A 144,179-nucleotide genomic window follows, 5' to 3' on the forward strand; every position below is an offset into this window, starting at 1 on the left:
ATGCTGTTTTTTAATGCAATCACACTATACTTATTTCCTTAGAAAATCTCACTAACATGCAGAAGTGAATGCATTCTAAAACCTAGTACATCAAAAACAATTTTATCATTTCTCAAGTCATCATTATGACTATCAGCTGTGATATAGTAGAGTGAGCCACTCTATTTTATTTCCAAAGAGGTAATAAAAAGGTTATTGTTTACCTTTTATGCTCAGGTAGCAGATTCTGATCTCACCAGAATAATGTTCTGTGCTTTATGTTGACTTCGTGTCCTTGATTTTGAAAAACAAATAATAAAACAATAAACACCCCAAAATTCCTGAAATAGCCAAGGCTTAATTGTGTTACATTTGGCAATTTTTATTCTTTTTTTTTTTTTTTTTTTTTTCTTAAGAGAAAGTACAAGCAGGGAAGAGGGGCAGAGTGAGAGAGAGAGAGAATCCCAAGCAGGCTCCACACTCAGTGCAGGGCCCAACATGGAACTTGATCCCACAACCCTGGGATCATGACCTGAGCCAAAATCAAGAATTAGACACTCAACCCACTGAGCCACCCACGCACCCCTGGCGATTTTTTTTCTTAAATATTGTATTGTCACTCTAACTAAATAGCCAATCTATAGTCATTCACTGTTTTCAGGCATCTATATGACTCTGTTAATCAAGTGACTAGTCTCTTCTCATCAACTCTTTGATTTTGCTTTCCCAAATTCAACCCCTAAGTTCAGAAAAATTAAAACTTCATAATGGGCAAAGGAATATGAAGTAGTTCATAGAAAAAGAAATATAAATAAAATATATAAATACATACTAACTACATAATCTTTTAAAATATATAAATGAAATATAAAACATTCGAGTAAAAGAATTGCACATTAAGAATGAGATATAGGGGCGCCTGGGTGGCGCAGTCGGTTAAGCGTCCGACTTCAGCCGGGTCACGATCTCGCGGTCCGTGAGTTCGAGCCCCGCGTCAGGCTCTGGGCTGATGGCTCAGAGCTTGGAGCCTGTTTCCGATTCTGTGTCTCCCTCTCTCTCTGACCCTCCCCCGTTCATGCTCTGTCTCTCTCTGTCCCAAAAATAAAATAAAAAAAAAAAAATAAATAAAAAAAAAAAAAAAAAAAGAATGAGATATATTGCTCTACTTCTCAAATGGGCATAGTCAGAATGTTTAATATATAGCATTAGAGAGTAGGAGGAAACAGGCACTCTCTTGTCACAGCTGGTGGGAGATCAAATTGGCAATAGCATTCAATATTTGAAACACATATGCCTTTTAACCCAGCAATTTCTTTTCTAGTAATTTATCCTATACACATAGTCATATATGTGTCCAAAGATATAAGAACATATGTACTTTAGCTTTGCCCTTGGTTGCAAAAGATTGGAATTAAGCAATAAAAAGGGTTATCAATAGGGGCCTATAAAAGAAATTATAGTACAGTCATTAATAATTTTTTTTTTTGAGAGTCTACCACTACCAGATGCAATTCTGGAATGAACTACTGAAGTTTGTTTTTTGTTGTTTATTTTTTGTTTTTAAATGAAGTCAATCTAGGGGCTCCTGGGTGGCTCATTCGTTTTTGCATACAACTTTGGCTCAGGTCATGATCTCAAGGTTTGTGAGTTCCAGTCCCACATCAGGCTCTCTGCTGTCAGCACAGAACCCTCTTTGGATTCTCTCTCTGCCCCTCCCCTGTGTGTGTGTGTGTGTGTGTGTGTGTGTTCTCTCTCTCTCTCAAAAATAAATAAGCATTTTTAAAAAATGAAGTCAATCTATATGTATGGCTATGGAATGATCTCCAAGGTATATTGAAAATGTGAAAAACATAAGATATGCTGCCATGTGTATAGCGTGCTTTCATTTTCACGATGGGAAAGACAGGAAAACATGCATGTACCCACAACATACATGCTTTTATAGGCATAGAGTATTTCAGGAATATCTGTCTCTGGGGAGAACTGGGGACTAGAAATTGCAAAAGAAGACTTCTTAATTGTCCTGTTTTTGTACTACTTGATTTTTAATCATATGCATGTAACTACCTTTTCCCATTTAAATAACATGTTTTATAATATATATAGTAAGAAAAATATGATAACTTGATATGAAATTCCTTTAAAAAAAAAGTAAATGCACAGGGTCCAGAATGTAAAGATGCTGTGTGTCAGTCATCTCTACCTACATCCTGTGGGATTCCAGGGCACAGCTCCCTGGTGACTTCTGCACTCCCTAGCTCCCTATAAGAACACGCAGTTAATAGAAATCAGTAGGGCAAGTAATCTCCAAAGACACTAAAATAACTGGGCTTTACGAGTAGATATCTAACGACCAGATGATTGGAGGTTACAATTCCTCTGAACTGTAACAGATCACATCTGGAAATTTACATCTTAAAGGGACACTGACCAGATAGATGGTTTGCAAGACTGGGCAACTCTGATTACCATAATCATGTATTGTGGTGATCATGAAAATTCCCATGTAGCATCAGGTTCTTTTATTCAAAGACAAAATTAGAGTACATTACAACAGGAAGTTACAGGAACACTTTTTCCTTCTGTTCTCCAAATAGAGTATCCACTCAGGACTCTTCCTTTGTTAGTCTTTCTGGATACAAAAGAAAAGATCACTGTAGGGGTCTTCCATCTTTACAATTCAAAGATTCTTTCTCCTTTCTTGGAAATACTTTTTATTTTCCCAGAAATCTTCCCAAACATTTAACTGTAACCTGACCACGTATGGTCAAAAAGCAATGCATACCAGATTTAGAAATATTATAAACTCCAACCCACCCAAACTGGCCGGTTATAGAAGTTCTTATTTGTGTTCAGAGGACAGGATTGAATATTTTTTTCTTTCATCAGTGAGGAAGCATCAGCTTTGTCTATAGTCCAAATGTACTATAACCTCAGCCAAAACTATGACTTTGTAACTGTCCAGCCAATGACCTCAAGTCTGACCTACAGGCAATCGTCTCCTGGGATGAAAAAGGTCATTTAAACACCTCAGCCCCTAGTCACTGGGAGAGTACAAAATTTTATCTCAAATTAGTATTCTTAAGGTTAAGGTCTCACAAAATTAATACAGAAAGAATGACTAATGATTAAAAAAGAGAGAGAGAAAGAAGAAAGAAAGAAAGAAAGAAAGAAAGAAAGAAAGAAAGAAAGAAAGAAAGAAAGAAAAAGAAAAAGAAAAACTGGGACAGGAGTTCACTAGACTTGAAAATTTCAAATGTTTTGTCAATATTTCTTCTATGATAAAAATATATTTCATTATAGGTGAAGGGGATTAAGAGTATACTTAATCATGATGAGCACTGAATAATGTATAGAATTGTTGAATCACTATATTGTATACCTGAAACTATTATAACACTGTGTGCTAATTATGCTGGAATTAAAATAAAATAAAAATTTAAAAATGTATTTCATTAGGAGTGCCTAGATGGCTCAGTGGGTTATGTGTCAGAGTTTTGATTTCGGCTCAGATCATGATTTCATGCGTTGCGTGATCAAGCGCCCATGTAGGGCTCTGTGCTGACAGTACAGGGCCTGTTTGGGATTCTCTCTCTCTCCCTCTCTCTCTCTGTCCTTCCCCCACTTTCTCTCTCTCTCTCTCTCTCAGAATAACTCAAGAAACTTTTAAAAAATGTATTTCATTAATTTTAAACTTTTGAGAACATCATGCTTTCTGAAAAGCTAATGTTTTGGCCAATAGTTTACTAATAGAGAAATGAAATTATAGTGAAGATTCAATTTAGAACCACTGCAACTCAAAAAGACTCAGCTAAAGTTAATGCACTTACTACTCATGCAAAAGGCTAAACAAACTTGGAAAAACATTTTGACTATTACAAAGACAACTATTTTACAACCTTCGCATTACACATATACACAAATAGCAAAAGAATACTAATTTCCAGTACTGCATCTCTCTACTTAGTGTGTCTATTTCGAAAAACAGTTTAAGGTAACTTGTCTATTGAAGACAAAGAGTTCAAAATTATAAAAATAAGCAGGCAGAATTGTACCAGAAGCTAGATCTTTACATTAATCAGTCACTGAATTATCTCTAATCTTCCTGCAGACAAGGTAATGAGAAAAAATGAGCGTGTTCTAAACTTTGTGCTGTTTGATAACAGCTCACTGAAAAGTTCCTGACTGGCATGAATTCTTTACAAACCTGTTAAGCAGCGTCTTATAAAATGAGCAGTGAGTAATATAAGGGCCAATGTAAGTGAACTGTAATTTTACCAAAGATTAAGAAAATGTTCTTCAGATTGCCTTAATAAAGCAGAATTCGACATTCAGTCATAACTCTGTAAAAGCATTTCTGTAGGGGATTAAAAAATGTATTTCAGGAACATTGTATTCTGTTGATCTAATTTAAACTAGGACAGATTTTAGATAATTTGGAAAGGTGGTTGATTAATATGTTCCTTAAGTCTTCTCTCTTAAATATCAGTTATCTTGAGTTCAATTATATACTTATTATTATCATTTTTACAACAGTAAGAATGTTCATGACAATAAACACAAAGAAGGAAATATTGTTGCGGCAATTATCATTTAGTAACATTTTGCTGGGACATCCTTCTTAGATAAATGGATAAGGATAGAGATATGTTTTGGGTGTTTTTGGCTTTGTTTTTCAAAACTGGGCCATACTGAACCCACTTCTATACCATTATTATTCATTTGCCAGTGTATTATGAACATCTTTATATGTCATTAAGTATTTTCCTATAAGTTTGTTCTTAGTGCCACCACATTATTCCACTGCATTTGGTATACCAAAATTTATGTAATCCACTGTGGACATTTAGGTAGTTCTCACTGTTTAAATTATATTTTATTGCATAATTCTGGTTACTTCTTAGGATCAATTCCTTGCATTTATTTCCTTTCACAAGACTCCTTGAACTTGTAATTATTTATGTAATGTCTATTCACTGATAGAATGTGATTTCTAGCCCTTGATATAGGAAACATTCAATAATACCTTTGAATAAATGAATATTTTCAGAGTTTGGGTACATTGTATCAAGCTGGTTTGGAAAAGTTGTGTCAATTTGTACCTTTCCCAAAAGCATGGTGAAAATCCCCTTTTTCTACATTCTCTTTATCTCAGGTAATTATCTTAAATACAATCATTGAACTATTTGACATGGAAAAAATAGCTGTTCACTGTTGAATGTTATTATAACTTTTAAAGTTATTATAGAAAATGAACACTTTTTTCATGAGTTTATTGAACATTTATACTTTTTGTTTTTTGATTCATTAGTCTTAAGTGTGGTAAGTACTGAGGCACAATCATTTCAATGTTATCTGAGAAGTGCCCAAAACAGCAAATTCAAAGCACTGTTTGGTCTGTTACCAGATAGGCTATAGAGAGCTTGTGCTCTCTCACTCTCTCTTTTTCAAAATAAGTTAAAAAAATATATATCTATATGTGTACATATATATATATATATATATATATATATATATATATACACATACATACATTGACCAATTTTTTTGGTCAATTATTTTGCCTTAATTTTAATTTATTTTTTTCTTCTAAAGTGTTTGTTTCCCCTCAGAGTTCCCTGTTCATTTCTCTTCCCCATTTCCTGATCCACTTAGAATAAATTCCAGTGTGCAATCATAGCCACATCACTGGTATTAAGTACTCTTAATGACATCAGTGTGTAGGCTGCAAAAAGTATCTAACTTTTGAGCGGGGTTAGTCATGCAATTTGTGTGGCCCTGTCTTCACTTAAAGCCATCAGATTAAAACAAAACAAAACAAAACTACATCACTCATATAAAGCAATATGATACAGATTTCTTTATTTTTTGCAGTTGCTGAAGGGTATCAAGTCTCTGGAGAATCTACGATCTAATTCACACCCATAAATCACAGGTCATGGCTTCTGATGGGTGGTGGAGTCAGTGCCTAGGGTTAGCTCATTCTGATGTTTCTAGAGCTCTTCTTATATTAAGATTAACACATTCAAAGAGTAAATGTAAGCTAACAATGCAAGACTACTGTCCACAGGGTATTTTCAACGTCACTGTTCACACATAAAATGAAAAGGGAGTATAATAGCAATTGATGATACTGAAACTGAACCTTTTAAGAATCATAGAAAAAAAGAAAGACTATGTGTTTGAGGTATTATATAGTTGAGACAGGTTGTCTTGCATGGGGTAGATCAATAAGATCTGTTATTGCACAAACCTCAAGTAGACCCTCAGGATTTCCTGTTGTCAGGAAATCCAGCCATATTGTATAGGTCCATCAACTCTTTCAATCTCTAAGACCATTTCAACATTTCTTTTTTCTTGAACTTCCAACAACCCCCACTTTTAGTCGACACCTTGTTTGCTTCTTATTTTACCAAAGATGATGAAATCAATCAGAATATAATTCCTTACCTTCCCACCACGAAATAACCAACCTACCTATATCTGCTCTCATACACTCTATCTGGCCCCGGACCTGTCCTCTGCCCCCTCCCACCTAAGCCTTGGGTCACATTTCCTCTTACTTGAAGGAATTTTCACCAGCATCACTTTTCCTCCTTTTCACTAGATTATTCCCATCAGCATAAAAATATATAGGTCTTTTTCCTGTCTTCAAAAAGGACCCTCTCTTCCCTTGACTCCACACCACTTTTCAGATACTACCCATTTTCTGCTTCCTTCTACAGCAAAATTCCTAAAGGGCTGTCTAATGTTTGTCTCTTCTACTTCCACCCATTTGTTTCTCTGTTTTAGACCTTTGATTTCATCTATTGCTTAAGCAACTGTATGACAACAAAAGTAATGAATACAAAAAAAGACTTCACCCAAATTCCCCTAGCCTCAGACATCAGTTATTCTCGTTTGTGTTCCCTTCTTATTTTGTTCATTGGCTAATGTCTATTTATGCTTTGCACTCTTGCAATCATAGTCTAGGAATATTTTTATATTCTATTCTCCTTACCATCATAATTTCCTATCTTTCTACATTATTTACAGAATTCATATTTTAAGAATTAAATGTCATCAAGTTGGTATGTGTATACCTCATTTCGCTACCCACTATTCCGGGTCATTTAGATGGTGTTTTCCCACTGTTACAAATATGCTGTGGTAAAGTACCTCATGTACATAATTTACTGATAACTTTTGTGTGAATTGTTTCTTCATGTATATGGTAGAAGAGTCATTTAAAATGTGGTGTAAGTGTCATGCGAAATACTGGCTGATATTCTATCTACTATGGAAAAAGTATAAGACCCTATATAGTATCACATCCTGTTGAGCTGGGATGGGAGGATGGTTGCCTCATCTTTCTAGTTATACCTCATCACTGTTACTCATGGTTTTTTGATGTATCCCTATCAATCTTTGAACTCTTTTTTATTTTCTGTTACATACATGAAATGTTACAGACTTACCTTGCACTTTTCTTGCCCCAGTCTTGGAATCAAATATATCTTCAAAGACCTCTGCTTTTTTTTTTCTTTTTTGGTTGGTTTTGTTTTATTATTATTATTATTATTATTATTTATAGATAATATTATTTAGAAACTGAGATCTAAACACTAGGTATGCTCAGTGTTGCAATGACACTGTTCTCAGGCCTTCTCAACTGAGAGAGCTAGGAAATATATGTCTACATATATGTGTGTGCACACACGTATACACACATGCTATGGAAAGCACGAAACCACTGGTATATTTATTCTAATCTTATAACTACAGGGTTTATTTCAGTTTTATCCCTTTCCATATTTGTATCTTCTTATTCTAAGAGTAGGAAACCTGGCTCGCATTAACTCAATATATTTGTTTGTTGGATCAACCCTCCATGTAATCAATCTCTTCTCATCACCACTGTCCCCTGAGGGGGCACTCTCCTCACCTCATTCTGCCTGCAATATCCCACGTTGGGTGATTTCTCCCTTGTACAGATGCTGTCCTTATCTTGCTTGGACTCCACTTACCATACCACTGCTACCACCCCTACTCCATGCAGATGTTTTTCTCATCCCTCTTGAGCTCCACCTCCTTGTGCTGGGCCACTAACATCCACTGTCCAGTGTGAATGCTTACTTTTGCTCAACTCTCCCTATTGTCTTTGAGACCAAATTATTTAGACAAGAAAAAAAGCAGGCAGGCAGGCAGGCAATTAGAAAATAAAGTATATATATATATATATATATATATATATATATATATAAACACACACACACACACACACACACACACACGTGTGTGTGTATATATACATATATATACATGTATATATACATATATATGTATATATATGTGTGTGTATATGCATATATTCTAATACTCCCACTTCCACATTTAATGCCTTTTCTCTTATTACTTCTTCTATTATTTTTTTTTCTTATTACCAAAACAAGACGTACAAGTAACACAATGCTGACAAGTGCAGGGGAGAAAAAAACTTTTACTCTACCCTCTAAGGTTCACTGGAGGCCTGCAAACTAAACTGACAGAAGACAGATTAACAGGAGATAAATCATATGTTTCTTCACTTATGTTAATATTTTTAGGTGCAAAGTGGTTCCATAGAAAGGAGATGAAAATCCAAAGGGGCAGTTAGACCTGGGGGTTTATGTATCATTTTAACAAAGGGCAATAAATTGTGAAGAAGTGAATAGACAAAGGAAAAGAGGGTTTGGGCTCCTAACAGTGGTAAACTGTGGGAAGATGCTTAGGAAGTGTATAGGTGATAAGAGTTGTCTAGTAAGGGTTGTTATTATTATTTCTAGCTTTTCAACATTATATGAGCCAGGAATTTGGTTTAACAGGTAGACTTGATTAAAATTCTTCTTCCATCACTTACTAATTGCATCACCTCAAAACAAATTCATCTGAGTCTCAATTTCCTTTTCTATAAAATGGGGAATATAATAGTATCTCATAGCTATTTTTAAAGGAGAAAATGAAATATTATATACAAAGAATGTAGTACCTGTACATAGTATTTGTTTTGTTAATTTTTCCTCACTTTCCTCAGCTGTGAAACAGGCATACTATAGTATCCATCTCAGCAGTTTCTTGTGAGGATTGAGTTATTCCATGTGAAGTGCATATAATAAGCACTCAGCAAATATTAACAATATGATTATCAACTCTAAACCAATACAGAGCTGTCTGATTGATAATGAATTATCAATTAAAGCCCAAAAAAGTAAAAGACAAACTTAGTTTTTATTTATAAACAGGGAAAAGTGCTTTAAAAAACTTGCAAATGTTTCTATAGGAGCCGAGGACAGGTTTCCTTAAAATGTGCCACTTTGGCATATTGATTATTTTGAAGGAAAAGTTACTTAAGAAACAGCCAGTACATGGGGGAACATTCTGGTCCCCTTTTGTCTCCAAAAAGCAGAAAATAAATATCCCATATGAAAGGTACTCTCCCTATACCAGGAGGTAAAGAGACATCCTTTTCACCAGAGATAGGGAATTTGGAGCTAAAAAGGCTGTATAAACAAACCTTGTTACTTTTACTCATTTACTACCTCAGCCCAGATTCTGTTTAGAATACTTTATTAACTGGAGTTCCCAAACATGTTTCCTTTGTCCTCTTAATTCCTCACTTACTGTTTCTTTGTCTAGAAAGTATAAAAACTGCCTGCCCTTGGTCATTTCTTTAGATCTCAATTTCATTATTAGGCCTCCACGAGCACGTAATTAAACTTTGGTCTTTTCCTCCTGTTAATCTGTCACAAGTCAGTTTAATTCTTAGACCAGCTAGAAGAATCTTGAAGGGTAGAGAAAATTTTTACTCTGACAAATTTCTTTGACCCAAATATTTGAAGCTAAGGATTATGTGTCTAAGCTTCAGTTTACACTGGTGAGTTTCTGGAGTTGTACTTTTTATTTAAAGTACAAAGCCCATTTTCAACCATGCCATTAATTCTAGTTCTTAAACCAAAATAACAATACTTTTTCATCTATATTTCTTAGAATGAAGAAAAGTAATATTTTTCCCTTTACTTATTCCATATTACTCTTTTTATTTAACTGTCACATATATTTTGAACTAAATTCTCATATCTTTTAAATTCTAGTAGTAGGCATTTGGGACCTAGGCCAAATATTCATTGCTACTTATTTTAAATATCTTGAACAACTTTAGAGTGGATTCTCTTCCTATTCTTTTCCATCTTATTCTCTTCTCCAGGATCCAGATTCTGCAAGTCTGGACATGCCCTCCTAAGCGCAGCCTTAAGCGAAGTGAAGTGATCTAGGGATTTCCCCTACTGAGCACAAAACTGAAACTTCTAAAACCTCTCATCTTGATTTCTTTCCACATTCATTTTCCATTTGCCTTTCTGGCACACTGCCCCCTCTTTAGCAAACTTGCTATCCTTCAAGTATCTCCAAGATGGGACCTACAGTTTTCTGTGCCTCTTATAGCCATGGCAGGGTTACACCCTCTCTTTTGAAAACCTCTTTGTTTCAGAGGGTCTATTCTTTGGTTGGAGGCATCCACTGCCTCAAGGAGGATTAGAATTATTAAAGCAGGAATGCAAAAACAAAGAAACAATTATTTTTCAGCTTTTATGTTTCAAGAATACATTGTGAAACCCAGAGCTGGAACAATAGTTAAGAAAGAAAAGACAAAATCAGGGCTTTTTAAAAGAGAAAACATTTTTTTACTTCCAAAAAAGCTAGTTTTAAGTATCAGTAAGAAGAATCCCCTAAATGAAGTTTAACAGAAACAATATCTTGTAGAAAAAGTAGATGAAGAACCACCCAGGCCACAGACTAGAAAAGCATTGCTCCAGCAGAGGAGATGAAAGTGACTCAGAGGAAATGGCTGGCATAAGGGTCAGAAAAGGGGCTTGTTATACTTCCTTATGGGATTGAAACCCCTGGGGACAATTGAAAAGAATCTACCAAAAAGTTTTCAAAATACCAAGACTGGGGTATGTCCCAAGATGTATCTCTGGGATGGCAGTAAGCCTCAGAAGAGCCATACACACCTTATTCCCTAGCAAGGTACAATGCATAGTCAGTGCTTTCCAGGCCCTGGGAGGAAAGAAAGGGTTGAGAGAGAAAGAAAGAAAAAGAGAGAGAGAGAGAGAGAGAGAGAGAGAGAGAGAGAGAGAGAAAATGGGCTGCATGGCTTTCAGGGTAGGATGCAAACATGCTACCCTGGCTGCATCTGGGGATCAGATGAGGTCTCCGTTGATCAGTTATGTCTCAGTTGATGATGGCCACTTGAAAACCAAATGGAATAGCACATCTATGTGGCACAAGTGTCAGTAACTGCTGATAAATGGAGACTGCTAGATGATTGAGTGGTAGACCCACTATCTAGAACACTGGCCTAATGCCTGGATACCTTAGAAGCTTCTGCTAGTAGACACTGTTGGTCTTATCCAATCCTCTTCATTTGACCAGTACACCATCCTCAGTTGTTGTGAGGGTTGGCTGATAATAGCTCACCCTTTGGAGCCACCCTTCTCCAGAGAATTGTCCTCATTAAGGAACTACCAAAACTATCTGGGAGGTCACCTCCACCCCATCCCAACCAGCAAATCAATGGCTGACTGACATGGGTACAAAAAACTGTCTCTCTTGCCTCAGGGGTGTCAACTTTATGGTGTCATTCACAGTCCAGGGCTCACTGGCAAGCCAAGGCTAGATTTCAGCAGAAATCTCATTGTACTTAGCTTCTTCCTGAGGTATCCTGCTTAATCTCACCTCCTTACAACTTTCTTCTTCTTCTTCTTCTTCTTCTTTTTTTTTTTTTTTTAAGTAGGCTCCTTGCCCAATGCAGGACTTAAACTCACAACCCTGAGATCAAGAGTCACATGCTCTGACTGAGCCTGCCAGATGCCCTTTACAACTTTCTTCTATGAGCACTCCCTCAGTCACTTCCAGAAGAATCTCTGCTTCAGGCTCTGCTTCTAGGGAATCTAACTAAGACACTCCCCCAAACAGATGTCACTTTGGAAGAATTGAGGGGTTGGGGAAAATTTTTGAATGACTGACCAAGTGTAAATTTGAAATAACTAAGAAACTTACTGAAATGATTGAATTTACTGGAGTCAACTAGATTATGTTTTGAGATATCAGGTGACACATGTAGGGGAAGAAAAACTTTTCTTATACCCTTTTAGGTTTCATAGCTGGGGGTTCTATGAATTAAACTGACAACAAACAGATTTAACAAAAGAAAAAAATACAAATTTATTAATTTTAAGTGCAGGGGACTTCCTTTGGGAGTGACTATCCAAAGGAGTGGTAAGATTTGAGCTTATATACCATGTTACTATGAGGAGGGGCAGGGGGCACTTCTGGGAGAACAAATGACTTCCTAGAAGGGAAGGCAGAAGGCATTTACAGAAACACAGATGTCTTTTTGGAAGATAAAAGGACCCTTAGGAGAACAGATGGGAGATATGACAGTTTGTGACAATATTTGGGTGTGGTGTCAACTTTTCAGCTTCTCTCTGGGAAGAGATTAGAATTGCCTCTGGGGACACTTATGATAGTTAAGCTCAAAATAATTCTTTCTGTTTAATTTTTAAAATTTTATTTTAGAGAGAGAGAGAGAGAGAATGAGCAGAGGAGAGGGGCAGAGGGAGAGAGAGAGAGAGAGAGAGAGTCTCAAGCAGGCTCCATACTCAGTGCAGAGCCCAATGCTGGGCTCGATCCCAGGACCCTGGGATCATGACCTGAGCTGAAATCAAGAGTCAGACACTCAACCGACTGAGCCATCCAGGCGCCTCTAGCTCAAAGTAATTCATATGTCAAAAGGTAAAGACTAAGTTTAGTTATAAGAAATTTAAAATGTTACATTTCCTTCATACCAGAGGTTATGCTATAAAGCATTGGCCCTGTTATACCTAGAAGACCCTTACTTCTCTTCTTTCCCTGTTGAAGCTCTTCTCATCCTTCACTGTCCAGATAAGCTGCTGCTTCTCTACAGCACCCACTTTCTTTATTAGCATGTTTCTAGTGTCACATCAAAATACAAAGACCAGGAGAGGTGGACACAACACAAGACAAAACTGAGTGCGTTCCTTTGCCAGGAGAGAAAGAGCCATGTCACTCAAGAAGTAACTTGAACAGGAATTTAGGACAAAAGGTAGGAGGAGGCACAGAGGAGGAAAAGTAACATTTTAAGTTTCTTATAACTAAACTTAGTCTTTACCTTTTGACATAAGACAGAGGAGGAAATTCACCAATGAAGCCTGAGTTCACACTCTGGTTGGCTCACAAGGTAGACTGTGAGTTCTTCTTTCCAGCTGATATCACATTGGCCCTGTCATGGCAGGGAGCACCAGTTCTCAGAGCTCCTACAGCTCTTGCAGTTCTCAGAGAGGTCCAGGTCAGAGTACATTGCGCTTTCTAGCATGTTCAGGTTTGCATGGTGGAGCCTTGGCCAAGTTTTTTCTTTAGTTGTAGTTAGTAGTGCCCATGTTTACTGGAAGCTTGTCAAATGAGCCCCAAGTTCTCACGCAATTTTGCCTCTCTCTACAAAGTTTAGCACAGCAGTTTGTTCACAGAAGCTGCATAATAACTGGTTAGCTGTTTCTTGCACAACATAGCCTTAACAGTGGCTGCCATATAGCTCCAGAAGGTTGATGTGAAGCGGGATCTCTGTTCTCTCAGATCAGAGGAAGGCTCACTTGTCTTTTATTAACCCTGAAGAAATTATCAGCATCACACTACCTAAAACGCGGAGTCTGGCCCAGGCAATACATTGCAACGGGGTGAAAAAGGGAATGGTAGCAATAAGATCTGGGAGGTGCAGAGTGAGCAAGGGATCCAAGTACTGCGGGGGAAGAACAGACAGGTCATTGCCTCCCTGGCACTAGTTTGGCATCATGGTCTATTGATCCCTAGGAGGCCTGGAGTCATCAGCTGTCATTGTCTATTGTGATGACAGGAATTTTAGGAGTTTTGGCAATGGCAACTGTGGGGAATAAATGGGTAATTGACCTTTCATGAACTCTCTCTAGATAATGATGAACTGACAAGGAGTACAAACCAGCCAGCAAAGTATAAAATAGCTTTTCAGATCACCTAAACAGTTTAGGTCTTCGGAATAGAAATCTTTATCAAGTGTATGTTATGCTTTTTGTCTTTTTCTTTTTTTAAAAAAAATTTAAGGGGCGCCTGGGTGGCTCAGTCGGTTAAGCGGCCGACTTCGGCTCAGGTCATGATCTCGTGGTTCATGAGTTCGAGCCCCGCATCGGGCTCTGTGCTGACAGCTCAGAGCCTGGAGCCTGTTTCAGATTCTGTGTCTCCCTCTCTCTGACCCTCCCTGTTCATGCTCTGTCTCTCCCTGTCTCAAAAATAAATAAAACGTTAAAAAAATTTTTTTTAAAAATTTAAGTTTATTTATGTATTTTGAGGGAAAGAGAGAGTAGAAGTGGGAGAAGGCCAGAGAAAGAGGGAGAGAGAGAAAAATCCCAAGCAGGCTCCTCACTGACAGCACAGAGCCCTCATGAACTGTGAGATCATGACCTGAGCCGAAACCATGAGTTGGACACTTCACTGACTGAGCCACCCAGGCACCCCTACTTTTTGTCTTTTTCAAAGAAAGTATGCCAAACATATTTAGCCTTTTCTATGATTGCTCAAAAGCATCATTGACCGGGTAGATTAAACTCTAGATTGGCCTGCACTCTACTACTGTCTGTATGTGTGGTTTTGTTTGCTTGTATGTTTGTTTGTCTACTTTTGAGTTTTCCGCTCAGTCTCCTTCTTCTGCTAGTCTGTCAACCATCCCTTTATCCTGTTCTCAGTGTACCTACTTGTAACAAATCTCTCTTTGTTTGCTTTTAAATCTGCTGAGAGTTTGGGTATGAGGTGATTATAATTATGAAAATCCAGAACAAGGACTGCCAATACCTAGCATGAGAGCTATTCTTCCCCATCACTAACCATGAATCATTAAAACCCTGGATGTGGCCTCAGAATCTTTCACAAAAGATGCTCCATCCAAGTAGCTCCTATCAATTGATAAGAATTGATGCGAATTGATAGTATTCGGCATGGGAGCTGAATACTATCTCCATGGGGATGGTGTTAGTAGTCAAGTCCTGCAAGAAATAAATAGCACCTCAAACTTGGGTGATTTGAAGAGAGTTTAATACTCTATTTTCATAAGTGTGAGTAGGGCTTAAGAAGCCACACCCTACCATACCCTGGAGTTAGTACCTGTGGGTCTGAAGGAGAGGGAGAAGTTACTGGAACCTAGACCTAAGTGCTGCCAGGAGCTATGGTCTGGGTGGGAGGCTGCAGCTAACTTACAAAGACCCTGCTGGGAGGGAGATGTGAGAATAAATCCTTGACCTCATTTACCTTGTATACTCTAGGGTCTTTCCAGTTCTTCCAAATGGCCAAACCCAACTGGAATCCAGAAGGCAAGATAGATCCCTTTGATGCAGTTCATGCTGGTCTGCCTCCCAGGGCACAGAGCAGGATGGAGGAAGGACACAGGGGCATCTGAGAACCTCTGGCACAGAGGGGAAATGTACTTTCTGGGATACTAGAGGACTGGAAGCAGAGCGATCCTCTGGGGTCACCTGGGCATGACTGAACACTGATGTGTCCTACTGGTGCTGCATTTGGTTCAGGAACCAGGAAATTCTGGTTATTTATAAGCCTTTCATTAAATGTAATGACAAATGGGGTTAGTGTATGTTCCAGAATGGTAATTCAACACCTATTATAAAAGGACAGGATTGTAGTCAGAATTATGTTTCTGGGTGGAAAAACCCTACCTTGTATGGACAGTGTCAGTTTTTTCTTCTTGTTCCTTTCCCACCTCTTCTATCCCAGGGATTCTGGGTCAAGGAGAGCCATCTTGAAATATGCTACATCTGTTTCCACTTTGTAGCCTCCTAATGTCCTATGAGATTTTATATCCTTAGCTCATTAAATGGGAAGTTAGTTGAACATTTTATTATGTGTAAATGTGGGTATAGTTTACCGTTGTGAGACTAGAGCTAGGGAGAAACATTTCTTCATCTCTGATCTAGAGTAAGATTAATTCAATTTTGCAAATGAATCAATTTTCTTTTATGTACAATCCATAGACTCAGTTGAATAAGTATAATGACACTGATGTAAGTTGTTCAAACTATTTTTGCTTCTTGGTTCTTCACTGTATTCCAGATAGTGGAGGTTGCTGGAGAGCCAGGTTCCAAATAGGTAAGGAGCTACCAGGCTCTCTCCTCTGGGCCTATAGCAGACTTTAGGCACCTTTATTATAAAATGCTTTTTTCCATCCCATTTCACTCCTTACCTTCACCACTGAACCTTTTCAAAGACTCATCTACACCTGCAAGCTACATCCAGACCCACCGCCCTCCCTATTCCCTACACCATTATTAGTCTGGATATTCCTTCCCACACTGTGCTGAACAGTAGATGTCAGTGGTTAGATTTTTTGGCTCTCCTCTGGTATAGGATGATGTCGTCATCACTTCATCTTGCAGTGTTCTTGTCTTTGGATCTCCTTTTTCCTCCTTTTCCAGGAAAAGTTCCTGGTGGCTGCTTCTCTGCTTCTGTTATTACTGCCTATTCCTTTTTCTGCTCTCCAAATACAGCAGTATTTCCCAGTTCCTTTCCCCAGCTCCTCTACTAAGCATTCCCATTCTTACTTGCATTTTTTAGAGCACTTTCCATACTTTCTTCTTCAATAAACATCCACTCTCTTTGCTTCAATTACCACTGCCCTGATGTGACTCCTAGATTTACAAACTTTGCCTCTATCTGGGTGCATAGCCCTCTCATCCCCACTTCTCTGGTGGATATGTCCACCTACATAAGTGGCCAGCACAAACTAAACTAGTCCAAGTCGAACCCACTATGTTCCCTTGTAAATGATTACTTCTGATGATTTACCTTTGAGCACCCTGGCTCAACACATTGGATTTTTTTGTTTGTTTGTTTAGTGGCTTTCTAGAGACTTTGTCTGCTGCCCCTTCTTCCTCAAGTGCTGTCCCATCCCAGCTACATGGCCATGGTCTTCCAGGATTCTGCCTTCTCTGGCCTCAGTTGATTGGTTCCAGGGTAGATCTTCAGTGTGCTTGGGAAGAGCAATAGTGCGCAGTGGTGAGTCAAATTGGGCTACTGTCTGCTAAGTTGCACAGGTTTTTCTAATTATAAAATCAGTATAGTAATAGCACCTACTTCAAAGTACTTATATGAATATTAAATGAGATAATACATGCAAATTGCTTAGCAACTCCACCTAAGCTAGTTCAATTTAATCTGCTGTTATCTGACTGTAACAAGAGTAACTAACACTTTTAGCTCCAAAAGAGGCTTCTGATTACCAAGTCCTAACAATTCTGCTTCTGAAATATCACTGGCTTTGTGTCATCTTGTTCATTTCTATTGCCTCCTTTGTTTTTCTGGGCAATGCAAGTACCTAATCAATCTCTGTAGCTATAGTCTAACCCACAGTCTCATTTAAAAAATGTTTTTTAAATTTATTTATTTTGAGAGAGAGAGAATGAGCAGGGGAAGGGTAGAAAGAGAGAGAGAGAGAGAGAGAGAGAGAGAGAGAGAGAGAGAGACCTAAGCAGGCTCCACACTCAGCACTGAGCCCCACACCCATAAAAATTATTTTTTGGGGGGGTTGCCTGGATGACTGAGAGTTGGATTCTTGATTTTGACTAAGGTCAGGATCCCAGGGTCGTGGGATCGAGACCTGTGTTGGATTCAGCATGGAGACTGCTTGAGATTCTTTCTCTCTCTTTCTCCCTCTCTCTCTCTCTCTCTCTCTCTCTCTCTCCCTCTGGCTTTCTCCCCAATCATGCTCTCTCTCTCTCTCAAAAAAAAAAAAAAAAAAAAAAGACACCTAAAAAACAAACTAAAAATGCTTTCTTGAACTGCTACTTGAGCATGCCATGTTCTTCCTCCAGAACCTCCAAGGAATCTGCACTGTGTTCTGAATAAAAGACACTTCTCTCTTTTTTTAAGTTTATTTATTTATTTTGGCAGAGAGAGAGAGAGAGGAGATACAGAGAATTCCAAGTAGGCTCTGCTAGAACGTAGGGCTAGAACTCAAAAACCTCAAGATCATTACCTCAGCCGAAATCAAAAGTCAGAATCTTAACCAACTGAGCCTCCCAGGTGCCCCTGAATGACACTTTTCTACTAGTGGTTTCACTTATTTTCTCAAGCTTCTCCCCACCTTGAGAGAGGACCTGCTACTTGCCACTTCTTACGTTGCAGCTCAACAGAACGACTCAATCATAACTCCTCTACATGCTGCTGGTTTTACCTCAGTCCTCTCAGCTTTCTGCTATACTTTCTTTCTTTCTTTTTTTTCTGCTACACTTTCTGTAAAAATCTCACCATTTTGCAAAGCCCAAACTTAATGAAACCTTTTCCATGAGACTATTCTGGTTTCCTCAAGCAAAATGAACTCCTTGAATTCCTGTACCATTGAATTCTCATTTGTGATGTTTATTTGGCTCCATCTGCTATCACAATTGTTACTGTGCATCATTTATTTCTTCCACTAGATCACAGGTTCCTGGAGGACAAGTGTCTTACTTAAGTCAATAGCCTCCAAAGTGACTAGTACTACACAGAGGGCATTCAAAACACATTTGTGGAAGATAATTGAATCAAGAAAACATTCTCATTCTCCCTTCTGCAGCACATACACTAAAATTGGAACATTAGGCAGTAGCTACACTTGTGGTGAGCACAGTATAACATAAAACTTGAATCACTGTGTTGAACACCTGAACGTAATGCAACATTGTATGTACACTACACTCAAATAAAAAAAAAAAGAAAGAAAAAATGTTCTCTGGTAGATTGGGCACAAAGTTGAATATAGTGTGTACAAGCACGTGTGTGATGTGTGTGTGTGCGTGTGTAAAGAAAGAAGAGAGGAAGAAAGAAATATTTGAAGAACTGAATTAATCTCTACACCACAAATGAATTCAAGATGGATACAGTTTGGTCAGTGGTGGCAATTTTGCTTTATATTGCTATTTTTGTTTGTCACTATAACAAACTGATTTAATACTTTATTACCTTGGTTCATATTTTATTTAATTTTCTTTCGGGTTTCTATGTGTTTTATTTTTACGAAGTGTTATAATTTTATAATGAAATCTCCAACTTTAAAAAATAATCTAAAACATACTTTTCATCTTATTACATATGGTTCTTAACAATGTAAGTAAATAAAGGCAAATTGTGCTTTAGTCAAAATCAATAAAAAGCTTCCAGCCAAATTTTTTCTATTAGCTTAAATGATTGCATACTTAATTTAATGTAACAAGTGATAATAGGAAGTTCAGGGGTTTTATGAAATACATGCAATACTTACTTTTTCAAAAAATCCTTCCATTTCTCCTCTGTAACGTATTTCAGGATAAACTGATCCTTTAAATGAGAATGTAAAAATGTAAGAAAGCACTGTTTATTCTGGAAAAGTTTTAATATTATTAAAAATAATTGTCCTCAAAAATAAAACTTTTGGCTTAAAATATATAGATAGTATGAACTTTTCATTTTGATTCAAATATTAATAGTGATTTTTCAAGAGGAAAATCTTCTGCATAATACAAATATTAAGCAGGTCAGCATGGGTTACTAACAGAAATTTTGACTATCAAAATATACAACATTCCTCTGTGAAAATTTGTGCATATTTAATTTTATTGAAGTGTATCATTTGAAAGTTTTTACCTAGACATTTCTAGATATGTCTCCCAAGGCAAGGGACACAAAAGTAAAAATAAACTATTAGGATTGTATCAAAATAAAAACCTTCCACACAGTGAAGGAAACAAAAAAACTAAAAGACAACCTACTTAATGGGAGAAGATATGTGCAAATGACATATACGATAAAGGGTTAGTATCCAAAATATATAAAGAACTTACACAACTCAACACCAAAAAAACCTCAAATAGTCCAATTAAAAATGGGCAGAAGACATGAACAGACATTTCTCCAAAGAAGACATCCAGATGGCCAACAGACACATGAAAATATTCTCAATATTACTCATCATCAGGAAAGTGCATATCAGAACCATGATGAGATATCACCTCATACCTGTCAAAATGGCTAACATCAAAAATACAAGAAACAACAAGTATTGTCAAAGATGTGGAGACAGAGGAACTCTCTTGCACTCTTGGTGGGAATGCAAAGTGGTGTAGCCACTGTGGAAGACAGTATGGAGTCTCCTCAAAAAATTAAAAACAGAAGTGACCTATGATCCAGTAATTGCACTACCAGGTATTTACCCAAAGAATACAAAAACACTAACTCGAAGAAATATATGCACTCCTATGTTTACTGCAGCATTATTTTACAACAGCCAAACAATGGAAGCAGCCCAGGTGTCTATCAATAGATGAATGGATAAAGAAGATGTATATATGTACAAAGGAATATTATTCAGCCATAAAAAAGAATGAATTCTTGCCATTTGCAACAACATGAATGCATCTAGAGAGTATAATGCTAAGCGAAATAAGCCAGTCAGAGAAAGAATAATGCCATATTATTTCACTTATCTGTGGAATTTAAGAAACAAAACAAACAAAGGATAAAGGAGACAAACCAAGAAAGAGCCTTGTAACTATAGGGAACAAACTGATGGTTACCAGAGGAGAGGTGGGTGAGGGGATGGGTTAAATAGGTGAAGGGGATTAAGAACACACTTTATTTTTAATGTTTATTTATCTATTTTTGAGAGAGAGAGAGAGAGAGAGGCAGAGAGAGAGGGAGACAGAGAATTCCAAGCAGGCTTTGTGCTGTCAGCACAGAGCCTGATGTGGGGCTTGAACCCAAGAACCATGAGATCATGACCTGAGTTGAAATAAAGAGTCTGGATGCTTAATTGACTGAGTCACCCAGGAGCCCCAAGAGTACACTTATTTTGCTGAGCACTGAATAATATATGGAATTGTTGAATCACTATATTGTACACTTGAGACTAATATAACATTGTATGTTAACTATGCTAGAATTAAATTTAAAAATTAATTAAATTAAAAAAAATAAAAATTAGATGTTTAGATCATGTTTTCTAATCTTTTTAAACATACCAACCTCAATTGAAAGTAAAAATGTGCAAGGTAGACAATTTTTGTTAGTTTTATTGAAAGGCAAAACCAAAAATGGCTAACATTTTCAACCTACCTGAATAATGTTATAATTCTAGTATAATAGTTTTGATTATTCAGAAAATAATGATGGAATAAGAGAGAAAAACAAAAACTAAAGGAGAAAATGTACATATCACAAATAGATTTGGTAATAATGTTGACTTATATTTGTATGATTTTATATATATATATATATATATTTTTTGTTTGTTTATTTATTTTACATTTTATCTTGGAATAAAGGCCTAGAAGCAATAAGTTTACTTATTTTGAGAGAGAGAGCTAGCTCACCGACATGAGTTGGGGGTGGTGAGGGGGGTTGGGCAGACAGAGAAGGAGAGAGAGAGAGAATACCAAGCTGGGGCTCAAACACACTGACAGTGAGACCATGACCTTTCTCCAAGGTCATGGAGATTCAAACCAAAGATTCAAAGGCTTAACCAAACTGAACCACCCAGGAACCCTGATTCTTTTTGTATTTAAAAGTACTTTCATATATAGTGTCTTTCTGATCTTTACAACAATCTTATCACTAGAAAGAGTTTCAGACATGAAACCCAGAAGAAATAACTTGTTTATCCTTGTACTTGAGCAACAAGGAAAAAAATTAACTGGAAAATAGTATATTTAATAAAATGTTCATTTTTGTGGTTGTTGTCATTTTGTTTTGTTTTTTACTTGGGAAAACATACATTATGAAACAGGCTGGAATAGAACAGGTTGGCTAAGGGACTGGTAACGGAAGACTTCATTTGCCATTCCTAAAAGCAGGAATTGGCATTGGTATATGTTCCAATATTAGCCTCATAAAAATACTGCTTGTTTTCCAACATATAAAACTGCTTTCGAATCCCATATTCCCTCAAGCTGTTTATATTATAACTTCATCAAAGTCTCAAAGTCAAGAATCTTCTGAACTGCTTGAACAGCATCTATTTCTTCTCCCTTTCTTTTTCTTTCTTTCTTTCTTTCTTTCTTTCTTTCTTTCTTTCTTGCTTTCTTGCTTTCTTGCTTTCTTGCTTTCTTGCTTTCTTGCTTTCTTGCTTTCTTGCTTTCTTTCTTGCTTTCTCTCTTTCTTTCCTTTCATTTCCTTTGATTTTTCTCCTCTAAACACTTTGAGGAACTCCTTGTGATACTTGCCATAGAGGTGGAGAAAATCTTTTTTACTAATTTTCTTTGAATTCTCTGTGCATAGATAAAAGTCTTAATGAGATTGGAAACTATCATAATTCTTGGAGAGAGTACATAAGATTAATGTGCCCTTTAGAGAAAAAAAAACCCAGACACTGAAATTCCAAATATTGCTCCTGCTATTAAGAAATCAGAAAATCCTGGGGTGCCTGGGTGGCTCAGTCAGTTGAGCGTCTGACTTTGGCTCAGGTCATGATCTCATGGTTCATGGGTTTGAGCCCCCGCATGGGGCTCTGTGCTGACAGCTCAGAGCCTGGAGCTTGCATTGGATTCTTCGTCTCCCTCTCTTTCTCTGCCCCTCCCCTGCTTGTGCTCTGTCTCTCTCTGTCTCTCAAAAATAAATAAATGTAAAAAAAATTTTAAAAAATTTAAGAAATCAGAAAATCCCTCCACTCCACAATCAGAAATAGTGTAGAAAGAGGGAACAGTCAACACCTGCTTGAGGTTAGAAAGATAAAAATGACAGTTCATTGTTGGTGAGTTTCTTGTGTATTCATTTTCAAAAACTGTGGCAGAGAAAAACAGAGAATTGAAGTTGAAAGTTATAAGGAAAGAGAAACTGAATAATGTCGCTAGACAATTTGACAATTGACACAATTTGTCACTTAAGAAATTCAGCATCCCAGTATTATATTTTGGGTGAAATCTTTTTAATGAAGTATTAGACATTGCCATTTCTTTACCAGTTGATTCCAACATTTAGATCAATCTATCACGAGGTCGCATTTCTTTTCTTGTGTACATGAATGCACCAGAGTGTTTCCTCTGAGTCAGGCATTAGAGCAAGCTATCCAGTGCATTTGGTAGGAAATTGTGGTGAGTACACTGTTTAGATGTATTCTGTTCTCCCTCATTAATTATTTAATTAGGGTTTTAAAGTATTTTGCAAACCTATAAACAGGAAATCCTATGTGTAATGCCTTCTTTTAGTCTGAGTCTTCTTGTAATATTATATTTCCAAAGTAATTCCTAGTAATCAGATGGCTAAATTAGGACCAGATTCCAGAATTAAAAGAATGAAACAGATTAACTCAGTAGGCTGAAATATTAAGGAAACTAGGCCAGCTAGAGGTTAATTTTCTGTCCCAGGGTCTTTTGTAATTTCTGATCTTTGGGCAACACACAGAGACAAACATGCATATAAAGGACCCTACTGGAATAAGTAAAAGAAAAACCTTTCTCTTTTATACCTATGTGATGTGGAAAACCATAACATTAACTGCACTAAATTATAAGCAGTGGAATCTTACATTGTTTCAACATGTCTGGGCATGTTTGGTGATTGGATTTGTTCCAAACCAAGTTCTCCATGGATTCCTGATAACCCAAAGGTGGGAGAAGGTGGGTGGAGATTGTCAATAACACCATAGATCTACTTTAAGTTCAAGCCAGGATCCCCACTCCATGCAGATACATAAAAGCTCTTATTATACCTACATTTATTAAAGTTACATCTTGTCATATCTATATGCTCAGTGTATGCCCACATATACTAGCTACTGTATCTAAATAAACCCAACTGAGACCATGAACAAGTTGAATTTGTTAATTCTACCATTATCTTAACTGTGAAGGTGACCTAGGCTCTTGACAGAGATCTAGGTTCTTGAGAGGGAAAGATGCTCTTAAGATTTTTATAATTGCTTATTCTTAAGAATTTTAAATTTGCCTCGGTGTCCTACTAAATGATAACCCATTGTCATGAAAAGAGTAAATGCCACTAGAACCAGAAGTCTTAAGATACAAGGAATATAGCTATTCAAACAATGTTCTGGCGAAAAGTTTAAATTTTGAACAGACCTCAATTATCTGCGTCCCTCATCAATGTGGTAAATACGTAGTGTGTGTGTGTGTGTGTGTGTGTGTAATAGTATACACTATTATAAATGTACTGATAAATAATAGAATGGTAGAGTATAGTATTGTGACAATGGTGTTAAAATATTATAAGAATTGCATGCAGGGAAAGGTTATTTATAGCACTGCTTTAGGTCTGGAACATCTCTGAAATTTGCGGGTTTGGAAGTGTTGAAATTGTTATAATGTTCTGCTTTATAAATTTGCTATGTTGCTTGCTATAGACTGAATGTTTGTGTTTCCCCAATATTCATATGCTGAAATCCTAATCCCCAACGAAATGGTAATAGTGATTGAGGCCTTTAGGTGGTGAGGATGAGGTCCTCAAGAATGGCATTAATGTCGTTAGAAGAGAGACCCCAGAGACATACCTTACCACTTCCATCTTGTGGAGACACAGTGAGAAGATGGCAGTCTCTGACGCAGGAAATAAGCTTTCACCAGACACTGAATCTGACCTTGGCCTTCCCAGCCTCCAGAACTGTGAGAAGTAAATTTCTGTTGTTTCTATGCCACCCAGTTTATGATATTCTTGTATACCCTGAACTAGGGCATGCTGGTATTGTTCAACTGAAATGAGGAAGATCTAAAACAGTAATCCTTGCGGACAGGACCATAATGTCCAGGCTAGAGTTTTCCTGCTAACATGGTCATTAGAAGAGCAGCAGCGAGGTTCAATTACATACGTAAATGTAGGAGCCAGAGTCCAGTGGCTTAGGTATCTGACTGCAAGTTGCAGGGACAAGGAATTCTGATCATACTCTATTTTAAGAGAGTGCCACAGTGAGCAAAATTGGTATTAGTTACCTGCAATCAGAGAGCTTGGTTAACTAGCTAACCAATGAGCATGAGTGACACCTAAACATTGGACCTGGAGGAAGTGACATTATAAGCCCTATAGCTTGCTTACGAAAACATGGTTTCTTACCAAACTTCAGCTAATAAGAGTGAGTTAGGGTGAATGGTGTCAGATATTTGCTTAATGTTTTACACCCCCTCTCTAATTTATAAGTAATTTTTGATAAATTATAAAATCAGTACTTTATTATAAAAATCCAAATGTTATAAACATGTTAATGTAGAAAATAAAAATTCCCAATAGTTTCATTCTCCAGATATTAACCAACTGCTGCTTATCTCCCCCCCCTCCCCCCCCGCCCCCATCCATTTTTCTTCTCATGACAGGGAGGCATCATGACCTACTAGTTGAGAAGGCAGATTTGGGAGCCAAGCTACTTGGGTGCAAATTTCAGCTCTGTCACTTACTAGCTGTGTGACTGTGGGGCAAGGACCTCTCAGTGCCTTGGAATCCCATCTCTGCACAGGGGCATAACTACCTCTCTCACTGAGTTGTGAGGATTAACAATGGCATATTAGAATAGTGCGTGGTACATGGCAAGTGTGGTTTTTATTAATGATGATGATGATTATACAGTTACATATAAGTAGATATTTACACATACAAATATAAGGTACTTTATTATTAAAATTTTTTAAATGTTTATTTATTAAAAAAAAAAAACTTTAGTGTTTATTTTGTTTTTGAGAGAGACAGTGCAAGCAGGGGAGGGGCAGAGATAGAGGGAGACACAGAATCTGAAGCAGGCTCCAGGCTCTGAGCTGTCAGCACAGATCCCGACACAGGATTTGAACTCATGACCCGAGTTGAAGTCAGACACTTAACTGACTGAGCCACCCAGGCGCTCCTGTATTTTCCTGATTTACAGATATTCATTTGCTATCATAAACATATATGAACTCTATCTGTTGTGGTTTTCCATTGCAGAACAGGGGAAGAAAGCGGTATTTTAATGGCCCAGCTTAGGCCAAAAACTAGCTGTTGTAAAGAAGAGAATTCCCTATTGGACTTCATACCCTCCCCAATCCCCATCTCATCAAACCATTAGACAGAGTTTCAAGCTTTTGTCCATCCTTTAATAATATTTATTCTTACTGAAGCTTTCACTTATATCATTCTAAGTATTCTTGGCAAGAAGTGGAAATATATTTGGTCTAAATGAGACAAACTTAAACTTAATCAGTAAAACATTAGTTAAATGGAAAGAGAATAAAATTTCCCTATCCAATACTTGGCCTGTTTATTTATTAGGTAATTTGATTACAGAAGTTTGGAAAAGCAACAGATGAATTCAGCTCTTTTTATTCCAGAATGAAATAAGGGGTCAGATATTAGGATCACATTCTCTTATTTATTTATATCCAATGTATCCCATTATTACCTATAATAATAATAAAATAATAAAAATCATTTTCCCTTGTAGGTAACTTTTTGTTTCTCTCTTGCTGCTTTTAAAATTCTCTCTTTATCTTTAAACCTTGACATTTTAATTATTATGTGCCATGGTGTGGACCTCTTTGGGTTCATCTTGTTTGGAACTCTCTGTGCTTTCTGGTAACAAGAAAGTTGGTAACAAAGTTACCTACAAGGAAAAACCTATAAGGCTATCAGGTGATTTTTCACCAGAAACTTCACAAGTCAGAAAGGAATGGCATGAAATATTCAAAGTACTAAAAGGAAAAAACCTATAACCTACTTTACCTGGCAAGGTTATCATTCAGATTTTGAGGAGAGATAGAGTTCCCCAGACAAACAAGATAAAGGAGTTTATCACCACTAAACTAGCCTTACAAGAATGTTAAAGGGACTTCTTTAAGTGGAAAAGGAATGGCCATAATTAGACATAAGACAAATATGAATAATAAGATGTAAAATATGACAACATAAAATGTGATGGGAGTAAAAAGGGAGGAATAAGGGAGGAAAAAGAAAAAGAAAGAGAAAGATCTTTTCTTTATTTTCTTCTTCTTCTTCTTCTTTTTTTGAGAATCTGCTTCACTTAAATGACCATCAAATTAATATGGCTGGTATTTACTTAGGATGTTATATATGAACCTCTGGGTAACCACAAACCCAAACCTATGATACATAAAAAAATAAAGAAAAAGAAAGCCAAACAAAACACTATAGGTACTTATCATGCACAAAGAAAGAGAGCAAGAGAATAAGAAAACAAAGAACTATAAAAACAACCAGAAAACAAATTTTAAAAATGGCAATAAGTACATATCTATCAATAATCACCTTAATGTAAATGGCCTAAATGCTCCAATCAAAAAACAGAGTGGCAGAATGGCTAAAAAAACAAAAAACAAAAAACAAAAACAAGACTGAGGGGCACCTGGGGTGGCTCAGTGGGTTGAGCGTCCAACTCTTGGTTTCAGCTCAGGTCATGATCTCACGGTTCATGGGACCAAGCCCTACGTTGGGCTCTGTGCCGACAATACAGAACCTACTTGGGATTCTCTCTCTCCCTCTGTCTCTTCCCCTCCCCTGCATGTACTCTCTTGCTCTCTCTCCTTCAAAATAAATAATTAAATTTGAAAAACAAAAAAAACACAGGACCAACATGTATGCTTCATATAAGAGACTCACCTCAGACCTAAAGACACATACAAATGGAAATACAAATGGAAACAAACAAAAACCTGAGGTAGCAATATTTATACCAAACAAAATATACTTTTTTCAGTTATTTTAATTTTTATATTTATTTATATTTATTTATTTATTTATTTATTTATTTATAAAGTTTATTTATTTTGAAAGAGACAGAGACAGCACAAGTTGGGGAGGGGCAGAGAGAGACAGAGAGTGAGAGAGAGAGAATCCCAAACAGGCTCCATGCTGTCAGTGCAAAGTCCAATGTGGGCTCAAACCCATGAACTGTGAGATCATGACCTGAACTGAAACCAAGAGTCAGACGCTTAACTGAGTCACCCAGGCACCCCCAAAATAGACTTAAAAAAAAAGACTATAATAAGAGACAAGAAGAGTATTACATAATGATAAATCCAACAAGAGGATGTAACAATTGTATATATATCTATGCACCCCACATGAAAGCACCTAAATACATAAAGCAAATATTAATGGACATATAGATTGAAACTGAGGTAATACAATAATAGTAGGGGACTTTAACACTCCAGTTACATCAGTGGATAGATCATCCAGACAGAAAATCAATAAGGAAACAATGTCTTTGAATGACACACTGGACCAGATGGATATAATAGACATATACAGAACATTTCATCCAAAAACAATGAAATGCACATTCTTTTCAAGTGCACATGGATCATTCTCCAGAACAGATCACATATTAGGCCAAAAAACAAGCCTCAATAAATTTAAGAAGATTGAAATCATACCATGCATCTTTTCTGACCACAATAGTGTGAAACTAGAAATAAGTAACAAGAAAAAAACTAGAAAAACCCAAACATGTGGAGACTAAACAACATGATACTAAACAACCAACGGATCAATGAAGCAATCAAAGAAATTTAAAAAAAATATATGGAGACAAATGAAAATGAAACGCAATGGCCCAAAACCTCCAGGACACAGTGAAAGCAGTTCTAAGAGGGAAGTAGATAGAAATACAGGCCTACATCAAGAAACAAGAAAAAACTCAAATAGACGATCCAATATTATGCCTACAGAAATTAGAAAAAGAAGAAAAAGCAAAGCCCAAGATGAGTAGAAAAGAAGAAAAATAAAGATAGAGCAGAAATAAATGATTTAGAGACTAAAAAACAAAACAAAACAAAACAAAACAAAACAAAAGCAAACAAACAAAAACCAGTAGAAAAATTCACTAAACAAAGTGCTGGTTCTTTGAAGACAAACAAAACTGATAAACTGACAAACAAAACAAAACTGACAAACCTTTAGCCAGACTCATCAAGAAAAAAAGAAAAAGGAACCAAAATAAATCAGAAGCTAGAGAAAAGAAGTAATAACTGACATCATAGAAACACAAAGGATTATAAAAGAATAATATGAAAGGTTATATGCTAAAAAGCTGCAGAACCCAGAAGGAAAGTATAAATTTCTAGAAACATATAATCTTGCAAAATGTTTGAACCAGGCAGAAATGGAAAATCTGAATAGATTGATTATAAATAATGAAATTGAATTGGTAATCAAGAATATATATATATATATATATATATATATATATATATATATATATATATATACATATATACCAGATAGATTCACATGTGAATTCTACCAGACCTTTAAAGAGCCAATACCTATTCTCATCAAACTATTCCAAAAAAAACAGAAGAGGAAGCAAAGCATCCAAATATATCCTATCAGGCCAGCATTACCCTGAGACCAAAACCAGACAAAGACACCACAGAAAAGGGAAACTATAGGCCAATATCCCTGATGAACATAAATGCAAAAATCTTCAACACAATACTAGCAAACTACATACAACAATACATTAAAAGGACGATTCACCATGATCCAGTGGGAATTATTCCCAGGATGCAAGGATGGTTCAATATTCCCCAAACAATCAACATCATATACCACATCAACAAAATGAAGGATAAAAATCATTTGATCTCAATAGATGCAGAAAAAGAATTTGACAAGATTCCACATCCATTCATGAGAAAACCCCTCAACCAGATGGGGTTAGAGGGAATATCCTTCAACATAATAAAGGCCATATATGAAAACCTACAGCTAACATCATCCTCAATGGTGAAAACCTGAAAACTTTCTTTCTGAGGTCAGGAACAAGACAAAGATGTCCACTCTTGCCATTTTTATTCAACATAATACTGGAAGTCCTAGACACAGCAATCAGACAAGCAAAAGAAATAAGAGGCATCCATACCGGTAAAGAAATTAAATTGTCACTATTCGCAGATGGCATGATGTATACATAAAAAGTCCTAAAAGAGTTCACCAAAAAACTACTAGAAGTAATAAATGTATTCAGTAAAGTGACAGGATACAAAATTAATGCCCAGAACTCAGTAGCATTTTTATACACTAACAATGAAGTCACAGAAAGAGAAATTAAAAAAAAAATACCATTTACAATTGCACCAAAAATAATAAAGTACCCAGAATAAACTTAATCAAGGATGTGAAAGGCTTGTACTCTAAAACTATATATATATATGAAACACTGTTGAGAGAAATTGAAGATTACACAAATAAAAAGAGATTCTATGCTTGTGGATTGTAAGAATTAATATTGTCAAAATGTCCATATTACACAAAGCAATTCTAGAGATTCAAAGCAATCCTTATGAAAATGCCAAGAGCATCTTTCACAAAACCAGAATAAATAATACTGGAATTTGTATGGAACCATAAAAGACCCCAAATAGCAAAAGCAATCTTGAAAAAGAAGAACAAAGCTAGAGGTATCACAATCCCAGATTTCAAGATGTACTACAAATCTGTAGTAATTTAAACAGTATGGTCCTGGCACAAAAATAGATATGTAAGTCAATGGAACAGAGTAAAGACCCCAGAAATAAACCCACAATACCATGGCCAATGAATCTATGACAAAAAAGGCAAGAATATATAATGGGGAAAAGACAGCCTTTTCAATAAATGGTGCTGGGAAAACTGGACAGCTACATAGAAAAGAATGAAACTGGACTACTTTCTAACATCATATACAAAAATAAACTTAAAATGGATTAAATGGAGACCGGAAAACATAAACATCCTGGAAGAGAACACAGGCAGTAATATCTGAGACATCTGCCAATAGCAACATTTTTCTAGGTATGTCTCCTAAGGCAAAAGAAACAAAAGCAAAAATAAACTATCAGGACTACATCAAAATAAAAAGCTTTTGCACTGCAAAGGAGCCCATCAAGAAAACTAAAAGGCAACTTACTGAATCAAGAAGTTATTTGCAGGGGTGCCTGGGTGGCTCAGTTGGTTAAACATCCAACTTCAACTTAGGTCATGATCTCACAGCTCGTGTGTGATTTCGAGCCCTGCGTGGGGCTCTGTGCTGACAGCTCAGAGCCGGGAACCTGCTTAAGATTCTGTCTGTTGGGTCTGTCTGTCTGTCTGTCTCCTCTCATGTCTCCTCCCCTGCTCATGTTCTGTCACACATCAATAACTGGTTATTGCAATTGTCAGAGGTCAGTTTCCAACATATGAACAACTAGAAAATGGAGGTTCTACATTTTTACCCCACAGAATATGGCAATGATAGTTTTAGCTTGAAAAGTTTTTAAAGCAAGTTTATTAAGCATCCACTTTGACTATAAAATATATTAACAATGTACCTAATAAAATATCTATCATTAAACAATGTAAATTCTTGAAGCCTCAAATAAAATAATAGTAACAAATATATTTTTTTAGAGACAAAGGTAAGCCAGGTATTGCAGTAGGCACATTACATTAATTATCTCATTCCCCTTTCATCAGTTATGCAAGGTAGATGGTAAAAATGCAAACTTCTGTCAGTGAGTGTTAACCAACCAATCATTACTTAAGAGAGTTAATTTTCAAATTCCCTGTAAGTAACAGAATCTCTGGCTGGTGTTCTCCATTCTATTATTAACTAAAGAGGTTTGGAATAACTCTCCGAGGTTTGGAAACCACACTTTGGTCACTTTGCCTACAGAAATAAGACTTAGTACCTCCACTTCCTCTTGCAAATATTTTCTGGGCCTATGACAATTTCCTTAATTTTCTATCCTGTGATCTGCTAGCATTACAGTGATTTTATTGCTGTGATCAGAATTGAAGATATTTAGTCAAGTGTCATTCTTACTTACATGAATAAAAAGTCAAGTCAGATTCTGTTTGGGCTTCAGTGAACCTATTTACCTGAAGGCACTTACTCAAGTCTGTTTACATCGCATACTGAAAAACACAGGCGCACTCTTTTTGCAACTCATCTTTTAAAGAGGAGTCTATTTCCTACCCTTTAAATCTAGACTGTTCTTGTCACTTGCTTTGACCAAAAGAATATGGTAGAAGTGAAGTTATGACTTCCAAACTAGACCTGAAGCTTCTGCCTTGGTTCTTGGAGAATGCAGCCCTGAGACTGACATGTAAGACAGTCAGTCTAGCTTACTAAGGACGAGAGGCCAGAGGAGAAGCGTCAGCTGCCAGACATGTGCCTGAGGCCATCTTGAATCTTCAACTATGAGCCCAGGCAAAACCAGTTGCACCCAGCTGACACACAGAATTGGAGAAATAGCAAAATATTGTTGGTTTAAAACACTAAGTTTTGGTGTGGTTAATTACACAGAAATATATAGTTCATATTTTTTTTTTCTTATTCCTGCCAGCATCATAGGAAATACTAGATAATTTAGGAAAAGGTAGTGAATTAAGGAAAACAGACAGTGAGTAAGTTCTATTAAGATAGACCATACAGCTTTATTTCACCAACAGGAAAGGGGAGAAATGAAGAAAATATCATTGAAGAGTAGAAGAGATAGGTGACTCTGCAGGTAGGGGAGGTAACCTGTAAATTATGGGGGAACAGCTCTGTCATGGCACCTTGGTGGCTGGGTTTGGTTGTCAGCTTGCCCTGGGTCTGGTGGATTCTCCTTAGGGTCTTTTTGAAACACGAGAACCTGAAGGCTTGTGAGGAGGGGTTACCAGGAAATTTCTCACTTGCTTTTCTGTCAGGGAAACTGACATGAGGCAGTTTTTCATTGCCTCCCATGTTCTGATGAGGTGTGAGGCTTTCTGCCTCACTCCCCTTTAGACAGAAATGTAGGCTATAAAACTGTATAGTTGCAATCTAGAATTCCCTGCTTGGCAAGAGAGTATTTCAACTCGTTTTGTAATCATCTGACCCTTTAGTTTCCGCGCCATCCCTCTTGGGCTGTGAAACAAGCACCTTTGGCTACTCTTCTCTGTCTATGTAAGTAATAAATCCTCTAAAGCTAAAAAGGGCTCAGTGTCTTTACTGGCCAATTCTGGCAGGCCTTGGCTGTGGCCTTGCCTGCTGTCTGTTTGACACAGGTAGGTAATGGAAAAAAAAAAAAACAACAACTTGTCATAAAGTATTAAAAACAAACCATAATTCTGTAGTTAAAGTGGGATGAAAATTTGACACATTTTCTGTTCCCCACCCTATCCCAAGTCTCATCTTCAGTAATAAATACATGGATTATCAATGCTTCAGTTATGTTAGCCATGCCTCTAACCTCTGCAAGTTCATCTGTACCATCAATAAATGCATCTCAGAAAATACAAAACCTAGATATACTTTGGAAAGATAGTCTGGGTTGGCTTAGAAACTAAGGTAGAGCAAATATTTGAAATTTTAACTCATATGTCAATGAAAGTATAGATACTTCTGCATAAATTGTTTGAAGTTATTGAAATATCTAAGACAAAACTCATGAATTCTCTTTTTTCTTGTTATGGTTAACTGTCCATACAGAAAAAAAAGTCAGAAAAATAAGTCAGTAATACTGGGAGTTTAATTTTATTGCTATGTAAATAGTTTTCCAAATAAACAGAATTTGGGTGGGATGGATATTTTCTCTACAAAAGAACCAGATTCCCGAAGTACATAAATATACCTCTGATATTAAAGTCTTTAGAGAAACACGTAGAATTTAGGGAAACTTTTAGTGAAAATTCTTACTCCAAAAATATTTACAAAAATTGACTTATTTTCTTCTTTCATTCTCCCCACTATCTGTGAATGGGAAGAGTCCTTAAATGTGAATGTAAAACATTAGACATCAGAAGGAATAAGAAGAAGAAAAGCAAAGGACTTGGTTTATAAATAGAGTAACAGAGGCTTTGAGTAATCAAAAACTACCTGTGAACACATCCTGTGTTCAAAAACTAAGCAAGGATTCTGCCCACTCAGGTCAGATAGAGAACTACTTTTGCTCTAAGTAAATAGCAAGCTAAATGAGCCTGTTTTTATTGAGAGGATATTTGAGCATGTGAAGTGTAAACAAGGAAAGTGGTCTAGCCAAACTAGTTTCTACCTTTTGCAGACACCATTTATTCTTCCACACTTAAAATTTTTAAATTTGTGCAGGCCAATATGAGGATGGGGTACTCATCCATGAACAAAAATGTAATTTAAGGCACCTGGGTGGCTCAGTCAGTTAAGTGTCTGACTTTGGCTCAGGTCATGATCTCACAGTTCATGAATTTGGGCCATGCATCGGGCTCTCTGCTGTCAGTGCAGAGCCCACTTCGGATCCTCTCCTTCTCTCTGCCCCTCCCCATCCCGTTTCTCTCTCTCTCTCTCTCTCAAAAATAAATAAACATTTTTCTTCTAAATGTAATAATTCAACTGACATTCACTGAGTGCTAACCATAAGCCATGCATTATAATTACCCCATGTGTCTCCTTGGCTCCAGCTTTCCCTACTTTAATCCACTTCTCTGCCTAAAATTATTCCAAGGCTGCCCAGAGCTTCCAGAATGAAACACAAACACCTGAACCTGGGGCAAACAGCCCAGCCCTTGCCAGCCTCTCTGGGACCCTCTCTGCCAGTCTTCCTTCCTATCTTAGATCCCCAGCCCCAGACAGACTTGCAGTTTCTGGGAGGTGCCCTGATTTCCATAACTTTGCACAAGCTGTTGCCTCTTTCTAACCCTACGCCTTCTGTCTCCAAAGGAGTAACTGTTCCTTCTTACTCCATAGCATAATCTGCATATGACTATGCTGGCACTGATTTCACAGTGAACTTGCTCCCTCCCTCATCCTTGTGATTCTAATGCTTAACCAGGGATAACAGTAAAAAAAATGATTATTGGATGAATAGGAACATTAAGAAACATGTGTATTAGTGCAAGCTGAGTGTGTCACAATTTGAGCTGAGACAGTGAAAATATTTGTTATAGTGAAGATCAGAATAATTCTTCAGAGGAAGAGTATGCTTTAAAAAATGGCATGGAGGGGGGCACCTGGGTGGCTCAGTAGGTTGAGCGTCCGACTTTGGCTCAGGTCATGATCTCACAGTTCGTGAGTTCAAGCCCTGAGTTAGGCTCTGTGCTGACAGCTCAGAGCCTGGAGCCTGCTCTGGATTCTGTGTCTCCCTCTCTCTCTCCCCCTCCCTCACTCACGCTCTGTCTCTCTCTCTCTCTCAAAAATAAATAATAAAACATTTTTCAAAAATTTTTAAAAATAGCATGCAGGCATAATTTTTCAAAAGCTAATTATACTGATGGCTATGGATGCTAGCTCTCATGCATGGTTCATAGGAGTCCAGAGACTAGTTCTTATTTGTGAGTAAGAAAGGCTCTGTATCAGGCTACAAGAGGTAAAAAAAAGGACTAAAGTAAACCTTAGTTTTCATGATTCATCTAAAACCTTTGATTGACTTGGAAAAAAAATGCTTAACATGGCTTTTAAAAAATTATATTGGCAGGGCACCTGGGTGGCTTAGTTGGTTAAGCGACTGACTCTTCATTGCAACTCAGGTCAGGATCTCACAGTTTGTAAGACTGACCCCCATGTTGGGCTCTGTGCTGACAGTGTGGAGCCTGCTTGGGATTCTTTCTCTCCCTCTCTCTACCCCTCCCCTGCTTACCCTCTCTCTCTTTCTCTAAAAATAAATAAACTTAAAAAAATTGTACTGGCAAAAATGGAGCTAGAGCTTCTGGGACGATAATGAATGCATAGGACTTTCTTTGGAAGGGTAAAATTTGACTAGTGTTCTATGAGTCAATAGGAATCTAGGAACAACTTTAAGGGATCAGTAAAGAGGAAGGACAAAAGAATCCCAATATTAGGGAAATAATACGGGAGTTGGAATAATAAGATCTGAAATAAAGTCTGCTTATTCTTTTTCAATACTGGCATGGGCTAGTCATAACTTCTCTATGCTTGCCTCCACATCTGTAGAGAAGTTAATAAAGCATCTCTGAAATTTCCAGTTAATATGGTAGACTAAACCAACATTGGAGATCTACTCCTTCCATAAAGTTTTAAATGTTTTAACATAGGTTTCAACATAAGAAAGGGAGATCTCCAAATAATGTAATATAGAGGAAATAATCCAGGATGGGGAGGAAGAGTGAGAGCTAAAAGCAGTCACAGGGGCATTAGAACAAGATATATAGCTACAGAGCTGGAGATCATAATCACGGGAGGAAAGAAGTCAAGGTATATATGGCCCTTTGCATGTAGGGTAATAGAGCAGAGGTCCTTTCATAAACCTGTGGGTCTGAGAGACCCAGAAATGGCCTTTCAGCCATATAATGGGGCTCAGAAAATCCCAACATCTGATCCAGGGATAGGCATGGAAAAAAGTCAATTGCACATTAAAGATCATTGTTTGGTAGGAGGATTATATATCAATTAAACTTCATTAAATTAAATATGCATATTAAAATTTAAGAGTAACCACTTAAAGAACAGAAATAGTATGCTAACCTTCCTCTTGTCTGGTAGATCAATAACAGTAAAGAAAATGCATGGTGATTTAAATGAAATAAATGCTATGTAAATGCTTCTTGTTAGGTACAATCATCAATCCAAGTTCAGGTTTTACCAGTGACCTTAAAGACAAACTAACTGGACGACTGTTCTGAAAGTGAAAGTTCAGTACTTAACTTGTATAACTGGCTCTCATCTAATGATTTCCCCTTCTCCCAGCAGACTCAAGAATGGCAGTCTCCTGACAAGATGAAGAACCCATGTCATTGAAAATTCTGGGTGTTAATTTCTCACCATCTGTTTAGTGTTGTTGGACTTAAGTTGGAAAAAAAGAAAAAGAAAAAGGAAAATGATGGATTTGGGTTTCAATTTACTTTGTCCTTTGTTCTATTTCTTCAGGAATTCAATTTGAATCTGTTTTACAATGCAAACATTGTGTTAAAAGTACAAAGAAAAATTGAATCAAATGAAAAATTTTTTTGTCATTAAATAATATTTGGGGTAATAATACTGTTTAAAAAAAGATCTCGGTACTGCTTCTAGAACATAGTATTTTAAAGCCTGACAGGACCATGGGAAATGTCTAGCTCAGAGAGTTTCTGGTGTTGCTCTAAAGAGTCATAGGGATTTGCAGAACCTTTGAGGCCATGACAGGGATAAGGGAGGAGCAGGAGAGCCTCCTTGTGCCCTAGCACAGCTTTTTCAATTTGCTTGGGCTTCAACTGGGCTTCAACCGGGCTTCTGTGTGAGATTTCCTTTGAAAATAGTGCCATACCTATAGATTGATAGATAGGGAACACTGAGCCCATATTCTTTGTTTTACAGGTGATGAAACAGGTATAGAGAAGGTAAGTGACTTGCTCACTGTTGAAAGCAAATAAAAAACCAGGGACTAGAGATCAGCCTTTTTCTCTAATACTACATCTGTGTTAGAGACAATGGTTTTGTTTTTTCTCTTGACAAGAGAAACTGAGGCATTGTGTTAAATGTTAGGACTGAAAATATAAATAAATTGTGGTCTCGGCCCTTGGAAGCCTTTGATTCTATGAGATCAGCTAGGAGAAGTTTTTAAGAGGGGTGGAGCCATCAACAATTCTTAATGCAGTCAATGGAACCAAGAGGAACAAAACAACCCAAAAAGATTTTAAAAACGGAAAAGGACTCACACTTTTAGGTGAAATTTGACCTTGGTTTTTTTTTGTTTTTTTTTTGAAGTTTATTTATTTATTTATTGTGTGAGAGAGAATGTTAGCGTACTCATGCACCAGTGCATGAGCAGGGGAGGGGCAGAGAGAGAGGGAGAGAATCCCAAGCAGGTTCCATGCTTTCAGTGCAGAGCCTGATGCAGGGCTTGATCTCATGACAGTGAGATCATAACCTGAGCCAAAATCAAGTTAGAAGCTTAACTGACTGAGTCACCAAGGTGTCCCTGTGAACTGTTACTATTATCCAATGTATCTAAAAAAGGAAATAGAGTATGAGAGTGTGAAGGGATGTGTTTTTTCTGGGGGTGGCTAGATTTGGAGCATTCAGTAAGTGTGGAGAAAAATATAATACATTAAAAAGCAACAGCAACAAAGAAAAGTGCTTTGTTCTGAGGAAGTTCTTTTTTTTTTTAATGTTTCTATATTTTTGAGAGAGACAGACACACACAGAGCACCAGCAGGGGAGGGGCAGAGAGATGGAGACAGAATCTGAAGCAGGCTCCAGGCTCTGAGCTGTCAGTATAGAACCTGATGTGGGGCTCGAACTTGTGAACCATGAGATCATGCCCTGAGCTGCAAAAAGGACAGTTAACTGACTGAGCCACCCAGGTGCCCCTGAGGAAGTTCTTTAAGTTGTGCTAATATAACAATGTATTAAATGGTGCTAAAATAGGGGCACCTGGGTGGCTCAGTCAGTTAAGCATCTGACTCTTGGTTTCAGCTCAGGTCATGATCTCCCCAGTTGTGAGTTCAAGCCCCACATCAGGCTTCATGCCGACAGAGTGGAGCCTGCTTGGGATTTTCTCTTTCTCTTTCTCTCTCTGTCCCTCCCCCCTCTCACTCTCTGTCTCTCAAAAATAAATAAATAAACTTAAAAAAATTAAAAAAAATAATAAATCGTGCTGAAATAGTTAGCTTGAATGTCTGGTACTAAAATGGAACTAAATAATTTACCAAAAAGTTTTAAAGAAATTAAGAGAAAAAAATGCCAAAATGACTTAGCGTGCCTATGTGTTAAAAATGTTGCATAGAAAAAAAGAGGTAAATAAAACAATAAAGAATGTGGAAGAAAGATGGCTTTATCAGTAATTAACTACATAGATTTCTCTGGGTCTCAGTTTCCTCATCTGTAGACAAGGAGATTAGAAAAAAAGAATCTATAAAATTCTTCCTAGCCACAAAATTATCTATGGCTACAAGGGTTTGACCCCAAATAAGGGAGAATATATATAAAATATATATTTACTTAGTAGCTAAGAAACAAGATGTACCCTTGTTTTTGTAATTTAATTTTCCTTAAGTGAACACAAATAACATCATTAATAAAATAATTGACATAAGATTTGTCAACCAATGAAGAAACAATTGGAAAAATTAAGAACTAGAAAAAAATCACTCATTATTTCTGAATCTGGCTAATATCTTGGGTATTTATATTATAGTGATGTCCTCAGAAAAATCAGAACAATTAAGAACAAAGCAAATTTAAGATGATGTTTGTTTTCTTTGTAAAAACAAAAACAAAAACAAAAAGCAAAAACAAACATTAGATATAAGAATATAAAACCATAGTCTACAGTGGCTAATGGAATAAGAAAGAGTTCTGGAGATTCATGAAAAGATTTCAAAGGGAATAGATGGCATGCAAAACAGAGCTTATGAAATCAGGGGCAAGGTTGAATTGACTCAATTCTAAAGACATAATCCTGGAACCAAAGGAGTCGATGTTGAACCATAGTGTTGTAGCCTACAAGCATTGTTGCAAAAGGAAGTAGACATTTTCCAGAACCTCATGATATTATAGTCATTACTGGAAACCAAAAGTCTTAGAAATATGAGCAGAGCTAAAGAAATATAAGAGGTAATAAAGTGATGAAACCCTGGAACATATGAAGAAAGAAAGTAGGAACAACTAAGTTCATAGAGCCTGGAAAAGCAGCAATAAGCAGAGAAGGGAAGGAGAGTCTAGGATTGTCAGCATATTAATGGCAATTAAGAAAAAATTGTCGGTGATAATATAAAAGAAAGGACATTAAACTGATCTTAGAAAAATTCAGTTGGATGACTGGTGGAACAGATTTACAATAAGTTTTGCTGAAACTAAAAAATATATGAATTAGCTAATTCTCTTTGGCAAGTATTCTATTATGGGAATTCAAAGTTTTTCTTTTATTTTGTCTGCTTATTTCCCAGAGTAAAAAGTAAATATAAACTAAAGGTAGACTCAAACACCTAGATCAAGTCTCAAAATATCATCTGGCCAATTACTACAAGGTACTATCCCAAAACAGAACTGATTTTACTGTAAGGTTATTTTCCCTGAGTTCTAAGGACAGAGATTATATAGCTGTCTTTGGAAAACAATTCCAATATCAAACAACCTGTACTGTCAAACATTATCTTCGTCTCATCAGACGTGATTTTGTTGTAGATTAAGGCAGATTACTTAGCCATTCTTTCCTGTATTCTTAAGTGGAGGAGTCTAAATATCTTGTAAACTTTACTTGACAACCCCGTTTTTTGGGAGCACAAATCATGAATATACAATTCAAAAATGGTCAAAAAAATGAATTCACCCCTGTAACCATGATTCAGGTCATGAAATAACTCTGCCAGCACTTCCAGAGCCCTCCTTGTTCGCCTTACCAGACACTACCCTTCCCACCTCCCCAAAGATAACCACAAACCTGATTTCAAACACTTTGGTTTAGATATGTCTGTTTTTGAAATTTACAAGCATGGTTAAACCATATGTTCTCTCTTTTTTTAGTAGCTTTTTAAATTGAGATATACCTCACACAACATAAAGTAACCTCTTTAAAGTGTACACTTTACTATAATCTCTGTTGTGCAACCATTACCACTATCTATATCCAGAATATTTCCATCTCCTACTTTACCCCACAAAACCCTGTACCTAATAGCAGTTGGTCCCAATTAGTATGTTCTCTTTTGCTTTTGGCTTCTTTTTCTTAACATTATGTTTGTGAGATTCATGTGCTATAATCAGTAGCCAATATATATATGTATATATATTTTGAATAGAGCCTAAGGCATAAAGTACAGGTTTTTCTAATTAATTATGATTCCATACACAAAACTAATGGTTTAGACCCTGGTTGCACAGTAGTACCAACCAGGGAGAGTTAAAAAACACTGATGTGTAGGCCCCATTCCAGATAAATAAATTATAATCTGGGGTATGGGAAGGGTAAACCAGGGCTTTAGTAGTTTTAAAAATTCTCCAGATAATTCTATTGTGCAGCCAGAACTAAGAACTACCATAAACAACTAATCAGTAAAAGACTTAGCCTGACCAGAAGAAGGCTCTAATTAAAAAGACAGAGTCTCTTAGACCCTCAGGCATACTGAATTAGATTTTTGAGACCGTGAGAGTCTGCATTTTGACAAGTGACACATGTGCTTCTTATAAAGCAGTTTCAGAAATACGGCAGGAAACCAATAATTATTTCTAAAAAAATAAATGACTTCATCAACAGAGGTTTCTATTGCTTTTAAATAAGAAAACACAAATGCTAGTTTAAAACATTTTCAATACATTAAAAAGAAACTATTTTAATGTATGATTTAATTAGAGTGATGAGAGGAAAAATATATTACATCTGCCTCATTTCTTTTAATTTGGTATCAATCCAAAGTGAAAACCTATTGGGAAGTAGCCTTTTCTACCTCCTGCTCTGAGGTTAACACAGGAAACAGGTCTACTTTTTTTAGACATCAATCCAGTTTCAATGTTGTCAACAGACTCTGAAATTCGCAATTTACTTTTTCATTCCTAGTAGACAATATACAAAGAATCTTCTTCACAACACCAGATAAACACATTGGAAAATTTTTTAAATGCAATTGCCAAGAAAAATGGCAAACAAAATAGAAAAGGAAAAAAATTTCAGAAAAGGAAAACATACTCCAAACAGTCTGAAAAATACTTAATTATATAATGTAGTCTAGTAGTAACAACTTTACATGTTGATAAGTAAGAACATTTTATTTGACGCTAGAGTTGGCATTGGGCCCTTGTAATGTATTTCTATTATCTGGTCCTGCTGGAGATAGTTTAATATATACCCAAGGCAAGGATAGTGCTTTATATAGGGCTCTGTACAGCCTCAGCTCTTAATAATGTGTCATTCTCATTATTGAAGGATATCTTCCCTTTATTGAAGTATTCTCTTGATATATTACATAATTTTAAATATGACCTGATAATTTTTCACCTTACCAATTGGTCACTAACAGTAAACTAGGTTCTGTTATTTAGTACATTAATTCAATATATTGGATGGTGGTTACCTGTTTAAACATACTAACATTTCTAAAATAAGTTTTTAATTTTAGGATAATTTAGATGCACACAAAAACTGTAAAAATAGTCCAGAGAATATCTATATCCTCCACATCTAGTTTCAACATTTATTACAGCTAATGAGCCAGTTTTGATACATAATTATTAACTAGAATCCAGAATCCATACTTTGTTCTGATTTCCTTTGTCTTTACCAAATGTCCTTTTCCTGTTCCAAGATGCCATCCAGGATACCATATTATCATGTGGTTGTCATATCACCTTACACTCCTCTAGGCTGTGACTATTCTTCAGACTATACTTCAGCTAAGTAAGTTTTAGAATGTTGCATACTATTAAGCTTTTAAAGATACTTAATTTATTCTTAGATTCAATTAATACATCAGAAAAATTTGACTTAAAGCAATCCTAAAGGAAAAAAAATATCTTTTGGAGATGGTTCTAACTATTAGAATCAATTCAAATAGACTTAAACGATTGGTCCTAGTGTATACAGAGGTATAATACAAGATAGACTAATTATAACTAATAGAATTATTGTCATTTCTAAAACTTGGAACTTAAGTTTACAAATGAATAGGAAATGAAATCATTTACATTCCTCTGGGTTCCAATCTTTGCTATTGTTTTTACATAGCTATAAAGTTCATTTTATCTTGAGTTTTGTTTTTTAGTTTTTCACTATTTACTTGTTTATGTGTTGAAGTAAAATGTATACTTGACATTTTTAAAAGCAGTATAGTGCTCATTCTTTCATATTAAGATATCACACTTGTCTAAATACCCCTTGTTGTTGGATATTTGGTTTGTTTCCATTTTTTATAATACTACTATCATCTTCGTGCAAGAACAATTTAAAGTTGAACCAATTTGCATTTTCTCCAGGATTGTATATAAATGCAAACTTTTCTGCACAATACCAACACTGAGTTCTATGTTTCATATATTCTCTAACTAGTATGAAATGCTGCTATAAAGTTGCTTCTCTATATACTGTATTATCGGAGCAAAGTTGTGCATTTTTCCATGTCTTCTTGTGAAAACCATTCCTTCTTTTTCAAATGGGAATTTAAATGCCAACCTTACAGGTAAAATTAGATGGGGAAAATTTGATTTACTAATATCCTCTTAGGGAGAGCTGTCCTTTTTGGAAAATGGGAGTTTGTAGTCAAGGGCAAATATAAGAAGAGCTCTTTTTGAGACTAGGGATAATTTTATTAAGAAGGAGGAGGGATGGTGGGGGTGCCGGGATGGCTCAGTTGGTTAAGCGTTTGACTTCAGCTCAGATCACGATCTCATGGTTCCTGAGTTCCAGTGCCGCATCAAGCTCTCTGCTGTCAGCACAGAGCCCCTTTGGATTTTTGGTCTCTCTCTCTCTCTGTCCCTACCTCACTCTTCCATGCTCTCTTTCTCTCTCAAAAATAAACATTAAAAAAAAAAAAAAAGGATGGGGACAGTAAAGGAAAAGCAAGAAAGAAGGGTGTAATCAGAAAATAATGAAAGGTCAGCACTCTACATTTTGACATCTGTTCTCTCCGTAACTTACTCAGATCTTAAATACTTTTAAAAACTCATGAAGTGCACAATATGAATAGGTAGATCAGTTGTAGACATTAAGATTGAAGAAGTAAAGGATGAGAAGAAGAAAGAAAAAATAGCTTACCAATAAAATACAGAAGACAGAGAGAAGCAAAACTGTGTGTGTGGGGTGCACAATAAAATTCCCAGAAGTTGTTTTTATTTTTTAAGTAATATCCACTTTCCCAACGTGGGGCTTGAACTCACAACCCTGAGATTAAGAATTGCACATTCCACTGACTGAGCCAGTCAGGTGTTCCACTCAGAGTGTTTGTTTGTTTGTTTGTTTGATGTTTATTTATTTATTTTGAGAGAGAGAGAGAAAGAGAGAGAGAGAGAGGCTGAGAGGGAGAGAGAGAATCCCAAGTAGGCTCTGCATTGACAGCACAGAGCCTGACGCAGGGCTCAAACTCATGAAAGGTGAGATCACGAGATCATCACCTGAGCCAAAACCAAGAGTCAGATGCTTATCCAACTGAGCCACCCAGGCACCCTGAAAGTGTTTTTGATATCAGAGCAACTGGGTTTAAGATTTGGGTCAGATTTAGCCTGAGTTTAGGTACCCTGACAGCTGCCTGGATTATACATATTTATACTATTTAAAATAGTAAGCCTTTGGGGCACCTGGGTGGCTCAGTTAGTTAAGCATCCAACTTCCACTCAGGTCATGATCTCACAGTTTGTGAGTTTGAGCCCTACATCAGGCTTGCTGCTGTCAGCGCAAAGCCCACTTTGGATCCTCTGTCCCCCTCTCTCTGCCCCTTCCCTGCTGGTTCTCTCTCTCTATCTCAAAATAAATAAATAAACTTAAAAAATTAAAACAATAAGCCTTTAATAGTGTGTCACATTTAGTTCTTCCTGTCATTTCAAAATGTTTTTATTCTTGTAGTATGAAAAAAAATATCTTGTGTTTAATGGCTTCCTCTTATTTATTTATTTATTTATTTATTTATTTATTTATTTATTTAGAGTGCAGGGGAAGGACAGAAGGAGAGAGAAAATCTTAAGCAGTCTCCGTGCTCAGCAAGAGCCTGATGTGGGACTCAATCCCATGACTGTGGGATCATGCCCTGAGCTGAAATCAAGAGTCGGACGCTTAACTGACTGAGCCACCCAGGTGCCCCCTTCCTCTTTTTTTAAATATCTGCTAATTTATCTTCCACCCACAAAAGGGATACATATGTTATTCTGTTTCCTTTGAGTTTTATATTTTATATTCTGGTTTCTTGCAGATTTATAACTTATATGCTTCTTTTGAACTCATTGTAATTTATGGATATGGCTATGGTGACAACAATCTAAGTTAATTTTTTTTCAGATCATTGAAACAAGTAATTTAAGTCTCTATTGTATTACTTCTGGTTTGTAATAAAATAAGTGATTATAAAGGTTTGAATCCATAATTGGCCAGTGTTTGAAATCCCCATGTTATAAACATCATGCACTAGAGCTTTTGTAATCAACTTTAAGCCTGATCTAATCATTATAATCTTTTAAGAATTTTTTCAGAGACTTTTGAAAGAACAATTTGACATTTTTGCCCCCTTTCCAATGAGTTTTACTATCACTCAGAATATGTCAGGGATTTAAGTTGGTAACAAGAATCATAAAATTTAGAGTTGGAAAGTATAATAGGGATGACCTCATGCAACTTTTGATTTAAAGGTGAGAAAACAGAGGCCAAGAGAACTTCAATTACCTTCCCAAAGTCACAGCTAATTATAAGCTGACCTGGGACTTTGACTCATGTCTCAGACCATCTCAAAATATACAATAATAAAAAAAGGAACTGCTTTTAACTTTCACTATCCTTTTACTTTAAATCTCCTTACCTTTATATTTATGCTAATTCACATGAAAATAATCTCACCTTCCCTTTTGAGGACTTTAAACCAGTAGGTCAAAACTTCAAAGGAGGATAAGAGTGGAAGTTTGCCCCCTGCAGGTCAAAAGAAGAAATCTTCTAGGATTTTTCCAGGGTAAAGCTCTGATGACTCTTACAAAGCAAAAAGTGTGTTTTAAAGCACTTCCTTGGGAGAGTACCTGTCAAGATAGCATAGGAAAACTTTTATCATGAAGATGCTGCCTTCGTTCTCATCACTGTTACTGTGACAAGTTTCTACAGTATTCCTCTTCCAATAGTATGTGGTGCTATCATAGAACACTGAACAGTATGAACCCATAATTTAGAAGGCTATGAAAATGCTTCCTAGCAACTGAGAACATATCTCTTTTTCTGTTGGAATTTCCTACTCACTGCTAAGAAATATCTGAGTGTGCAATAATATCCTATAATGATTTTGGGACAACTGGATAACCATCTAGAAAAAGTTCTTTTAGAGTCTTGTATCTTCTACTAAAATAAGTCCCTGATGGATTAATATTTAAATGTGAAAGATGAACAAAACCATAACATTACTAGAAGTCTGTACAGGTGATTGTAACATAACTTTGGAGTAGGGAAGAGCTTTGTAAACATAACATCAAAGGAAAATGATTAAAGGAAAATACAGTCATTTTACAAACATTAAAAATATTTTTAAAAACGAGGCACCTGGGTGGCTCAGTTGGTTGAGCGTCCAACTCTTGATTTCGGCTCAGGTCATGATCCCATGGTTTGTGGGATCATGCCCCGGGTCAGACTCTGCACTGACAGTGCAGAGTCTGCTTGGGATTCTCTCTCCCTCTCTCTCTGTCCCTTCCCATGTTTACGCATGCTCTCTCTCAAAATAAATAAACATTTAAACATATGTAAAGAAATCACTGTTCTTAAAGATTAAGATTGAGATTACATTGTCCCACAAATTAGTCAAACAAAATTTTAATAATAATATCCACTGTCAATAATGGCTGTGGAAATGACACTTTAATTTGCAGAGCCTTTTGAAAGAACAATTTGGCAAAATTATGTAACAAATGCTAAAATGTCCACCTGTTGACCCAATATCTATCTCTAAGAATTGATCCAAAGGATATAATCATGAATAAGAGGTAAGATTCAGTACAAATACATTTTTTATAGCCTTGCTTATCATAGTACCCAAACTGAATTGACTGATAGGATATGGGTTAAAGAAATTATAGTAGGAGTTCCGGAAGATGGCGGCGTAGGAGGATTCCACCTACACCTGCCTAAAGAACCCAGAAAAACGCCAGAGGATTAGCAGAAGGGAGTCTCAGGAGTCAAGCGCAGACTAGAGGCCCACGGAAGAGGGTAGGAAGGGCGGCGAGGCGGTGCGCGCTCCACGGACTGGCGGGAGGGAGCCGGGGCGGAGGGGCGGCTCGCCGGCCAAGCAGAGCCCCCGAGTCTGGCTGGCAAAAGCGGAGGGGCCGGACAGAATGTGTTCCGACAGCAAGCGCGACTTAGCGTCTGGGAGGTCATAAGTTAACAGCTCTGCGCGGAAAGCGGGAAGGCTGGAGGACAAAGGGAGGGAGAGCTGCTGAGCCCCCGGACGGCAGAGCTCAGCTTGGCGGGGAACAAAGGCGCCAGCGCCATCTCCCCCGCCCATCCCCCAGCCAAAATCCCAAAGGGAACCAGTTCCTGCCAGGGAACTTGCTCGCTCCGCGCAAACACCCAACTCTGTGCTTCTGCGGAGCCAAACCTCCGGCAGCGGATCTGACTCCCTCCCGCTGCCACAGGGCTCCTCCTGAAGTGGATCACCTAAGGAGAAGCGAGCTAAGCCTGCCCCTCCAGCCCCCGTGCACCTTGCCTACCCACCCCAGCTAATACGCCAGATCCCCAGCAACACAAGCCTGGCAGTGTGCAAGTAGCCCAGACGGGACACGCCACCCCACAGTGAATCCCGCCCCTAGGAGAGGGGAAGAGAAGGCACACACCAGTCTGACTGTGGCCCCAGCAGTGGGCTGGGGGCAGACATCGGGTCGGACTGCGGCCCCGCCCACTAACTCCAGTTATACACCACAGCACAGGGGAAGTGCACTGCAGGTCCTCACCACACAAGGGACTCTCCAAAATGACCAAACGGAAGAATTCCCCTCAGAAGAATCTCCAGGAAATAACAACAGCTAATGAACTGATCAAAAAGGATTTAAATAATATAACAGAAAGTGAATTTAGAATAATAGTCATAAAATTAATCGCTGGGCTTGAAAACAGTATACAGGACAGCAGAGAATCTCTTGCCATAAAGATCGAGGGACTAAGGAACAGTCACGAGGAGTTGAAAAACGCTTTAAACGAAATGCAAAACAAAATGGAGACCACGATGGCTCGGCTTGAAGAGGCAGAGGAGAGAATAGGTGAACTAGAAGATAAAGTTATGGAGAAAAAGGAAGCTGAAAGAAAGAGAGATAAAAAAATCCAGGAGTATGAGGGAAAAATTAGAGAACTAAGTGATACACTAAAAAAAAATAATATACGCATAATTGGTATCCCAGAGGAGGAAGAGAGAGGGAAAGGTGCTGGAGGGGTACTTGAACAAATTATAGCTGAGAACTTCCCTGAACTGGGGAAGGAAAAAGGCATTGAAATCCAAGAGGCACAGAGAACTCCCTTCAGACGTAACTTGAATCGATCTTCTGCACAACATATCATAGTGAAACTGGAAAAATACAAGGATAAAGAGAAAATTCTGAAAGCAGCAAGGGATAAACGTGCCCTCACATATAAAGGGAGACCTATAAGACTCGGGACTGATCTCTCCTTTGAAACTTGGCAGGCCAGAAAGGCTTGGCACGATATCTACAGTGTGCTAAACAGAAAAAATATGCAGCTGAGAATCCTTTATCCAGCAAGTCTGTCATTTAGAATAGAAGGAGAGATAAAGGTCTTCCCAAACAAACAAAAACTGAAAGAATTTGTCACCACGAAACCAGCCCTACAAGAGATCCTAAGGGGGATCCTGTGAGACAAAGTACCAGAGACATCACTACAAGCATAAAACATACAGACATCACAATGACTCTAAACCCATATCTTTCTATAATAACACTGAATGTAAATGGATTAAATGCGCCAACTAAAAGACATAGGGTATCAGAATGGATAAAAAAACAAGACCCATCTATTTGCTGTCTACAAGAGACTCATCTTAGACCTGAGGACACCTTTAGATTGAGAGTGAGGGGATGGAGAACTATTTATCATGCTCCTGGAAGCCAAAAGAAAGCTGGAGTAGCCATACTTATATCAGACAAACTAGACTTTAAATTAAAGGCTGTAACAAGAGATGAAGAAGGGCATTATATAATAATCACAGGGTCTATCCACCAGGAAGAGCTAACTATTATAAATGTCTATGCGCCAAATACCCGAGCCCCCAGATATATAAAACAATTACTCATAAACATAAGCAACCTTATTGATAAGAATGTGGTCATTGCAGGGGACTTTAACACCCCACTTACAGAAATGGATAGATCATCTAGACACACAGTCAATAAAGAAACAAGGGCCCTGAATGATACATTGGATCAGATGGACTTGACAGATCTATTTAGAACTCTGCATCCCAAAGCAACAGAATATACTTTCTTCTCGAGTGCACATGGAACATTCTCCAAGATAGATCATATACTGGGTCACAAAACAGCCCTTCATAAGTTTACAAGAATTGAAATTATACCATGCATACTTTCAGACCACAATGCTATGAAGCTTGAAATCAACCACAGGAAAAAGTCTGGAAAACCTCCAAAAGCATGGAGGTTAAAGAACACCCTACTAACGAATGAGTGGGTCAACCAGGCAATTAGAGAAGAAATTAAAATATATATGGAAACAAACGAAAATGAAAATACAACAATCCAAACGCTTTGGGATGCAGCGAAGGCAGTCCTGAGAGGAAAATACATTGCAATCCAGGCCTATCTCAAGAAACAAGAAAAATCCCAAATACAAAATCTAACAGCACACCTAAAGAAAATAGAAGCAGAACAGCAAAGGCAGCCTAAACCCAGCAGAAGAAGAGAAATAATAAAGATCAGAGCAGAAATAAACAATATAGAATCTAAAAAAACTGTAGAGCAGATCAACGAAACCAAGAGTTGGTTTTTTGAAAAAATAAACAAAATTGACAAACCTCTAGCCAGGCTTCTCAAAAAGAAAAGGGAGATGACCCAAATAGATAAAATCATGAATGAAAATGGAATGATTACAACCAATCCCTCAGAGATACAAACAATTATCAGGGAATACTATGAAAAATTATATGCCAGCAAATTGGACAACCTGGAAGAAATGGACAAATTTCTAAACACCCACACTCTTCCAAAACTCAATCAGGAGGAAATAGAAAGCTTGAACAGACCCATAACCAGCGAAGAAATTGAATCGGTTATCAAAAATCTCCCAACAAATAAGAGTCCAGGACCAGATGGCTTCCCAGGGGAGTTCTACCAGACATTTAAAGCAGAGATAATACCTATCCTTCTCAAGCTATTCCAAGAAATAGAAAGGGAAGGAAAACTTCCAGACTCATTCTATGAAGCCAGTATTACTTTGATTCCTAAACCAGACAGAGACCCAGTAAAAAAAGAGAACTACAGGCCAATATCCCTGATGAATATGGATGCAAAAATTCTTAATAAGATACTAGCAAATCGAATTCAACAGCATATAAAAAGAATTATTCACCATGATCAAGTGGGATTCATTCCTGGGATGCAGGGCTGGTTCAACATTCGCAAATCGATCAACGTGATACATCACATTAACAAAAAAAAAGAGAAGAACCATATGATCCTGTCAATCGATGCAGAAAAGGCCTTTGACAAAATCCAGCACCCTTTCTTAATAAAAACCCTTGAGAAAGTCGGGATAGAAGGAACGTACTTAAAGATCATAAAGGCCATTTATGAAAAGCCCACAGCTAACATCATCCTCAACGGGGAAAAACTGAGAGCTTTTTCCCTGAGATCAGGAACACGACAGGGATGCCCACTGTCACCGCTGTTGTTTAATATAGTGCTGGAAGTTCTAGCATCAACAATCAGACAACAAAAGGAAATCAAAGGCATCAAAATTGGCAAAGATGAAGTCAAGCTTTCGCTTTTTGCAGATGACATGATATTATACATGGAAAATCCGATAGACTCCACCAAAAGTCTGCTAGAACTGATACATGAATTCAGCAAAGTTGCAGGATACAAAATCAATGTGCAGAAATCAGTTGCATTCTTATACACTAACAATGAAGCAACAGAAAGACAAATGAAGAAACTGATCCCATTCACAATTGCACCAAGAAGCATAAAATATCTAGGAATAAATCTAACCAAAGATGTAAAAGATCTGTATGCTGAAAACTATAGAAAGCTTATGCAGGTAATTGAAGAAGATATAAAGAAATGGAAAGACATTCCCTGCTCATGGATTGGAAGAATAAATATTGTCAAAATGTCAATACTACCCAAAGCTATCTACACATTCAATGCAATCCCAATCAAAATTGCACCAGCATTCTTCTCGAAACTAGAACAAGCAATCCTAAAATTCATATGGAACCACAAAAGGCCCCGAATAGCCAAAGTAATTTTGAAGAAGAAGACCAAAGCAGGAGGCATCACAATCCCAGACTTTAGCCTCTACTACAAAGCTGTCATCATCAAGACAGCATGGTATTGGCATAAAAACAGACACATAGACCAATGGAATAGAATAGAAACCCCAGAACTAGACCCACAAACGTATGGCCAACTCATCTTTGACAAAGCAGGAAAGAACATCCAATGGAAAAAAGACAGTCTCTTTAACAAATGGTGCTGGGAGAACTGGACAGCAACATGCAGAAGGCTGAAACTAGACCACTTTCTCACACCATTCACAAAAATAAACTCAAAATGGATAAAGGACCTGAATGTGAGACAGGAAACCATCAAAACCTTAGAGGAGAAAGCAGGAAAAGACCTCTCTGACCTCAGCCGTAGCAATCTCTTACTTGGCACATCCCCAAAGGCAAGGGAATTAAAAGCAAAAGTGAATTACTGGGACCTTATGAAGATAAAAAGCTTCTGCACAGCAAAGGAAACAACCAACAAAACTAAAAGGCAACCAACGGAATGGGAAAAGATATTTGCAAATGACACATCGGACAAAGGGCTAGTATCCAAAATCTATAAAGAGCTCATCAAACTCCACACCCGAAAAACAAATAACCCAGTGAAGAAATGGGCAGAAAACATGAATAGACACTTCTCTAAAGAAGACATCCGGATGGCCAACAGGCACATGAAAAGATGTTCAACGTCGCTTCTTATCAGGGAAATACAAATCAAAACCACACTCAGATACCACCTCACGCCAGTCAGAGTGGCCAAAATGAAGAAATCAGGAGACTATAGATGCTGGAGAGGATGTGGAGAAACGGGAACCCTCTTGCACTGTTGGTGGGAATGCAAATTGGTGCAGCCGCTCTGGAAAACAGTGTGGAGGTTCCTCAGAAAATTAAAAATAGACCTACCCTATGACCCAGCAATAGCACTGCTAGGAATTTATCCAAGGGATACAGGAGTATTGATGCATAGGGGCACCTGTACCCCAATGTTTATAGCGGCACTCTCAACAATAGCCAAATTATGGAAAGAGCCTAAATGTCCATCAACTGATGAATGGATAAAGAAATTGTGGTTTATATATACACAATGGAATACTACGTGGCAATGAGAAAAAATGAAATATGGCCTTTTGTAGCAACATGGATGGAACTGGAGAGTGTGATGCTAAGTGAAATAAGCCATACAGAGAAAGACAGATACCATATGGTTTCACTCTTATGTGGATCCTGAGAAACATAACAGAAACCCATGGGGGAGGGGAAGGAAAAAAAAAAAAAAAGAGGTTAGAGTGGGAGAGAGCCAAAGCATAAGAGACTGTTAAAAACTGAGAACAAACTGAGGGTTGATGGGGGGTGGGAGGGAGGGGAGGGTGGGTGATGGGTATTGAGGAGGGCACCTTTTGGGATGAGCACTGGGTGTTGTATGGAAACCAATTTGACAGTAAATTTCATATATTAAAAAATAAAAAATAAAAAAAAAGAAGAAATTATAGTAGGTTATTGTGCTGGGATAACATGATGCCGCTGCAGTTCTTTTACTGAACTCTATTTAATGGTATTGGGGGAAATTCTTTTTTTTAAATATTTTTTTAATGTTTCTTTATTTTTGAGGGAGAGACAGAGACAGAGCATGAGCAGGGGAGAGGCAGAGGGAGAGGGAGACACAGAATCTGAAACAGGCTCCAGGCTCTGAACTGTCAGCACACAGCCCGACGTGGGACTTGAACTCATGAACTGTGAGATCATGACCTGAACCCAAGTCAGGCGCTTAGCCAACTGAGCCACCCAGGTGCCCCTTGGGGTGGGGGGAGTTCTTAATATATTACTTTACTTGACAGAAGTAGGTTATATGGCAGTGTATTTAGTCTGAGCCCACTATTGATTAGAAAAAACATATATATACATCCATGTACACATAAGGGGCCTTAGAAAACTGTACACCAAATATTAATAATGGTTACTTTTGTGTGTGGGGGAAAAGAGATTAAGAGTTTACTCTAAAGATGTTCTTGAAGAATAATGGAAATAATTAAAAGGTAAATGTGTTTAAAAAACAAAACAAAAGAACCTTCCAGGATGGAAATGTGAATGCAGAAAAGGAGATCCATAGTTAGAGATAAAAAGAATGGGGTCTGGCTATGAGAAGAGAAATAAAAGTACTTAGGAAGAACAGAGGTGCCAGAACATGCAGTAAAATTTGTCAAGGACACACTCAGGTGTGAAGTAATTGCTGGTACAACATGATCTAAGAGCCTGGAAGTGAGGCCACAAAACAGCCCAGGCAAATCAGCATGCTTGCTGCTTGCACAGTATGGTCTCTGTTATCCCAGGAGTCAATCTAAAATACTTTAAAAGTTCTCTAGTTTTAGTTTTTAAAAAATATTCTCTAGTTTAAATACAGTCTAAGCTGTCTAAAAAGCTCCATAAAAATATATTGCTGAAAGGTCACAGGGTGAAAACTCATTTAAAAGTAACCAAGAAACTAGGGTTTTTAGAACAGCTCATTAAAACAGTATTTCAAAACGTTTGAAGGTATATCACAATGTTTTACATATAGAAGATAGAGCTAACCACAATCTATTTATTTTCACCTCTTATTTTTTAATTATTTGTTAAAAACATGTGTTCAGTTGGGGCACCTGGGTGGCTCAGTTGGCTAAGCATCTGACTTTGGCTCAGGTCATGATCTCACAGTTCGTGGGTTTGAGCCTTGTGTCGGGCTCTGTGCTGACAGCTCGGAGCCTGGAGCCTGCTTCAGATTTTGTATCTCCCTCTCTCTCCACCCCTCCCCTGCTCATGCTCTGTCTCTCGCTCTCTCTCTCTCTCTCTCTCTCTCTCAAAAATAAATATTAAAAGAGAAAAACCGAAGAACTTATTTACTATCTATCATCTCTCTCTCTCTCTCTCTCTCTCTCTCTCTCTCTCTCTCTCTCTCCCCCCCCCCCCCAAGGCCGGGCTCAAACTCACAACCATGGACCATGTGCTCGAGTCCCATGTTCCAATGACTGAGACATCTAGACACCTCTGATTTTGACCCTATAATGAATAATTTGCTCCCATTTTACCTTTACTCTATCAAAATAGACTGATATTTGGCCATATGTAGAATTTGTATATTTGTGTTTGTTATTTGTATACCCATTAGCTTCTGGAGAAGCGATATTCAAACTTTGATCAGATGCCCCAGTATATGCATATTTATTTCTCTCTATATATACGTCCTACCAAACTAATATACATAAATTATATAACAGAAAGAAAAAAGTTAAAATTACAAAAATAAAATAAGCAGGAGAAATTCTAATATATTCGTCTTGCAGCATATTGTACCTTCCTGTCTGTGCAGTTTTGCTTCTTCAGAGACCACTGGCTGCCATTAGGGTCTCTCAAGACCTGCTACCAGGATCCACCTCTAAATAGTTTGTACCTTGGGCAAAACACTTAGCCTCTGTGTCTCAGTTTATTTGTATTGTTATTTATCATTTCTATTATTATCTTCATTTTAGTTTATTTGTAAAGTGAAGATAATAATAGAGCCTGCCTCACAGAAGTTCCATGAAGATCAAGTGAGCCAGTGCCTACAAAGTGCTTCCCATCATGCCTATGCTTGGCATGAAGAAGTGGTCTTTAATGGTAGATAAGATCTGTGATCAATATTCTGCAAGGCACGATCCTTCTTTAGATGATTGCTGAATTAAAGTTGATTACTGGTATTTTAGGAATTCAAGTTGTTTCATATAAAATAATACATGGCAATTTATTCTTTTTTTATTCTTCCTTATCTCTCTGCTCTTTTCTGACATTATCTCCTCAGCCTGAAGCTAAGTGCATGAGTTTTCATATTTTTGCAAAGTTGCAAACTGTGCATTTCCCCTGAACATGTGGATTCAGTTGCCCCAAGGAAGGATAGCAATTACTTTGTATTAAAAATACCATCTCTTCATAGTCTATTTACATTATAGTAGCAATGATCAATTCTGGCTGCACATTATAATCATATGGGAAGGTTTAAAAACCCACATATCTAGGCCCCAGTTCCAGAGCTTCTGATTCAATTTGTCTAAAGGCTCCCCAGGTGATACTACAGTGTAGTCAGGGATTGAGGAACACTGAGCAAGGAAAAAAAAATCATCATTTTATGTCAATGATTCTCAGTCTTTCTATATACTCCAGTCACCTGGGGAGCTCTTAAAAATACCAATGCCCGGAGCCCTGACCTCTGACTAATTAAATAAATATCTATGGATGTGGTCAGGACATTAACAGTCATAAAAGGTCCCCAGTTGATTCTTATTTGAAGCCAACGCTGAGAACTATTGCTCTATGTAAACAAAATACTAAAGTAAAGTAGGTGGCAATCACAATAAGAACTTGACATCATGACTTGTAACAGATGACACATGCATACTCCAAGGTAGGCTGATCCAAGGGTGTTGTGGTCTACAATCACCTGTTGCTCACTCCTGAGTCATCCTAGCTTGCACTTGACTTTGCTTCCTGAGGCCAGCAAACCCATGTGGGAGAGAGTAGTCCTGCTCTCTTAGAAGTGGCCTACCAGGGTCAGTAACTATTTAAAAGGGTAAAGCACTACACCAAACCTACTATTATTAATTTTTATCATTATTAACCTTAACTGCCTGGGTTCTTCTCTCCTCCAGTCATCTTGAGAAGTGAAATACTTCTTGCCTAGTACTCTCCTTTCCTATTGCTCTTATCTCCAAAGTAGGCACGCTGACCCTTTGTGGTCTGGGCGTTATATCTAATCACCATAAGGAGAGTCAGGGAGGAAGGGGCACAAAGGAGAATCATTAAAATTTTAAGGCCAGGAAAGAAACAGAAATCTCACAAAATTGCTTTATAACAATGATCCAAATGCTTATTTCCCTAGATATCTGCATGCAGTTGAGTTAGATTATCATAATACATATTTAATTTAAACCTTAAAGTCACTTTAAGAATACATTTTACAGATAAACAGATTTAAAAGAGGTTAAGTGACCTGCCCAAGGTCACATAGGAGGCAAAGTCAGATTATGAAAAAGATCTTCTAGTTTTAAGTCTAATGCTTATTTCACTACACTACAAGTGCATCCTGGAAGCTGATAGGTACTTCCCCTTTAGCATTCTTTTATCATGAAAGGGAGAGCCTTTAGCTGGTCCTTGGGGACTGATCTGTTGCTTCCAGAACAGATATGGTTAAGTTCTGGGGGTTTAGCGAATATCACAAAGTGGGTGATTGTGGTTATTAGATGTCACTATTGGAGAGATGTCTCCCAAATCAGCAAGTTAACATTCAAAGGTGCCATAGGATGCTGCCACCAGAAAGCTGGTCTGAAATGGAATTGAGTAAAAAGAAAGTAGTGTTTACTTAATTAACCCAACACCTGAATAGAGTATGACAACAGAAGTGAGCAACCTTCTTGGATCATGGTGGGTGTCCAGCATTGTCCTGAAGAGAGGGTGTCTGGCTAGTGCTGCATCAGGAGTCCCTTGGTTTCAATTCCAGCCTCAGTAAACAATGTTCCTAGCTTCCCAGAGACTTTTAGACACAGGAGGAAACAATTCTTGGTTCAGTTTATATGAGTATTCTGTTTTTTCTAATAGTCATGTTACAAATATAAATGCAAAATCAGCATCTTGGTTTCCACAACAATTCTCTGAATTTGGTTAGCACAAGAGTTAATTCCTCTGATGATGATCTCCTCCTGTTATCCTGAGGAAAGTTTGTGGGCCTGGAAGGCTATGCTCATGGAAACCCTGTCATTTGGTGACTGCAAGGCATCGCCTCTCTGAGAGACCGTGAACTGCTTTCCCCCTCACTAAATAAAGCTATTTATTGTCAAACAATGGCATGAACTAGTGAGCCAGAGGACTACCCCAAAACTTACATGACTCATTAATGGTTTTGAAAAGTTCCAGAGAATGACTTTAATGTTATACTGGTCTGTGCTTTGCATAGGAAAGTCATCCTTTGTAAAGTTTGGCCATTTAGGTCAGCATCTTTAAAAAAAAAATGATACGATGCAGATTTCTGTTATGAAAATTTAGAAGGGTTTGTGAAAGAGATTCCTCTCCTGGGTTACTTCCTTTACCATGCTTTCTGTGGACTCTATGTGCTGTTGTGTTACGTGTAGTTTCATCCAATTCTTTTCTGAATTGTGTCAGCTGTCATTCTATAATCTGTTCTGACATCTTCATTTTTAATGTGTGTTTTTTTCAAAAGCTCCAATCTAAATGATTTAACTTGTTTAAAAACATTAATTTTCATCTGCTTTATAGCTAGAGTATTTTTCTGTTAAGTTCTCATGGTCTGTTCAAATTATTTAATCTATTTAAATCTTTTTTCTTATACTAAGGTCATTTGAGGTTAAATAGCTAAGGTCATTTGAGGCTAAATGTCTTTTTTCCCTCATGTCCAAATTACGTGGACTTTTGTGGATCCAAACATAGGAGAGATTTCTTATGGAGATGGGGATGGACCACGGTCAATTTCTCAGCTTCATGGCCCATGGTCTCTCTCCTGTTATAATGAAGGACCAAAAATATAGCCTTTTTGTGTAACCCTTCTCTATTTGTCAAAGCGAAGTCTAGTTGGAAAGATTTTCCACCTTTAGCTCTGTGTTTCCTAGAAGTCTACAGACCTTCCACAGAGGAAGATCTTTTCCTCTTGAGTCTGCTGGCCACCCAGCCTAATACAAAATGACACTGCTTTACCATTCCCAATGTAAGTTTTCCCTCTCCTTTATTCCAAATGTTTTTGTCCTGCTCTATACTTCTTTCCAACATTTTCCCCTCTTAGACCATGGCTCAGTCCTCCTGGAAAGAAGCATGTGCTGAATAGTTCTGATAACCTTCAGAGCTTAGAGCACTACAGCACTAATCAATTCTCTTGCATCCACACAAACACATAGAAGTGGGGTTGTTTTTGGTTTTTGTTGTTGCTTTGCACTCATCCAGAATGTGATGCCCATTCTCAAATCTGTTCATCCATACTTCCTTTCCGGTAGAGTCCTTTCAACAGTTTTAGGGAATATAGCTCACAATGACTTGTCAGTAACCCCTTCATTCTTGCTGCTTCCCACTTTCATTCTGCTGATCCTGCATCCATTCAGCGTTGAGGTAGGCAGGTACACCTGCCCATATTCTGGTATTTGTAGGGATTCCTTTGCTAGAATTTCTTGAAGATTGTTTTTTGAAGAGCTAATGAACCCCTGGTCCAGAAAGAGTTATTTATCATTAGGAAGACTGGCTATAATGTGATGTAAGATAACTGCAAACCTCTTTGTAGTCTATAATTTTAAAGAAGCAGATTGGTCTCAAAGATGTCAACACTTCTTTGGTCTCTTGAAAAATGTCTACCTGCTTATGCACAGGGTTTCTTAGAAAACTCACTTATTTAAATGAATCAAGTTTATGTGTGAGATGGGACTCAGTCTGCAAGGACAGAACAGTTCCTTGAGTAATTACAACTTAAAAGCACTCCTTAAAAAAATTGGAAAAATAGCAGATAAACCACACAACAGTAAAAAGTTTTTTATAATCTGGAAACAAAATGAACTTACAAAATCTATATTAAAATGAGACTTCTAGGGGCGCCTGGGGGGTTCAGTCGGCTGAGCGTCCGACTTTGGCTCAGGTCATGATCTCGTGGTTTGTGAGTTCCAGCCCCACAATGGGTTATGTGCTGACAGCTCAGAGCCTGGAGCCTGCTTCAGATTCTGTCTCCCTCTCTCTCTGCCCCTCCGCTTCTCACGGTCTGTCTCTCCCTTTCTCTCAAAAATAAACGTAAAAAAATAAAAATAAATAAAATGAGACTTCTACTTTCAAACGAAAGTATTTATAACAAAATTTTACTAAATATTTAATCGTACTAATAAATACAAATACCAACTTCACAAAAAATCTATTATATAAAGTGAGCTAAGAATCTGTATTAATATTAGTGGCGCTCATAATTTTCATAATACTTTAACAAAAACTAAGTGTTGGGCACCTGGGTGGCTCAGTTGGTTGGGCGTCCGACTTCGGCTCAGGTCATGATCTCACAGTCTGTGAGTTCGAGCCCCACATCGGGCTCTGTGTTGACACCTCAGAGCCTGGAAACTACTTTGGATTGTGTCTCCCTCTCTCTCTGCCCCTCCCCTGCTCATGGTTTGTCTCTCTCTGCCTCAAAAATAAATTTTAAAAAAACTTAAAAAAATTAAAAAAAAAAAACACAAACAAAACCCCACTAAGTGTTAATGGTATACAGGAGAGTAAAAGTATCGATACCTACACAAGTAAAATAACACACTTTATTTTAAAAAACAGTTCAACACTTAATGTTATTTTAACTTTGAAGACAGTATATATAACTAGAATGATGATCTGTGCAAAGTTTTCATGTGATCACATTTAAGACAACTATTAAACCAAAAATTATATTCTTTTACCTAAGTAGAGGATAACCAAATTATATTTTCTAATATATTTAAATTATCGCTATAAACTAGACATTCTCTTTTCTTGTTTTGTTATTGTTACTTTACAGAAAAAGCTTCCTATCACAGTTAATACTTAGAAATACATTTTGGAGCAGATAAAATCTTAGTGTAAATTCCTGTTCTACTACCTACTAGCTGTAAGATTTTGGGCAAGTTTCTTAACATTATTAAGCTCATTTCCTCCTCTATACAATGGAGAAAATGTTTCAAAGATAGAGGTAATATGTGTTATGGCTGAATTGTGTCCCACTCAATTCATTTGTTGAAGTCCTAGTCCCCAGTACTTCAGAATGTGACTGTATTGGAGGCAGGCTTTTTAAAGAGGTAATTAAATAAAGATGAGGTCATTAGGGAGGGCCCTCATCCATTATTAGTGTCCTTACAAGAAGAGGAAATTAGGATACAGATACAGAGGGAAGACATGAAGACACAGGGAGAAGACATCCATCTACAAGTGAAGGAGAGAGGCCTCGGAGGAAACCAACTCTGCCAACACCTTGATCTCAGACTTCTAGTCCCCTGATTTGGGAGATAATAAATTTCTGTTAAGCCTCCTAATGTGTGCTATTTTGTTATGCCAACCCTAGCAAATTAATACAATATGTAAAGAATTTAGAATAGTGCCTGGAACATGGTAGGTAATTAATAATTTAATTACTATATTATTTCCCCAGAGCTCTTCTAATATTCAACTCCACACATAATTTGGTTCTTACAATGTTCGATTTATGACTAAGTAGCAATAGAGCTCTGTGATGGGCTCTCAGCATCCCTGCACTTTCTTGCTGAGTTTGAGCTCTCTTGGTTTTGTTTTTTGTTTTGTTTGTTGAGCTCTCTTTTTCCAGGTCATTTCTCAGGGATGTGTTTCCAGTGAGTCACCTTCAATGATGACATATCTCACTCCAGACAAAGAACAGGCTTACTTCTGCTTACTGTAAAAGTTGTGAATTGCCTAAGTTAGGTGTTCCTCTTCTATAACACAACACATTGTATATGCAGGAATTCATCATGGGCTTTTATGGTACCCCTGTGGGACTTGGAAAGACAGAGGATCAACATGAAGCTCTGCCTACTATACAACCATTTGTTTCCAACCCAGAAGTCTCATGTCTCCTGCCAGTATCCCATGGAATTTTAGTTGTTAGCTTGTAAACAGGGCAAAATCTCAGACCCTGCCAGTTCTTGACAGTTTTGGCTGAGAAAGCCATAGTTTCCTGGAAAAGATGAGGGACCCAATGGGCTGGGTTGAGAGAGATAAGTCTTCCTGAGATCCAACAGTAAATGTTTTCACCTAAGTAGTTGGAAAGGGGAAGGGGAATATAAGTTCCCACTGTCACACTGTACCCCCACTCTTAAATTATGTTTGGAGGATAAGCAATGTGAAGTAAGATTAAAACAAACCAGTCAAATCATGTATTGGTTGTTGTTCCCTCGCCTCAGGGTGGGAAAAGAAACAATATTAATATAACAAGGCAGCATCCCCCATGGCTCTAGCCAAGAAGAAATTTGACTGTGGCTGCTAAGTCAAGGGGTCCTCAAAACTGAAACAAATGCTGCCAGCAATGAGTAACTAAAACTTTGAGCAGATCAAAATTGTAGGTTTGTTGAGCACAAGTTGGGCAGCTGATCAAAACCAAAATTAAATGCAAAGCATTGCTTACTGGCACAGAACCATTCTCTCCCTCTGCACTTCTTGGTAACTCCTTCACCCTGACCTTAGCTGCTTTAAGGAAAAAGCCAGGTGTGGTGGGGAAACTTGGGGGAAGAAAGTGGCTCTGTTAGATACAGGTGCCCAAGTTCCCATTCTAGGGGAAATTGGTATTAGGCATAGGGTGGTCAAAGGTACCAAGGGCTGTAGGACACTGAGGAGGTACAGTGTTATATGGAGGGCAAAAAGAAAGATCCCCAGTTTGGGTGTTCCCCAGATACTGGGAAGTGCCCAGGAAAGAAGTTGACATCAACACTGAAGACAAGGGCCAAGAAAGAAAAAAAGAGCCTCCTTGGATGCAGGCAGATAACAATCTCTTGGCAACTGTTAAAGACCCTAATGTGCCAGTGTTAAACTTCTTTGTCCATGTTCCCATAGGGGGAAAAAGTGACTAAAGTCAAAACTAAGATTAGAATAAATTTGTATGAAAATATATAACATGGTTATATTATAAATGGTCATAAAGTGCCAGAGGACATTTTCCCATTCAGGGTATTACTGCATGTAGAGAAATGAGACAAACTTCCTGCCATCTACTACCACGCCCTAACCTACCCTAATCCTTTGGCAGGTTGGGATTTAGTGTGACTGCCTCAATGTTCTGATGTCCCAAATGTTCACTAGATAGATGATGGTTCTGGTGGTTAAGTTAGAAGCCTGTGTCAATGATCAGTAGCTCTGACTGTGGCTATTATCTTCTTCTACCAGTAAAAGTGGCTGATAAACCTGAACAAAATTCAGAACTTTGTTTGCCAAGTAGTTTCTCAAGATTATTTAGACAGAGTAATAGCACTTAATTCCTCTGAGAGCCAAACAAACAAAAGTTGTCTCCTTAATAAGACTCTTATTCAGTATTGGAGGCAGTTCATAATGCTATCAATGGCAGCTTCTAGATGTGAAAATGTACAAACACAGGAACCAGGACAACCTAGTTTCAATCTGACTGATTTTATACTTCTATTAATGTTTGAGTAGCCTTGGATTTCGCCATGTATAGCAATAAGGCTGCAACCACTGACACTACCTATGTGACTTAATCAAATCACATAATGGTTATTCAAATTAGGTTTCACAACAAATCTTTAAGTACAGTGACCTCGCCCTGTTGGGATGTGCTTGTATGTGGGGAAAATGGGTCACAGTAGGTCTCTCCATTAGGGATTGGGGATGTGTTTTGGCCATCTATTACCTCCTGTAATTTTGTCAGTGACATTGAAGATTAACAACTCAGTCAAAGCTTCCTGGCATGGGTCATAACGTATGACACATTGGTCTTACAGTACATTCATGCTAATAAAAAGACACCCCTCCCTTGGAATTTAAAATTGACTAAATTCAAGACCCTAGGGGGCGTCACTGAGATAAATACTACAGACCAGTTTCATCCTGCTGCTCAGAGTCTGACGGTAGCCTTAATTGACTGCTATATGAAACTAATTAAATAGATTTGGTATTGACTAAACAACCTGTCAGATTAATTGGACTAGCCAAGAGAGTGGCATTCTTACATGAAAATTCAAGTTTGGCCAAGAGCACATCAGGTTAAGGAGTGAGTATTTGGAAGAGGCCATCCATTATGGGCTCTGAGTGACACTGCATATTTCTGGGTATGCCATGAATACAAGGACCTGACCTTTACCCAGTCCATGTCTCTGGCTTGTATTTACACTGAATAACCTTGAGGCATGAGGTAACAACTCCCCCTGGACAAAGAACAGGATTGTTTCTGTTGACTATAAAAGCAGTGGAAGTCCCAAGCTCAGTGTTCCTTTTCTATAACACAACCCACTGTGTGTGGGTTCCATCACTGTGTGTGTGCTGGCTTCCATCACTGATACAAACCAACAGGAAGCCCTGGCTACCACTTTTGCTTGTGAATAACAAAAGTGCTTTGTCTCTGGCCCAGGTGTCTCATGTATCCTGTAGCATCCCATGAAATAGTAACAGGCTCACCTGTTAGCCTGTAAGTCTGGTGAAATCTCAGACCCTGCAGTTGTTGACAGACATCAGTAATTTTCTTCTTGGTAACAGCTGGCATTTTAGGCACTATGACTTGGCTACTAGGAAATTTATTAGCAAGATACATTATAAAAGATTATTTTCCAAAGACTTAGCCAATAACACTACAAAAATAAAAAGCCCTCTGTTTCCTGTGAATTTATCTGTGTGTGTCCAAGTCCAGTAATAATTTCACTGTCTGTCTGAAGTACCAAAAGCACTAAATCCAAAGCTCGGCGCCACGCCTCAGTCTTTGGTGTAACAATGTCATAAACGCTTGGAATCTGTTCCAGTTTATTTGAAATGCCTGAATTAAAAATTCCACTATTTAGTTTACTGTATTCATTCAAGATGTAAGATGAAGGAGAGCCAGAGTCTGTGGCACTTTGTAGATGTTGTTGAATGACTGTGCTGGCTCCCAATTCTGATGAGCAATTGGCAGTGTTATACATGAGAGCTGAAAGGTATTTGTGCCATCCATTTGCCAGGCATTTCAGCACAGTTGATCTGTATAGTGCCAGAGATGAGGCCAGCCAAGAGGAAGTATTATGAAGCCATCCTGAACAGACGTGGTTTCTTTTACTCAGTGATTGCTCTGCAAGAATTTGAAGATGGCTAAGACACAAAAATTCAACTGCGCCACCTCCAAGAAAGACCTTTTGCTCTCTTAGAGCATAATACAGACGATAGGCACAAGTCCAGAACCTGTCTTCTTTGGCTTGCATCTGTGCAGGGAGTGGGCTAGTGAGCACTACTGTAACCAAATTAATTCCTTCTGTTTTTATCATGATTGTCAGTATGTTGATCCTATCTATGACATCTGAGGGAATACTTCTCCAGAAGGTCACACAGACCCCACTGCCCACACAATTTTCATTCACTTGTGTAATGTAGGCCACCTGTACTGCTCCTGAAGCTTCCGCGAAAGCCTGCATCACACTGCTGTTCACTGAGCCAATTACCAACCGCTTACTGTGCATGCACTTTTCAATTAAGTCTTCAGACACATTTCCTTGTACCAGGACAAGGTTCACATTGAACTTGATTAATACCTGTAATACATAATCTTCCCATTGTTCTTCTGAGCTGTCTTGTTGAACCTTCATGCTTTCTAATAGCGTGTTAATATTTGCAGCCTTATTAAATCCCAGGTGGCGATAATTCTCTGTGAGGTCACCCTCAATGAGAATAATCTGGACAGGCTGATTCTGCAATTCCTTGATCAGAGTAGTATTAGATATTGATACAACAGTGATATATCCTGGGCAGACACAAGAAAAAGTTTCAGGTACACCGGGTAAACAGCAAGTGAAGATTCTTGAAATGTCGAACATAAATGGTATTGTACAGTTGCCTTGTTGCGTACTTGCATTCTGAAATTGTAGTCGAACTGCTTCATCTACTAATTTCATGCTGTTGTGATCTCCATGACTCAAACCCATCTCCAACTCTACCAAATCATTACATCTGTAAGTACGGGGAGTAGCTGCACCATGTTGTTCTAGAAATCCCTCTGGTTTGTTTATCCACCAATTACTATCTGTCCTATTAAAATGCCTACTGTGGATTAGTATTGACTTTCCACAGCAGCTGTCGGCGAGCAGACTCTTTTTCAGAGTTTGAGGATTCTGTGATGTGTTTTTATTTGCTTCATCTTCAGCCTGAGGTCTAAAGAGTTTAGGTGATCTAACGGGTATCCCAGAAAGGTTGTAAACGGTCAATGATGGAGAGGCAACATCCTTGAGATCATGCGCCTTCTGTAAACCAGTATCTGAAGGGATCTGTAGAAAAGGACACAAACTGACACTACATGTTTCAAGTCCAGAAAATGTCTTTGTGCTGTCTATATGGTCAAATACATTGTGGATAGGTACTTGAAGGGAAACTACCTCTTCAATGCAAGAGTTCAAGCCTTCTGACATTACAGACACTATTAATGAAATGGGGACACCCAAATGAAGACATTCTTCAGCGGCACTGCTCCATGCACCGACAAGAAACAAAAGGGTACTGGTTCCAGTTTTATATGTGTTATTTTGTGTTTGAACTGCTTCATTGAGAAGTTGTCCCACTGCACTCGTTAAATCCAAACTTTCAAGAAGTCTTACTACTGAACTGATTAATATACTTTCATGACGCTCTTCATCAATAATAAATTTAGATGATTTTACTGGGCCTAGGAAGGTTCTTCCTGTTCCTGAAAATGATGAAAGCTGCTGAAGTCCCACATGCCTTCTTTTATTTATGACCCTGCAAGCCATCACCATGAATCCTCATCTGCAAATAAAATAAAAACTTGGAACTTTATTCAGTGTACTTCATGGTTATAATTGCTCATAAAAGAAAAATCCGATATAAGCCCTGCCTTTGAGGAGTTTCTGATATACATAGTTTCCATTAAATACGGTCAGTGCAATGTTACTGTATTATAATGATATTGTGATAAAGGTATGGGCATGTGGGTAAGAAACACTTCATTCAATCATGCAGGTAATAATCCTGGTAGTGTTTCCAGAAGAAGCAATGCCTGAAATGAGTCTTGAAGAACAATCCAAAAGAGCAAATTGAAGGAGGTGGTAGTAAATGCACATATATGTGAAAAAACAGTGTATTTGGGTGATACAAGTAGTTTAGTTTCACAGGAATATAAAGAAAGTAGTGAGAAATGGGAGATGAAGCTCTAGAAGAGAAACAGGTTGGAGCATGAAGGGCATCATGTGCCATGTCAAACCCGACCCAATAATGGGAATCAATCACTGAAGTGTTTTAAGTAAGGAAGATTAAGAAACAGCTTGATGTAGAGTTTGCAAGCCTGCGCTCTCAATCTAGAAGTCTGGGCTTGAACTTGGCTCTAATGCTTACCAGCTGTGTAGACTTCATCAAATGATTTAACTACTCTATCCTGCTTTTGCATCTGGAAACTGAGGAAAATAGCACAATCTACTTCTTAGGGTTATTATAAGGAGTAAACGAGTACAGTGCTTACAACAGTGCCTGGCACATAATCCCTTCTGAGTACTACTGCTACTACTACTAGTGTTTTGGAAATAGCACCACTCTGATAACAGCACAGAGAATGAACTGGATGGGTGCCTGACTGGAGGCAGAGAGGCCGGCTAAGAATCATCTACAGTTATCTAGATAAGGAATGTGGAAGAGGGATGCAGGTGAGAAGATGGACTTGGTTATTGGTTAGAATGTAATGGGGAAAAATACTACTTAAAGAGAAGTTCAAGAGCTATTAGGCTTTTTCCACATAATATTTCAAAATCTACATCTAAGACTAGTAAGAACTTACAAGAGAAAAACTTTCTCCCAGTAAAAAGAATTTTTTAACAAATACCCCCAATTGAAAAGCTGTCTATAATAAAATGACCTGTCTTATGAAATATGAGCTGTCAGTTAAAGCACTAGAACTGAAATTATAAATAATATAAACTTCTCTTCTAATTCTAAGACTTTGTAATTCTTTGAGTGATATTTTTTATCTCAATCCTTTAAATCCAAAATATCTAAAAGAAAACAATTCAGAGTTTTGCTTTTCATCTGATAAATTTGTTTCTTTCTTTTCTCTTTTCTTCAGAAGCTTTTTAAAATGATGTATGGCAATTAGGGTGATTTATTTATTTAATTATTCTTTTTTTTAACGCTTATTCATTTTTGAAAGAGAGAGACAGAGCGCAAGCAGGGGTAGGGCAGGAAGAGAGGGAGACACAGAATCTGAAGCAGGCTCCACACTCTGAGCTGTCAGCACAGAGCCTCATGCAGCGCTCGAAGCCAAAACTGCGAGATCATGATCTGAGCCAAAGTCAGACACTTAACCAGTTGAGCCACCCAGGCGCCTTGGCAATTAGGATGACTTAAATTTTGTTTTTTCATGTTTATTTATTTTTGAGAGAGAGAGAGAGAGAGAGACAGAGTGCAAGCAAGGGAGGGGAGACACAGAATCCGAAGCAGGTTCCAGGCTCTGAGCTGTCAGCAAGAGCCCTACATGGGGCTTGAATTCACAAGCCATGAGATCATGACTTGAGCTGAAGTCGGACGCTTAACTGACTGGGCCACCCACGTGCCCCAGATAAATTTGTTTCTAGAATACCTAGATTCATCCTTGAAGCTGAGGAACACTACCATTTGAGATACCTTAAGATCAGGAGGAAGCCATAACACAACTATTCCTCAAGAGTAGCTTCCTATAAGCTTTCAAGGACTAGAGAAAAGTGAGCACAGCCTAGGAAAATGTTCAATGAGTTGTCTGAAATCAGGTACAAATGCTCTTTTGTGAAAATTTCAATTCTGTAAAATAAAAATAAAACTCTTGATACACTCAGACATATCCCTAGACAGCATAAAAATATATTCTAGGACTCTAATACTCTAATCCTGAGACCCATGATATCTTACAATGATCTGATCTTAGCATGTTTTTGCTGTCCTTTACCCCTCACCCCCATATTATCAATTCTCGACTTACTCAGTTTAAATTCTAAATTCCTATTTGTCAATTACAATCACTCCCTTGCACATATACCCTCAAAATCCTTATCCCTCTTTAGGTTCATCCTACTCACCTTGCAAAGTCACAAAGCCTGATGAAATCCAACTCTCTGTCTACTCCATGCTTACCCTGGTACAGCTGAAATAAACAGAAAAACACACACAACCATACTGGTGTCATTTCAAACCTCAAGTGGCCCTTAGTATTGCCTGAAAATCTACTTCCCTAGTTCACTTATCTTTTTATAAAAGATTATCATTTACTGGGTTCTATTTTTAAAAGTTTTGCCTACCCTTGACTACAAAAGATATTCTTCTATACTTCTTCTAAAAACGTCATGGTTTTAATCTTTTTTTTTTTTTAAATGAGGTGAACACGTAACATAAACCATTTTAAAATGTACAATTCAGTGTCACTTAGTACATTCACAGTGTTGTACAATCACTACCTTTATCTAGTTCTAAAACATTTCCCTCACCCCAAAAGAAAACCCTTAAAGCCATTAAACATTCTCTTCCTGTTCTCTCCTCCAGCCTCTAGCAACCAATCTGCTTTATGTCTCTATGGATTTACCTATTCTGGATATTTCATGTAAATAGAATCACACAATACTCTTTCACTGAGCATAATGTTTTTGAGGTTTATCCACACTGTATTATGTATCAATACTTCATTCCCTTTAGGGCTGAGTAATATTCTATTGTATGTATATATCATCTTGTTTATTTATCTGCTGATAAATATTTGAATTGTTTCTACCTTTTGACTATTGTGAATTTGTGCTGTTATCAACATTTGTGTACAAGTGTTTGAATATCTGTTTTCAATTACTTTGGGTATATACCTAGGAGTGGTCACATGGTAATTTTATGTTTAACCTTCTGAGGAACCACCAAACTGTCTTCTATAGCAGCTAAACCATTTTACTTTCTCACCAGCAAGAAATTTCTCCACATCCCTGCTGTATTGATTTCCTAGGGCAGCTACGCTAAATTACCAAAAACAGGGTGGCTTAAAACAATACATTTTTATTCTCTCATGGTTCTGGAGTCCAGAAGAAATCAAGGTGTCTGCAGGGCCATGATCCTTCTGAAGGCTCTCGAAAAATCTCTTCCAGCTTCGAGTTGCCTCCTGGAGGTCCGTGGCTTTTGGTAACAAAACTTGAATATCTGCTTCTCTTTCACATGGCTTTCTTAAAAAGACACAAGTCATTGTATTTAGGGTCCACCCTAATTTACTATGACCTCATCTTAACTAACAAGTTCTATAAAGACCCCATTTCTAAATAAAATCACATTCTGAGATTCTGGGTAGATATAAATTTTGAAGGAACACTATTCAAACCCAGTATGCTTACCAATACAAATCTTCCATTTTTTTTTGTTTTGTTATTGTTTTTAAATAGACATCTTAGTGGATATGAAGCGATATTTCATTGTGATTTTGACTTGCATTTCTCTAATGACTAATGATGTTGAGCATCTTTTCATTTACCAGTTGGCCATTTACATTTTTTCTTTGGAGAAATATTTATTCAAATCTTTTGCCCGTTTTAAAATTGGGCTCTCTTTTTGTTGTTGAATTGTAAGAGTTCTTTATATATTCTGGAAATTAGAACCTTATCAGAATACAACTTACAGACATTTTCTCTCTGTATGTTGTATTTTCTACTTTTTTGATAAGGTACTTTGATGCATAAAAGTTTTCCATTTTAATGAAGCCTAATTTGTCTATTTTTTCTTTGTTGCTCATGCTCTTGGTGTCATATTTAAGAATATACTGCCAAATCCAAAGTCACAAAGATCTGACCCAGTGTTTTCCTCAAAGAATTTTATAGTTTTATGTCTTATGTTAATTGATACATCTGATTTTTCTATATGGGGTGAAGTAGGGGACCAACTTCATTCTTTTGCATTGGATGTCAAATTGTCCCAGCACCATTTATTGAAAGACTATTCTTTCACCATTGAGTGGTTTTGGCATCTTTGTCAAAAATCAATTGGCAATAGACTTTTGGGTTTATTTGTGGACTTTCAATCCTATCTCATTGGTCTATATGTCCATCCTTATGCCAGGACCACTTTTTTGATTATTATAGCTTTGTGGCAAGTTTTGAAGCAAGGGAGTGTGAAACTCCAACTCTGCTCTTTTTGTTTTAGCTTTTACATTTATGTTTGCAATTCATCTTAAACTGATTTTTTGTAAATGGTGTGAGGTAGGGGTCATTTTGTTCCTTCCTGGATATCCAGTTGCTCTAGAATAATTTGTTGAAAAGACAAGCTTAAAATGACTGGCTTTTTGCTTGTTTCTAATTTCTAACATGTTTTGAGAGCTTATTAAGTATGAGGTACTTTACATGCACTATGTAATATAGTTCTCACAATATAATGAGGTGCAAAAAGCCTATGAAAATGAAAAATTGTTAAGTAACTTACAAAATCTCACAGCTAGTAAGTAATAGGTTATGAACTAAAACCCAGATTTGTCTAAAACCAAAGTCCCATGTTATTAACTACCATACAATACTACCTTCTGGCTGCCCCTCTACCCAACATGATAGCAATTCACCCTCTCTTCTGTAGAATCTTCCATTGCATTTCCCACTTCCAAACCTTATTGCCTTCTTCTAAATTTTTTTTTAACGTTTATTTATTTTTGAGAGAGAGAGAGACAGAGACAGAGCATGAGCAGGGGAGGGGCAGAGAGAGAGGGAGACACAGAATCTGAAGCAGGCTCCAGGCTTTGAGCTGTCAGCACAGCGCCCGATGCGGGGCTTGAACTCACAAACCGTGAGGTCATGACCTGAGCCGAAGTCGGACGCTCAACTGACTGAGCCACCCAGGCGCCCCTTATTGCCTTCTTCTAAACCTGTTCATACCCTTAATATGGCTATGCCCTTTTTTCTCTAAGCATCAGAGTCTCTGTTATGGTTTCCTCTCTATAAATTTTTTTAACAATCCGCCTTTTTTTTTTTCTTAAATATTTATTTATTTTTGAGAGTGAGAGAGAAAGCATGAGCAGGGGAGGGGCAGAGAGAGAGTGGGGCAGAGGATCCGAAGCAGGCTCTGCACTGACAGCAGAGGGCCTGATATGGGGCTTGAACTCCCGACCCTTTGAGAGGCCTGAGAAAACTGAAACTTAAAAGCTTAAGTTACGGGAAACTGAAACCTAACCAAGCCTAACCAGCTTGTTCCGCTTCTGTACAATTGCTTGGCGCCCCCGTGTATTCCTGATCAATCATTGTTGCTTGGTGCGCCCGTGTATTCCTGATCAATCATTGAGATACCCGTACCCCCAGTTATGGTCTGACCTAAAGGCAGGAACCAATCGAATACTGCTAAGTGTCCAACTTTAAACATCAACCAATCACAGCTCTGTAACTGTGGAAAATCCCTGATTTCCCCATGACTTGTTTGTACCTGTCTACAAAAGGGCTGTAAAAACCTCTCTCGGGGCCTCTTAGCGTCACCGGCAACAAGTGCGCAGAGGTCCAGGTTCGAACCTGCAATAAATGACCCTTGCTGCTTAGCTTTGACTCTGGACTCTGGTGGTTCGTTTTTGGGGTCTCCTGGACTCTGGGCGTTTCACCTTGAGATCATGACCTGAGCTAAAGTAGGCTGCTTAACCAACTGAGCCACTCAGGTGCCCCCTCTATACTATGTTTAAATCACAAGATATTACTATATGAATGGAAAAGTTACAGAGAATTTAGAACAAAAGGAAAAAAGCCACGGGCTATTTCAAACTTACTCAAGCTTTCAAAGTCTGTATTTAATTTATGTGAAAAAGGTTTTCCAAGAGAAGACACGAAATTACTAAAACTAATCTACAGACAAAAAGTTACATAAAACTGATCTAAAAAATATTCAGTTATTTCACTTATATGTAAAATTAAAAAAACAAAACAAACCACAAAGCAGAAACTGATCCATAAATACAGAGAACAAACTGGTGGTTGCTGGAGGGAAGGGAATGGTTAAAAAGGGATGAAGAAGAGTGGGAGGTACAGGTTCCCAATTATAGAAGGAATAAGTCACAGGGATGAAAGTACAACATAAAGAATATAGTCAATGGTATTGTAATAGTGTTGTACGGCAACAGATGGTAGCTCCACTTGTGATAAGCATAGCATAACATACAGAGCTGTGGAATCACTATGTTGTACACCTGAAACTAATGTAACACTGTGTGTCAATTCTACTCAATAAAATATGAATAAACAAATAAATAAATATTCAAGAGAAATGCTGTTTCAGCATTTGAAGACTATTTTGTTTCAGCAGCAATTAAAAAAAAAAAAGCCAGTCTTAGCATTCCTAAGGTTAGAAAAGCTCCTAAGTAATTATTTTAGAGAGATTAGTTAATTAGCATAAAATAAAAATCCTTCATCTTCTAAAAAGTGGAGTATAAAAAAGGCAACGACAGTCAAGCGGATGGTGAAATACATAATTCCAAAGATAAAAACACCTCTGGTAACTATTCTTGGCATTGAATTGACACACTCTGATTCTTGTTCTGAGATACATCAGCACCAGTGTCTTCCACAAACAGCTATTTTATTATTGAGATCCTTAACAACTTTACTTGTCAGCTTAATGTTTCTTGAACATTTTAAAGCTGTAATAGAAGCATTCATACTACTTCACTGGGTTTTGACATCAGAAGCAGCTTTCTTTTCCTCTTATCATGTCTAGTCCTGTATATGGAATTTGTTTTAGAATACTAAGACATGCAATGCTTTTTAGGAGTTGAATTTTTAAAAATACTATTATTTTCTGACAGGTATGATTAGCTTTTGTCATCATCAAAATCAATAGTTTGCGTATCTCATCTATTCCTAATATAGCAGTCTAATCATATGATTCCATTACTTAAAAAACCTTCAACTTGGAACATAAAGGCTTTTGCTCCTTTGTCTCACACAGGACTCCTTTTAAACAGTTAACTCAGATCCTTTCACTTCTCTGCTCAAAATACTGCAATGCCTTCCCATTTCACCAGGAATGAAAATTAAAGTCTTTAAGCCCTAGTAATCTGCACCCCTCCTTCTTACCCCTCTTTGTTTCCTACTACACTATCCCTTGAGCACTTGGCTCTGGCCTCCTTTCTGTTCCTGGAACATGCAAGGCACGCTCCTTAACTTATAATTTCTGTTCTAGTTGCTCCCACTTTCTGGGATGCTCTTCCCTGGGAAATCTATTGCCTTGCCACCTCTAAGTATTTACTCAAATTTCCCCTTTTCAACGAGGCCCACGCTTGGGCACCCTATTTAACACCACAAGCTCTTCCTTTCTAAGTGTAGAATTCCCTTTAACTGTTTGGATGAACTTTAACTACTTGGATTCCTGTTAACTGCTCTACTTCCTTTTTTTCCATAACATTTATCACCTTATAAAATAGTACACAGTTTACATACCTATTATTATTTCTCAGCTATCTCCCTCTGTTGAAATCTAATTCCCAGGAGGATAATTTTAGTCACTGAGGTATCCCACATAACAAAAATATTGTCTGACATACTGCAGACACTCAAGAAGTATCTGGTGAGCAAATGAAGAAATGGCTTTCACCATATTTGCTAAATCTTAACTTTTAAGTACAAAACTGAAAAGATTAAACAGATGGTGCTGTCAGTATTCCCCCACCACAAATTTAAGTTTCAATCACCTTTAGAGTTGATGTGATTCCTATATGGCACTGTCTTAGTTGAGATCCCATGATTCCAAAACGGTACCTCCTTCACATGGTTGTCAGAATTATCTTTGAAAAGCACAAACCTAATCAAAGCACTCCATTGTCTAAAAACATCTGTTTATCTTATAAAATAAAATCTTTACTCCCTAGCTTGACATAGGTGTCCCATAATTGGACCTCAATGTAATTTATGACTCATTTTCCACCCTTCCATATAAACCCTATGATCTTGCCACACGAGAAGACACATTTATTTTCATTTTTACACATGCTATATTCAGATTTGAATATCCTACCCTTTCTTCACTTTGGCAAATGCTGTGTATCTTTCATGACCCAAGGCAAATGCCACATTTTGAATATAACCTTCTCCAATGCACCAGGAAGGAACAGTGCCTCTTTCCTGTGCTCAAGCACTTTCTACACACACCTACTGAAGCACTTAGCACCCTGAATTTCAAATTCTGTATTTGTGTCTGTGCCTTTCTCCCCGACTAATCTGTGGGTTGCTTTTATTCTTCTTTATACTCTACATTCAGTTCCTTTCAAACTCACCCAATAGTTGGCACAGTACATGTGGAAAGTATTAAATAATTATAGATTTACTTAAGAGTGCCAATGGATTTAATATTTTCTTAGATTAATTATTACTATTATTGTTTTATAATACAATTACATTAATAACAGCTATTTTTCAAGACTAAGTACTTCCTACCCAAGACCTAGAAATTGTAATCTGAGCCTATAATTAAAAAATCATTTTCACTAGAAGTTAATTTCCCAAATATAAGAACCTAAATCATAAAGTGATATAAAAGCAGGTTAATATATTACTTCAGCCTTTTAATTGCCATGAGATCAAACTTTATCTAGGTTAGAATCTGGTTCTATATGTTTGGTCACTATTTCTGGGTCTCAGAAATCCTGAAAATATTAGTAGAAAAGATGCAGTAAATGTCCTTGAAAGTGATCAAAAGGAACTTTCCCAGTGAGACCAATGGCCTGAAAAATCAATACACAGTTAACCCTTAAACACTGAGAGTTAGGGGCCCCAACCAATCAGTGCACAACAGAAAATCCAAATATAACTCTTAACTCACCTGAAACTTAACTACCAATAGCCTACTGTTGTTTGGAAGCCTTACCAATAACATAAGCAGTCGATTAACACATATTTTATGTCATATGTATTATATACTGTGTTTTTATAATAATACCTTTTTCTTAAAATTTTTCAACATCTCTAGGCTATGAGGTTCAACCGGGAGTCTTTTCAAATTGTGGCAAATCTCCAAAAAAATATCTATGTGTAAGTGGGCCCACACAGTTCAAATCCATGTTGTTCAAGAGTCAGCTGTATTATAAGTGAATGAATATTTTTACTTAGTTCACAAAATATCTTGAACTTGCATCATTTTAATTTCCACTGGGACAACTTAATACAGAAAAAAAAAAAAAAAACTTCTCATATTAGAATAACCTTACCTATTTTCCAGAATCCTAATGAGCTGTTTATCTATGATTACAAAGCTTGGATGTCTGACTAGGATATAATGTGAACCAGACAGGATGATGGTTTTAGAAAATGTGCCATGTTTCTATTTACTACAGTATGAACAGTGATTTGGGAGACTGCTTCAAGAATGTACTTTGCACATTTTTCTTGCCCTAACTTCAAGGAGTAAGTGGGATAAAGGGAAAAAAATCTAGGCAAAAGTTAATGTTCCTTCTGAATCCACTCACTGCTGGAGAAGCCTGTATGATTTTTGTTAAATAAAGTACTTACTCTGCAGAAGGTACTGCAGAAGGCATAAAAAGAATCCTGATGTGTAAGCTATTAGGGTTAGAAATTTTAAAGGGCTATCATCACTTCATTCCTACCAGGAAGTCAGAGGTCCACCTCATTCTTTCCCACCCTTAAGCTGGTCCCTAACCAGATTCATGATTGGGCAAACCAGCAAGTCTGGCCCTCTGGGCAAAAATTTGCTTTGATTTACAGCAGTTATGGGCTTCTAAATCCTGAGTCTATTGGATTATCAGACTACTTGTGTGTGACTGACTCATGAGTATGGATCTATGCTGGATATGGCTGGAAAGCCGGTCAAATCTTGGGATTCAAACCATTGGAATGGCTGGGGATGAGGTGGGGGATGGGGGGCGGTGTCTGTCTGACAGTAATATGGGTGGGGCCAAAGTCCTGCTCGGCGAATAAATACTACAACACAGGTAAAAACCCTTTCCTATGCAGTGAGGCTTGGTGCATCACAGCACCTTATCCGGCTTCCTTCCAGTCGCCATCCCCACTTCTTTCCAGTCATACCCCTACCGCGCCAGAATCTCTCCGAACCAGAGGGAAATGTTAAAGGCCAATCCCCAGACACTGTGGAAGTTGAGAAATATCTAGGGGCGCATGGAAAGGGCAGTCCCCTCCACCTCTGGTAATCCCAGTCGGATGGTAAACCAAAACTGGACCAAATTTACCCGGCCCGCCAGGCCCTAGATTCTCAATCATAACCCCGGGCACGAAGAGGTCAAAAAAGCAAATAAGGCTGCACTGAAGACTTAGCAGTCAGTGGAAGCACCTCGTTACTAACCTCGCTCTTTTCTCCATCTTCACGCGAGGCTCCAGTTCCCAGCTTCCCACCTCCAGTCGCGGTCCTGGCCGGCCCTTGGACGCCAGGGCTCCGGGACGAAGACGCCCCCTTCGCCGCCGGCATTTTGCGCATGCGCGAAGCGGGGCGAGAGGGCCGGCTGGGCGGGGCTGGTCGCTAAGAAACCAGAGGAAAAATTCTGCTTAAGGGTTGGCTGGGAAAGGCAGAGCGTTACTCTATTGGTAGAGAGTAGGGAGAGGGGGCTGGCCTCAAGGGCCTTCTTTTCTGACTATTGGGTGGAACTACTGTCAATCAGTAGGCCTCGGTGGGCGGGGCTGCTTGTGAGGCAGGCGAGAGCGGCCTTAGCAACGGTTTCTGAACTGTGAAGACAGCCGTTGGGCTGCGCTGCCGGCGGCTGAGATCGGGAGGTCCCGGCTGAGGGCACCGGTTGGTGACATGGTGAGTGTGAAGCTGTAACCGCTTGTTGGGCCAGGGCTGGTGCTGAAATCTCTCCCCGGAGCAGAGAAGGAATTGCTTTTGGTATGTGAAATATATTACTCGCCTCCTGATCCTCGAGTGTCGTTTAGTAACTCCTCTCGTGGTCAAATAGCAGCACATTGCCCGTGTCTCTTAAGGACGCAAGAGCGGGTCTCCAGTTTATCCCCGCCAACTGCTAATACCAGCACTCCGCTGTAGGTTCTATGATGGAAATGAAACCACTGTTCGGCCAGAGAGGAATTGAATACAGAGAATAAGAAACTTAAAATCTGTTGGAGGGTCTAGGTCTCTAGGAAAGAGGTCCTGACCTCCGAAAAAGTGACTGGCCGGGATAGCTACGAATTCTGCTACTGTTGGGAAGGTGAAGGTTGTGAAGGCTCAACTGTGGAGTTGAAGACCACACCAGTGGATTTGTGGTCCAGGGATCAAGAATCTGCTGCTACCACAACGAAACCACGCGAAACTGGAGACTAGGTGCACAGGAACGTGGAGTCCAGTTGCCGTCTCTGCCGCTACGGCTTCCTAACCCAAAGATGGGGAGACAAGATATTGAAATAAGGCTGCAGAACAACCCAGGAGTAACTCTGTGACCTTGCTTGCCAGCAGAAAATGGCACACAGCAGGCAGATGACCTCCACTTTACCTGGATATTGATAATTGGCCCAACATTTATTCTTATCCAGATCGCTGGAGTAGTTTTTCACCTGGAAGATGTAGTTTTTTCATTTCTTAGCCTCTGCAATATAGGAAAGTACGCTAAAAGATGGGAAAGGATATCATGTTTCAGTCAAGCATATCCCACAAAATAAATCTTATTATGAGATATATAGGCCTAGGTAAAAGGTATGCCTTAAACACTTTTTTTCAAATATACCAAGTAAGGCCAGTCCATTCTGACATAACATCTAATGTTCTACTAGGTTGAAGGAAAAACAAGTGGTAAAAAGAACCAAGCTTTCCACCAAGATATTAATAACTAATAGCATAAATGTTAGCAAAAGGAAAAGGTAGAAATTGTTGATGGTCATTATGTACTAGGGAATAGGGTTCTTGAACATGCTTATGTACTTATCAATTTTTCTGGTTCTGGTAACTTTTCCTGTTACGTAGTTTTTCACACACATGTGTGTTTATTACAGGCATCCACAAGTTCAGACCAATGGAAGAAAAGAGCAGCAAAACTTGAATTGAATGAAACCCAAAAGCAAGAAATTAAAGAGGCCTTTGATTTATTTGATGTTGATGGGTCTGGAACCATAGATGTGAAAGAATTGAAGGTTTTGAAATTACTTCTAATTCTAAAACATTTTAAAAACAAATCTTTCAGTCTTTAACAGCAGCCTTCTAAAAGCTTGATACAAAGTCTCTTCATTGTGGACACCTACACCTTCAGTGTATGCACCTGCCCCATACTAACAAAATTATATCTTGTTAGGCATTTATTCTTGTTTTATGAATGAATACAACAAAAACTCTGGGTGTAACAGTAACATATCCTATGGTATAGTGGAATTGGAACCTAGGCCTGCTGACCTGACTTTCTAGGTTTATGCCTAGTCCATAGTAAAAAAGAGAAAATCTAGTAATTATTAGGTAATTTAAAAGCTAGGAATGAGACCGTGGCATATTATTTATTTGCTTTCTATTTCAGATTGCAATGCAAGCCTTAGGATTTGAACCAAAGAAAGAAGAAATTAAAAAAATGATAGCTGAAATCGACAAAGAAGGAAATGGCACCATTAGTTTCGAAGATTTTTTTGCCATAATGAGTGTAAAAATGGTATAGTAGTGATTTTGTTTTTCAAAGAAATACAAGCAATAGCCTTCTACTGTTTTTTTTTTTTTTTTTGGCTGGAGCAATCAATGAATTGGAACTAGGTCTTTAAAAATGGGTGGGATTTAGATAGACAGGAATAGCAAGATTAAAGATGTTTTCAGGGTAGTAATAAAGACTGTCCGGTGTGGAGAAGGTTGTTAGGAAATAATAAAGATAAATGGCTGGATAAAGAAAATGGGGTCAGCACGTTGAAGCCTTGAGTTCAGCAAACACCTCTTGAGTGCCTATTTTTGCTAGGCACTGTTCTAGAGAGCATTGGATGAGACAACCTCCCTGTTAGAGCTTACATTTTTTGGTAGCTGGTATCAATTACTGGAGTTAATAGAGATCCATTATCTTTATCACCCTTGCCTCTTCCACTTTAACAAATTCTGAATTTAAATACCCTGAGAGCAGATGTGAGTGCCTTGGAATAATTGTTAAAAGTTAGAACAGTAAATGAACGCAGCTACTTGGCAGATTGCTGCTCTAGACCTCAAACACCCATAAGTCCAATTTGATAGAATAAATAAATGAAAGATTAATGACAGTTAGTTGTTTCTGTTTTTAAAGAGTGAGAAAGAAGAAATATTGAAGGCTTTCAAATTATTTGATGATGATGATACTGGAAGCATAACACTAAACAATATCAAGAGGGTTGCTAAGGAACTAGGGGAAAATTTAACAGATGATGAACTTCAGGTAAATTTTACTTATTTTTATAATTTTTATAACTTACATGTATATATACAATTGTAATTTATATATATTATATACAATTGTAATTTATATATATTTATATACAATTGTAATTTATATATTATAATTAAAATATATTACAATTTTAATTTTATTACAATTTTAATATTCCTTAGATGGACTCAAATACATTCAAAATAAAATTTGTATATATATTTGAATATTATATCATTCATTTTTAATGATTTCACATACCATATTTACATTTTGTTTTATAGGAAATGCTTGATGAAGCTGATCGTGATAGGGATGGAGAAGTAAGTGAGGAAGAATTTTTGAGGATGATGAAAAAGACCACTCTTTATTAATACTTTTTTTAATCCCTCTGGAAAGTTAATAACTTTGTATTTGTTATACAGTTCCATAATATCTGAATGTATTTGTTGTCAATTTCTAATTTATTTGCGCAAATTGGTGTTTTGATGTGTAATCCATGCAAGAAGCTAGGCTTCTATCAACATGTTGTTAAACATCTACAGCATCAAGAAAGAAAATATAATGATTTCTGTGAATCGTGAATCCAAAACCAGTATTAATTCCAACTGCTACTTTTTGGAGTCTCAGCATCTAAAGACTTAGAATTTTTTTTAGGTTTAATGAAACTGAGCCCACATCCAATTGAATTTGGCAAACAGGCTATTACTTTCCCTATTATTTTCCTTTTGTGCAACTCTTTAAAAACTGATAAACATTTGACTTTTAATCAGTTATTCAGATATGTAAAGTATTAAATAAAATTGCCTAGTAATACTTTATTTGCTAGTTTTCTTATTATAAAGAAAGGCACTTATACTACCCAGATTTTCTTGTAAGTTTGACCCTGCAGGTGAGCATTTAATGACTGTCTTGGGAGGTGGTAGGGATTTTACATATGTTATCTCAGTTAATATGTTACAACTTGGAAGCTGGTGGTATTAGCTCCATTTTACTACATACAAGAAAAGTAAAGTTCAGAGAAATTTAGAAATTGCTCAATTGCTCATAGATAATAAAACATGGATTATAAATCTTGTATCCTTATGCTTCATTATGAAGCTTTGCTATGGATAAAAACTCTCAGGGTAATTAAGTATATATTTTCTAACTCATTTAATATTGTGACTCTCGTAATTTTACTTTGTTTCCTATGAAAGAGCCAATCTATTGAGAAAGGCAGTCTGAAGCTACAGTCTTTTGACTCCCCACTGGGTCACACAAGACTGGGTCTTGGGCCCAGAACACTTCTTACCAAGAGACATAGTCTCTATAGCTTGTGCTGGAATTGTCTGAATATCTTTCCACTTCAAACTCAATGTGTACTTTTTTCTGCTTAAGCATTGTGTGTGTTACAGTGCCTGTGTATGTAATATGACACCTGGCCAACTCCACTTTGGAAAGAGGATATACCCTTTGGCAAGGGGTTGCTAAACAACAAGATGGGTCCGTACAGGCCAATTGCCCTAGATCGGCTTCTGGGAGGGACCTCTTGCATGGAAAACTGACATTCACTACTAAAACTGATACTACTCGGTCTTCATATGAGTGAAGAATTGTTCCATCAAGTAGTTGACTGCATTGTGTTTTCCTTGACAACTAACCTGATACCAAGATGCAATGGCAGAAGCTCTCAGATTTCTGCTCCTGATAATAGGCAACAGATGCCACTTGCTGGACACCCCCATTTCCTAAACCTAAGTAATGGTCTTTGGAGCAAGACAGGCTTACAGAAAATGTAACTTTAATTGTCTCAGTTCATTTTTAGCTCACTGAAACGAAGACTCGATTTTCTTCTGTCAACACAAGTTTTTTTTTAAATTGGTGCTGGAATGGCATATCTATGCTTATGCTCATTAAGTGTTCCACAGGATCTTTAATTCCTAATTATGCAGCATTTCCTTCTATAGTAAAGAAAAATATAACTACTAAGTATGCTTCATAAGTGAAAATTATGGCCTTTAAGTTGTTAAATGATTTATATTTTTAAGTGGGTAATACACTTAAAAATACACATGAATAAGTTCAAAGAGTTCTAAATAGAAGTCTCATCAACCCAGTTCTCTCAAGTACAGAATGTCCTTTATCACTATTTCTATTCAACATTGTATAGAAGTGCTAGTCAGTACATTAAGGCAAGCAGAAAACAGAGACCAGAAAGGAGGAAATAAAATTCTTTCCATTTGCAGATGACACATCTATCCATAGTGTATTCAAAAGAATTTAGAGATTACTGGATGCAAGTTGTTATGCAAATACAAATAGAAGCACAATTATATTTTTACAAACCAGGTATGAATAATTACAAAGTGAATTTAAGAGACTATTAATAGTATTACAAATATAAAAATCTTATGACTGAATCTAATGAAGACCCACAGGTCTTCAATATCAAAAACTATGAAAGAGTACTGAGAGAGATTAAAGAAGACCTAAATAAATGGAGGGATGTTATGTTCATGGATTGGAAGACTCAATATTATATAGATGTCAGTTCTCTTTTTATTGATCTATAGCTATAGTGCAATCAAAATCTTAACCTATGTGAAACTCGACAAGCTAATTCTAAAATTTCTATGGAAATCCAAGGATCTGATACACACTCAAAGAACAAGGTGAGAGACTAGCTTACCGGACTATCAAGATTTATTAGAGTCATAGTAATTAAAATAGTGTAGTGTTGGGGCACCTGGGTCGCTCAGTCAGTTGAGCGAATGGCTCTTGGTTTAGGCTCAGGTCATGATCTCAGAGTTTGTGAGTTTGAGCCCCACATCGGGCTCTGTGCTGGCAGTGTAGAATCAGCTTGGGATTCTCCTTCTCTCCCTCTCCCTCTTTGCCCCTCTCCTACTCATGCCGTCTCTGTCTCTCTCAAAATAAACTTAAAAAAAAAATAGCATAGTGTTCACTAGGATAGACTAATTGACAAATGGAATAGAACAGAAAGTCCTGAAACACACTCATTGTATATGCCATTGATTTAAGACACAGGTAACTCTACAGTGGGACATCTTCATTATAATAAATTGTTCCTAGTCAATAGGGTATCCAAAAAAAAAAAAAAAAGAAAAGAAAACTTGATCCCAACCTCACACTATACATAAAAATTAATTCTAAATTATTGTTGATCAAGACATGAAAAGTAAGAATATATCATCATGACCTTGGGGTCAGCTTCCTAATTAGGACACACAAAAACCATTAAGTTTAAGGGAAAACATGATAAAGTGTACTATAAGTAAGAACTTCTCTTCATGAAAGGAGAGAATGAGACATAAGCTACTAATTGGAAAAAGATATTTTCAATAAATATACCTTACTAAACACTTGTATGTAGAATATACAACTTGAAAGTTGTTGAAACTTACACTTGTGCTTTTTAAACTTATTCTTTGATATTCCTCCCAACAACAGGAAGAGTTCGACTTTCCCTCCCTCTGAATGTGGGTTGTCCATAGTGACTTGCTTCTAAACCAATAGAATGTAGTGGAAGTGACACTGCATGACTTTTGATGATAGGTTAGGAAAGGTGATATAGCTTCTGCTTGGCTCTATTCTCTAAGCACCCAACCTTGGAATCCAGCCACCATGCTATGTTAGGCAGCCATATGGAATGACTACACGGAGGTATTCTGGGCATAGCCCCAAGGAGATTCCAGCCAATGGCTAGTGCCAACTACCAGGCAGATAAGTTAATAAGTCTTCAGATGGTTCCAGTATTCAGCCTTTGAGCCACCATAGCTGATTCTGAGTAGAGACAAGATGACCCCACTGAGCCCTGCCTAAATTATAGGTTTACAAGCAAAATAAATGATGTTATTACTTTAAACCAATACATTTTGGGGTAGTTTTTTGAGCAACAATAGAATACAACAATCATCCTAGACTTATTATAGTTTACCTTTAAGTGGCACGTTTACAATTTCCCCCAGTTAGAGGATTTTACAACAGTTTAACTTTATCTATCTCTCTGATCTATTGTGCTATTGTCATATATTTTACTTCTATTTATAATCAAATCCATATAAGATATTATTATTGTTATTATTTTATATTTGTCTTTTATAAACCAGTCTATTTTACTTAGATTAATTACATACCCTTTCTGGTTCTCTTCATTCCTTTATGCAAGCTTGTGGTTCCATGCGGAATCATTTTCTTCAGGCTGAATAAGTCTTTAGTATTTGTTATGGTGAAGATCTATTGGTAATAAATTCTCTCAGCTTTTGTTTGTCTGAAAAGGCCTTAATTTTTGCCTTCTTTTTTTGAATAATATTTCTATTGTGTATAGAGTCCCAGGTGAGATAGTAGGATGGCATTTTTAAAAAACTTTTAGCATTTTAATGTCATTCCATTATGTCCTGATTTTTGTAATTTCTTTTGAAAAGTAAGCTTATAGCTTTATTGTTGCTTCTTTGAAGGTAATGTGTGGGATTTTTTCCCTCTGAGTGCTTTTAAGATTTTTCTCTTTGTCTTGGTTATTAGCAATATAACTGTGATCTACCCAGGTGTGGTTTTCCTTATATTTGTAATCTACGTGAGATTCATAGTGTCTTGATTCTGTGGTTTAATGGATTTTTATTAACTTTGAAACAATTTTAGCCAGTGTTTCTTCAAATATTGTTTCTGAACCATCATCTCCTCTTTCTAGAACTCCAATTAAATACATGCATGTTAGACTTATCACTATTCTTTATATATCTCTCACACTCTTTTTGGTGTTTTCTATCCCTTTTTCTCTCTGTGCTTCAAATTTATATATAGTTTACTGACTTGTGTTCCAGTTTACCAGAAGTTCTCTAACAGATTCCAGATCTCTGTTGAAATTCTTCATATTCTCCTCAGTTTTATTGAACACATGAATTATCTTTATATTAAAGTCACTGATTACTTTAACATCTTATCTCTAGGTCTATTTTTGTTGTTCTTTTAAATTCTGGCTTTTAGTTATCTGTTTTTTTTTTTTTTTAGCCAGATATTGTGGATGAAAAATTAGACTGTAAATGCTGTCATCTTCTTTCACAGAAGTCTAAGTTTTCTTCTAGCAGGTATATAAATATAGGAGGATAATTTTGATTCTTTTGAGAAACAGCTTTAGTCATAATTAAGGATTTTCTATTTCATGTTTGCCCTTATTCCCAGATGTAATACTTTTCTGTTGACTGAAAGCACAGGATATCTACTGATATCTCTGTCTCCCTTCATCTTACCTGGGCTTAAAATCAAATTTTAATATTTGCAGCATCACATAGCTATTTAATTACACTTTCACTTAGTTCTTTGTTCTCTTAGATGCTGTTTTCTGTTGGGTTTTTAGGGTCTCACCCAGGGCATGTGTAACTAAGGAGTTAGTCAGTGAGGTAGGGTATTTGGACAGTTTTTCAGTTAAATCTACTTTAAATCCTGGATCTCTATAATGTTTCCTCCCAAATGCTAGCTACTTTGGCATCCCCAAATTCCAACCTGTTTCTTCTCCTCAGCTCAGTAAGATTCCTGCCTTTCTGCTTGGGGCTTATTTATTTATTTCTTTAATTTAAATTCCAGTTACTTAACATACAGTGTAATATTAGTTTCAGGTGTACAATTTAGTGATTCAACACTTCCATACAATAGCCAGTGCTCATCACAAGTGCCCTCCTTAATCCTCATCCCTTATTTAACTCATCCCCCCACTTCCCTCCCCTTCTGGTAACCATCAGTTTGTTCTCTATAGTTAAGAGTTTGTTTCTTGGTTTGGCTCTCTTTTCTTTTTTCCCTTTGCTTGTTTGTTTTGTTTCTTAAATTACACATATAAGTGAAATCATATGGTGTTTGTCCTTCTCTGACTGACTTATTTCGCTTATCCTCTAGCTCCATCAACATTGTTGCAAATGGCAAGATTTCATTCTTTGTTATGGCTGAGTAATAGTCCATTGTATACATATGCATACCACATCTTCTTTATCCATTCATCAGTTGATGGATATTTGGTCTCTTTCCATCATTTGGCTATTGTTGATAATGCTGATGTAAACATCCCTTTGAATTAGAATTTTTGTATTCTTTGAGTAAATAACTAGTAGTACAATTGCTGGATCGTAGGGTAGTTCTATTTTTAACTTTTTGAGGAACTTCATACTGTTTTCCAGAGTGGCTGCACCAGTTTGCATTCCCACCAACAGTGCTGTTTCTCCACATCCTTGCCAACAGCTCTTATTTCTTGTGTTGTTAGTTTTAGCCATCTGACTGGTGTGAGGTGATATCTAAAGAACTTATAAAATTCAACACTCAAAAATAATCCAATTAAGGGGCGCCTGGGTGGCTCAGTCGTTTGGGCGGCTGACTTCGGCAAAGGTCATGATCTCGCGGTACGTGAGTTCGAGCCCCGCGTCGGGCTCTGTGCTGACAGCTCGGAGCCTGGAGCCTGTTTCAGATTCTGTGTCTCCCTCTCTCTGACCCTCCCCCATTCATGCTCTGTCTCTCTCTGCCTCAAAAATAAATAAACGTTAAAAAAAATTTAAAAAAAATAATCCAATTAAAAAATGGGCAGAAGACACGAACAGACATTTTCCCAAAAAGACATAGAGATTGGCTAACAGACACATGAAAAGATGCTCAACATCACTCATCATCAGGGATATTTCCCCTATTTTTTGAATTGGAAAATCCCCTCAGGGAAAAAGTCATGATGAGTGTGGCACTCCCCTCCAGTGCTTCTCTTCTCTCAAGGATTATAACTTTTCCTTTCCAATCTTGTCTGAACTGAACTGGGTACTTACCTGTTCCTTCACACAGTGTTTTCATATACCAGCTTTTATAGTTGTTTTCAGCAGGAAGATAAGTTCATCATATCCTGAGCTAAAAATGCCAATATTATTTTCAGGAAAATAAATCTGACTCATGACCCTGAACTGGAATTGGGAGAGACTGCTGGATGAAAGGCCAGTTAAGAGGCTACTGCAGTCATTTAAACAAGGGATGGTGAGGACCTAATAGATAGCTGCATTTGGTTTGGAAAAAAAAGAGGTACAATTCAAATCTTTCATTCATGCTTTCTTATTTTCATTCACAGGACTCTGATGAAAGAGTGATATTAAGGAACAGTTATTGAATTAGGCACTGTTCTACCACATTTACACGGACTTTCTTAAATCCTATGCCTATTGGACACTATTATTATCATTTTGATTTTACAGACGAGAAAACTAAGATACAGAGAGTTTAAGTGACTATCTCGACATCACATGGACATTAAATGGACTTTGAGTCAGGCCTGCTGACTCCACCACTGTGCTCTCTTCATTCCTTGCAACAGGTGTGATCTTTTAAATGGGAGACATTGATAGCACATATTCCAAAGGGAGAAAAGGAGAAAAAATGGATGCAGTGGTTCCTGAGCGCTTTTTGTTATTGTTTGGAAAAGTAAGTGAAATTAATGCTTTAGGAAAGTGATAAATCCAGAGAAGTGAAACCAAAGAAAAAGATGAACCTGTTTTTCTTTTTTAAGTGAAAGTAGAGAGTCATAAGGTGGCCAAGAGTAGGCAGTCAAGGCAAGTGGATAACTTGGAAGATCAGAGACTGATTATAGTGATGAAAGTTATTGCTTAATATTTTATATATGGACATTTCCTCCACAAATAATTTTCCCTTGTTTTTTTGGTGGTGGCTCATTTTAACCAGAAAGTTTAAAGTACACATTTAAGTATTTTTTGGATGAGTGAAAGAGGAAAGTACAACTTTAACATTAAGAGTTAATGGTACCTCATCTTACTCAGGGGGTTGGTCACACAGGATGGAGGATAGAGGTCACCCCACTAGGGGGCGTTGAGGTCTTGTCTCAGTTTGGTGAATAAAGGTGTGGTTTGATTTATGCTTGTTTTGATAGTCTGACATAAATTAGAGAAGAATTTAAAGAAAGATCGAAATTAAAGATGTAATTTATCTAGCACAATTAGGGGAAAGATTTACAGAAATTTTATTATTCTTTATCCCACCTTCATGGTAATTAATTACTCACATTAATGAAAAGTCAAGAATTGCACTTAAAACCAAATCTAACACTATTCAAAATGTAAGCCATGGAATTATGGAGGGAGTTATAATATTTGAAGATTTTTAAAAAATATTTTTCCCTCCAATTCAATTTTGAAGATGTTTGACATTTTTCTCTATGAAGTAGGAATTCATTTGTTTCACGTAAAAATGACTAAAAAGACTTACCAAACTGTTGACAGTGGTTACTTCTGACGGAAGAGAAGTAAAGGTATTTGCTTTTTATTCACCATATCTATATATGGTTTGAATTCTTATAAACATAAATTTTATAATTTAAATTTAGAAAAGTAAAAAAATTTAGTTGCATTTAAAAACTGGGTTAGGATGCCAATATAAATATTAATTAGAAATGTAAGTCCAAGTTTATATAATCTGCCTAAATATGAATAAATATAACATCTAAGTGATATTAATAGGCATTCTACAATTAGAATCAGAAAGGAAGAGTGTTACACTGTATATTTTCACATCTCTTGTTTTGCATAATGGATAGTCACATATAGGCTCTGAGGTCTTCAAAAATGAAACTTATTTAATTTGTTCTAACCCTAAATATACCAGTTTACTTGAGAATTTGATATTTTATTTTCTTCACACTTAAGAGTTTATAACACAGTTCTATAGAATTCAGTTTGAGAAAAAGCGACATGTACAAAAGCACTAACTCTATATAAACAAAGAACACCCATAGTCAAAATAAATGATGTTCTTAAATAAGGTCCTTTAAATTAATCTTAAATTAATGTTAAGGGAATGAAAAATAAATCAGTATACTGTATTACATTATTTCTGTCTTTTTATTAGAAATATGTAAGTACCTTTTACTTCTTTTGGAAATGCTGTAGATAAGTCACATATCAAACTGTATAAAAATAATGAATTCAACACCTATAAATGTGAGTAGCAACCCCATGCTATCACTTACTAAACATCCCTGAACTGCTGTGCCCTCGGGAGTGTTTAAGGGTTGGACACAAGACATGTCATGGCTTCATGTTTTTACTACTAATTCAATCAAAAATGTTTCTGCCCAAAGGACTGGAGTTAAAATATCCCTTCTATCAACATAATAGGGGAACATCACCGAGGCATTTGGCCAGAGGACAAAGGGCACACAAACTTTTTGCCAAGCATGTTGAAAAGTAAGAATATTTTAGGAATACTACTTATCAAGATAGGATTTAAAATTAATTTTGAGCAGTCAGATAAGCAAATAGCGATAAGGGCTCTGATGATGGAAACAACAGATGAGAATACTTTGGTACACACTAGGGAGTCAGCAAAACACAAATAATGGGGAGAAAGCAGCTATCTAATTTGAGCAAGTGTAGAGACCATTTTCTTACCTATGCCTGGTTGAGCATGTAGTGTGTGTGTGTGTGTGTGTGTGTGTGTGTGTGCAGCAGCTACTGTGTGTGAATAATATCCCCATTCCTCGACTGTATTTTTGATAAATTTTAGTATGAAATTATGCATAATTGTATATCTAGTCATTATTTCTCAAAATAAGTTCAGTCCTCCTTCAAGTCCTTTTTATTTATTTATTTTATATAAAATGTAGGTTAAAGAATCCTATCAGTTTTGTAACATGAGTCGACACTACCTAATTAACAAAGCCAAAATTTCTTGCCCCAACTATGTAAAACGTAATAAAGAAAGTGGGTTAAACAATGCTTATTTTTGTCTGAATATGTTAGATGTTGGCAGAGAAAACACTTATTCTTCATGTCCCTGTGTATTTCCTACCCATTGTTTCAATACTATATCATGAAATCCTTCCTGTCATTTATTTTTTGAAAACTCAATTACTTGGATTAATTGGGAAACTCAGTATAAATGGCTACTAGTTCTCATGCTGTAAATCTATGTTGAACAGTATTAAAAAATCTATCTTGCAAAGAATATTTCCTAATTGAAATCTAACCAAAATTAATTATAATCAGTAAAACCACCATTTTTAAAGCTTCTGCCAAGGGTGTCTGGGTGGTTCAGTTGGTTGAGCATCTGACTCTTGATTTCATCTCAGGTCATGATCCCAGAATCGTGGGATCAAGCCCCTCATCAGGCTCTGCACTGAATGTGGAGCCTGCTTGAGATTTTTCTCTCTCTTTCCCTCTGCCCCTCTCCCCCGCTCATGTGCTCTCTCTCTAAATAAAAAAATAAATAAACAGACAGACAGACAAACAAGGCTTCTGCCAACTTCTCAATTGTTGCAGAAAATTTGCGGATCACTAGTCCTGTCTCCTTAGATCCTTTTTTTTTTTTTTTTCAAAAGTGGAAAAACTGAACTCTCCTAAGTAGTGTTGATGCTCAGTGAGTAAGCAAAATATGTAACACATCAACTGTGGAGTATGACTTGGGGGACAGAAAAGGTCTAATGGCTTCAAATGTGCTCTTCCACAGTTGGGCAGGATTTGTGCTTTTTTCTGGCTTAGAAAACAAAGTTTGTTGGCGTCATTGTCTCTATAGCAGAAAATTAACAGACATATGGAGTGTGCTATGGACAGACAACTCATTTCTAGTCCTTGAGTCACTGTTTAACTAGATTGGACACTTTGTCCATGCCACCTAACTTCTCTGGGCTTCTTACTGTAGCATATATAAAAGGTGGATAAGAAAACTGTCTGTCTAAAAAGTACCACTGAACTGCTGAAAACCCAGATGACAGGGGAAAACATCTTTTGCTTATTAAATATAATCCAGAAAATAATATAACAAGCACTATGCATTTACCACCTAGATTTAAAAGATGCAGACAGTTTGCTGAAATTTGCACAAATCTCATTTCTTATTAAGAAATAAAACATTACAGATAGAGCAAAAGACATTCCCTTGCTTTCACTATCATTTTTCCCTTTCTTCTCAGAAGTAGTTGGTGTGTATCACTTCCAGCCATATGTTCGTTCTTTTACTATACAAGTATGTATCCCTAAAATTATAAACTATTGTTGCAAGTTTTTGATAGCATGTATAAATATCCTTTACAGCTTGATTTTTTGTTTGACATTATATTTTTGAGATTCATTTACATTGATATATGCTACTATTGTTCAATTATTTCAACTGCTGTATACAATTCTGTTATGTGAACAGTTTATATATTTTTCTACAAGAAGTTAGATTGTTTCCATATGTGTACTATTCAGAGAAATACTATCATGAACATCCTTACATTTTCTGGGATAGCCACTGTCTTAGTCAGTTTGGGTTACCGTAACAAAGTAACATTCACTGGGTGGTTTAAACAACCAAAATTTATTTTCTCGCAGTTCCAGAAGCCAAAGTCCAAGATCAGGGTACCAATGTGATTGGATTTGGTGAGAGCTCTCCCCTGGCTTGTAGACAGTCACCTTCTAGCTATGGCATCACATGGTAGAATGAGGGGGAATGAGAGAGAGAGGGAGGGGGAGATCTACCTCTTCTTATGCTATCAGTTTAGGACCCCATCCTTATGAAATCATTTAACCTTAATTACTTACTAAAGACCCAATCACCAGATATAGTCACATTGGGCATTAGGTCTTCAACATAGGAATTTTGGGAGGACACAGTATAGTCCATAGCATCCACCTAGAGTAAAATTGCTAGCTTGTATGAAATCTACATCTTCAACTTTTCTAGGTTTTTCCAAATTGCTCTCCAAAATGGTTGCAATATTTTAGACAACACCAACAAGTAAACAGATGACAGGACATTATTATTATTATTATTTTTTAATGTTTACTTATTTTTGAGAGAGCGAGCAAGTGGAGGATGGGCAGAGAGAGAAGGACAGAGGATCCAAAGCAGGCTCTCCACTGATAGCAGCCAGCTCCATGCGGGACTCAAACTCACAAACCATGAGATCATGACCTGAGCTGAAACCAGCTGAGCTACCCAGGCGCCCCAAGATAGAAGGTACAATCTTTTCAAGTTGCAACTTCGTTTTCCTATTCCACCATTATCTGGAAAGTCTTCTTCCAAGTAGCTGTCCAAACGTTGGCTTCTGCCAACCAGTTCTTTCATTTGTGGCTATGGTACCACGTGGACTGGTGTGTTCTCTTCTCTAATCCCAATATGAAAAACACTGACCTTACTCCATCAATAGAGTTTTATTAGGTCAATGATGTGGAGTAGAAATACTCAGTGGATTCAAAGTGATAGCTAGAGTTCCTTCCCAGAAAATCCAGGTCTCATTTGCTGGGAACAAAAGATAACCAATAAAATTTCAAGTCCACTACAGTAGAGCCCCTTATGATCCAATCATCTCTGGTTCCAGGTGTGAAAAGCCAGCGTTCTTTGACATCCACAGTGATTTCTTTCTTTATTTTTTTTCAAATCAGATATTTAATGTTCCTTAAAATGGTTTAAACCCCATTTGATTTTCCCCTTCTCATTCACTGTGTCCTCCCCCCATTTTTAGCATTTTGCTTTCTTATTTCTTCAGCACTCAGGAACTCTGGGTTCCTTTTGTTAATGTGTTACCTTTTGTTAATGTGATACCTCCTCTTGTAAAGGTAGGGGCATTTTACTTGCCCCCTGAGGTACTCGTCTGTGAATTGAAAAGAGTCTGATTAGAGAAAGAGATGGTTTCAATCATGAGACAGTCTATGAATCAAAGGGATTTTTCAGAGTGAGTTAAACAATCTATTTTCCTTCCTGTATGTGTCACCATTTTTCTGGAAACTCTTACTTATCAGGTAAAACTGTACTTAGGGAGGTTCTCTGACAGCTTAATCATGGTCTCTGCTGGATCCCACAGCGAAGCCAGAAAGCTGAAAGTGTTTGCAGCTCTCATTTCCGTGGCAACTGTCTGAAGGGCCAAATATAAGAGCACTATTTCTCTGTAGGACCCAGTAGAAGAAGGAACTGACTGGTGAGGAAAACCCCTTTTAGTCAGAAATTTTTCTTTAGGAGGTCAAGACCTTTGAAAAATTAATGGAAAAGTACCAAGCCGTACCTTTACATGTATTTTTTAAATGCTTCATTGGTGTTAGCTAGGGAACTTGACATTTGCATGTCGTAACGAATCCATTTTCCCTTCACTGTCCCTTCTTCCCTCTTTCCATGCCCATCAATCTATCCATTTCTTGTTCTTATCACTATAACTTGGTGCTTGTTTAAGCCAGCAGGATGTGGAAAAATATTTAAAAATTAATACATGCGACCACTTATGAATAATCCTGTACATTTGTGTGGCTCTCTGAGTGATGAGACAATAAATACCTGTCTACTTTGTGCTATGTAGAATTCCCTGCATTATTTGGTCAGGGGGCGGGGGTGGAGGTTCACTGAGCAGGAGTCAACGCGGGGCAGTTGAATAGCTTTACAGTTCCTCTTGCGTTGTTAGATCTTTATTATTTAATCTCGAGGACTCTGAATTTTTAGAATATTTCTCTCAGACTCAAGACCATTTTTGGATAACCTACCATTATCTTTGGCATGAAATATCAAGAAATCACTATAATGCTTCCCTGTATGAAGGGAAGAAGGACTGTGTCTATGCCACACTGCTGAGCAATATACATAATACACATGAAAAGACTTAGGTTAAGGTGGTTGCAACCTTCAAAGGAACACCTGAACATTTCTCTATGTCAGGTTGTTGGGCTTTTGATGGCCACAACCTTAATTTCAATTCCTTTGGAGCTGTTCTATATAAAAGGGATCTCACAATTTTGAATATATACATATGTAGTAGGGCAAATAAGCATCATTTTTATAGCTAGAAATTAATTTGAGACATCAGTATGATCATTATTGGGACACCTCTTTTGACGTTACTAAGTAACCTGTTAAAATTCATGTCATTCATCAACTCCTTTAACAGGGTCAAAGTGAGACAGAGAATTAAGGAAGTTATCCAACCAGGGTAAAACCTTTTTTATTACTACAACAGTCTCTTCAATCTGTTTTTAACTCCCATTCATTATTTTTTAGTGCTCATTTACCAACTTTCTTTATTTCATTTCTCACAATTCACAATAGTTTTTTTTTTTTTAGAAACACTGAGTAAATTCTGCCGTTATTTGTTATGAAACAAGTCCTGAAAGGAAGGAAGGAGCTACATAAACGGAGCAAAAGTATAAAACCTGTTAACAGGTAAAATTTCTCCCCAAGTTGTCCTCAATCAAGCTATTAACATGAAGAGCCACCTTCTTAAGTCCTTAAATACTAAAAATAAATCATATGCCTGTAATTCCTATGTCACACACATTCCTATGTATACAATTGTTACATTACATTTTTGATTAGTGTATGTATGTTATTATATGTGTATACATATATGCATATACACACACTCATGAAACAAAATCGTTCATATCTACAGTTTCTTGATATTGTTTTGCTTCTTTGGATGCATGCTTTTTGTCCTTGACACCCCAAGGAGCAAAATGTTTTACTTTTGTTTATTAATATGGTTGATAGTAATAATTATAAGGTCTGGGGCGCCTGGGTGGCTCAGCCGGTTAGGCGGCCAACTTCGGCTCAGGTCTGACCTCATGGTTCCTGATTTTGAGACCCATGTCGGACTCTGTGCTGACAGCTCGGAGCCTGGAGCCTGCTTCAGAATCTGTGACCCCCCCGTCTCTCTGTCCCCTTCCCAGCTCATGCTCTGTCTCTGTCTCTCAAAAAATAAACAAACGTTAAAAAAATTAATTATAAGGTCTTAGTTTAACATTGAAGTATAGGTTAGTTGATAGTTTCTTTATATTTATGATGCTGCATCCCAAATTCTGTAATTCGTGAAAGGGATTTTGTAAACTAAAATCTCTTGTAAAAGAGATACGTGAACTGCTACCAGTAGTAGTTTCGCTATGATTTCTAAAAGAAACACTCCATGCAGTTTAGGAGAAAGTTGTTGGGTCCTAGGACCAGGGTGGCATTCCCCACTTCCTCCAAAGCTTACAAAGAGGGACATTTCAAAAGGGTGTGACTCTTGCCCCTGTTCTCTATGGGAAGCTAACCCTGGGACTTTGGCCTCCTGACAGCTGGTAGCTCTTTCACTGGAGGGCTCATGGAGTGGCCAAAAGTAGTGCCAGGCTCTAAACCTGTCTCTATGTTTGCAATTCAAAGAGAGGAGTATTTTGATCTGTTTTAAAGAGAATTGAGTCATTCATGTAACCATGGGAGGCATAGGGATGCATCTGGCCCTTGGGCACAGGAAGCCAAGGTCAAATCCTGCCAGAGCTCTCTCTCTTCCCCTTGCTTGTCCCTGCTTCTCACAGAATGTTGGTGCTCTTCCACAGAAGAACTTCTTCTGCACAGGAGGAGTCAGCTTCCCACTACACCAATGCCTCCCATCTCTGTCTACCACAGTGATGAGCCAGGATCTATGCAACTGACCTGGGTAGGGGTGGCAGCTCCCCCTGGTCCAGCTTCGGTGGGTCACTCAATAGGAAGAATATGGCACTCCAGAGAGAGTTTTTAAAGTGCTTTGGCTGGGTACTCAGAATTAATTCACAAGGTAACCTTGCTTAGTCTTTAAGCCCTGGGCTCAAGTCACCTGTTATCTAGAAGCGAAGTCTCACAATGACCTTTATAATTATTGAACTGTATATAAGACACAACACATAGATTCAAACTCATTTTTACATACCAGCTATATTAAATGAAGGCTAGAAAAATCTGAAGTTTTAATAATGTTATTAAATTTTTATAGTTAAAATATATGATTATCTATAATGTTTTACTGGCTATAAAATTTGTAGGGAAAACAGTTCAAAGGCAATTCAATTATTTTTTCCAGTACACGAGGCTCTTATGAAACAGATTATGGACAGAAATGGCTTTCAGAATAAATTTAAGGAGAAAGTTCTGGTTATAAACAGAAAGGTCACATGTCTATAATAAATCATTTGATTTTGTACAAAATGTGAGACAAAATTAATAATAAAGTTCTAATTGAATAAAAAAATGTTAGTTGAAATAGTGATGTTATTGAAGAATGCCAGAGTTCTCTGAAAAAATGACATTGAGAGTTTGTATTAGAATAAGTTTGCATCAGTTGAAACTAAGGTTAGCAAACAGCCAAATCTCTGCATTCTGAACATAGAAGGATGAGCTAATGCATTTTTATGCAACTTTTGAAGAAATGGAACACACATATACTTTCTACTACCTCTCTTAGTTTCTCTAAAATCAACTTTATGTCCCTCTTGTAACAAAACATGACCAGTACTCTTCCACAACAGATCTGGAGATTCGTCCAAAAGATGAGTCACTGTGAAATGGAGTGGTCCTCCACTCAGGACTTGAAAGGAGGTTGCATTTGAGATGTGTCCCAGCTTCCTCAGTTGGAACCTGGGAAGAATTTTCCCACAGGAATAAGGAGCATTAAGAGTTGGGTCTTAGGACTTCTAAATGCCAGCTATCCCTGGCCCTTCAGCTTTCTGACTGATGATGTGTTTAGTAGGGACAACCAGCCAAATAAGAGAAATTAAACACTGATTTATTAATCTGCACAGGCATTTTTTAAACTCCCCGATTAATGAATTTGGACTACTCTGATGGAAAACCCATCTTCGGCCCGAGACTAAACTGGGATTTCCTGCTGCCTTTGCAAATATGAAATGTGGGAACTGTAGGCTCAAGCATGTCTGGGAAGGGAGAGAAGGAGGAGAGAGAGAGAATGAGAGAAAGAGGGAAAGTGAGAGTGAGAGAGAAAGAGAGACTGTAGAGAGGACTCCATCCAAGTCCATGAAGCCAAACAATTGTGGGAGGATGACAGAGCTGGGATAGTGAGGGTTCTCATCACCTTTCAAAACAGTGTGATCCTGCTCACTTAGGACAGGTGGCCCAACAAACCATAGGCTTTAACCAATCAGCTGCTCCTCTTCCTTTGGAAAGAGCAAATAAAGAAGGGGGGGTGGGCAAAACAGAGAGGGAAACCTGAGCAGTGGGAGAAAAAGTGTTCTTTGTGCGCTGTGGCATTATTGATATTTAGTTTTATTATGGGGCTAAGTGGCTTTTTGTACATTTGCCCTAGGATATTACAATACTGTGTTTCTATGGGAAAATATTGTGTCTATGAATTCTAAATAAGTGACTCATAAATGAAGTTCTGGACTGCAACACATCAAGCAAGTTTAGCTGCTTTTCAGATGAACTGTGCATGCCCCCTGTGCTGTGATGGTTTATGCAGGAGTATGCCTTGTCAGCAATGACTGGACAGTCCTCCCAGAGTTCTACAGAATGAAGATGTAGATACATTTTCTTCTTAGACTATGCCAGGAAATACATATATTTCAGCAAATAATACAAACACAAATTAATGTAATCACTTATTAAGCTAGTAAATGCAATCAAAGTGGAAATTATTCTGGAAATAATAGCAGTTTTTTCTATTTATATATTCACTCTACTAGAAAAATTATTGTATCAATTATCATTTAGTGCATTATAAACCATCCCAAAATTTAGTGGTTGAAACAAAAGCTATGACTTACATGTCCATAAGAGGCAATATGCAAGGCCTCTCGAGGCCCAGGCTTATAATGGTACATTGTCATTTCCATTTTATTCTGTTGCCTAAGACAAGTCACATGGCTAAAGCTGAAGTCAAGGTGTGGAGAAATATATTCTGCCCCTTTAGTGGGTAGGATTGCAAGATCGATGGGAAAAGGCAAGGACACTGGAAGGGGCAGAGAATTAGAACGAAGGATGCAATCTACCACAGTGATCATTGGCCCCATAAACTTAAATTAGATACTACTCCTTGAAGATTCAGTTGTCTCTGTGAGTACATAGGAATTAAGGATCAGGGAAAGGAGGGCATGGTAAGGTTGTGAATGGCATGTTCTGTAAAGGCACAATGCTTAAACCTGCCATTTAAAGACTTAAGACTCCTTGAATCTGGGAATATTTTAAAGCATTTGCTCCACTGGTCCTACAGAGAAAGCTGAAGTCATCCTTCATCTTGGAGCTGAGACAAATAGAATCAGTCAAGAACTTTCCAATCAGGTAGGAGTCCCAGTTAATTGGGGAAGTCTTTTTTTGTTGTTGTTATATTTATTTATTTATTATGAAAGAGAGAGAAAACATGAGTGAGGGAGGGGCAGAGAGAGGAGAGAACGAGAATCCTAAGCAGGCTTTGCACCATCAACTCTGGAGCCTGAGTCTGACACAGGATTGAAACTCAAGAACCCGTGAGATCATGACCTGAGTGGAAAATGGATGCTTAACTGACTGAGCCACGCAGGCATCTCTGGGGAAATCTTAAAAAGGGCTCTAAGTGCTAGAGATATGCCTCTGGCTCCTTACTCTCATCGGGATTACATAGAGAAAAGAATAATAGAATAATTGGTTTGGTGACTATGCTTACCTTTTTGGGGGGCAGTGTATAAATAAAAAGGTTCTATATTTTCCATAACTCTCCTGACATTTGTGCTAAATGACCATCTCCCCCAAGCCTTTTCCTCTAGTATATACTTTCTTAACAACATGTTGGCCAGTCTTTATAATTTTTTAGCTCATTTTGGTTATTTGAACAGTCTAATTCTGGCATTTAAGATTCACTCATTTTCTCAAAAATGATTCAAAGTAATCTTCTCTTTCCTCCACTCTTCTCTTTCCTGCACTCAGACTAGATCTGAGTGGAGGGACCATGGTTGCATCTGTGTCCATCTTCTTATCCTTCTTCCAGATGTTTTTCAAGTGGGGGTTGGGGTTGGGGAGGAGGGGCTGAGTTGCAGACCTCTTCTTGGTTAACCATGACTGCACTTCTGTTCAAGGTCTACACAAGCTGACAAGAAGGCTCCAACAATCTTCACAAGTAACAGGGGAGGGGCCCTCTTTGCCTCCATCCTGCTTCCCAACACACACACACACACACACACACACAGAGAGAGAGAGAGAGAGAGAGAGAGAGAGAGAGAGCTTACATTGCCCAAAGGTATAGCTTACATTGCCCAAAGGTATAGCCCTGGTTCTCATCTTTTAGCAAATTGTGAGGTCAGCAGGGACACATGGGATCCATCTTTTAATGGAAACCAACAGATCACAGGCAGAGTGGTCCTTGGATCTCACCTTGCCCTCTCTCTCCCCAAATTTCTGCCCCTATTCAGATCACATGGGGGCCAAGCAACATGTCCACTCTTGAACTAAAGCCTGTGTGAGGATAAAAATGTTGGCCACCTCTTCTAGGTACTGGAATCTTTAGAAAAAATTCTCTCTCTTTTCCTTTTTCCTTCCCATTAGCTTTGGGGAAGGGAAAGCTACGCCTCTTTCACTCTCAGTCCTTTCAGGGAGGGAATCAGAGGTGAGAGGTGCATAGAATTGGTTGTAGGAACAATTGGTTGTAGGAACAATGAGAGAATATGGCTGGCTCCAGATGCTGGTAACTCTCTGATTTTAAATTGTGGACATACTCACTGATTTTTGACTTTAGTTTCGTGCCCTAGCTGCAGTTTAGGGACAACAGGAAAAGTCTTACTATACGTCCTATTTGTTTTAGAATCAGGCAGAACTTGTTTCAAATCTGGGCTCTGCTACTTACTACTGAGTCTCATTTTCTTCATCTGTAAAATGGTGTTACTAGAAATGATTTCTCAGGGCTATTATGATGCTAAAATTAATGCATGAATGTCGTTTGGCTCCCTTATAAAATGTGTTAATTACTATTTGTTATTTTTTTAGTCATCCCATCCTCCACATCCACCTCCTGCACCTTACTTGAAACCACTTTTGTGCATATTTATGTAGACAGATATAAATGTATATGTGTGTATAGAAGATCTAGGGTTTGATATTTTTGCCCCTTGAATCCATATTATGTTATTGGTGTAGAAAAGTATACTTGAGACATAAATCTTCAACATTCAGTAGTAATAGTCCTATGTTCTTATATGATTCATATGAGTCATAAGTTACTGAGGGCATCAAGTATGGACTTTCTACTTCCTGCAGCACATTGTGTAGGTGTATTATTACCAGAAATCCTCCATAATCCTACCCAGTCATTTTGGTCTCTGTTTTTACAGAAATGACTAGGATGAAAGAAAAGAAAGATTGAAACAAAGAAATGTGATTGTTTTTATGTTTTACCATCAAGAATATTGTTTTAGTTAAAGTGAGACCATTCAAATGAGAATAAACAAATTTAAATAAAAAAGAATTTTGATGATGATTTCTAAACTGAATGGGGTTTTACCTGATAAAATCTACAAAGTAGAATATTTATCCTCCAAAAATATCAGCTGAATGTAATCATTAATGCATGTTTTCACGCCTTCAAATACAATAGAATTTTTAAACACTCAATAGTTTGAGAGCTTTTTAGGAGACCTGGGCTCTCTGTTTCCAGAAAAGAAAGGTAGTTCGGATATTCTTTCAACAAACATTTGTTAAATTACAAAGCTGAAGAGGCTCTGTCTTTCTCCACTGCTGTAAAGTTTAGTTTAAAGCTCCTCTAATAGAGGAGAAATGAAGTGATCAAACAAACAAAAATCATACTTCAGTATCTTCTTATTCTCTACTGCCTAACACTGGCCTCCACCAGCTCCACCAAGTTTTGACACCCCTAACACTGCTATGACCACCTCTGCCATCACAAAACAATCTTAAAAAAAGTTCTGCTGTATTTGCCCTACAGGAAAGTCTGCAAAATTAGAGAAATCTTGATTCCTTCCTTCTCAAAGATTCACCATCTATAAAATGTACACAATATTGTCCTGACTTGTCACATTTACCCAGTTACCAGTGTATTCCGTAGGTAGCATTTGGAAAAGACAATGAACAAATATGCCGAAAATACCTATACTTAGGTCCTGCTTTCATTTACACACCCCCCCCCCCCACACACATACAAACACATAGCCTAAAAGTAACTGGGAGAAAGGCAGAATTTATGTTTTATTTTATTCTATTTATTTATTTATTTATTTATTTATTTATGAGAGAGAGAGAGAGAGGTGAGACGGGGGCGGGGGGAGTGCATGCGAGCAGGGGAGGGACAGAAGGAGAGAGAGAGAATCTTAAGCAGATTTCATGCTGTCAGTGCAGAGCCTGATTCAGGGCTCAATCCCATGATCCTGGGATCATGACCTGAACCAAAATCGAAAGTCTGTTGCTTTACAGAATGAGCCACCCAGGAACCCCTGATTTTATTTTTAGACAGAGACTGCAAGAGGATGCACTCATAGCTATGGCTGATTTGACTAATAAAAATGACTATAATAGTTCTTACAAAAATATTCCATGAGTTGTATGCACGTACATAGATAACGGCCAAGAAATTAGAATAACAGGATGTTGGAATCGAAGGGTCTCAGAAGCCACTAGTCCAAATCTCTCATTTTACTGATAAGGAAATTTAGGTTTCTGGCTGTGTCAGGAAAAATTTGTAAGACAAATGGGGAAAAAAAATCACTTGCACACCCTTCCAGGTCAACTAGTTCTAAAGGGGGCTGAGACCAGTCTTTGAGCCATTTTATACCTCTGTAAGTCTTAGAAAATCTACAGTAATGCAAATTAGTTTTGCCCATATTAATGCAAATGAATTATTTTCATGTGGAAAATAATTGATTATAGCTCTGTGGATATTGACCAGTTTTCCATCTGCTTACAAATTTCTTTCAGCATTCCTAGAGATATATAAGATTTTGAACCAGTTTTTTATTTTACTGGTTCCCTCATTAATTAATGTATTAAGTAAAATCACGGCCACCATCTTAATTCCCATTTAGCATATCAAGGAACAGACTTGGCCAAATATACTCTAGAGTTTTTATGGAGGGCCGGATATTAAAAGGTAGAGGGCAAGCTTGCTTCGTTTGTCTCTAGATGGTTGTGAGAAAAGAAAGGAGATAGAGCAGTGACAGGGAATGGCCAGATGCAGGCCCCAATATCAGTTACAGAAAAGAAAAGAAAGAAATATCTGGGTTTTGTTATAAAAGTGATTTCCTGAACCCAGTCCAGTCCTACTGAATCGGTCTGTGAATTTGAGCCTCACACACACTCAGGTTTAAAAATCATTGTTCCAGAGTCACAAAAATACTTTCAGGCTATTAAAAAGGGAGGGAAAACATGAATTAAGTGAGACAAGAAAAGAAAGCCTTACAACTATGATCTAGTTCAAATTTTAATAGGGAACTATACTGTATATCTTTGGTGCAATGGCTTCAAATGCTGGTATAGTTTTGGCAGTATTATCTTGTATTTCATTTAAAGCAACTACCAGAGAGTGCTTTCATATGGTTCTTCAAGCACAGCGAGGCTTTTCCTGTGATGCTATTTTGAGTGATAGCTGCAGAATCCCTCCCAAGCAGCTCCTCCTTCAGAGGGAAGAATTAAAGTCAGAATCCTTCTCTGATGGGGATTTATTAATTTTACAATTAACAAAGAAAACGTGATATTTTGTTTGTTTGATGTTTCAGAATTTAAAACACTAGTTCTAATAGAGAAGATGCCCATGCTCCACCCATTCTGCAGAAGCCAAACAAATTTTTTCAAGACGGAAAATAGCGTTACCCTTACAGAAAAACACAAGGTGGCAAACTGTGCAAGGCACAGGGCCACTCACAAGCTTTTGGGGCCAGATACACTTGAGCTCTGGAGCATGTTTAATGTGGCTCTGGTCTTAAAGGTTCTAAAAATATCAGTGTAACCAAATTAATTAGGTTACAGAAGACTTGGACTTCAGCAAAACTTAAAACTTTCTTGCCTCTCATGTCTGAGTGTGTACATCCAGACTAGTTCAAATATTGGGAAACTAAAATAGATTCTATTAAGTTGTTAAAAAAAAACAAACAAACAAACCAACAACCCCCTAACTGTTTCATGAGCAGCAAAGAAAAAGAGGCATTGTTAGAGCAAATTACTGAAATATAACATCTGCAAAACTGTGTTTGTGCTGTTAAGGTAACCCCGGTGATTTCCCTATATCCCATCTAGCAATAACCTCAATTCCTATATGTGCCCTGTGCTTGTCACCAAAGGGGCTGTAAGAAAAGTAAGTGTTGGCCCTCTAGGAGCCTTCGTATTGTTTAATAGTAATATTGATATGCTGTGGAACTATTAAAGCCACTCTTCTCAGTTAACACCAGATATTAAAATTACACAAATAAAATACATTGTTGGCCAGGCTCAAGCTACGTTTAAAGCTCTATTTGTTGAAGAACTAAGGTTAAGTCTCCACCCTGTAATATAGGTCTCTTAGATGACATGTGAAAAGATTGACTTATAGCTGTAGCTCATGATAAAGTCCTCCAATGACTCCTCTTGAGTGAACTAAGTCTGACTGAAGAATAGATCCTAGACAGTGAGACTGCTTGTTATAGAAATGAATGCATACTTTCCATTATAAACTCCTGACATGAGTGTTAACAGAATTCAGTAAGTATGGGCCATGCCCTGAAATGTCTATAGATGACTTAATCACTTAAGCAACAACTTAATTCAGGCTCTGGAAGTATTGCCCACCCACCCACCTTTGCTCATAATATTCAAGTGATATAACGTAGATTTGAAAAACCACTCTGAACAAAGCATGGAGTTAAATAGTCATCAGAATACAGCTCAGGGATATGGAGATCCTAGTTGTTCAAATGGCAAAAAGACTGGCAAAGTTGTATTGTTATAGAAAATCTACTCTATTTGTAGCAGGGCCCTCTATTATGTTCTAATAACATGGGAATTAACTCTCCTTGTAGTGTTTTAATAGAAAAAGAAAACACTGGGAGTAGAGGACTAAACAAAATTCAAAATATTTTGCTGCAGGTCTTTTTGGGATCTTTTCTTATGCCAATATCCCTTAGTAGAGCAGGAGATAAGATATGTACAATTTCCCAGATATATCTGACTATTGTATTAAGATTAAGTTCAACTAGTAGTGACAGAAAAAATGAAAATATAAGTGTCTTAATGTCTTAAACTAGATAAAAGTTTGTTACTTTCTTAAGTAAAATTCTGGAGATGTATAGTCCAGAGCTACTTTGGCCCTTTAATGTATCATGGCTCAGTCTCCCACTGTTAAGACCACCTCATGGTATCATATGGCTGCTACAGCTCCAATCAGTACATCTGCAATCCATGCAGCATGAAGGAGGACATGAAAAGAAGAGAATCCCCTAACCTATCAAGGATGCTTCCTAGAAGTTGGAAAGCAACTTTTGACTATATCTTATTGATTGGAACTTAGTTATATGGCCACATCTACATGAAAAACTGCTAAAATGTAATCTTTATTCTGTGTAGCCACATGCCTGGTTAAACATTCTGTTTTTGAGGAAGAGGAGCAGAGGACCATGAACAATCTCTGACACAACCATGAAACTCTACTTCATGGAGCATGTCACAAAATAAAGTTGTGAAAGTGTTGATGTAAATTAATTACTATTGCCACTATTTTCTCAACTGCTAAGAATCAATGTCCAAGGTAATCCATTGGAAGAGTCTGAAAACTAGGACTGGCAAACTGACTTACTAAACCATTCTTTTACAGGTACCAGAAGCACAAAAAGGAGAATTAATGGTATTTCATTTGAATCTAGCCACTGCAATAATTTACTTGAAAGTATGATGTTTCCTAAAAACCAAGAAGCCATCTCTTTGAGATGTAATTGTCAAAAAAAAAAAAAAAAAAAAAGAAGACTTATTTTCCAGTTTCTGTGGGAAAGTAGGATGTTAACTTGAGCGGGCACCTTGCTCCAAATCACAAAATGACCTCCTATCATAAAGATATGGCAAGTTCGTTTTCCTTTGGATAAAGCCAATTAGCTAACATAGATGGTCATCCCAATGATCAGATTTAAATTTAGGGGGAGCTATGTGTGACAAATGGTGCTGTCAAGTCCTCCTATTTGAGGAATAGTTACTGTTTATTTTGACAACTTGTAGGGAGTGTGTTGTATCTGCCTGGCTTTATAAAAGGGTGAGATTTCTTTCTGGTTTTGCAGTCTTTTAGTGGATTGCCTGAGATGCACATCACATTCTGGTTTAATGCTTATTCAGTATAGAACTGTTTTTCCCCTTTTCCTTTTGTGGAGAATTTTTCTCGGTTGGTGGGAGATTTTTTAAATGTATAGTTCCCCAACATAGTCCTCAAACTCTTTTACATCATATTAACTTAGTATATTCTCCACTGCAAGTAACAGATTACTGTAATTTGATGTTGAACTGGAGCTTAATGAGCCTTTTCTTAGTTGGTGTGGCTAGCAAACATTCAATTAAAGGAAAAAGATTTTCTGTTGAAGATGTTGGTTGACATTCCATGCTTCCAAATTCTTGGGTGTTGAGTTCTGTGTCCACCGCAGACTCAGTGAGAGTCTTTGTATATTGTGACTTTTTTGTGACTATAAAGCCAGCTGCATTGCTCAATACAGGCTACCCACCACGAAGATAAGAAGGCCCCATTAGCCTTTAAAGTATTAGTTACTTAGGGGGCCATAACACAATACCATGAACTGGATGGCTTAAAGCAACAAAAGTTATTGCCTCACAGTTGTGGAGGTTAGAAGCTTGAAATCAAAGTGTCAGCAGACCTGCATTCACTTTGAAACCTGTCAGGTAATACTTCCTTGCCTCTTCCTAGCTTCTGGTGGTTTGTAGGCAATCTTTTGTGTTGCAGCTACACAACTCCAATCTCTGCCTTTGTGGTCACATGGCATTCTCTCTCTGTCTTCGTGGCTATATTCTAAGGACATCAGCGCTGTTGGAGTAGGGCTCCACTCTTCTTAACTAATTACATCTACAACTATCCTATTTCCAAATAAGGTCACATTCTGAGGTACTGAGAATGAAGACTTTAACATACCTTATTTGGGGGGACACAATTCAACGTGTAACACTTCATAAGAACCACCAAAACTTAAAGTTACACTTGCCAGCCCTGCCAGATGTCTCAGTCTCCACGTGTTAAGGATGCAAGTGCTAAAGTGCTCTCCAATATTTTCTCCTATTTTCCTTTTCAAATAATAGAGAGAAAAATTCACCCTGTCCAAGTTTTGAAGTAATCAAAAAGTGATTAGCATTTGGTGGTAAAACCTAAACAATTTTTTAACTGGTAAGGGCTCTGCTAGAGAACATGGTTTATATCTGTGTGTAGGTGGGCTTCCTGATACTGAAGCCCAGGATTCAATGTACCCATCCAGTGCCAGGGCAGCCAAGTCACACATACATCACTGATATATAAGGATACACCTAAGTTCAACCTTAACCCTGGTATTTTGCCAGAAGGTCCAAATGACAGATGCCTACTTTCACAGCATTTCTCACATCTTAAACTTGTGGGTGATCAGAGATCATGTGATATTATAGGTGACCATCACAGCTAATCAGTGTAGCAGTGGCAGTAACACAAACAAGAGATGTGAACAAGAGATGTCATTTTGATCTATCATTAATCTAAATAAATATCTGGGTATTCACTTTCAAATTATGGCCAAGCGCTCAAGATTGAACTTGTGTTAAAACTCTTCTTATCAAATTCTGTGAAGATGACAGTGGTGGAAGAGGCATAGCTTTTAGATCTTCCCAAATTCCAACAAAAAAAGACAGTGGACAGCATTTACAACAAAGCTAGGTGACAAGGTACTCCAGGAACCCCAAAAATGCAAACCAGCAGAGCCACAAGACCAGCGCATCATCAGCACCTGTTTCAGAGAAAACATAGAAAAGCTACGGGATGATTCACAACCTGACAATAAGAGACCCTAAAATGGCCACCAGATACTCATGGGGAGGCACAGTGGCCAGTAAGAGCAACCGCAGAAATGAGAGGGAGTCATCCCTAGATTAGCAGATGAGGCAAGGGTCCTGCAGTAAGTCAGGCTGATCGCTTAGCAGCACCACCTTCCCACCTTCCACAGGGGCTCACACTCAGATGGAATAGGAGGGGCTAAATCAAAATTGATCAGGAAGAAACAACATAGATGGAGGAAAGAGAGGGTCCAGATAAAAGTGGGCCAGACCAATAGAGCAAAAAACCAAAAACAACTCAGAAAAATCACCTTAAAAAATTAAAAAAAAATTTTTTTAACACTGCACAGAAACACTGTTGTTAAAACAGATATCCTTCTGATAATCAGGAGAACTAAATTTATATAAAAATGAATAACAGAAATGTTTCAAGGCCAAAACCCAAAGATATTACATGTTTTCAATAAAAAGTCCTATTTGAGAATTTTTCACATCCTGTGAGGATGAAGTAAATTATAGTTTTTGTCACCTTCAATTTCATGAGGAGGAAAAAAATTAAAAATTATAATAAATTACTTTTAATATTGACATAACAGAATTTAAAGAGAAAGGAAAATGGGAAATATTTAAAACATTTTCGTTTCACTAATCATCTTTCAATTTGTGACTACTAAACTTACTATATCAATTTTCAAAATTATTTTCAGATGTATTCTTGATTCCTACTTCTTCCTCTTATATTTGATTTTGGTCTTGATTTCAGTCACATATTGACTTTAACTCCTGGCTCTTTAGCATTTGGAAAAAATATGTATCAGTTCATCTCAATCCTATAAGATTTATGGTCTGGATGACAAAAAAAGGACATGAATTCTTAGTGGGTTACTTACTCCCAAAAGAAGAATAAGAGAAAGAGGCTGGGATGTGCCCCCTCAACCTCTCTAGACCCATCAATCAGATTAAATCTTTATCAATTATTTACTGCTGTTTAAAAGTCACCTGAAAGCTCAGTGTCTTAAAAGGACAAAAATTTTATCTGTTCACAGTACCATGGGTTGTGCTTGCTTCAGCAGGCACTAGAATTGGAACAATAAAGAGAAAGTTAGCATAGCCCCTGTGCAAAATAACGTGCAAATTCATGAAGCGTTCCATGTTGTTAAGGGGTCAAATCATCAAGAAGATATAATAATTGTAAATATAGGCACTGAACATCAGAGCACCAAAATATATTAAGCAAATAGTAACAATTCTATAGGGAGAAGTTGACAACAATATAATAATAGTAGGAGACTTCAATACCTCACTTTCAGCAGTGGATAGTTCAGCCAGACAGAATATCAACAAGAAAATGTTGAACTTGAACCATACATTGGACCAAATGGACCTAACAGACGTATACAGAATGTTCTGTCCATGAGCAGCAGAATATGCATTCTTCTCAAATGCACACAGAACCTTCTCCAAGATAGATCAGATGATAGGCCACAAAGCAAGTCTTAGCAAATTAAGAAGACTGAAATCATACCAAGTGTTTTCCAACCACAATAGTATAACTAGAAATCAACAAGAGGAAAGTTGGAAAATTTATAAGCATGTGGAAACTAAACAACATACTCCTGAACAGTCCATGGGTCAAAGAAGAAATAAAAAGTAAATTAAAAAAAAATGTCAAAACAAATGAGAATGGAAACACATGGGATGCTACACGAGCAATTCTGAGAGGAAAGTTTATGGTGATAAATGCACACATACATGCTAAGAAAATAGAAAGATCACAAATAAACAACCTAACTTTATACCTCCAGGAACTAGAAAAAGAAGAACAAACTAAGCCCACAGTGAAGGAAAGTAAACATTAGAGCAGAAATAAATAAAATACAGACCAGAAAAACACTAGAAAAGACCACTGAAACTAAGCTGGTTTTTTAAAAAAGGTAAACAAAATTGACAAACCTTTAGCCACACCAACTAAGAGAAAAAAAAGAGAGAAACTCAAGTGAATAAAATCATAAATGAAAGAGGAGACATTACCCCTGGGATTACAGAAATACATAGTATCATAAGAGACTACTATGAGCAATTGTAGACCAAAAAAAAGATAAGCCAGAAGAAATGGATAAGTTCCTAGAAACATACAACCTACCAAGCCTGAATCAGGAAAAATAGAAAATCTTAACAGACCAGGATGCCTGGGTGGCTCAGTCAGTTAAGCATCTGTATCTTGGTTTCAGCTCAGGTCATGATCTTATGGTTCGTGGAATCGAACCCTTTGTTGGGTTCCTTGATGACAGCACAGAGCCTGCATGGGATTCTCTCTCTCTCTGTCCTTCCCCTGCTGGCTCATGCACACATTCACTCTCTTAAAATAAATAAAGAAACTTAAAAAAAAAAAAAAGAAAACCTTAACAGACCAATAATAAGTAAGAAGATTGAATTAGTAATCAACAACCTCCCAACACTGGAAAGCCCAGGAGCAGACAGCTTCTCTGGTAAATTATATCACATATTAAAAGAATAATTAACAACAACTCTTTTCAGATTCTTCCAAAAAAATTGAACAGGCATGAGCATTTTCATTCTTCTTTATTTTATGAGGCCAGCATTACCTTGATACCAAAAACCAGATAAGTATACTACAAACAACAACAACAACAACAACAACAGCAACAACAACAACAAATTAACACAACAGCAAAACCCTATAGAACAATATCCCTGATGAATATAAATACAAAAACTCTTAACAAAATATTAGTGAACTAAATTCAACAGCACATTAAGTGCTTTATCCCTGGGATGCAAGGATGGGTCAACATACACAAATCAATAAATGTGATAAACTGCATTAATAGAATAAAAGATAAAAGCCATGTGTTTATTTCAATATATGTGGAAAAAGCATTTGACAACACACAAAATCTTTCATGACAAAAACTTTCAACAAATTGGGTATACAAGAAACACACCTTAAAAGCCATATATGACAGACCCACAGCTAACATCATACTCAATGGTGGAAGATTGAAAGCTTTTTCTCCAAAATCAAGAACAAGATCAGGGTGCCCACTCTCATTTGATAGTACTGGAAGTCCACCAAATAAAACTCATCCAAGTAGGAAAGGAAGAAGTAAAACTGTCATTATTTGCAGATGATAAACTTTACGTGTATGAAATCCTGAAAACGCAACCAAAAACTGCTAGAACTAATCAATGAAATCAGTAAAGTTTCAGGATATAAAATGGACATACAGAAATCAATTGTGCTTCCACCTACTAATAACAAAATGTCTGAAAAAGAAATAAAGAAAACCATCCCATTCACAATAGCATCAAAAATCATAAAATACTTAGAGATAAATTTAACCAAGGAAGTGAAAAATCTGTCAATGAAAACTATAAAACTTTGATGAAAGAAATGAAGAAGACACACCTAGAAAGGTCTTGTGTTTATGGATAAGAAGAATTAAAATTGTTAAAATGTTCATACTACCCAAAGCCATCTAGAGATTCAATGCAATCCCTATCAAAATTCAAAATGTCATCAAAAAATGATATTTTTCACAGAAATAGAAAAAACAATCTTAAAGTTTGTATGAAATCAGAACAGACCCCAAAGAGCCAAAAGAACAAATCTGCAGTCATTGTACTTCCTGAATTCAAACTATACAAAGCTGTGGTAATTGAAACAGAATGATATTGGCATAAAAATAGAAACATGGACCAATGGAACAAAATACCCCAGAAATGAATCCCCACATATACTGTCAACTAATATTTGATATGGAAGCCAGGAGCACTCAATGGGGAAAGGATAGTCCCTTCAACAGGGTGCTAAGAAAATTCGATAATTACATGCAGAAAAATGAAATTGGATCCCTATCATTCACTCACAACAATTAACTTGAAATCGTTTAAAGACTTAAATGTAAGACCTCTTAGGAGAACACTCCTAGAAGAAAACATTGGGAAGAATCTCCTTGACATTGGTCTTGACAATAATTTTTTGGATGTGACACCCAAATTTCAAGCAACAAAAGCAAAAGTCACTAAGTAGGACTATATCAAACTAACAAAGAAACAACAAAAAGCAAAAATCAACAAGATGAAAAGTCAGCCTTTGAAATAGGAAAAAATATTTGCAAATGACATATAGATAAGGTCTTAATATCCAAAATATATAAAGAACTTACACAACTTAACAATAAAACCAAACAAACCAATTAAAAATGGGCACAGAAATGAGTAGCCATTTTTCCAAAAAAGATATCCAAATGGCCAATATATACATGAAAAGATGCTCAACATCAGGGAAATGCAAATACAAACCACAATTTAAGGTATCACTTCACGTCTGTTAAAGTGGCTATCATCTAGAAGGCAAGGGATAACAACGGTTAATGAGGATGGAGAAAAGGAAATCAGTGCACCATTGGTGGGACTATAAATTGGAGTAACAACTATGTAAAACAGTGTGGAAGTTCTTAAAAAAATTAAAAATACAACTATCATATGATCCAGCAATCCCACTTCTGGATATGCATCCAAGGGAAATGAACACAGGATTCTGAAAAGATCTCTGCACTCCCATGTTTTTTGCAGCATTATTCACAATAGCCAAAATATGGAAACAATCTAAGTGCCTGTCAATAGATGAATGGATAGGGAAGTTGTAGAATACATATACAATTGGAATATTATTCAGCCATGGGAAAGAAAGAAAGCCTGCCATTTGCAGTCTGACATGGATGGACTTTGTGCTTAATGAAGTAAGCCAGACAGAGAAAGACAAATATTGTATGATATCACTTATCTGTGGAATCAAAAAAGCCAAGCTTGTAGAAATAGAGTAGAATGGTGGTTACTGGGGGCTGGTGTGTAGGGGAATTGGGGAGATGTCATTAAAGGACATAGACTTGCACTTAGAAAATGAATAGGTTCTGGACATCTAATGCACAGCATAGTGATTATAGTCAACAATATCATATTATACACTTCAAAATTGCTAAGAAACTCTATCTTAAATGTTCTCACCACAAAAAAGAAATGACAATTTTGTGACATGATAGAGGTATAAGCTTAAGCTGTGGTGGTAATCATAATGTAATATATAAATGTATCAATTCAACACAGTGTACACCTTAAATTTACACAATGCTATATGTAACTTACATCTCAGTTTAAAAAATATCATGGGACATCCACTTGCACTGGACCCAGTGGGGCATCTTTCTGCTGGTCTTGTCTGGGTCACACATGTAGCTGCAGTCATCTGCAGCTTGACTGGGGCTAGATGATCTAAACTGAGCACTGTTACACATTTGGTGGTTGGCTTTGGCTATTGATTGGGCCTTTCTCTCATGTGTTCTCTCTTTGTTAAGAAGTGTAGCCTTAACAAAGACTGGGCTTCATTATGTAGTGGCAACATACAAGGGGCTAGAGCAGAAGCTACAAGGCCACTCAAGGCTGAGAGGTTCAGAAGCCACAACCCATCACTTACACGGCGCCCTATCAGCAAAAGCAAATTATAAGGCCAACTAAGATTGAAGGGGTGGAGAAATTAATTGCACCTCTTGGTGGGAGAAGTGGCTAAGTCACATTATAAAGGGTCTGGGGAGAGAGAAATTATTGAGAACACTTTTTTAAAGTTGAGAGAGAGAGAGAGAGAGAGAGAGAGAGACAGCGAGAGCAGGGGAGGGGCACAAAAAGAGGGAGAGGGAGAGAATCCCAAGACTCTGTGCTGTCAGTGCAGAGCTCCACATGGGGCTCTGTCTCATAAACCATGAGATCACAACCTGAGCCAAAGCCAAGAGTTAGACACCCAGAGATCACTTTTAAAACAATCTTCCCCAGGAGCCACATATGAGTGAAAACATACTGGGTGTTGTATGGAAACCAATTTGACAATAAATTGTATTTAATATAAAAAAGCAAAAACAACAAAAAAGATATAATAGACAAATAAATATTGTATTTAAAAAAAAAAACCCCACAGTCTTCCCCGATGTCTACCTCCTTTCCTGATACACATGAGGAAAAGGGCAGAGAGAAGCCAGCAGTGAGATGGGAATTGATAAAGTGCAGGAGTGAGGGAGAAGTGTCTATTCTTCCCACTCATCCCACAAACTGGTGATACTTTAACATGCAAGATTCCTATCAACCTAGGGGTAGCAATTTCAGACATTTGCAGAAAGTAACATTTAACTCTAATAAATAACATTCTCTGCTTATAACTGAATCTTTTAACCTTTAAAGACATAATCAGTAAATATATTGAATAGTGATTCTCGATTATAAATATAAAAGTCTTGGCATATTTTTATTTATGTATTTATTTTAAGAGAGAGGACACACACAAGTAGGGGAGATGGGGCAGAGAGAGAGAGAGAGACAGACAGACAGACATAGAGCCTGATGTGGGGCTTGATCCCATGAGACCCTGGGATCATAATCTGAGCCCAAATCAAGAGTGGATGCTCAACTGACTGAGCCACCCAGGCACCCCAAAGACTTTGGCATTATTTTTTAAAAATCTTTAATGTTTATTTATTTTTGAGGGAGAGAGAGATGGAGTGCAAGCAGGGGAGGGGCAGAGAGACAGGGAGACAGGGAGACACAGAATCCAAAGCAGGCTCCAGGCTCCGAGCTGTCAGCACAGAGCCTGACATGGGGCTCGAACTCATGGACCACGAGATCCTGACCTAAGCTGAAGTTGGACACTTAACCGACTGAGCCACCCAGGTGCCCCAAAGCCTTGGCATTATTAAAGAAAGTTTAATTAAACAGTTTTCTTCTGATGTCAACAGAAAGTCCATGAATGTACTGGGTAGTGAGCTGAGGTTCCCATACTACAAAGTTTATTGTTAAACACTGGCATAATTAAGGATAATTTCAAACTCAATTTGTCTTTTTAGGGCTTTACAAACTGGAGAGATTTTTTCCATATTTATGGTTTAATTAATGGCATCATATCAAGGGAGGGGGGAGATGGATATTTCTAATCATGATTCATTTTGCTTCTGTGACCACAGAACCTAGCAGTTTCTTATTAATAAGAAAGGCTGTTAACCCTTCACAACCCCATGGATTTGGGTGCTGATGAGTGAAAGGAAAACAACACCTGCATCATTGGCAGTGTCTAGTGATACAGGGGAGTCAGGACAGGTGGAGGTAGTGTCAGTGAGGGCAGGCTGTAAGTGCACATTACAGAATCCAATGCCTCTGTGGTTGCCAGGAAGTTTGTTCAACAACTGCTCCAAATGCTTCCCTTTGGGCAAGCCCAAAATTCATGGGGCAAAACTGGACCAGGGTTTGAAATAAGCCTGTCTTGAATGGCCAGGCCTTTCTTTTGTGGACTCTTTGATATCAAGCCTTGGTTGTTATGTGGTTTGGTCACAGAGGGAAAGTGGCTGATGCCATCTCCCTCTGTATGTTTTCACCTTCTCGTTCTGAATCAGGGCAAACTGTAAGATGGAAAAACAGCCCAAGAGGGGAAATGGAAAAGTTGGCTGCCTTACACCCTTTCTGCCCTCCCTCTGCCGGGGCTTTCCTGGAGCTGAGTTCCAGCTCAGCTAGTAGGGAACAAGAGAAAAAGAGACATGTTCAAAAGGAGATGATGGTATTTGGGGAATTGTTTATATGCAGGAATGTCCCAGAAAGATTATCTCCACTTATAGTTTCTCTTCCTTTTCACTTATGGCAACAATGGGCAATGAATCTCCTTCTCTCTTTCCCTTTCTTCCTGCCTTCATCTCTACTTTCCTTTCCTCTCTTTTTCTTCCTTTCTTTAAAATTTTTCATTACTATTTATGTGAAACTTGGTGAGAATGACCATGATTGTATGTAACAGGCATCTATATAGCTCAGGGACATTCATAAAAGCTGTTACAACAATGAAAGTGGTCAGAAGTGTGACTCAGAATACCTTCTTAAGGAAAAAAAAAGAATATTTTCTTAAGGATGCGAGGGAGTCTGAATTTTGCATATCTTTTATTCTGGGTTTGTATATGCATACATATACATAATCTTTTTAAGAAATTTTTCAGAGTCTCAGAGCATCATAACAAGACTGGGTCCTCAGAAAAATTAGTATTTTGATATGTTGCGTTTTATATCTTTACTAGAGTTATATCTGATATTCAGTCTGCCTTGTAGAAAGCTTGTAGTACAGTGGAAAAATTTTGCTTCTTACTTATAACATGATCTTCAGCCAATGGGAAATTATAATAACTGCCTTTGACTTAGGAAACACTTTCCTTCTGGGCTGAAGTTGATATAATACGTCTGTATCCAAATAGGTGTAGAGAGAAAACTGGCCCCAGTATATAAAGCTGAGGGAAGGCTTCATTTGTCATACAGAAGACTCCCAATTGACTAGATTGTCCTTACACATGAACTCAGAATTGCTGACAATTGGCCATGCTGGCATATAATTGAGCAGCAAGATAATGAAGTAGTAGTTTTATGGATTTTGTGTTCACCTTGTAGAGTTATTTTCTAGTAATATCTTAGAAAGGTACAGTGCACCTCACATCTGTCAGAGTGTCTAAAGTTAACAATACAAGAAACAACAGGTGTTGGTGAGGATGCAGAGAAAGGGGAACCCTCTTGCACTGTTGGTGTGAACGCAAATGGATGAAGCCACTCTGGAGAACAGTATGGAGATTCCTCAAGAAACTCAAAATAGAACTACCCTACAATCTAGCAATTGCACTATTAGGTATTTACCCAAAGGATAAAAAAATACAGATTTGAAGAGGTACATGCACCCCGATATTTATAGCAGCATTATCAACAATAGCCAAACTACATAGAGAGCCCAAATGTCTATCAACTGATGAATGGATAAAGAAAATGTGGTATATATATACACAATGGAATATTACTAAGCTATCAAAAAGAATGAAATCTTGCCATTTGCAATGACATGGGTGGAGCTAAAATGTATTATGCTAAGAAAATAAGTCAGTCAGAGAAAGACAAATACCATATGATTTCACTTACATGTGGAATTTAAGAAACAAAACAGATGAACATATGGGAAGGGGTGGGGGAAAGAAGAGAGGGAAACAAACCACAATAGACTCTTCAAAATGTTTATTTTTGAGAGAGCACAAGTGGGGAGGGGCAGAGAGAAGAGTACAGAGGATCTGTAGTGGGCTTTGTGCTGACAGTTTTGAGCCTGATGTGGGGCTCAATCTCAGGAACCGTGAGATCATGACCTGAGCTGAAGTCAGGCTCAACTGACTGAGCCACCTTGGTGCCCCAATGGATTCTTAATGATAGAGAACAAACTATGTGTTGACAGAGGGAGGTAGGTGGGAGATGGGCTAGATGGGTGATAGGTACTAAGGAGGACACTTGTGATGAGCACTGGGTGTTGTATGTAAGTCACGAATCAGTGAATTCTGCTCCTGAAACCAGTATTGCACTGTATGTTAATTAACTAAAATTTAAATTTAAAAATAAGGGAAAAAAAAGAAAAAAAGAAAGGTACAGTACAAATTCACCAAAATCCTTATCTTCCTATATCAGGCAAAGTATCCTATACTCTTGAGTCTCTGGAATGAGTATTTCTCTAATCTCAGCCCAGAGAGGTTCCATTCTTATCCTCCTTTATGGATGAAGAACCTAAGGCAAGGAAAGGACAACCACCTTGTTCAAACTCATGCACTGCTAAGTGGTAAAACCAGGACTTGAACCCATCAGTCTTCCTTTAGTCCCACGACATTGTCCTGCATTTGTACATTGATATCAAGTTCAGTTATGGAGGAAATTCTATTTAACCCATACAGCAAGCTGCTAAATTTTTAATGCAAGTGTATTAAAATACTTCATGTTGAGAGGTAGGTGAAAATGTTTATTAAATAGAACAAATCCCACTGTAATTGTGTTGAATATGCCAATTCCTTATGTCAAAATCTCCAGTGATTCCTTATTGACCCATAGCTAAGTGATTAATTGAAGAAGTCAGTTAAAAGGAGGAATCACAGAAAACACTGTTAACACACCTTAATAGTTTATACTTGCTGTGAAGCATGGGCAGCCACATGCAATATAGGGCCAGGGCCTAGTCCTCTGGTGGAGATCAGAAGTGCCTCCTTACTTACACTACATGCAGGCTGCACCACCTTATGATCTGAACTTTCAGTTTCTTTAAAGTGGAATAAGACCTGGGGTGCCTGGGGCTCAGTCAGTTGAGTGACCCACTTTAGCTCAGGTCATGATCTCATGGTTCGTGGGTTCAAGCCTCGCATTGGGCTCTGTGCTGACAGCTCAGAGCCCGGAGCCTGCTTCAGATTCTGTATCTCCCTCTCTCTCTGCCCCTCCCCTGCTCACACTCTGTCTCTCTCCCTCTCACAAATAAATAAATATTAAAAAAAATTAAAGTGGACTAAGACCTGAATGATATCTGGAGCATCCTGAGCCCAGAATGCTTCTCGAGTTTTATATATTTTCTCCATTTTTAAAAAAATAACTTTTCCATCCATAAATAATTTAATATAAATTTATATAATTATATATATATACAAATTCATTTTAAGTACTCACTTTTATCAATTCTTCTTTTTTAAATGTTTATTTATTTCCTTTGAAAGAGAGAGTGAGCAAGGGAGGGACAGAGAGAGAGAGGGAGAGAGAAAATCCCAAGCAGGCTCTGCACTGTCAGTGCAGAGCTGGACTCAGGACTGAATTCACAAACCGTGAGATCATGACCTGAGCTGAAATCAAGAGTCAGATGCCCAACCAAGCCACTCAGGAGCCCCAACAACTTCTTAACTTACACATTTTATTCTGTGTTTCTACAACATCCTCAAACTGTACTATTTCTTGCGTTCTGAAATGAGCTTGCTTGCCTCTGCTTATTTACCTCTGCTATTTTTCATCTGGAATGTCCTTTTCACCAACATGTCTTCCTGCTGAAAACCTACCTATCCTTCAGAGAGAAGGATTGCCAACCAACAAAGCAGTATATACAGCATAAATCCACATATACACCACTTACTCTCCCAAAGGATATCCAAATGACTTGAAAGAATTCGAAATAAATATAAAACAACAACTGAAAGAATAAGGCCACTAGGGAATAGATATATTCAAGTAATTGGGTTGATCTCTTATCTCAGCAGAGTTCTTAATTTGGTTCTCAGCTTTTCTTAATTTAAAATGCAAAAGAACTACATAATTTTTATCTAATAAAAGAAAGGAAGCTTGTTTACCTTCAAAGATTCATTCGTGATACAAAATTCAAACCATGTGTAACTAACTACATATTATCGTTTTTAGTAAATGGGTACAGAAGAGAAGGCTCCAGAGACAGGGCACTTGTTTGCTTTCCTGAGGTAAACTCATGGATCCTTGTCAGAAGTCCCTGGAAGATTTTCATAATATACCCAGGCTCTTTCTCTGAGAACCTTCTGATGGATTATATCATGCCACCACTGTTGGGAACTTCAGAGACTGTAGGGTACCATTGAAAGTGAATTCACTTCAAGGGACATTGATCCTGCTCCACCACTCAACAGCTGACTGATCTTGTCAAGTTACTTAACCTTTCTGATTTTTCACTTCTTCATCTGTAAAATGAGTATAATAACTGGAAAAATATAACTGAAAAGCACCTACCATAGTGCTTGACACATATTAGGTGTCAATAAAAGGTACCATTATTATTACTAGTATTCTGAAAAAACTAAAAACAGCCAAAAAAAAAAAAAACAAAAAAAAAACAACAACAACCAAAAAAAAAATTAAAAAAACCCAAGCCGACAAAACAGCAACAAAATCTCTTCCTCTTCTCTGGTATTCTTTCCTCTGATTTAAAAATGCACAGGTCTGCTCAGTCCTGGGGAAACCTTTGTTCAACTACAATGTGCCTTTAATCTACCATTTTATCTCCTCCCTGACTTTTAACACCATTTCCTTACCATTTGCCATTTCATTAACACTTCAAAATTTAGCTCTTCTGAAACTTCATCTTCACTCTGTTGAAACTTCAAGATCCTCAGTGACTCAGTGTCACACTGTGTAGCATTGGGCAATTTTAAGATTTCCCCTCCCTTGACACACACTACTTGTCCTTTTACTCTTCTGTTTCTTCTTCCTTCTTCAGTTGATTTGTCCTACCTCAACTCTGTCCCAATGGTGGCAACTGCCCAAGTTGTCCCAGACCTTTGCTTTACATAATCTCTACTCTCACTGAGGAATCTTATCAACACATATCTTTATGTAGATGCCTTCTAAATCTTTCTCTCTACAGCAGATCATTTTCCCATATTACAGTTGCAAAACTGCTCACCCACCATTTGAACGTCTAATGTCTAATAGGCATCTCAGACTCAATGTACTAAAGTCCATCATCTTGCCCAAATATAATCTCCCTGCGCAAGTTTTAAACCTTTAAATCATCTTTGATTCCTCCTTATCTCCCCACATCACATCAGACATGGAAACCTATCAATTCTTCCTTTCTCATGTAACTCAATGTGTCAATTCTTTATCATCCCTCCGCCACTGCCACTACTATCAATTATCACTCTGTTTTTGGATTGTCATTTTCTCAACTAGTTTTTTTTCAATCTTAATCTATCCTGCATACCATTATCAAGTTAATATTCTTTTAAAAAAAACTGCTCTCATTAAACACATCAAATAACTTCCCACCTCAAAAAATACATGATTCCCTAAATTTTAAGGAGTAGGTGACCTATCTTGTATTCCAGGTTGGAATTTCTAAAATTGCATTTAATTTGCCTTTTTAGACTTACCTACAACTAATTCTTAACATTAATGTTTATTAAAATAAAAATAGCCTAATTACAATTCCTAAAAGCCCATGACGTTTTTGGACTCCAGCATCTATTCCCTGTCTTTCCTTGCCATCTTCACTTAAAAAAACAAAACAAAACACCCAAAACACAAAACTAATTCCGTGATTTTTTCTGGCATATCAACTCTTACCTCAATATCAATCCATTTGTTTGCCAAGGTTCTATGTCCAACCTGCGGAGAACAGCATATGACCTAAGCTTGTTCAATGTGCCAAATCTTCCTTGACCATAATAATTGTTTCAGGAATGGTTATATGACCTGTGTATGTACAATTAGAATGAATCCTAGGGCCTGTGAGGGCGTTCCTGAGAAAAGAGTCAGGATAGGATTGACTCGGCCTCAGTAACAAATATCAAATCTCAATGGTTTATTTCTAGCTGATGTCAGTTTAATGTGGGGGGGGGCTCCCCTTCAGGGCACCCCTCCAAGTGGTAGCTAAGTGATCTAGCATCCTGTATACTGCCATTTTAAGCAAATGATGGCAAACAAAAGGGGAGGAGAACATGGTTAGTTGTGGATTTTGTATGGCTAGGTTTGCTTTATATCCAGTGGCCTAAACTCAGTAAAATAGCTTCAACCGAGCTCCAAAATAGGTGGAAAATATTGTCCTTCTATGTGTCAGGGAAGAAGAAAGTGAAATAAGATTTGATAAACACACAGGACTCTTTCTGCCATGTGAGGAAGGGTATGAGCGAAAGTTAAATTATAGAGTCACTTAAAGATGCATAAAATGTCAGGATTAATCTTTTTTCCATAAAAAAAGTTAATATAAAATTTTCCAAAATGTATAATACGCCTAGAAATAGTTGCAGATGTGCCTGTGCCCACCCAGAGGACCCATTGCTTCAACTCCCAGGAATGTAAAATGCACTGAGATAGAATTCTGGTCCTATTTCCTTATTTTTTTCTTTCATTCAGCAATTTGCCTCACTGTGGATTGCCTATAGAAGGGAGGCGCCCAAGAGAGAAGTACAGATGAGAAAGGGGAGAATGAAAAAGAGCAGAGAGAGAGAAGAGAGGGGCACATCTAAAGAGAAAGAAGAGGAGAGGAGTAGGGAGAAAAAGAAGACAAGTAGTGGTAAGACCCATGGCATTTGTGCTTTGAGTTTTTAGTACATCATCTAAAAACTCAAAGGGCATTAATTCTGCATTTCTTGCAAAGAGATTGTGGCCTCACACATATGGAGAAGTGTGACTGATTCTGCTTATGTATAAAATAATAGAAAAAAATATATATTGGCCACTGTCTCCAGTTCCTGGCACAGATCTCCTAAATCCCTTGGAATTGCCTGGATGATAGGAAGGTGTAATTTTTTTAAAAAAATACTTATTGATTTATTTTGAGAGAGAGAGGGAGTGAGAGAGAGACAAAGAATGTTCACTGCAGAGCCTGACACAGAGCTCGATCTGACAAATAATGAGATTATGACCTGAGCCGAAATCAAGAATCAGTTGCTCAACCGAGCCACCCAGGAGCCCCGGGAATATCTTATGTTTTAATGAGGTGACTCCTGATGGGATCTTGGGTGGGGGCTGGTTACCAGAAAGACCAAACCAGGATCAGAAGCTTAGAACTTTTAGCCCCATTCCCCATTATCCGGAGATGGGAGAGGGGTTGGAAATGGAGTTAATGATAGATCAGGCTTCCATGAAGGAAGTACGAGGTGTAGGGATGTGTCACCGGGTTTGGTAACCAAACCCGGTAACACATCTGCATACCAGGTGGGTGTTATACCCTAACTCCATGGGGACAGAAGCTCCTGTATTCAGGACCCTTCCAGATTGTATGTACCCTATCTAACTTTCATCTGGTTGTTCATCTGTATCCTTTATGACATTCTTTATTATATAATAATTATATAATTATTATTACATAATAACCTGGAAAGTGTGTTTCATTAAATTCTGTGGGCTGTTCTAGGAAATGACTGAATTCAAGGAGAAAGGTCATCGGAACCTGTGATTTGTAGCCAAGCTGGTAGGTAACCTGGGGCCTACAATTTGTGGTTGGTGTCTGAAGTGGGGTGGGGCAGTCTTGTGGGATGGAACCCTTCACCTGTGGGTCCTGGACTAACTTAAGTTAGTGTCAGAACTGAATTGAAATGTAGGACACCAGGTATTATCTCAGAAGATTGCTTGGGGGGAAAAATCTTTACACATTTGGTGACCAGAAGTGTCAGATGTGAAGTGTTCGGTGTGAGTAGTATAGAAGAGACACGAGACACACAGGAAGACTATAGTGTTCCCCTTTACATTATAGAAATAGACCTCCACCTTTGTGAAATGATTGGAACGACTCCAAGACATGTCCCTGATAGAAACATAATCTCCCTCCTTGGCTCCTTTCATGACATCCTGGCTTCGTCAGTGTCTACAATTGCTTGCCATGGTGTCTTCCCTTTGGTTTAGGCTCTTGAGAAAATGAATGTGTATCTAAGATAATATTTTTTGAACTATTTTGCCTTTTGCATCCCTTTGTACAGACCACTCCACCAAGTCTTTTTCCAGATGCATCTATTTGGCTAACAAGTTTAGAACTGTTCTAGCAGGAATGCAAAGAGAACAGAAACACTAATATCCAGCTTATAATATCTAATAGAGGATTAAGGTAGTTGCTGAAGCCAGCCTTTATTAAAAGAGAGAGTTTTCTATATTCATTTAGCTTTCAAATGATAGAATTTCTTTTGTAGGCAGAAATAATACCTCTACTGTGCTATCTAGGTCATGAACCTACTGCTCTACGGGCAGAGAAGGATATTTATTCATATGTTAAACAACTTAGTGTCCTCTATGTGCTGGGCATCATTCTGAATGTTAGGAATACAGCAAATGAACAAAAGAGACAGTGTTTGTTTAAGAACGTATATACAGTAGTGTTCTGGTAAATGTTTAATAACTGGTTCTCTGAAGAAAAAGGCTCTGCTTTCTAGTACTTGCAAATTTCATGCTGTAAATTCTCCCACCTTGGCTGATTTCAAGTTATGCACATAATATTACTAAACGCAGAGCTGGGAAGATATGTGCATAGTTGTTTACTCTCTCAAGCTGGTACAAGCTGGCTATAGTACACTGACGGCCATACGTGAGATAAAACTCTGTGTGTATGTGCTGTGTGTGTGTGTGTGTGTGTGTGTGAGAGAGAGAGAGAGAGAGAGAGAGAGAGAAAGGAAATCAGATCCTGAGCACTTTAAAGAGATGGAGAGTAACCTAAAGGGATTGTTGAATTCCTTAGCAGGCGTAGCTTTGTGAATGTGTGACCAGAAGCATCCCTGGTTTGCTTTAGCACTCTACTGTACCCTACTGTAGAGTACCCTACTGTAATTTACTCTACTGTAAATTGAAGTTCTTAATTTTTTAATAAGGACGACTACATTTCCACTTTGTGCTGAGTCCTGAAAATTACATAGCTGTTTCTTCTTATTACAATGTACTAAGTTTACTTACAAACTAAACTAATATTTAGGGTTTTCCCCCTATTATCTAGAGGATGCAGTCATGAAGAAATTGAGATGCCTTATGAAGATATAAAGAAGTACTCTCTCAACCCAGTTTGAGGAGCGATTTTGCCTTGTGACAAGTGCACAAAAGTTATTGTCCATTAACAACTCACCCTACTCTTGGATCTCAAGGATCTACATCTAGTCTGGTTCTTGACCTCCATCTCAATTACGGAGCAGCAGCACAACTCCATATTCACTCCCTGGATCTCATTGTGAGATCTCAGAATTTATACTGAATCTTAAGCTACAACCACCTTACACATGAGCCTCTCCTAACTCCCTGCATGTATGGAACTTGCTTTTCACCTGGGACCTTTAATCATCCAGCTTTAGTCATCAGCTCATTCTGACATGATCTGTCAACACCAAACTGGCCTCCATGGTAAGATGCCCGCACCCCACACTAGAGTGCCAAGTCTCAATGCTCACAGTCAAATAGGAAATCAAGTCTGGCTTGTGCTGCTAGCTCATTAAATTTTTTTTTTTTTATTATTGATGCTGAAAGACTGGGAGAGTCTAGATGAGAGAGGACATATTTTATTCATTCTTTTATTTCTTTTTTTTCATGTCTGTTTATTTTTGAGAGCGAGAGAAAGACAGCAAGAGTAGGGGAGGGTCAGAGAGTGAGGGAGACACAGAATTTGAAGCAGGCTCCAGGCCCTGAGCTATCAGACGTGGGACTTGAACCCACGAACCACAAGATCATGACCTGAGCCAAAGTCAGACACTCAACCAACTGAGCTACCCAGGCGCCCCTCATTCTTGTATTTCTAACACCTAGCATTCTAGCCAGTCCAGAGCAGAAGCTCAAAAACAGCTTATGCAATTGCACTGAACAATGTCCTCTCAAGCCCTCAATCCTAACCTCTTGCCTTTACCATCATCGGGTGACCTCCCTTGAACTCCAGGGAGGAAATCAATCATGAGACAAGATACACACATGTCCACTCACCCTCTAGGAGTGGGGCTTTCCCAAAGCTCCCTCTGAGGCCCTCTGTTCATTCCTCTTCATCCTGCTCCTCCCTCCCATCATGTCTCTTCTCAGTTCATCACAACACAATTGTGGCAAGTTTCATCTCAGTAGGATTTCCAACACCCTCCAAAATGTGGCTTTATGCTCTTTATTCAACCTCATTTCTTACTGCTGTCCATCCTGGTCAGGGCACTTTCTCACAAACACTGCTGCTTGCACATGCTCTCTGGTCTGGGGTGCTTTTCTCCTTTCCCAATTCCCTTTTTTACACCCCTTTCTTCACAGCACCTGAACGAGGCCAATCTTGATGGAGAAAGATTTAGAGGAACTTTTTACAACACAATGAGCATCTCTTTTCTAAATTTTACTACACCTTCTCAGTCCTAATTTTTTAAGCACTTAGGGACAATAAACTGAAAACACAAAAATTCCAATTCCCTCTTTATTCTTTGTCTTCTGCATCTTTCTTTCAATTCTGATCTCCATCCCTCAAAGATACACACACACACACACACACACACACAGGGCGGGGAGTTGGGGTAGGGAATAACAGTTTCCTCAGGTACAAGCCCTGGGGAGGATAGGATTACTTAGGACTATGGGGAGTCAGGAACCACATGTCCCCCTGCTTTCCCCAGGTCTGACTCAATTGCCATTGGGCGATTCTTACATCTACACGTGATAGGGAATAGAGTAAGGGATGAGTTAATATTAGAAACTTAAAGGAATGGAGAACTGGAATTATGACATTCTGGGAAAGTGATTCTAATAATCCCATAGATTTATACCACTGTTCACAGTAACTAGTAGGGAAGAAATGGTTAAATCTTTGGAGCATGGAGGAAAGAATTTTACCAATTTTGCCAGCTATGAAAATTACTATTGATTTGTCACACTCCAGTTGGAGTTGAGGTAACAGTTTCCCTTCTGAATTTTTATAGATGTAGGGAACCAGGTTTTGGTTTGTAAAAACATAAACATTTCTGGTGAATCCAGAGAAAGAAGAGTTGTATCTGATGCAGTTTATCGAGAGACCACTCTACTTATTCTGATAATGTTGAAAATGGGACATGGGACAATGATCTATCTCTCTACAGGGAGTATCTGGCAATGTATGGTGGTTAATTTTATGTGTCAACTTTGGTAGGTCACGCTATCCAGAAATTTTGGTCAAACATTATTCTAGATGTTTCTGTGAAAGTATTTTTTTAGATGACATTAACATTTAAATCAGCAGACTGAGTAAAGCCTATTACCAGTACTCTGGAACATGGGTGAATCTCTTCCAAGCAGTTGAAAGCTTTAATGGAAAAAGACTGACTCCTGAATAAGAAGGAATTCTGCCAACATACTGCCTTCAGACTTGAACTGCAGCATCGACTCTTCCCTTTGTCTCTAGCTTGTCAGCCTTTTGGACTTGCCATCCTCCACAATTATGGGAGCCAATTCCTTAAAATAAATTTTTCTCTTTCTATAAATATGTATACATCCTGTTGGTTCTTACTCTCTGGAGAATCCTGACTAATACCTTGTCTTACAGAACTTCCCTGAAGAGTGAGTTCATAATATCTCAACACTGACTCTTCTCCATTCTACTTCTAGAAACAGACCATTTTAATACCTTTTTCTCCCTTGGAAAAAAATAATAGACATTATCTACAGACAAGGAGAAACAATAAATGAAGCCAAACATAAAATTCATGTTGATAGATGTCAATTTTGTAGTACAATATGTGATTTCTTTGTATGAACTAATTTTAATGCTCCAAAAAATGGAAAAAATAGGAAAAGGTGGAGGTAGAAGATAAGAGAAGGAGGAGAGAAGGAGATCAAGAATGAGAAGAAGGAGAAGAAAAAGAAATGAAATTATTGAAATGAACAATAGGTCTAAAAAAAAAATCTAAAACAAAAAACAGCATCCGTCCAGGATGAATCAATATGTTGACCAAGCCCTTTTCTAGTAAAATGATATTTAGTTGTAAGAAAAGCAACCACAAAGGTTTTTTTTTCTTTTCTCCCTCTCTTTTAAAAATTTTTTTAATTTATGATTCGAACATTGTCTACTTCAAAGTCTCATTTAAACTTTCTATAGTGAATCATCTTCATTGCATATTTTCTGAGTAATGGCAGTGAATCACTCTTTTAAAATGTTTTAAGAACTTAATGTTCTTTAGCACTCAACATTTAACATATTTTCTAAATGCTACTTTATATGAATATTGCTAAATAGCATTATAAGATCATCATTTTTCATAGAATTAGGTATCAAAATGATATATGAAGGGATACTGTCTTGTTTCTGACATTCCAGAAAATATATTAGTTGTTGACAAGATCAGGAAGCAGAATAGCATAGTATAACAACGCCTGAACTTGAAGTCAAAAGATCTAGATCCTAGTGCTAGCTGCCCCTACCACGGTCATCTTAGGCAAAACTATTTGATATCTTTACACTTTAGTCATGGCTGTATCTATAATATCTGAATATTATTATGAGTATTATGAGAGGTTATTTAATGTGAGAGTGCTTGGTACAGAGAGGGAATTGTCTATACTGCTGCAGTTTAGGGAGGTGTGGAATCAATAATGTTACATACGGTGAAAATGCATGGTGGAAGGAGGTGAGAGAGTCAAGAGGACAGTCAAGGATCTTACTCTGGATCTCTGGGCTAAGAACAAGGTGACACAAAGGCCTAAAGGACCCTCTGCAGAACCAGAATGTACAGAAACCTTGCTTCTATGGGAGTCCAAAATATTTCAAGGATGTTTCCTTGGAATAAATTGCTATCAGGAAACCCATATGTGGATTATTATGAATCACTCAAATTGTTATAAACACAAAGGACTTAGCATAGTTCTTGGTAACTAGCAGGCCTTCATTAAATGATAGCTGTCATTGTGTTTACTGTTACCATTATTATCAACATTAAATGAGAGAAGGAGGTGAGAGAAATTAAAGGCAAAGGAGGGCCCTCTGTGGATTATTTCTAAATTATTCTAGAAAGGATGAAAAAACATTTGATTTTCTCTGGATGAGCCGAACATAATCATAAAACTGATATAGCTCAGCAGATTCATCTGAATTGTCTGAATTACAACTGGAGGTGGGGCAGGGAAGCCTCTAGATATGAGACTTCTAGAGCTGGGGTAGGGACTAATGAGTCCTCACATCAGTGCATGTTCACCCAGGGTGAGAGCCCAAGGGTGGCATGTGTGCACGTGTGAACAGGGAGGTGATGATGTCAGAGCATTTAATCGCCATATACCTATGCATTAATGTAAGTAGGAATACTAGGAAGGGAGCCTGATACATTCTTCTAAAGTCCGGGCACTTTATCTGTTTAACTTATTTGACACTGACTGCAGTCTTCTAAAGCTTGTATCCTTCCTCCCAATTGCTATGTGAGAAGATAGGGGTGCAGGGAGCTTGAGTGACTTTTCCCAGCGGGTATTGAAACTGGGATTGAAACCCAGGCAATCAGTCCTCCAAACCCCTGCATTTATGTAGTCTTCTTCCTGTGCCCTCTTCCCTTGATGGTGTTATTCCCTAAGATCTCCTCTGTGTAGAAGCAATATTCATTTTACATGGCACTGTAATTGGCACATGTTACATTTGCAGGAAAACTGTCCCCTTGTGAACACTGACCTGAGCTTTTTGAAGTGGTTTCCTCGTGAGTGTTGTTTACCATCACTGAGCGGCTTGTTGTTTCTCAGAGTGCTGGTGAGTATGGGTGATGGCACGTAATTTAAGCAGTCTGAACTTTGGCCACAAACCATTTGTGTCGCTAAACAGAAGAAGAAACAAAGGGAAATCAAGCATACAATAATGGTACAAGTGCTAAATGGCAAAAATCATGATTTCTCAGTTTACCCTCTTGGTGAATACTCTCCCAAGACATATTCATTCCTTTCATTGTTTTCTTTACAAAGAGCATACCTTATACATCTACTAACGTTAAGCATATTGCCTCTGCTTTAAATTGGATATTTATTTTTCATTTAAAATAATGTGTCTAAAAATAGTTTTAGTGTCTAAAACTAATGATGCTAAAACATTTACTGTCGTGCTGATAATTTCTCCAACTCTGTGTGCTACAAAAATGCAACCAAGCAGAAAAAAAAATAGATTCTAGTTAAATTGACAAGATTTATATACTTTTTAAAAATGAAGAAAGTTAAATCTGGATCTTCATATTACTGGTTTTCATTAATTCTTGCTTCAACATTACAGAATTAGTGGGGAAGAAAGTGTCCTTTCAGCATTCTGTCACTTCACATATATTCATTTTTAATTAGAAATATTTCCGGTTAACTAAAATTAGGTCATACTAAACCTTCTAAAATATGACACTTAAAGTTTTGGCTGACTTTTGCCGTCTCCATAACATGTATATACAAAATGAAGAATAATTCTTATCATAGATTTCAATAGTTTTATTCAGAAAAAAACTCCCACATTTACTGTAGTTCCCAGGGCGTCTTCTACCTGTTCATAAAAGAATTACTCTGTGAGAGAAATGTTCAAGGAATGTATGAGTCGTTTTCCAGGCAGTCACCCACTGTCTGATGGTTAGGATTTAGCATTTCACAAGTAAAAACATCACTTTTCTTATGGTTAACAAAATCTGGATTTTGAACACGAAGAAGGCTCAGAGCAGCAGAGTATTGTTGGTAAAAGGTGAGATGCTAGAAACCATTCTGCCGCCTTTCATTTCAGTGACTTCCCACCACTTCTGTTCACTGTTGGTGTGTATGCTATAGGTGTGTCCGCCTTCACAACTTTCCACTTGCGTGGAATTCCATCTGTTTAATCAAACCGAAACAAACTGTAGTGTCAAGGTCCTTGTACCTTAAAAGATTTCCTTCCTATTATCTTGTTAACCCATTGCATCATTCAGAAGAATAAATACCCCAGCTCAGCACACAGGAAATGTAACAAAAAAAAGGAAATAGACAATATTAAGATATACACATGTATGTGTCACACACACATGCGCACATGCAAAATATATGGTCTGTGTAACGGAAGAGTCAATGATTTGTTAAACACATATAATGATGTCTGCCTAGTGCATTTAAAATTATAAACCCTGCTAACTGGAACTTGAATTTTTTCTCATTTTTTCAAAGAAGGTAATAATGATATAATGCTGAATTTGCGATAGAACTGTGTGGCAGGAAAAAGATGTAGCGGGATTCCAAATTCACTCCCAGCACACTTACATGTGCAAAGGAAATGCAGCTCCTTCATTTCTCTATGGCTGATTTCATTCTCCTTATGAGCCTCCATCCTGCTGGATAGAATGGACATTTCAACGCACCAACATTTGAAGAGTATCCTTTTGGTCTAAATTTCAAACTATTCATGTATGATGTGAGACCATCAATCACAGCAGGTTAATGTTTTGTTTTGGGCAATTCCAACCTTCAGTGAATGCTCAGACTTTCAGAATGCTTCTTCCCCTTTGGGGTAGCAAGTGGGTGCATGAGGGGCTTCACTGTGCTCTCTGTGGCCTGCCTGGCCATGCACTGGCTGGTGTCCTCTGAACTCTGGCTCCCCTGCTTCTGCCCCTGGGCATCTTGCTGGTGGCTGCTCCTGAAGTCTGAGGCTGCTCTTTTAGGTTGGTCTGAGGCCAACGTTTCTCTCTGGTGACTTGGCTCCTGAAGGCTGGCTGCAACCTGGCTTCAAAGCTATTTTGCTTTGCCTCGAGATTTCTGCCAAGTTGGACAGCCAACACCATCTGCTTCCTTCTGCCGCCCTCCTCCTGCCAGCAGAAACTTCAGAACTCACTGCATTGTCTGAGGGCCAAGGGTAGCTCAAGAGGGCTAGCTCCATACTCTGCCTAAATGTGTAGTAGTCCAGCATGCACTGCAAGTCAGTGCTCTCCCATACAGGAGTAGAGCTGTTCAGCTTATCTAGCAGATCGTCCCTGCTGGGGCTTCAGCCAAGAGGAGGAAGCCAGCATTCCGTCTTTCCTCACCTGTACCCATTCACAGCTTCCTTCCATATTTCTCTTCCAGATTTCTAATCCTCCCTCCTTACTCCAAACCTCACGATCAAGTCACTGGATCAGCTTCTCCCCATGTTAATAGGACAATAAGGAATTTAGAAACAGTGTTTTATTTTCCAACAAATTCAGAAAAAAATTCCTATTTTGGTTTTTGTCGGGGGGCGGGGGGGAGGGCGGGCGGAAGATAAATAGTGAATCTTTTTCTTTGCACTCCTGCCACAAAAAGTTCAAACACACAGCCTTCCTTCCAACTCCACCTCCTCCCCTTTCCCCTGGACTTTTCTTCAGGTTCCAAATAGGAAAGTCCAGTAATACATTTCCAAAAGATATTATCCGTGTTCTATGTGCAAAAGGAGCTGCAGTTTCAAGGGTCTCTTAGGTTAATAAATCGATAAAGGAGTCATATTGTATTCTGAATGTTAGCAAACCTTAATAATCGAGAGATCTTCATTTATAGCTAGACTCATTGTAGCATTTATGTGGCAGCAGAAAAAGAAGGCTTTTAGAAATTTGATATCTGATGGAATTGTTGTTTTTCATCTTATTTTATAGAATTATTTCTTATTTCATGTTTGGACATCCTAAAATAACTTAATGACCCTCTCTGTATTAATAAAATGTGACTTATAGTTCATTTAATCAAGAAAACTTCAAAATACTTCAACATTCTATTTGGATGTCTATTCAGATTTCAAAATAACTCAACATGTATTTGGAAGGTGACCTCAAATTTTATCACTGAAATAAGATTCTGAATTCATTATTAAATCCAAAATGAGGTTTTAGGTAAGTACCTAAGATTCTGTATATAATTTCCTTGTTTAAAAAACCTGTCAAAACAAAACTTCCATTTAATTGTCTACCTTGAACTTAGGAATTTTTCAGGTCCATGAAATTATATGCAATATTTAGTATCTACATTTTTATGGGAGGAAAATCATAGCTTCTATCAAGTCATTAAACCAGGGATTCTGATTCCCAAAAAGGTTAAATTTTCTTCTGTGCTTTAAGCCCAATAATATTGAGTGGACAATCAATTCTTTGAGAGAAGTAGAGTATAAATGACGAATTGCACTTTGCAATGAAATAAGTAGGTTGAAGATTCTTATTATGAATAAAGTACTACTTTGTTAAAGGTAAATAACTATATAGTTATGTAAGATATAAAATCAAATGAGCTCAAGCTGACTGGACAGAGTGCAAACTCCTTAGCGCTATACAAAATGCCGTCTACAGCTGACCTAGCTTAGTCTTCCCAGATTTACCTGTCACTTTGCCCTCACTCTATATCGCAGACAAATCCAATTCCTCTTTCCTCTGAATCTCTCATGCATTTTCAAGCCTGTTCAAAATCTGTCTGGCAAACTTCTTCCTATCCCTCAGTGTCTCTTCCTCCTCCATATGCATAGTCACCATCATAGTGTTCTGAACATCTCGTTGCTGTAACAGCACGCTGGATTGCAACTGTTATTTCCGTATCCTTACCCACTATTAACAGTGACTATCTTGATGACCAGGACAATATTATATTCATTCCACATCCCCAGGACTGAGCACAGTGCCTGGCATAGAGGAGAAACTCAATACATGTTGGTTGAACTAATAATTAAAGACGAGGATTTAAGAGAGTTAATAAAGGACTCTGGCAGAGGACAGTGGGAAGAGGCTTAGCCTTTGGACAAAGAAACATGAATTCACCATATTCTCATGACACTATCAAGAATGATACATCATTGTCCCAACGAAGATATTCATGTATCAGCTGGGAATAGTGGCAAATTAGGGCTGCTCAGGCCTTATGACAGAGTACAACACCCTTCTGCAAGGACACCTGGATTACATCAGGACTCCTGAAGGCCTCCCATCTACCCTCTCCTATCTTAGCCTCTGTTACTCCTCCTTCTCATTTCTTTTCTTCCTGCCCCCCTCCCTTCCCTGTCATTACATCATAAACCATCCCTGCCTGCCACACACACATACCAGGACCCAGATAATGTCAGTCATGGTGGGTTGTTCTGGGCACTCTTCCACAAGCCAGTGTTACGGATGTGCCTGTTGAAGCTTACAGTTTGCAAAGCACTGTCACAATGTCACATATATCATCTCATATGATCTTAATTTGGGCCTAGTTATGTCAGGTCAGCCACATGTGGGAAAAACCATAGCAACTTAAGTCATCCAAGGCAGAGTACCTGGAGGAGCCCAGCCTGGGACAAGGTCTTTTAACTCTATTTGCACTTTGGAGTTCATGTTGGAAAACAGAGTGAAGATAGATGATGGTGTCCTTAGTATAACCAAATATTAATAAAAATGTTTTTGTTTTTCTAAAAGTAATCAATAGAAAAAAATTAAAATACATAAAGGCTATATAGTGAAATACAACACATCCTTCCTTACTGCAGCCCAAGATCTTTATCCCTGCTTTCCCAAGGTTACCACCTGAAAAATTTCTTGTGTATTCTTCCAGAAACATCTTTAGTGTATGTGTGTGAGATACATAATTGTGCTTTATAAAAATATTATATGTATTTATAAGTGTACACAACCAGAAATAATGCATGCTATAAACATACCTCTATATACAAATATAAGAACATTCAAATGTAAAAAATATAACATATAATCACACACATATAGCTATATGTATACATACATACATGAAATAATTCTACATAAACTTCTATCTAGCCTACCTATATGTGTTTTTTGTATACATATGTATGTATGTATGTATATACACACACATATATTCATATATATTCATATATCTATCTGTATCTATCTCTATCTCTATCTCTATCTCTATCTATATCATCTATATCTATAGTTAACTATGGATCTGAATGTTAAGGGGCATGGCTGGTGGTGAGGCTAGTGACATTATTATTTCTGATCATTTGCCAAATTTAATGAAGTGAATCAGGGAGCAGTTTTTTTGTTGTTAGAGAAGATAGCTGTTTATACAGTAGTGTCAGATCTTCTGTTGGGCCCAGACTGGTTTGGGCAGAGTCTTCTTTCCTGGGAAGCTTGGTCTGTGGGTCCCACTAGAAGTTTTTCTGCTGTGATAGCAACTGCTGTGACCATTTGGGCTTCAAGACTGATCTGCTGGTTTCTTTGAAACACACCTATGGACGTGCTCAATGGAGTTGTCTAGAGTGGTAATTGACTGTTTATTGACTCCACCCAGCCTCCCTGCCAGTGAGTGGAGGGCAGTGTTTCAATTATTTTTGGTGCCCTAGCACAGACCCCACACCTCCTTGAGTGCTTGTTGAAAAGATCTGAAGCTGTAACTGGCATTTACAATAGCTCACTGGCAAAGTCTATACAGAGACCTTGGAGAGGTAGATGTCTTTTCTTACTGAATAGTCATCAAGGGCATTCTCTCTTCTAGACACCATTTGGAAGTAGGTCATTTATCTTTAGTGTTTCTAGCTTCCTCTTCTATCCTCAGACTGTTTGAAACTAGCAAATGAAAGCAAGCCATTTGGTGTGATTTCTGTGCTTGACAGCTGAGGTTATTTTGGGGGCGGCCATTGATTTATGTGCTGAAATATTCACACAGAGTTCATGTACTCTTTGTTCTATTGGGGAAGAAATAACCTCGAATCTCTTAGGAAGCATGCAGTGAAAAAAGAAAATAAAAAAATGGAACAACAACAACAAAATGGAAAGAAAGATAAAAGACCAAGAACTTCAACTCCATAAACTCATATACATAGATTCTTTAATGATATCGTTGCTAGACTTGGAAGCAGTAAGATTGGACTGGAACACACCAACTGGAAACCTGCATTCAGTCCTAGCTTCACCATGGATCATGAGGCAGGACTGCTCCAAGCTTCAGCTGCCTCACCTGTGGCATAGTCTAACTGGGAAAGAGAAGTCTAAGTAAATACAATAGAGGTACCTATGCTCCCATAAAGTTCCAGGTGGAAGAATCATTCATTTATCCTGTGTTTGGGAGAGAGCAGAAGTTAAAGGGATATGGATTTTGACCCAGTTTAAGGAAGAACTGTCTACTATAAAGTTTTCAAAAAATGAAGTAGACTGCTTTGTAAGGTGATAAATTCTCTGGTACTGGAAAGATCTGAACCATCCTGGATAGAAGAATATCTTTGGTGGTTTCCAAGTTCCCTGACATCCCTTAAGAATATGATTCTGTGACTAGTCTAAGGCAACACTATCCAATTAAACATTTTCTGCAGTGATGAAAAAGTGATATGTCTGTACTGTCCAAAATGGTAGTCACTAGCCACATGTGCCTGTTGAGCACTTTAAATGGGGCTAGTATGGCAGAGGAAATTAATTTTTTTTTAATATATGAAATTTACTGTCAAATTGGTTTCCATACAACACCCAGTGCTCATCCCAAAAGGTGCCCAGAGGAAATTAATTTTTAATTCTAGCTAATTTTAATTTAAAAATCCACACATGGCTAATGGCTACCATAGAAGTCTGGCTCTGAAATCCTGCATTTTTCTGGCTCTCATCATCATGACCTGTCACATTATCATCTCATATTCTGTCCTGGACACTGTATATAAAATTGCTTTATTTAGGATATGATCTTTCTTTAGAGGGAATTATCTTTTGAGAAAGAAGTAGAACCCCAAAACATGGAAGTGGAATAAAGAATAAGAATAGATGGCAAATAAACTATTGCCAAACTGGAAAGTGCAGCCAGAGAATCTATTGAATAGCCACAATAAAAACACTGGTGTTTCTAAGAAGTCTAAAGATGTGAACTCCCCCTGGTCGTGGGGGTGGGAGAGAAGTAGCTCTGAGCTCAGTGCTCCCAACCAACATACTGTTGCACTGAATACAGGATTCTTCCCGCAGTACACGCTCAGTGGGCTGTTCGTCTTTTTCCTACACGTTTTAAGAGCACTAGAGATTTAGAACAATGTGATAAAGTAACCTCAGGCTTCATGTTACTTCACCAGAAAGAGGAAGTTGTTTGAATTAGAACTTATCATTTCAGATCAGGAAGAGGCCTCAGAGATTATATAATCTAGTCTCTATATTTTATACAGAAGAAAACCAAAGCCTGAAGCCCAGAGAAGGCTTGTGTCTTGCCACAGTCATGTGGTTATTAATAGTAGAATATTTCATTTGTGAAAAAAAAGTTGGTGTGTAATAAATAACACATAGTTACTCATCGAAAAGGTAACCTTTTTCTTAAAAATAAAAACAAAAATAGTGCTTCCCAAGAGCTTATTTGAGCTGAAGAAGAGTCAAGGATGTTGTTAACAGCTTTCCTGGGGAACGTTTCAATCCTCTCATGTTTTCTGAGAGTGTGACAGAGGCCTTTACTGGAAACCTGTGTGGAGGACTGGATTGAACTCCTGCTCACGCTTGCCTTGGCCAAGACTGTGTCTCCTCAGACTTGATCCAGAGGGGAACTGCAGTGTACTCAGGGGCTGTTGTAGGGCTGTATTCTCTCCAAACAAGGCTCTCTGGGGCAGTTCCCAGGAAGAAATTCTTCCCCCTCATAGTTCATTGAACATTCTTGTGTGTCCCCTAGAAAATGACAAAATCTAAACAAACAGGTTCTATTTTCAGTTTGTCTTTCTGAAAACCAAACTTCACCCACATGAAACTAGCCAGCAGGCTTCAAATGCTGAAGGCTTCTAGGTACTTTCTGAGTTTGCTCTGACTCATGTCTTACCTACATTTTTATCCTTGATTTAAACAAAAATAAAACAAAATAAAGCAGAGAAATGAGGGCTGTCTTTCAATGTAAACTATTTGATTTTTCCCACATCCTCATCTTTTCTCCATTACCACGTAAAACTCTTTTTTCCTTGAAGTGGGTATAGAATTCAGATAACCAACATATTCGGAAGAATATTTATGGAGCATTTAGTATTTAGACATTCCGCAGTTTAATAGAAGGTACTGTCATGTCAAATGCTATGATCTAATCGCATTTCTTTTCATAATGACTAACAAATTATCATTATGTCACTTGCCCATATAAAAACCATAATTGGCTTTCTTCTGGGATCTTTTTAGATTAAATATGACCTCCTAAGCCTAGCAGCTTATCATTAATGTTTTCTTTCCTTCTATATATCAAACTACTTCTTATTTTTTTTAAATGCTTATTTATTTATTCCAAAAGAGAGTGTGACAAGCAGGGGGTGGTCAGAAAGGATCCCAAGCAGATTTTGCGCTGTCAGTGCAGAGATGGGCATGGAGCTCAATCTCATGAACCATAAGATCATTATCCGAGCCAAAACTAAGAGTTGGATGCTTAACTGACTGAGCCACCCAGGCACCCTTCAAACTACTTCTTAAATTTGCCCCCAACCCCACTGTTACTCATTCCTTTTCAGCCTGGCTATTCTCCTTGCCATGCCCCCCTCCCCGAAATTGTTTATGATCTTCTTTATGCACTCCCTGCATGGCATTCCATACCTCATTCCCTCTATTCAGGACTATCCCCTCTTCCAAGAATGGGCTTAAAGCTGATTCTCTTCTAGAAACCTTCCCATCTAAGCCCATCCAAGACTTGTATTCTATCACTTATCTACTCTGAGAGTCCCAGTGCATTTTGTTTTGCTTTGCACTATTTCCATGCAAAAAGCTGTAAACCTTTAGAGCTAGGGATATAGGGTGGGAACAGACTACACAGATACACAGGTGGCTCTACCACTGTCAGTCTCCAAATAAAGACTGGAGTTCAGATTGGCTGAGTGACATGTCCAAGATCACACAGATTTAGAAGCCACATCTCCAAGACCACTGCTCATTTCATCACACTACACTGCCTTTTAGTTTTGTACCTGTGTTATACTAATAACTGAGAAAAATATAAATAGTATTACATAATACATAAAGAAAAATTCACAACTGCATTAGAGTGAGGCTTATGTTTTCATTACTAAAATTGCGACTGTGACAGAGACTGGTGGGCCATGTTTCTCAGTCTTCCCAGCAGTGAGATGCAGTTGTGAGACAGTTCTGATGAACGGGGGGGTGGGTGGGGGGCTGTGGGGGGGGGGTTGAAGTAATGTATGTAGCTCCAGGTCTGGCCCATAAAAACCTCCTCACATACCTCCATGCCCTCTCCTCTTACTCTGATGGTGGATGTTGGGCTCCAGGATGACCTTGGAGGCCAGAGTTGAAGATGGTGGAGTCATATGATGAAAGACGCTTGGTCCTGTGATTCAGGAGAGCTGCCTGATGATTCAGAGCACCCATTTTGAACTGTGTTATGAGCAAGACACTATGAAGTTAACAACAGACTGTGTTCAGCCACTTAAATTTTGACTAGCATCTACCCAAACTAATATTCATTCATTACATAATTCTTACAACATTCATATAAACTAGGTATTATCCCCATCTAACAAATGGAAAACCCAAAATGACAGTGGTCACACTTCTCACATGAGGCACAGCAACGATATGAACCCAAGACTATCTGATTCCACATGCTGGGTTTTTTTTTCATGAATACAGAGGTTCCTGTGATGACAAGATTCAACTTATAGACTTAGATAAGAACCATTTTATGCACCTATGCTGAAATGCATCAGTTCTGGCCACTACCAACAGATGGCAGTAGTGGCTGCCTATAGATAGTCACTGAATTTATGAACAAAAGGATTTAGGAATATCATAAAATGAAACATAGCCTGTATGTGCATGGAGGAGTTTCTGAATGCTTTGCTGCCTTTTCTCTGTGAGGAGTGATTTTACCTTCTTGAGAACTATCACTGAAATTTATTCAAACTTGTGGGCCTTTAATTCTCTCCTCTGACAGCTGAGGAAATCAGCCTAAAATCATTTGCAATCAGTACATTATTTCAGACTCTGACATTCCATTGCGTGTGTGTGTGTGAGAAGATAGCAAGAACTGACCCTGTAAAGAAATTCACACTGAGCTGTCCCTCTATCCCTAGGGGAGACACGCTGGGTAGTAAATTATGTTCTGTGATTACTCTTAGCAATGGGTCAACAGGGCTACAACCAATACCTGTTTATTATTTATTTATTTATTTAGCTTCTTTATATTAAATTTTTTTAACGTTTATTTATTTTTAAGAGACAGAGAGAGACAGAGCACAAGCAGAGGAGGGGCAGAAAGACAAGGAGATGCAGAATCTGAAGCAGGCTCCAGGCTCTGAGATGTCTGCACAGAGCCTGATGAGGGGCTTGAACCCACGAACCATGAGATCATGACCTGAACCAAAATCAGACGTTCAATGAACTGAGTCACCCAGGCGACCCTAGCTTCTCTAAATTTTAAAAATTTCCTCCAATAAACACATGTAATTGTACAATTAAAATAAGATTACAGATGGACACTCAAAACCAAGCAAGCAGTGTGAGGAACACACGGCAGTATGACAGAATGGTTGACAAAAAGGTTTTGGATCATGATAATCCTGGTTTCAAGTGTTCCTATAGAACTAGGTAGACTAGAGAACTAGAGAAATACAGATTATTGAACTGTCCTGCATACTGTGGTTGCTGCTTATCCACATGTGGCTATTTAAATTTTAATACAACTAAAAACACACTTCCTCACATTAGCCACATGTCAAGTGCTCAATAGACACCCCACTGAACAGTTCAGATATAGACTAGTTCCACCACTGCAGAGAGTTCTACCGCAGGCTGATAGTCCAGAACTCCACAGAAAGGCCCTGAAAGTGGAAGAAGAATTGCCAGAGTCAGAGCCTTCTGGCCAAATACTTCCTTCCCCAATATTAATTTATTAAAAAACCATTAAATGGCAACTATGTGACATATTAATGACTACAATTTATTAAGCATTTAGTACGTGCAAGACATAATGCTAAGCCCTTTGCACACATCATTTATCTAATCCTCACGATCTAAAAGGCAGGTATTATTAACTATTATAATAGTTATATTATACTATTAATAATTAATATGTGTATCAATTATTATAATTATCAATTAATAATTATGATTAACTTTCTTTTTAGAAGTGAGAAAACAGAGGCTCAGAGAGGTTGAATAACGTGCCTGAGATCACATAGCTTGGAAGTGGCAGAGCTGGGATTTAACTTCAGCATCTGTCTGACTCTGTGCTTAACCAGTAGGCTCCACTGCTTTCCCCCTTATCCTACCTCTCTGAGGCACAGTTTAAGAGCTGTGGAGATATGCAAATGTATGCAACAGTAACTACTTTCAAAGCCTGTTGGTATACACCTAGTTGGGAAATAAATGGATAAACATGTATAAAACTACCTATAATTACAGAACAAGCTCTGTTAAAGAAAAATGATAGATATGGTAAAAAGAAATATGGAGTGGACTGGAGGTAAGAAAACCAATTAGGAGGCCATCGCATTAGTCAGGGCATAATCACGATAAGGTGTAGGAGTTGAAGAGTGGAGATAGTGGAAATGGGAAAAGGCAGGGAGGAAGAACAGTTAGTATTCAGGGACTATTTGAATTTAGCGAGAAAGAAAAAAAGGGAGGTATGGTTACCAGTCTTCAACATGAGCTCCCTCCCCAGTGTTCCTTGCCTCCTGGTACTCATGCTTTGGTGAGTCCCTCTCATATTAGAGCTGACCTGTGTGACCAGTAGGACATGGTACAAGTGATGGCATGTGACTTCCAAGCCTAGGTCATAAAAGACAATGCAGCTTCCACCTGCTCTTTTGGTTTGCCCACTCTATGGGAGGCCAGCCACCATGTTGTGAGGTCACTCAAAAGTCCTACAGGGAGATCCACATGGGGATGAACCTGTGAGACATAGTAAGTGCTTATTATTGTTTTTAGCTGCTAACTTTTGGGATGATTTACTGTGTAACAACAGATAGCTAAAGGAGGCATCAGAGTATTTTATGATTTCAAACTTCGGTGATGATAGAGCTAATTATCCACTTTCTTTCTTTTCAAAACATAATCCATACAAACAAACTAATTTGTGATCCAATCCCATGTAGACTTTTATTCAAAGAAACAGCTGTCTGGCAACTGAAAAGTAGATACACACTATTTAATCCTTTACAACAGTCTCTCCTGAATGTGCTGGAGGGGGGGACTACTTTCAGAATACTTAGCTAAATTTCTTTAAAATCTCATTTCCCCATCTTATCCTCTATATTGCCTTGATACCAAATTAGTTCCAAAATTTGTCTTCAAGATCTTTTCAAAACGGTGTACCATAAACTCAAGCTGAGTAGTCTTTTGTCACTCTCTTCATTGATCAGAATTTTATTATGGGGAATCTCTATTAACCTTTGTCTTTTCAGCTTTCCTATCCTCTCAGTATTTGTATTCCTACAACAAAGCAGAGCTCAGGAACCATCCCTGAAAGCAAAGAATCCTCTTTTAGAGGGAAAGAGTGGGGGAGACAGAGTGAGAGTGTCCATGTCCCAACTGCAAATAAGAAAACAAAAATTCCTGGGGCTCCTGGGTGGCTCAGTCGGTTAAGTGACCAACTTTGGCTCAGGTCATGATCTTACAGTTCATGAGTTTGAGCCCCGTGTTGGGCTCTGTGCTGATAGCTTGGAGCCTGGAGCCTGCTTTGGATTCTGTGCCTCCCTCCTTCTCTCTGCCCCCACCCCGCCCCCACTCTCTCTCTCAAAAATAAATAAACATTAAAATTTTTTTGAAAAAAGAAAACAAAAATTCCTTGCAATTTTTTGTTCATATGTATGCTCGCCACAGAAACCAGTCTCAGAAGGTAGCCTGGTACAGATGAATTCATTTGCTATCTGTATGACACTTGAGGATGTCACATAGCATTTCTGTATCTCAGTTTCCTCATTTGCAAAATGATAATATCTACCTGATGGCTTGTGGAAGGATAATAGGAGTTAAGGCACAGAAAGCATGCAATAGGTATTAAAGTCTAGAATATCTCAATTATTGGAAATTCCATGTCCTTAAATGTTACACAAGGGGTAAGTGATTTCACATGTGAGTATTTGAGTATTCCTTATAAAACATGCTTTGTTTGCCTCTTCTCATATTTTGAGATAGCTGTTTCTATGATTGTTAGGACAACAGGTGGCTGTGATATTGGTGTGGATTTGAATAACATGCATCACATCTGGACCCAAAAGCTGTAAGCACATTAACTCTGATTTATATCATGTCATATGTGACCAACACCTTCTACAACCAAGTTTTTTCATATTTTTCTGCATATTTGTTTCTGATTATGAATATATATAATAATATCTATCTAGTGTAAGCATTCAACTCAACTCTCCAACTATTTTTTGGGCCCCTACTATGTACCACAGTTCTTGGTATTTTGTTTGCATCAAGGCACAAAAAACCAAAGACCTGCCCATTGGATGGAGCTTACATTCTAGTGGGAGAATACAGAGAATAAATAATAAACATATAATATTAGTAAATTATATAGGATATTAGAAAGTGATCATTACAACAGAAAAATAAGGAGGGTCAGAAGTGAGGTGGCAGGTGGCAGTTTGCTATGTAATAAAGCTGTCAGGGTAACTTCATGGAGAAGGTAAGATTTGTACAAAATCTTGAAGAAGTGAGGAAGTTGGCCAAATGTTCCAAACAAAGGGAACAACTAATGCAAAGGCCCTTGGGAGGCTGTATTCCTGCATACTGAAGAGATAGCCAGGAGGCCAGTGTATTTGGAGCAGAGTGAGAGTCAGAGATCTAAGGGGCAGCAGATCATGTGGGGTCTTTTGGGCCATTGCAAAGATGTACCACTTATCCTAAGGGAAAACCCAACCACTGGGGAGTTTGAACATAGGAATGACATCATCTGACATATTTAAAAGAATCCCCCTGGCTGCTGAGTGTTGTGAGGGGAGGGTAGAAGCAGGTATAGCACATAGGAGTCTCTTGTAATGCTCCAGACCGAGATGATGTAGGCTTGGGCAAGACTGTAGTAGTGGAGGTGAACTACTACTCCACCTACTTTATAGCTTTCCCCTAGATATAAAAAAACAATTTTGATTCTCAGATAACAACCAGCTGATTAAACAACTTTTTAATATTCTAGGAACAAAGTTATGTTATCTTGCATATTTAGAAAATGCTCATAAACTATAAGGTCATTCCCATCCAGTCAGAAAAAAATACCTTTAAACACACAGTGATTGTGAGTTATGCCTCAAATCCAGTTCTAAATTAGAGATTAGACCAAGTGCAGAGTTGCTCTTTCTTTCACATATCTCAAACCTCCCTCTCTTTCCCACCATAGAAGAGTATAAATGTGGTAGACAGCATAATTAATGAGCAGTAGGAGAAAATTACGGAGACCATCATGATATGCCTTGAAAATGGATCCTGAAAATAAACTGTATATTTCTTCTTCATAATTTTCTCTACTTTCAAGAAAAGCAATATCAGGATGGTGAGAATTTCCTTCCAATGCAGCCTCTTCTCCCAAAATGCATAATCAAATTTAGTCTCCTTAAGGTCACAAAGTTATCCTGATATGCAAATCTTCTCAATCTATCAGAATTGTTAGGGCTGTGTATGCTTGGTATATAGAAAGAAAAATAAAAATACCAAGCCAATAAAAGTGGATTATAAAGAAATTATATTGATAGATATATGTTGAATAGTATGGCCATTACTTCTCTAAGGATAGTATCTGATGTGCCCAAAGACAGATTCAGCTCTAGAATATGCACAACCAGGGGTGCCTGGGTGGCTCAGTTGGCTGGGCATCTGACTATGGCTCAGGTCATGATCTCTCAGTTTGTGAGTTCGAGCCCTGCATTGGGCTCTGTGCTGACAGCTCAGAGCCTGGAGCCTGCTTTGGATTCTGTGTCTCATTCTCTCTCTGCCCTCCCAGCCCCTAACCTGTGTCCTCTCTCTCTCTCTCTGTCTCTCAAAAATAAATAAATGTAAAAAAAGAAAATTTAGAGTATGCACAGCCAGAGTAGTGAAGTAGATAAATCTGATTTAGAGATGGAAGCCTTGATGCAAGTGAGTCCTGAATTGGGAATGAGAGCTTCCCTAGAGACCTGGGTTCTCTAGATTAATCTAATGCTTCTTCCATTCTTTTTAGAGCCATTAGGGTAGTCTTTCCAAGAGCTTTAGATGTATGTCATTAGCTGTCTTTTGGACATTCTTCACATACATTCATCTAGTTTATCTTCCAAGCTAGTGACCTGGAAATCTTCCATCATTTTCTTCCCTTATTCCCCATTTTGGTAAAGGTTCCATTGAAGAAACAGAACCACTGTGGAAATTAAGGACTAAGGAATTCATTGTAGGAATTACGTATCATGCAATTATAGGAAATAAAGACAAGAAAGGATCAGAGAAAAATCACTAATGAGCTGCTGGAATGCAACTATGAAGGCTGATGCTGAAGTCCATGGAAGGTTGTTGGCTCTTTGTGGCAACTGCCTCTGTGAATCCCAGTGAACCATCTGATGGTGGGCCTGGGGTCACTCTTGGTCAGGAGGGCTGGCAGTCAGGAAGGAGAGCTGGACATACATGGAAAAGAGTGAGGAAAAACTAGAATCCAAGAATAAACTAGAATCCACAAGGAAACATTGGAACTCATGTCTCTCTCACTGCATCTAATCCTGAAGACCAGCAGGAAAAGCTGTTACCATAAGTCTGACAGCTGTTTGTATGCCCAGCCCAGTACTTGGAGAGGTGGTAGGAAGATATGGGCAATAGCTAGACAAGGTATGGGCCAGGTGCTGCTCAGGTGAGTCAGCAGATCAGTGACAATGTGATTGCTGCTGTTTCACTTCCACCTTCCAAACCATGGCCAAATGCCTTGTGTGACCACCCTTGACCCAGAACTGTACAGAGAAAGAAATTCTGGGAAATGTAATTATAACTAGTAAAGTTGACAGAGTACAAAATCAATGTAATCCTTACATACCAATCAATTTTAATTCTTACAGTTTTCTTAAATATGTCCCTTTCTTTCCTTCTCTTCTATCATTGTTGTAGTTCAGATCCCTGGCCTCTCTCTCCTGGTCTATCAGCATAGCAGAGATACAAAACATTTGATGAATTTTAGGGTCCTGCTTGTAGGTACTATGATAAGAGCTTCTGCCCATCTAACTCTCTGTGGGCATCCCAGAAATCTCAGGAATACTCTTGTTTGGCTTCATCATCACTGGCCAATATTGTTGGCATCACCCTTTCTCCCCTGCTGACATGTTCATAAGTACTGTTCATGTGTACTCATTAGTACTCAAGAATGTGTATGGGCCAGAATGGAGAGGGTAAGTAGATATTAATAGCAGCTAGCATTTAATGTGTTAGGTATTTTATCACATAAATTATTTCACAGTAATGTTTCAACCAACACCTCAATTTGATAAAAAAGAAAACTTAAGTTTGTAGCAGCTAAGTGACTCATCCAAAGTTAAACTATTAGCAAGTAGTTGAGCTTGGACTTAGACCTGGGAGTGTTTGTTTCTAAAGCAGATGCTCTTTTGTTCCCAAAGCAGATGCCCAAAGAGCCAGGGGCAGGTCTTCTTTTTCAGTTTTCACAACCACCAGGGTGGTTTATCTTTTTGGGTTTGGGATCTTGTTTTCCTGGGTTGGATTCCATTTGTGGTATTTGTAGAGAAGATGTCCAGCACAAATGCCTCCATGAGCTGGACAAGTACCATAAATGAGTGAAGAGGCAGGAGGTTGGGATGGATGAGGGGTGGTGGGGGGAAACTGGAAAACTTAAACCCTGTCTAAGGGGCATAGAGTGAATCAACTGTAACCAATGATTGCCTGGCTGGAATGTAGACTCTGTTACATAAAAGTTATAATATCTTCTAACTTAAAATGTTCACTCAATATTTTTGCTAAAGATAACATGGCCCTAACAATATTTTTAAGATCCTTTGTAGACTAAAGAGAACACTGATCAGAGTCCTCTAAGGGCTGCTAATTTGCAGCCTTTACTCTAGAGACATTGTGCTTATTTCTCTAGATTTATGCGTGTTATCACTGACTCCTCCAAAAGTTGATCTAAATACTGGAGGAGTGGGGAGAGTCACAGGTCAACCTGTGGCTGGTTTAGCTGCTTTGGACTCCAAAGGCCTACAGACCTGTAGGATTCTCCTGATGAGAATCAGGCAAAAGCTAAAAAACCAAGGCATCTGGACAGAAACGGACATGAAAGGAACACACAGTGAGCAACTGTGTGGGTGACTATGAGAGCATGAGTCAGTGGATGACATGTGGGGGTAGGAGTC

General features: G+C 37.8%; 2 protein-coding genes, 1 long non-coding RNA gene and 1 pseudogene across 7 annotated transcripts; 3 read left to right on the top strand and 1 right to left on the bottom strand.

Moving 5' to 3' along the window:
- Positions 1-2,478: 2,478 nt before the first annotated feature.
- BBS12 (Bardet-Biedl syndrome 12) lies at positions 2,479-76,335 on the bottom strand. Of its 4 annotated transcripts, none has more exons than XM_042983952.1 (7): positions 76,027-76,335; positions 67,812-67,876; positions 63,199-65,520; positions 45,411-45,583; positions 19,346-19,401; positions 16,894-17,077; positions 2,479-2,611 (listed from the first exon to the last, which is right to left on the bottom strand). In XM_042983952.1, exon 3 carries the CDS (start codon positions 65,508-65,510, stop codon positions 63,369-63,371), a length of 2,142 nt encoding a protein of 713 aa, XP_042839886.1. In that variant the 5' UTR covers positions 65,511-65,520; positions 67,812-67,876; positions 76,027-76,335; the 3' UTR covers positions 2,479-2,611; positions 16,894-17,077; positions 19,346-19,401; positions 45,411-45,583; positions 63,199-63,368. The 4 variants fall into 4 exon arrangements, with proteins under 4 accessions (XP_042839886.1, XP_042839888.1, XP_042839887.1 ...); XM_042983954.1 differs by lacking the exon at positions 2,479-2,611 and adding an exon at positions 68,763-68,926 and having other exon boundaries at positions 15,075-17,077; XM_042983953.1 differs by lacking the exon at positions 2,479-2,611 and adding an exon at positions 68,763-68,930 and having other exon boundaries at positions 15,075-17,077.
- A 35-nt stretch (positions 76,336-76,370) lies between these two features.
- Positions 76,371-79,851, top strand: LOC102955925 (centrin-4). The gene is made up of 5 exons (XM_007087588.3): positions 76,371-76,482; positions 77,661-77,798; positions 78,173-78,301; positions 78,911-79,039; positions 79,315-79,851. Exons 1-5 carry the CDS (start codon positions 76,480-76,482, stop codon positions 79,402-79,404), a joined length of 489 nt encoding a protein of 162 aa, XP_007087650.1. The 5' UTR covers positions 76,371-76,479; the 3' UTR covers positions 79,405-79,851.
- Positions 79,852-86,123: 6,272 nt separating this feature from the next.
- LOC122237962 lies at positions 86,124-94,954 on the top strand. Of its 2 annotated transcripts, none has more exons than XR_006216793.1 (3): positions 86,124-86,467; positions 93,083-93,181; positions 94,330-94,954. It is a non-coding gene; the product is annotated as an uncharacterized LOC122237962 (long non-coding RNA). The 2 variants fall into 2 exon arrangements; XR_006216794.1 differs by lacking the exon at positions 86,124-86,467 and adding an exon at positions 90,958-90,997.
- Positions 94,955-106,774: 11,820 nt separating this feature from the next.
- LOC122238236 lies at positions 106,775-106,873 on the top strand (annotated as a pseudogene).
- Positions 106,874-144,179: the final 37,306 nt, after the last annotated feature.

The sequence above is a fragment of the Panthera tigris genome, chromosome B1 (assembly GCF_018350195.1).
Source record: "Panthera tigris isolate Pti1 chromosome B1, P.tigris_Pti1_mat1.1, whole genome shotgun sequence".
NCBI lineage: Eukaryota > Metazoa > Chordata > Mammalia > Carnivora > Felidae > Panthera > Panthera tigris.

Bases quoted from the DNA above. Each gene is read 5' to 3' on its own strand.
- BBS12 (XM_042983952.1), bottom strand. From the start codon at position 65,510: ATGGTGATGGCTTGCAGGGTCATAAATAAAAGAAGGCATGTGGGACTT.
- LOC102955925 (XM_007087588.3), top strand. The intron at 77,799-78,172 runs GTTTTGAAATTA...TTTCTATTTCAG, and splicing joins TAGATGTGAAAGAATTGAAG to ATTGCAATGCAAGCCTTAGG. The intron at 79,040-79,314 runs GTAAATTTTACT...TTTGTTTTATAG, and splicing joins TAACAGATGATGAACTTCAG to GAAATGCTTGATGAAGCTGA.